Genomic DNA, 104,517 nt, shown 5'->3' on the forward strand with positions numbered 1-104,517 from the left:
GAGCAGAGGAATGACTGGAATTGCTTTGTAAAATGTAAAGCACCCAACACACAGCATCAGCTGCTCTGTCCTTGTTCTTACTATCTATATGTATCCCTAGAAAGCTCACTCTCCCAGTCTCTTTTAGGCTTTCCGTGATTGGACCCCAGCCTACCTTCTGAACCACCTTTCACACCACCACCGCCATTCCCCAGCACTCTCCAGGCCTAGCCTTCGGAGCCCTTACCATTCTTTAAACAGGCCCTCTCTCTCATTGGCTGTTATATCTGTTGCCCCCTGCCCAAAGTGCCTTCCCTGATGGCGTTCCTCCCAGCAACCACTCTCCAAGACCCCATTGTCCAGGCTTTCCAGAGTAATACAGTCAGCACCTGCTGTGGACTGATGCTGGTCCCTCCCCAATTTCGTATGTTTAAGCCCTAATCCCCAGTGTGATAGCATTGGGGCTTTTGGGAGATAATTAGGTCATGAGTGGGGCGCCTGGGTGGCTCAGTCAGTTAAGCGTCTGGCTTCAGCTCAGGTCATGATCTCACACTCGTGAGTTCGAGCCCCGCTTGGGGCTCTGTGCTGACAGCTAGCGCACAACCTGGAGCCTGCTTCAGATTCTGTACCTCCCTGTCTCTCTGACCCTCCCCTGCTCATGCTGTCTCTCTCTGTCTCTCAAAAATAAAAATAAAAAACATTAAAAAAAAATAATAATTAGGTCATGAGTGTGGTACCCTATGAATGGGGTTAGTGCCCTTTTAAGAAAAGAGAAAAAGGAATGGAAATGCTGTCTCTCTACCATGTGAGGATACAGCAAGAAGGCAGCCATCTGCAAACCAGCCAGCACTTTATCTTGGTCTTTCCAGCCTCCAGAACTGCAATAAATAAATCCCTGTTGTTTAAACCATCTAGTCCATGGCATTTTGTTACAGCAGTTTAAGCAGACTAAGACAGCACCTGGAAAGCACTTCATGACCTCTATAGCTTCTGGCGCAGTTACCTTGGCAGTGAAGAGGCTAGAAAGTGTGTCTCTTTCTAAATAGCCCATGAGCTGAATTCAAGAAGGCAAGAGTGAAGCCCACCTGACTTTGCCTCCTGCAGCAATGCTGGAGAAGGCGCCTATGAGTTCCATAAATGCCTCCTGCCCTGTTATGGCTGCTTTTACTGCTGGAAGCAGACCATGGGAATCAAGGCCTATGTCTTCTCCTCCCCCGCTCCATCTTGCCAGGTTCATCAAGCTCTCTCTTATGGTAGAGTTTCAGAATGTATTTGACTACAAGACAGACCTGGTCCTGAGTCTTCAGTCTGCTACTCACTACTCTGGTGACCTCAGTGTGCTCACCATTTTTTTAATAGTTATTTATTTTGAGAGAGAGAGGGAGACAGAGAGAGACAGAGCATGAGCAGGGGAGGGGCAGAGAGGGGGAGACACAGAATCTGAAGTAGGTTCCAGGCTCTTAGCTGTCAGCACAGAGGCTGACACAGGGCTTGAACTCACAAACTGTGAAGTCATGTCCTGAGCTAGAGTCAGACCCTTACCCAACTGAGCCATCCAGGTGCCCCAGTATGCTGACCTATTAAATAAGAGAGATTATCTATCTACCTGTTCTGTGATGATAATCATAAAACAGAAAAAAGTCTAGCCCTTAAGGAACTTAAATTCTAGTGGAAGGGATACTGGAAAAGTCCTAATAATAAAATTTCAGGGCGCCTGAGTGGCTTAGTTGGTTAAGTGTCCGATTCCTGATTTTGGCTTGGGTCATGATCTCAAGGTTCGTGAGTTTGAGCCCCACATGGGGCTCAATGCAGAGTCTGCTTGAGATTCTCTCTTCTCTCTATGTCCCTTCCCTGCTTGCACTCTCTCTCTCTCAAAATAAATAGACATTAAAAAATAATAAAAATAAAATTTCACATAGTGATCCGTGCTATGAAAAAATGAAATAAATAAGCTAATAGAGGCTTTTGGAGGGTGAGAGAGGATACTGTTCTGGAAGGCAGAGTAAATCAGGCACCCCCCTGGGAGAGGAGTGTACCTAGAAAGGAGGGCAAAATGCTAGGGAGTTGGGGTATTTGGCCTAATGACTGAGATGCTCAAGGGCTTGACCTCGGCAGCCTGCCCACCCCCATGGGCCTGGGGCTGGCAGGCAAGGTAGGCTCCGGCTTCCTTTATCCCCAGCCAAGCAGCTGCTTCCTCTATTATTCATCCCTGAGGCAGAACCAACCAAGAGCTCTTCATGTCCACATACCCCTAGCCCTGAGCATCCTGCTGTGTGGGTCTAGGAGGGACAAGGAGATCATTTTGCTGGGGGCAAAGAAGCCAAAAGGAAAATGCTCCAAGCTAGGTCCAAAGGTCAAAGTCTCATGGGAGTCCAGACCCCGAGGGGTTCTTGGGCATGGAGTTGGGGGCCTTTTTCTCTTATTCTGGAAGTTAGGATTTAGGAGAGACTGAGCACATATTTTGTGCCCAGAGCCATACTGGGTGCTGGAGTAGGTGGGGGAAGGGACTGTGCTTAGTGTCAATGAGCACTGACCACAGACTCCATATCAGGCACTCAGTGTGTGCACTGTACATGCGTGTTTCAACTCCTTTATTTCCTCAACAACTCAGGGGTGGGTATTAGAGATGAGGACAATGAAGCACAGAGATGTTAGTGACTCACCCAAGGTTATTCAGCTAGGGAGCAGTCAAGCTGCTATTTGAACCCAGGTGCTTTCTAGATGCTTCAGGATGTTTTTGCCCTAAAAGAGCTTCTGGTCTCAGGGGTGCCTGGGTGGGTCAGTTGGTGGAGGGTCTGACTTCAGCTCAGGTCATGATTTATGATTTGTGAGTTCACGCCCCATGTTGGGCTCCACATGACACCTCAGAGTCTGGAGCCTGCTTCAGAGTCTCTGCTTCAGGTTCTGTGTCTTCCTCTTTCTCTCTGTCCCTCCCCCACTTGTGCTTTCTCTCTCTCAAAAAATAAATAAATAAACTTTAAAAAAAAAAAGCTTCCGGTCTCAAAGGAGACCTAGGAGTCTGCATAAGTAAACCCCAGGGAACTTACGTGGCATTGAGGGGTCGGACTCTGGGAGGGCTGCAGTGGGTGAGTGGCAATGGGCGTGGAAGCTTCCCTCACCTCCATGCTGAGCCTCTTTCAAGGCCTTGCCTCTCCTAGCAGCATTGGCCCAAACAGGGCATGGCATACTCCATGGTTTTTGTGCAGAGGACGAAGCTCAGGGACAGTGAACTGCTCCCCGCTGGCTATGGCCTGTTTTGTACAGCCTGTGAACTAAGAATCGTTTTTACATATTCAAATCATTGGGGGGAAAATAAAAAAGAAGAATATTTTATGACACATGAGAATGATATGAAATTCAAATTCCAATGTCCACAAATAAAGTGTTATTGGAACACAGTCACATCTACCCAGTTGTCTACATACCATCTACAGCTACTGTCTTGCTGCAAGAGCAGAATAGTGTGACCCAAAAAGCTGACGATATTTACTATCTGGCCTTTTACAGAAAAAGTTTGCCAATCCTGGTGATCACTGTCAAGGCTCAGCGCCTGGCATGCATTAGACACTTTGCTATTGAATGAATGAATGCATGGGTAAACGAATGTTGAAGCTCTAGAAAAAGAAGGAAGACAAGAAGGGCTCCTTCCCAGGGTCACCTGGTTTGAGGAACTAGAGAGAACACCAGACTATAATTGAGGGTCACTGAAGGTGCTGTCTCCCCAGGCTTTCGCCCTCCATCCTGCCCTCTGTGCCAGGTCGCCTCCCTGCCAAAGAAAGCTGACCCAAGCAGGCTATTTTATTACAAGGCTAGAGGGAGTGCCAGGACTGACACCAAGCCAGCTAGGCTCCCCAGGCAGCAGGGCAGGGAGGGGGGCTGCCGAGCGGTGGTGATGCAGAGGAGGAGCTAGGGCAAGCGGTGGGTGCCTCCGGCCTCTGCAGAGTGGAGACAGAGCTAAGCACTGTCCAGCTAGGTGGCAGGCGTCTTGGGTGAGGGCCCTGCTCTACCAAAGCTTCTTGTTTGCCCCGAGAGCCTCCCTCAGGGCCCCTCCCCACAGGAAAACCTCAAGGCTCTGCCCATCACTCAGAGGTCCCAGTGTGCGATGAATAGTCCATATTTGTTGAGCCCATGCCAGCACTGTGCCAGGCACTTCGTTTCATGATCTCGTTTTACTCCCACAGCAGCCCCATGAGGTAGGCACAATTATTATCCCCAATTTACAGACCAGGAAACTGAGGCTTAGTGAGGTTAAGGGACTTGCTGAAGGGCTAGTAAATGGTGGTGCTGGAATTTGCCCCTGGCGATATGGCTCTCAGGCCCCAAACCAGGACTAAACTAGAATGTTTATTGATAATGCTGATTCCTCAGCAGTTCTAATTCAAGAAGGCTGGGGTGGGCCTGGAAATACATGCATTAACCAGCACCCTAGATGGTGCTGATACAGTGCACCAGGCTCTGAGAAGCACTGCCTAAGGGCAGTTCTTCAGGCACCCTGGAAAAGCTGCCTCTGATGAGCTGAGACAGTCTGTCTGCTTAAAGCAGGCAAAGCAAGTCCTGAGATCTGCCCCAGGCTTGTCCAGCCTGCAGGAGTCTTGCTTCAGGATTTGGCTGGGGGTCAGTGGGCAGGGCAGCAGGGGCCGGAGGCAGTGCCTAGGTGAGGGCCTTGGAGAAATCCCCTGCCAGGAAGGGTGTACAATGCAGCACTGGGGTCCCAAGGTTTGCTCGTGGGTTGAGGGTGAGCAGCCCCAGGACCCTGGTTTTGCTGATTCCTCTGGGCATTGACTTGTGCAGAGATAAGAGGGTAACCTGCCATGCTCAGTGTGGTTCAGTTCAAAACAACCTCTATTTCAGAGTCCCTGCCTCCCCTGTGCTGCTCACGAGGGTGAATGAGCCACAACCACTGCCCTCTCAGAACCCTGGGGTCTCTCTCCAGGAAAACACAAGAGTGACACCAGGCCCACTGAAGTAGAAAGAACGGGCCACAGGAATTCACGGGGAGGGGTCAGATCTTTCTGGCTGGGGCATCAGGGAAGCTTTCTGGCAGGGGCTGTTTTCGAGCTGTGCCTGAAAGGGCAAGAGGGCTTGGTCAAGCAGAGGGAGAGCAGTAGCCTCCATGAGTGTAATAATGGTTAATGTTGTAGAGTCAGGCCCCCACTTGCCATGCATCACTTTAATTCATCCTCTCATCAATCTTATGAGGTGGGCTTATAATATTTCTATAATAACCTTACTTGTTATTATCCCCATTTTCCAGATGAAGAAGCAGAGGCTCAGGAGAGCAAAGTGATTTGCGTATGGTTACTGAGCCAGCAGGTAGCAGAGCCAAGGCTAAGCCCAGGCTGTTGGACCCCAGAGGCACTTCCCTTACCATTTCCTACAAGCTGCGGCTGAGCAACTCATGAAGTTCCTGGTGAAGAGATGCCCTGGTGTTTAGCCCACCTGGATGTAGCACAGACACCCAGGGCTTTTCATGGACTAAGTGGGAAGGCACTGTCCCTGGGGCCTGGCTCTTGGGACCCATGGCTACACATGTAGAAAGGTCACACAGCGGTGAAATGGGGCAGCCCTTGTTTATCCAAAACCCCAAAGAATTTGGGCAGAAGCCAGCAAGAGGCCCCTAGCCTGAGCAATGTGGTGTGTCCTGCTCTTTAGAACCGCAGCCCAGCATGGAGAGTTGTCCCAGACTTCACCGTGTGGTGAAGCACTTGCCCCTGAAGAAGGCCAGGATCCCAGACTCGGGACCAGTGTGGAGCCGGGAAACAGGGCAGGCCCTCCTTGGGCCCCACCAGCCTGGTAGCTGCCATAGCACCAACTTGCATTCCTGTCTTTCTTCTTGCAGGCAGGGTGCAGGTTGCTGTGTTAAAAAACAAAACAGACAGCAACACACAAAAGGGTCTCCTTGAATCATTTTCCCTACCTTGTGGAGGTGGGCTGATCTAAGTTCAAATGGCTTTTGGACAAGTCATCTCACTTCTCTGAGCCTCCCTTCCTCATCTGTATAATGCGGGTCATAATAGCCCCTGCCCTGAAGGTTACAGTGAGAACTGAATGAGGACCCCTGTGGAGGCACATGGAATGAGCATGCCTGACACACAGGAGCCATCAATGACATTTTCACTGGATTTGCAATGAAGGGGCTGACATCAGTTCTCCCTGTGACCTTCACAAAGCATTGAATTTTTCTGGACCTCCATCTCCCACCCCCACAGAAATTTTTTGTACTTTTTTTTTTAGTTAGCCTTAAATATTTTTTTAATTTTTAAAATTTATTTTTGAGAGACAGAAAGAGACAGCGCGAGCAGGGGAGGGTCAGAGGGAGAGGGAGACATAGAATCTGAAGCAGGCTCCAGGCTCTGAGCCAGTTGTCAGCACAGAGCCCAATGTGGGACTCGAACCCACGAACCATGAGATCATGACCTGAGCCGAAGCCAGACATTCCACCAACTGAGCCACCCAGGCTCCCCTTAAATATTTTTAAATATAATTTACTTCCATAATTCTGTACCAGAAAATTCACCCCTGCAAAAGTGAACACTCTAGTGGGTGTTAGTGTAATCATATGGTTGTACAACTGTCACCGGTGACCTTATCCAGAGCATTTCCATCACTCCCAAAAGGAACCCTAGATTCACTAGCAGACACTCCCCTGTCCCACTTCTTCTCAGCTCCTGGACACCAAGAATCTACTTGGCTTCTCTTTGGAAATGCCTTCTCTGGGTAATTCATATGAATAGAATCATATAGAATGAGGTCTTTTACATCTGGGTTCTTTCACTTAACATAATGTTTGTGAGACTCATCCGTGTTGCGCAATGTGTCAGGACGTCCCTCGTTTTTATTGACTGAATGATACTCCATTGTGAGGGTAGACCACATTTTGTTTATCTGCTCAGCCACTGATGAGCTTTTGGGTTGTTCTCACTTGTTGGCTATTATGGATACTGACGCTATGAACATTTGTGTAAAGATTTTTGTATGGACACATGTTTTCAACTCTTGGGTAGGTATACAGGTGTGGGGTTGTGCTAACTCTGTGTTAGCCTGTTTGGCATGGTGGCTGCACTATTTTACATCCCCACCACTAGCAGGGAAAGGTTCCGATTTCTCTGCACCCTCACCAGTGCTTACTATTGTCCACGTTCTTCTGATCACAGTCGTGCTAGTGGTGTGAAGTGGAATCTCGTTGTTTTGATTTGCATATCCTTAATGACTAATGATGTTGAGCATCTTTTCATGTGCTTATCAACCATTTGCATGTCTTTTTTTTTTTTTGAGACGTGTCTGTTCAAATCCTTCGCCCATTTTAAAATTATTTTTATTTTAGCCAACAGTTACTGAGCACCTGCTCTGTGCTGACATAACTTAAGGACTCTGCTTGGAGCATGAAAGCTTGCCCTGCTCTGTTTCCCAGGAGTATCACATTGGAGCATGTGTGTGAAGGAAGGGACACCGCTCAAAAAGGGGAGGAGGCACAGACTGGACAAGGGCCTCGGGTTTCAGAGGCTCTGTTCTTGTAATGCATCCTCCCAGGGGCCTCCCCTGCCCATTGGCTGCCCTGCCACACCTGACACCAGTGTGACTGATACAGTGCAGCCAGAAACTGACCAGAGTGTCAGGTACCCCCTGAGTTCGCTCCCTTAGGGATTCTCGGTTTAAACCTACTATAGGGCGGCTGGGTGGCTCAGTCGGTTAAACGTCCGACTTTGGCTCAGGTCATGATCTCACGGTTCGTAGGTTTGAGCCCCGTGTCAGGCTCTGTGCTGACTGCTAGCTCAGAGCCTGGAGCCTGTCTTCAGATCCTGTGACTCCTTTCTCTGACCCTCCCTCGCTCATGCTCTCTCTCTCTCTCTCTCAAAAATAAATAAAAACATTTAAAAAATTAAAAACAAATAAATAAATAAACCTACTATTACCCAGCCTAGCCAGCCACATAGCCCCTGATCATCTCCAGGCAGGGTAGGTGCTGGTGACAGTGGGGCTGCTGAGGCCTGAGCAATAGGAAGACGGAAGGACCCTGCTCTGTACCCAGTGCTGTGTGCCTTATGCATGTTTTTTGACCTCCCTGAGCCTCAGTTTTCTTATCTGTGAAATAGGAGAATACTAGCACCATCTCTCAAGGTGGTTGTAAGGCTGAAATGAAATGATGCATGTAAAGGCTTTTGCACAGGTTGGGGCAGAGGAAATGTTCACTAAATATAACTCATGTTCTTTGTTTTGTCATCTGGAAACTGTGAGGGACAAGATGATCTTTAAAGGCTTGACTCCTTTACAGAAAAGAGAGGTTGGTAAGGAGCTAGGGACGCCCCCGGTCAGATGGAAGAAGCAAAGCGGGGTGCCAGACTCCCCCAGCCATAGTTACCTCTATGGAAAATGGGTCCCCTGAGTACAGAGTTACCCAAAAGGGATTTCAGAGTTGAGGCCCCAGCTTGGGCAGAAAGACCACCCCAGGAAGCTCTCCAGCCTCTGTGGCTCTCTGGTCTTCATCCTGGCTTTGCCTCAGCCCTCCTGGTCTACACCATGGCAATTGGAGACCTCTTGCTAATCTGTTGAGCTCAGGGCCAAGGGGAAATACTGTCCAGATAGGGTGAAAATAGATCCTTCTCCAAATATGTTCATCATGACTAAGAAAAATAAATAGAACCAAGAGGGAAAAGAGAGGAGGGAGCAGCCACCAGACGAGGCCAGGCCTGCGCAGTTCTAGAAGGACAAGCTGCCAGACAAGTGGGGGTTGGACTTGTGCAACAGAAGGGTGTATGTGATTGTATATGAGTGTGTGCATGTGTATGCGGCTGAATGAGTTTGTACTTGACTGCGTGAGTAAGCATGTGTGACTGTAAATGTGAGTGTGTGAGTGTGCAGGTGCAAGAGGGTATATGTAAATGTGTGAGTAAGCATCTATACGTGTGTGAGTGTGAACGTGTCTGAGTAACCATGTACAGAGTATGTATAGAGTAGGTATGTGGGTGAGTGTTCGCCTGTGCTGTGTGGTGTATGTGTGTGAACAGGTATCCATGAGTATGTATATGCAGGTGTAAGAGTTGTGCATACAGATTGTGTGAGTGCCTGTGTGAGTGCATGAGCTTGTGCACGTGTGAATAATGTGTGTGTGCACGTACTCCTATGTGTGGGTGCCTCAAGTCATGCGCCGTGGAAAGCAGCCCCGAGGAAAGGGAGAATTCTGTGGGCTTAGTCACTCAGAGCTCAGACGTAGCCAATCCTAGAATGTATTTCAGTATAGACCTGATTGCATTTGTCATAGGGACTTCCTGTTACCCAGTGGCATGGGAGGCTTCCTTGAGTTGCTGCTTGGCAGACACCCCTTGGAGGCATGAAACGTTGGAACCCAAAAGGATCTCTGAGCCCCTCTTCCCAAAGACTTAATGGTACACATGGGGTGGCTGTGGCCCAGGGCCATACAGCTGGGGCAGAGCTGGGCTGGGATCTGGGCTTTCTTGTCTCTGTCCAGTGTTCTTCTTGCTCCTCCTTTGAGATACACCTTCTGCCTTCCTATCATCGCTCATCTGTATGTTCAGCAAATGTTTACCAAGTACCTATTCAGTGCTACACACCAAACTGGGAGCTAAGATACAGACAAGGACCCTGCCTCAAGGAGCATTCCTCCCAGTGTGGAGAGGTAGACCCAAACCAGTAGGCACGTTGATAATTCCAGATCTCCATAAGGGCCTTGAAGTCAGGAAGGCAGAGTGATTCGGTCCGAGGCCCACTTCAGTGAGGTGGTCAGGGAAGGCCTCTGGAGAGTGACATTAGTGCTAAGACCAGGGCAGGGAGCCAGCTATTCACGGCGGGGCATCCAGACCCATTTCCTAAGTGACCTCGACCTCATAGGGGTGGGTAAAACTGTCAGAAGTACCTCAGCCACCTCCCTACCCCGAGTCTGATGGGAAGTGATGGGGACCAGAGATATGCTCCCTCAGAGAAGGCCAAAGCTGAGAAGCCAGTGGGCCTCGGGACCCAGGAAATACCACTGGAGCCATGGAGGGTAATCACCATCCATTCATGCTCTGAAGCTCCTGTCCAGCTGTCGTGAAGATAATATTAACAACGGATGTTAAATAACAGCTATTGTTCATGTTAGTTAAAGCCCTTAGCATGTGCCAGGCACATACTGGGCATTTCAGGTAGATTATTGCATTTCACATCCTCAGTATACCTTAGGAAATAGGCATTGAGGACATCCTCATTTTACAGAAGAAAGTGAGGCCCCATTAAAGTAACTTGCACAAGGTCATACCACCAGGAAGGGGCAGAGCCACCATTTTGCACCTCGGGTTTTTGTGACCCTCCAAGGCCAGAGCCGCTGAGTGCATACCTCAGGCCCTCCTGCCTGCCTGACCTTCACATTTCACTTGCAGGGACCCTCCTCACTTCCCTGACCTCCTAGAATCACCCTGGCTACCTTGGAGCTCCTTTTGATTCATGCCTTGTGGCCTGCAATGAAGCCATGAGTTATGCCACAGGCCACATCAACTTCACTATCCCTGCATGTGCCTGGAGCTTCGGGACCTTTACATATGTGATCGTAGGCTTTGCAAGAGCCCTTCAAGTTCAGGATTATGTATCTCCTCTTACAGCTGAGGCTCACAGGCAACTGTAGTCCGGGTGGCGTGGTGGGTAACCTGACCCCAGAGCCTGATAGCCCCCATGCTTTCCCACAGGGTACTGGCGAGGAGTTCAGCCTGCTTCACTCTGCTTAAGTCTCAAAATCAGCCTCCTACTGCCTGCCTTGACCTATACAAGGTTCAAATCGATGCCTCAGCCATGCCGTGAATGACAGAAAATCCCTGACCTTTGCAGTTACTCTTAAACACTCAAAACCTCTCATGTTGAAATGGTGAATGCCAAGTATTCTCTACGTCTGTACCTCAGGGCTGTGCAGGAATAAATGTAAAGTAGCACAGCCTCATCTTAGTGTTGGGACCTTGGGCAAGTGACTTAACCCTTCATATGCTCTATTTCCCCATCTTTAAAATGAGCTCATATCATAATACCCACCTCACAGGCCTGGAATCAGGTAAAAGCAAGGTGACATAAAGATGGCTGGCTCTGGGGGTACCTGGGTGGCTCAGTTGGTTAAGCATCCGACTTCAGCTCAGGTCATGATCTCACAGTTTGTGGGTTTGAGCCCCGCGTCAGTCTCTGTGGAGCCTGTCTTCAGATTCTGTGTTTCCCGCTCTCTCTCTGCCCCTCCCCCACTCACACTCTGTCTCTCTAAAAATAAATAAACATTAAAAAAAAAAAAAGATGCCTGGCTCACAGTAGGTGCTCAATAACAATTTGTGGGTCCACTGGCTGATGGAGCACTGGCCTCAAAATCCTGAGGGGCTGGTGCTGTTTGGAGTCCAGATGGTGGGATGGAGATTTCAATTTTCTGGGTTTCCAGGGCCTTGCTCATCAGAGGGCCTCAGTCTTCAGCTCTCCCCCCAGGTCCCTGGTGTAAAGGCCCAGCAGGCCCCCTCTGGACACAGGAGGAGTGATGCACAGACCACAGCCTCCCCGGTCCCAGACAAGCTGGGCAGATGAAGCAGCAGTTTTCCAGAAAGCCATGTGCCCTAGAGCTGCAGCTGAGGGACGGAAGTATGTGCAAAATGGGGAAGTTGCTGCTGCAAACACTTCGGTTGAGAAACATAATGGGGAAAATCCAACAGGCTGCTGAGCTCTGGGGAGGGGATCTCCAGGGCTAGCACACGCACACCACCACCTCATCCTTTGTCCCTTTACCCTGGGGTTAGTGTTAGCTCCCTGCTGATGCTTCTCTCTGGGCTGCCTTTCCATTCCCTATACAACGTCTCCACTTTTCTATGACTTCCGTGATGGATCCCCTACATTTAATTCCATCTGTTTGAAATACCTAGAGTGGCTTCGCTTTTTCTGCCAGACCCTGAAATCCAGTGAGGTGAGGCTACCTGCCCAGCAGGAAGAGGTTTACCTGTGGCAGCCCACTCTCTGCTTCCTCAACTCCCTCTCCTTTTGGAGATCTGCTTTCCTCACCCCAGCTCTGTGCCAGCTTCTCTGCTTTATGGAGGTCTGTCTGGGAATACATTGGATTTAAGAAATCAATCATTTGATTCTCACTAAAGTATTACTGATTTATACATGTGTCATCCTGAAGAAGCTAAAGCCTCATTGGGTCTGTCCAGGAGGGTCTGAGGGCATGAAGGAGATGCAACCACAGTTGGAGACATTGCCAAAGGTGTCTCTTTTCCTGTCTCTGTCCACATTCCCCCACAGGACCCCCACAGGCTAAACCAAGCCTCACAGAAGTGTGGGGAATGCAGCCTGAAGAGATTGGGGCCTTTCACTGACAAAAATCAGAGCTGGGAAAGGCCGACAGGTCCAGGATGTGCACAGTCCTCTTTTGTGAGCTGTGACAGGGGGTCAGAAAATGATGGTCCTTGAGGACATTTGCTCTCTGAAAGTCCACAGATCTGAGCAAGGGCATGACTTCCCCAGGTTCTGGTTCCAATTCTGATCCTGTGTGGCCTTCTGATCCTTTCTCTCTTTGACCTTAGCGTTCCCATCTGCTCAATGGGGAAATTGGTCAGACAGGTCCCGGAGGGCCCTGGAAGACCCTGGTCCATGACCACAACCAGACCACGATTCTCCAGGAGCCCCTCTCAGGAATTTGCTGACCTCACCATCCCTCCTCACCTAATGTCCCATTCATCCTGCTGTCCTAGTCCAGAGCCCACCTGGTCCTGTGCCCACTTTTCACTGTAGCCCTATCTGCATAAGCCTGAGGGCCCATCAGCCCCTGTCTAGACCTCCCACCTGCAAGGCCAGGAGTGATTCCAGCCGTCCAGGGCTCTCTGCCTTCTGCCTGACTGAGGGGTTACTTCCCCTTAGAGGAAAAGGGGGCACCACCTGGCCTGACAGAGGTCCACTTGAGGCCCCTACCCCACTGCCCTCCCACTGTCTGGGGCTCTTCCTTTCTTCCTTTCCAGAAATGAACAGGAAACTGGGCCACTTTCTAGAAAGAGTCCAAGAGAGGAGCCGGAGCAGAGGAAGCTGGTCTCCCTCCCATGAAAATTGAGGTCAGACCCTTCTAAGGTTTCGGCAGGCTCAGCTCTCAACCCAAGCAGGCTAAAATAGACCCACTTCCCACATCATAAAACACTATTGAATCACTTTATAAGGGTGCTACATTTGACAAGTTGTCCTAATATTACACATTGCAGACATTTAGTGAAACATGTAGGAATTTCAAGCTTCCTGTCACTGAGCTCACATCCTGTGCCACATGATCTCAATCTACTCAAAATATCATACTACTATTAACCCCACTTTACAGAGGAGAAAACAGGGTGAGAAGGGTCTAGCACCTTGTCTAAGACCGCACAGCCAGTGAGCACTGGGCCACTGTCTGGGTCTGCCTCTCCCCACAGCCTGGACCTCTGTCGCCCTGGGCTCCTAGCTCTGCCCTGGGGACCCTGGGGCGGTGGCTTCAGGCCTGTGGGGCTCACATTTCATTAGAACTCAGAGAGGCAAACAGCTTGGCGGGCTGGACCAGAGCCCTCCTCCTGGCCTAGTTAGGTGCTTGGCACCAGTGCCTCAGGACTCCTCCCAGGGTGAGCTCTAGGGCACTTGGTTTACCTGCCAGGAGCCCGGAGGTAGGAAAACAAACACCATAAATCATCAGGAAGCCCGTGTAAATATTTTATAGCTGGGACAGTAAATAATGCAGCTCCCTGGACACACTCAGCCCAGTTCATCTGTCCCACATCCAGCACTCTGTCTGGGCAAGTCTCTTGCCTTGTATTTTTTTAAACAAAGGCTGAAGTCCAGTGCTGGGCACTTTCCTATGCACTATCTTCACTGCTTAGCCTTTGCTCAGACTGCTCTGGCTGGCTGGAACACCTTTCTCCCTAAGCTTGGCTATTCATTTTCCTCCCTCAGGAGTCACCTCCTCCAGGAAGCCTTCTTTGATTTTCTGGGTGGGTTAGGGGTTCTTCTGGCTCTCACAGTGCCTAAGCTTCCCCCATCTGGGCTCTGCTCACTCTGTGAGGTCTTTTCCTGGTGATGCATCTGCTCTCTCTCTTCCGCTCTAAGAGAACAATCACATCCCTTGGGTCGAATGCAAGACTTGATATACAGCAAGAGCTCAACAAATAGTGTTGAAAGAAGGAATGTTATCTTGTTCAGTCCTTAAATAAATCCACGAGGCAGGTATTACTGTGTTATTACTATAATCCTACGTCACACACAAGAAAACTGAGGCCCAAGTGGCAGAGCTGGGACCGACTTCCCACCTGTCTGGTCCTCCCTGAGCCTGATGCTTTCCCAATAACCCATCTGGAAACACACCTCTTTCCCCTGAATACCTCAAGCTCCTTGAGTCAGGGACTCTGTTTCTACTCAGGGAGGCCCTTGACTCCTGCCACAGGCTCTGACATTCAGTGGGTGCTAATCTGTGTGTATGAAAGACTACAAAAGGCAAGTCATGGTCAGGACCTTGTCCTCAACCAGAACAGAAAGGCACAGGGTGGGCCTTGGGAGCAGGAGGCCAGGCAAGGGGACCTGTGTTTTCTGGGCCCCAGGGCAGCCCTGGAAACAGGTGTGTCCGGGGAGCGTCCCAGAGGCAGGCAGCTGTGGAAGGTGCTCAGATGTGGCAGCCCAGATGCCTTGGGTCTCAAGGCACTGCACCACTTTGGGGCCAAGTCCCTAACCAGGCCATCACTGCCTCCCAGGAACCTGAGACGTGAAGACAGACGATCTTGTCTGCCTTCTTCCCATCCTGTGTCAGGCGCTGAGAACGAGGACAAAGAAATCAGGACACAGGCTGTGCACGGTGGGACAGGACAAGGATGTCTTTGCATAGAAGCCCTGGCCTGACCCTGGCCTCAATCCTCAGCAGGAGGGGGGCGGCAGAAGGATGGGTAAATGGGTTCTGATTTGTATGCAATTCTTGCTGGTTGCTGATGGCTCCCCAAAGCTGTGTTAAGGATTCTAGAGGCGCCTGGGTGGCTCAGTCAGTTAAGCATCCAACTTAGGCTCAGGTCATGATCTCACAGTCTGTGGGTTCAAGCCCCACCCCAGGTTCTGTGCTTACAGCTCGGACCCTGGAGCCTGCTTCAGATTCTGTGTCTCTCTCTCTCTCTCTCTACCCCTCTTCCACTCACATTCTGTCTCTCTCTCAAAAATAAACATTAAAAAATTATACACATATGAAAGATATAAGTTATACATATTTATATATATAAAGATACATATATATAGAGAGAGAGATATTGTCTTTATATATATATATATATATATATATATATATATATATATATATATATATAAGAAGGATTCCGAGCTGTATCTCTCCAGGCTCAGCACGAAGTGCTGCAATCAATTACCAATACCTGCCATGAGCAGAGTGGGACACATTAGCCCACCTCGGAATTTGCTTCCTTATTTGACTTATCCCTAGCACTCTGCACAGAGGAGGACAAAATCAAGGGTGGTGGGTTCCTTGCTGATTACTAACAAAGTCAGTGCAGAAGTAATTTGGAGTTGCCCCCTGTGGAGATGGAAATATGAACGCACAACCTCTTTACCAGTGTATCTGTAAGAGCCAGGAAGAGAATTGGGAGAAGAGAATGGGAAACAATAGCAGAGAGCAAGTGAGAGGTCAGATGCTCATAAGGATTTCCTGGCAATGTGACTGAGCCCCTGAGTCCAGGGACAAGGGCAGGCCTGGCTCTGCCCTTACCGGTCAGCAGGAACCAAGAGTTTTCCAAGGCAAATTCCAGAGATTATCCAGACAAGGGCCCAGGCGTTGGGGTCTTGTGTTGCAGGGGGCAGGCCCAAGCTTTCTATGCCTGCCAGACCCAGGCATCCCCACTGGGCCCAGGTTGTACGAGGGGCACACAGAGTCAGGTGGGGCTCCTGCGTGAGCCCTGCCCTCACACAGTTTTCCAAGTTGTGGGGGAAGAATCTAGCAGGATCAGAGCAGGCAGGGATGGGCAGGATGTCTCCTCTGGGCTGAGAAATTCTGGACAGGCCCCTGAGAGAAGTACAAGGGTTCAGAGGGCCAACTGTGAGGCCACCAGACCGTGTGTGCTACCCTTGTTCCCCCAACTCCCACTGCCCCTTGGACACTCACCCTATGAGGCTACACAGGCAGGATCTGCATAGGCCTTCACAGTTGGGGAAGAAGCCTCTGGAAGGGGAACTCTGTCTTCCCCTTGCCAGCTGCCAATGCCTCCACACCCGTCTCTTGTCTGGCTCCACCCGGGCCAGGTACCAACTGTCTCACCCTTGTTTCTGTGGCTTGGCTTTAGGGGCCACCGGATAAAATGGCTGTGAACTCTGGCCTGGAATTCAGAGCAGTGTGGGGTGTGAGGCTCAGTTATGCTGTGTCTTGAGCATGTCATTCAAAATCCCTGGCCCTCAGTGTCCTTTCCTGTGAAATGGAGCTACTGTTGGTACCTACATCATAAACGCTTTGTGGGAGGCTTGTCAGTTAAAGAGCATCAAGTGTTAGCTTGGGGACTGGTAGGTTGTGAACACTTGATAGGTGGGGGCTGGAATTATTGTTATTATTATTCTAATCCGAGACCAAGTTCACGTTCTCCACATCCTCTGCAGAGTCCAGATTCCACCCAGACTCCCAGGGGACCACTTTCAAGACTAGTAGATGTGCAGGCTGGTGGCAGGCCCCGGTGCTGAGGACCTGGGATGCTCTGAACTTGAAGGCCTGGGACAGAGCAAGATGAGGCAGGCAAGGGGCTCCCTGCAGCCCATGGTCCCTGGGCTGGCCGGTCTCTGTGCTGCAGCTAGTTGGCCATCCCAGGCCACTTACAGTCCTCTTCCAGCACTAATGAGATTACTGGCGGGGGTCAGTGCAGGAGCTCTGGGGCACTGAGCAGAGCAGCTACTGTCAAGTTTTATTATGATGCCTAGAAGTGCTTTTGGGCCGCTCTGTACCAGCTGGCCATTGCCTAATACAGAGAAAGGAAGTTGGCCCTTCCAAAAAGGTTGATCTCTCAGGGTGCAAGGGTTCGGGAGTCCCCATCTCCCCACACCCACCTCTGCTCTGGGGAGTACGAGACAGCTGGGAAAGCTGATGGGGAGCACCCAGGGCACTCTTGGACACAGTTGAAGCCAGAGTGTGGAGTAGCCTAGAGGGCCCAGGACCCACAGTAGACTCTCCGTCCTTGTCCCCTTTCCTTTGGTCTCCCCCTCCTCTTCCCCTTAGCCACCCAAGCCTTGGTCTTATGCAGGAAGATGCTGACATGACTCCCACTGGGGTGGCTAGGAGTAAGCGTGCCTCAAGGGCAGAACCGGAGCTGGGGAAGCCAAGAAATGTGTGGTGGGCAAATGCTTCTGAGCTGCATCTCTGAGCACCGGGTGAGGGGCCACCACAGAAAAGCCAGTCCTCACTACATGTCTACAGTGTATTTGGCCCTCACAGGGTGGTGCCACGGGGGTGGTGGCATAAGGAGTGACTAGGAGCAGAGGACGTGGCCCTCAAGGGAGTGACCCTGCAGCCCTATAGGCCCCAAAATGGTCGCATGCCAGATCAGTGGCACCAGGGAGTCTGAGATCCATGGGCAAAAGTTCCAGGATCAACAGTGAAGAAAAAGAAGTGTGTTTGAGGTGGCCTGGGAGCCCCCTGCACACACTCACACCCTTACCTTTGAGCTGCTGGTCAGATTTCCAGGATCCCTTGGTGAGGGCTGAGCCATTAAGCTCACAGAGCAAAGGTCAGGGGGCAAAGATTGGTGAGGATTCCTTGGACTCACACCCACTAGTGGCTGCTCAGGTGGCCAAACCTTGTGCTCCAGGAGCAGGCTGCCATCAGCCGCAGGCACTGCCTTGGGGGAGGGAAGCTTGGCACTTGAGCAAGTAGAATTCTCTCTGTGTTTCCACCCAGGCTGAGCCAGGGCCATTAAGAGCAGGGGGTAGGGCACTCTGGTCCCTGCCCCTTGGGCCCCAGGAAAGCCAGGCAGCATACATATGAATAATAAAGGCCAGGCCTTCATTTATCTATTCATTTAAAGGTGCTTTTCACAGCCACTCCTGCCTCTAGGCTTTTGCTTTTGCTGTGTCCTCTGCCTAGGAAGCTCTCTCCTCCTGATCTCCCTTCATTCAGTGTCTGGGAAACCCCTTCCCCAAGGCTTCATTTAACATTGTCTTCAGCACAGGCTTACCTGCAAGCTCAGGCCTTTGCATGGTGCCCAAGGCACTGAGAATGTGAACCTCCCCCCACCCCCCACACTGGCCGGTGGGTTACCCTGTAACAAGCCTCCCTGTTTACTGAAATTGGCCTTGGATGTAGTGAGTTCCTTAGTTCTGAGTCTTTGCTCCAGATGTTCCTTCTGCCTGGCATGCCTTCTCTGCCTTCTCACCCCTGCCTCTCTTGTCCTCCTGGCCTGGGCCCAGGGCACCTTTGCAGTGGAGCCTTGCCTGCTTCCTCGGCACCTGTACAAGTCCTGCCACACAGAAGGTGCCCGTGAAATGATGGCAGAAAGGAAAGAACAATGAATTTTGTTCTATTCTCAGCTCTGTTGGAGTCACTTTCCTTGCTGGGAACTTGGTCTCCCCTGACACGGTGTTAGAGGAGAGTTGGATGAGATCATTTGCATTAAGCTTCTAAGAATCTTAGATTTTATGCAGAGGCTGCAGGCTACGGAAACTTCCCTGCCCATCTCCCGAAACACCCTGTTAATAACAATTGAATCATATAGTAGAAGTCGAGGTGCTCTATGGAGGATGCATCTGATCCAGGCATCTGGTCCATACTCCAGGAGTCTCGGAGGGATACAAAGGGCCCCATTTATAGAGAAGGGAGTTGAGCCTGGAGGGGAGGTGTCTTGCCCAAGGTCACACAGCTCAGTGGCTCAACTCCCCGCATGAAGGCCAGCCCCTATCACTCCAGGGGGCTCCTGACCTCCTGCCAGGGCCCCCTATGCTTAGCCACGGCCCTCCAAAAGGATAGGCCCTTTTGCTAATGCTTATTCCTGATCTCTGGAGGCTCAGGCTCAGGGGCTGGGCTGCCTTGTGAGCTGGCAGCCCCAGAGATATGTAGAAGGGAAAAGGGGGTTCTTGAGGGCAGTCACCCATGCATTTGGCAGCTGGGATGCTCCCTGCCAGCCAGAGGGAAATGGAGGACTGGTCCTAAATCCTGCTAGACTCCTTCCCTTCCTTCCAGGCCCAGCCGAGGCAGTCTTGTAAATATCTGCCCCTGTTCCAGTTTCCTGAGAAGTTGTCCTGGCCATGCCCCTGTCAGAACCACCTGTTGGGCAGCAGAGCCTGCTCCCACCTCAGCACCCATACTTTGTGTAGGGAAGGGACCAGGGACCTTCTGCAGGACAGGTGGACAAACCAGGCCCTGCGCTCCTGTCTCAGTCTCCTCCAGTAACTTGTGTGGCCTAAGGCAAGGATTCACCCAAGCCTCAGTTTCCTCACTTGTGGGATAGGACGAATCAGAATGGCTGCTTTACCCAGGTGTAGGCAACTAGACAGCAATTAGTGGGCTCTCTGTGGAGGTGGGGGGAGCCTGCACAGGATTCCTGCACCCCTCAAGCTGCACTCCTATCTATGCCCCAGGCAGACCCTCATGCATACCTGGGAAGGAGGCGGGAGATGAAATGGGGAAGGCAGAAATCCTCCTTCTCCTTCTCTTGCTTGGTCAGTTAATCCTTGTGGCCACGGAAAACTAGGCCCCTCGTGGTCATTCTGTCGTGTTTCAGAGACGCTGAACTACCTGCCCAAGATCACCCAGCCAGTGAAGTCTGAACTGTGAGGAGAACCCGGCAGCCTGGGGCTCAGGCTTAATCACTAGGGGCCCCTGCCTCTAAAGCCACCAGGTCTTCCTCTGAAAGCCTGGAAGCCGTAGCCTCACACAGACCTGGGGGCCTGACCCTGCTACCTGACCTGCCAAGTGGCCTTGGGCAGTGGCCTTGCCTCTCTGAGCCCGTTTCCTCACCTATAAACTGGGGCTACCCTGACTGTTCAGGCTGCTGTGAGCATTAAACAAGAGGCTGTTCTGAACTGCTCTCTCTCATCCTAGTGGTGAGTTGCTATGTATGATGCTATCGCCTCCCTTGTACAGCTGGGGCCATCAAGGCCTGGAGGGGCAGGGCCTGCCAGGATCGAACAGCTAGCCAGAGTCAGAGGCATGGCAGGCCAAGCCCCCAGCCTTGTGGCACTTTCCCGGACATCTCCCCCGGTGTGTCCACTAGGGGCCCACGTTAGCCTCAGCTCTGCCTCGGCGCCACCCTGGTTAGTCCTTCTCCAGAGGCTTTACCTTGTGCCTGCCTCCCATGAGACAAGACACAGGATACTAGGCCTGCCCTCAGCTACTAGGGTTCCCTCTGAACTGGGGCTCAGCTAGGGCACTGCGATCGGTGGGGGAGGACCCCAAGGTCTGGGTAACCCAAGACCTGGCAGCTCCAGTGGAAGCAGACTCGGGGAATAATTGGGGTACCAGCAATCAGCTGAGGGTCTACAGGGCGGGTGAGACAGGGCTCCAGGAGTCATCCTGAGGCTCCCTGGTTGTCACCTGCCCTTACTTCTCCTTTCTCTCTTCCTCAGAGACCTAGGGGAGGAGGCTGGGGCTTGGCAGCCTGACAGGGATGGGTGAAGAAGTCCTGGGTGGTGTTGTTCCCCAGGGATAGATGGCACACTCTGCCCTGATGGCTGAGGTCTACCTGCCTGGGTACAAGTGACAGGGAAAGCCTCCTGGAGGAGGATCTCCCTGAAGACTGAGAAGGAGGTACTTGGGCATGGAGCACCAAGCAAAGAGAAAAGCACAGGCAAATGCCTGAGGTGAGAAATTGCAGAATATCTTCCGGTGGGAACTGAAAGAGCTTCCTCTCACTGGAGTTCAGGGGCTAAGCCATGCTGGGCCTGTTGGTCATGTGTGGACTTTGTCCTTTGTCCTGAGAGATCCTTCAGGATGGGGAGTGTGCACTCCTTGACATCTTAGGAGGATTGTGCGAATGCTGTGAGGAGAAAAACTTGTGGGGGCGGGACGGTGGGGTCCTGAGTAGACAAGACTGCAGATGGCCAGACGAGAGACATCAGTGGTCCTGGCCAGGATGGCGACAGTGGGGACAAATGAATGTGAGAAGTCTGAGTGGGAGACTGAGGTACCGAGGGGACAAACACCTGTATGAGCTTCCACAGTGACCTGGGCCGGCTGGGGTGGTAACCACTGTGATGAGGGGAGGGGGGAACTGAGCCTGGGAGAAGGCCAGAGGCCCACTTCAATCCATCCCGGCCTCTGGGAATCCTTTCTCCCCTCCGCCTCTTTTGGAACAAAGCTTCTGCCTCAGGGAAGAAAGGTTTTTCTGTTTTTTTGTTTTTACTGTGTTGCATGACTGTGCCAGGTGTGCGCGCGCGCACACACACACACACACACACACACACACAGTACCCCCAACAGTGGCTCAAGTTTGGTTACCACCTGCCTTCTCGAAAGCCTCGGAGGGAAGTGTGGAGGCTTCCTTGGGGCCTTCCTCTCTAGAATCCAGTGGCTTCGTGAGAGTGGTGTGGAAGGAAGGGGCTTGAGGAACAGGAGGGAAAACTGGCTATTTCTGCACCTACCCCACCCTCAGCCACCTACATACACACCATCTGGTCCTTAGGTACACACAAAAGAACCCAAAGTCAGATGCCACAGAGCACTGCCACTCCAGCCCCGAAGGCCCAGTATTCAAACCCATTCACAATCTCCCCAGTTCCTGCTGCATTCTTCCTCCTGGCTTGCCCTGGAAAGGAGTGGTGCGCGTGTGCGCGCACACACAGGCCCAGGGGAACCACCCTCCCACCTCAGAGGACGCACCAGCATGGCTGCTTTGTGACATGATGGAACTAGAGCAGACGCCAGCATGAGCTTCTCCGGCTTCCAGGTTGTGAAACCTGAGGCCCAGTTGAAAGTCTAGTTCATCTTCTTTGCAAGGTCCCCAAGCATGGTTCCAGATCTCCCCCACACTTGGCAGCTCCCGTGATTCTGGGCCTGGTACCTGAAGATGAGGCCTCCGTTCCCATGCCCATGCTGGGGAAGCCTGGTGCAGCTATACTCAGCTGCCCTGAGTCCTCACCCCACTGGCCTAGAGTGGGGGTGTAAAGGGCCCCACAGGAAATCTGCCTGAGGGCTTAGATTGTGTACCCCAGCCCTTGACCCAAATGCCATCCTCTATCCAAAAAATTTCAGCCTTCTTCCTCCCCTTCCTCCACTGCCCTGGGATGAGTGCCCAGTGCTCACGGGCCTCAAAGGGCTGGCCTGGGAACTGGCTGTGTTTCTTGCCCTAAGGGCTCACCATTCCTGCTGCCCAGGCCTGCCTAGCAGCCTGGCTGCCTGCCTAGCTGCTGTGGCCAAGGTGGCCACAGCCTGTGCCCACAGAAGCCTGTGGGCAGAGGCAGGACACAGGCGTGTGATGGTGCTGGGGGTGGGCAGTAGTCTGAGGGCAAGACTAATCCCTGGGGGTTAACCTCTGCCTTTGCCCACTGCAGGCTGCTGGGCATTGGGGCAGAGGTGTGTCTTGGCCAAAGGAGCTCACAGTCTGGAGAGGTGGGCATGGATAGCCCAGCAGTCTGTTTCTAGTCCTGAGCACACGCCAGGCCGTCTGTTCTTTTTTTAAATTAAAAAAAATTTTTTAATGTTTATTTATTTTTGAGAGAGAGAGTCAGAGACAGAGCACAAGAGGGGTGGGGGCAGAGAGGGAGGGAGACACAGAATCTGAGCTGTGCTCAGAGCCAGCAGCCGGGCTCAAACTCATGAACCACGAGATCATGACCTGAGCCAAAGTCTGACACTTAACAAACTGAGCCACCCAGGCGTCCCTGCTCCCAACATTTCAATCCATCCTCAGAGCAGCCCTAAGGGGTAAGGGAACCCCAAGGGGGGCTACTCAAGGTCACACAGCCAGTTAATGTGGAGGCTGCATCTTAGTTCTTCCTACTCTGGAGCCTCTGCCCCATGTGGTTGGTGCCACAGGAGAGGCCCTGGACAGTGTGGGTGGAGTGAGTAGAGTTGAGGGGAGAGCTCATAGAAAGCAGGCCCTCCTTGGATAGGGGCAGGCATCTGGGAGGCTCCCTGGAGGAGGACTTTTTTGTAGGTGGCCTTAAGATGGTTAAAGAGCATGATGGAATGGCATTCCAGGGGCAAAGCATAGCTTGAGCAGAGGCAAGGATTTTGATGAACAGTGGCGGGGGTGGGGGGAGCGCAGGTCAGTGGGTTGGCTGGGGTGTCCTGGGGTCCCAGGGCCTCTTATGCCCCCGGAGGACCCAGGATGGAGGGTGCTGTCTATGGGAGTGGGTGGGCACTTTGCTCAGGCTCTGCTGGTTCAACTGGCCCAACCACTTCTCTTCAGGTCGTGCTCACAGTCCTGCTAAGAGAGCTGTTGGCAAACTCTGGGTGAAGTCTGGGTCAGGAGTCTAGGATCCCCCAATCCTGATCTCAGGGCAAAATTACTAAGGAGTCCTGGGCCCCAGAATATTCTGTCATCTCCTCTAGAAAGCCTACCCTGATTTTGACCTCCAACAGAATAATTTCTAAGATACAATCACAGCATGGAGGGTAGGTCTGCCTGGGAAGGTTAAATTATTGGAGGAATTATGGGAAATTTCTACTTTCCTCTGAAAGCTAGTCTTTATTTTCCTTATTTGCTGTTTTTCATCAGCAACAGCTAATGTATATCATTACACTTTTCTAGGTTTCTGTGACTCTCCCTATCTCTCATCCCCTATCCACCCCTGTCCTCACGATCTTCTTACAGCTAGCGGGCAGGACGCTGGACTACCCTCACTCCAGGACCTCGCTTGCGCCATCCATGAAATGGGCGTGTTCAGGTCTCCCAGGCTTTCCGGGACTGAGCCGGCAGCGGCGGGGAAGGGCGAGGAGAATAAGGCGCCACCCGGCGCCCGAGACCAGGTGTAGGCGCCAGTCTAGCCTCCAGGTGGCTGCCCAACCCGGAATAGAGCCGTCTCTTTTATAGCCCGGCCTGCGTCACGGGGCTGGGCGGGGCCTCCGACCCGGCTCGGAAAGGCTTCCCTGGGGCGGGGCGGGGCGGGGCGGGGCCGGGCCCCAGGCTAGTGGGTACCGGAGCGCCGAGACGTGCCTGCGGGGGTGTGCGCAGCTGTCCGGGTGCTGATGGGATGTGCGTGCCGAAAGCGGGGCGCTGCTGTGCCTGCGGTTCTTCCCTCCCCTCCCCACCTAGAGGGCCGCAGTCCCGCGCAGGACCGCCCCCCCCCCCCAGTTCCCCACGGGATAAACAGCTCAGTGAGCTACCTGCTCTTCGAGGGGGAGGGGAGGGAAACTGAGGCATGGGCAGGCCAAGAGGCTAGGGAGCTGGCAAGCTCTGTGGGTGACTGGGCTGCTCAGACTCCCAGGTGTCCGAGTCTAGTGTGAGATCTAGCAGATCAGAGCAGAGGGTGCTGTTACCTGTGCCGGGATGGGAGGGGTGGAGGTGGTGGTGGAAGTGGGGGGGCTCCTCCGGGTCTCTATGCCAGGGAAAAGCCTTCCTTCTGATTCTGCCTTTGATAGCACCGATGTCTATCCAGCCTCCCACCCCCACCCCTTTGGAGGCAGAAGGGCCAGAAGTGGGGACTCAGGTGGGCAGGGGCTGTGCCATGGTCAAGGTAGGACTGGGGTGGGCCAGGGGCTCCGTACTGGTAATAGCCCCAGAAAAGCCCTGTGTCCTGCACTCTCAGAAAACACCTGCCTCTTTCCTACCCTAAGCCTTTCCCAAGTTTCACCTGAACACAATGTATTGAGCACAGAATTTGGACTATTAGCTGGGCCTCATCAACTCTGTTTGGCAGTTAACACCAACACAGGCTGAGTCTTATGCCTACTGCCCTGTGAGCTTGCTCTCTTCCAGCCTCCCAAACACCCACCAGGCCAGTATTACCTTTATCATCTCCGTTCCACAGATGAGGAGTCTGAGGCACAGTTAAGTCACAGGTCCAGGGTGTGATGAGGATGTGAACGAGACCCCTCTAGCCCTTGGCCTGGCACTCTACTACCATGTGGCACTGCTCCCAAGCCCACTGTCCTTACTTGCCCCCTACCCAGTGTTTGAGGCTGAAAAGAGGGATTTCATGACCATCTTGGTGGCCTGAGATATAGCTACAAGTCAGACCATGTCCCATGTTCCTTTCCAACCTGCATCTCCCAACAGCTCTGCCAGCCCCAGCAATCAACCAAGTACAACACCCCTGCTGGCCTGGGCCTCCTGCACCAGAAACATGAGTGACTCTACCTTGGCCAGGCTGGTACTCTGGGTGTGGTGAGGGTGGTGCTGGCAGCCAAAGCTTCAGGGACAGGGATGATGATACGAAGAAGCAGAAACAGAGAGCCAGAGGCAGAGAGGACAAGGACCAACTCTTAGCAGAGATCAAGGGTTGGGGGACCTCATCCTTCCCTCAGCTAGGTGGGCCCCAGGGACAGAAGTTTCAGGCTTTTTCCAGGTTGCTTGGCTGAGTCCTGGACTTCCTGTGGAGGGGCCTGGGGGACCCCAGCATTCATGGCCTCTGGGGGGGGGGGTAGGGGCTACTCTGGTCATGCTAGCCCTCCTCTAGACAAACCCTCCAGGGAGACTGCAGAGGAATAGCCTGGGTGGGTGCTGAGGGTAGGAGACTGGAAGCTGCCCACCACTATCTGTGATGGGCCTGTTTCCTTGGCTGCAAACCTGGAGGAGGAAGAAGAGAAAGTACCACTTCCTGGTGGCTGCCATGGGCCCAGCCCTGCCTGAGGATTTACACCCCATGTGATGAGAGGCCATCAAGGGCTCTTCCAAGGCTGACAGCCTGTGACTCAGCAAAGTGATGACACCTGCACCCCTGGCCAGTGTGCGCTGAGCCCTCACCAGGTGTCCACCCTTGCTGAGGTTTCCTGCACATCATCTCACCTAACCCTTACTCAGCCCCTGACGTGATCATCCCCTTTCTCAGGTGAGGCCTCAGGATCAGAGAGGTGTGGTCGCCTGCCTCAGGTCACACAGTTAGCATGTGATATAGCCCAGGCTAGCTCCTAGGCCTCAGTAGGCCCTTCGAAGGCCTGGAGCAAGTATGTTACAAGGGCATAGAGGCAAGCTCCTGTGGACCCTGCACTGGCCCACCCAGTGTGGCACCCAGGAACAGTTCCACCATGCACAGTGGCTCCAGCTGACCTTGGTCTGGACTCCTGGACCCCACACAAACTTATTCTCCCTGGGGCCCGACACAAGCCTATTCTCCCTGGGGCCCCCCAAAACTTATTTTCCCTGGAGCCCCTGGTTGCTGGGTTTGTCTCTGCATTCTTCCTCTGCCCTCGTCACAGTGTGGCCTCCACAGCCTTAGCCTCTCTGCCCCTTTTGGGTTATCACACTTCCCCTTGATGTCTCCAGAAGAGAAAGATTGGCTGAGGTCAGTGTATGCTCACAGCCCCTGAGCCCACGTGTCTGCACAATCCTGAGGGCCCAGAAAGTACTTCCTGGTGTCTAATTCAATCTTTCTTGTTCCCATAATATCAGCCCTGCTCTAGAGCCCTGGTTCTTAACAAGGTGTGATTTTGCCTGCTCCCCTGCCCCCTGCTCCCGCCCCAGGGACATCAGGCAGTGTCTGGAGACATTTTTATCTTCTGTCACAACTTGAGGGAGAGAAGTGCTATTGGCATCTACTGGGTAGAGGGCAGGCATGCTGCTAGACATCCTGCAAGGCACAGGACAGTCCTCATAACAGAGGACTTAAAACAGAGTTTTGGGATTCACATCTCTGCCAGGGCTCTCCATCTCTGGAGGTCTCACTAAACACCTCCTCCTCCCAACCCACCCACAGCCTTGTGACCCACCTGGTCTGGCCTGTTCTCCCCACACATCTCCCCCAACCCCGGGTCCTCCCACCTGCGATACGTGGCAGCCACTCTGTCCCCACCCATTCTCCCAGGAGACCACTCCAATGTAACAGCTGTCACCACCTGCTTGCTCCTTGAGAAAACCGAGTCTCTGCTATGAGCTCCTTGGATCAACTCAGGCCTCCTCGGGAATTGCCCCCCATTTCCAACTATGAGGCTTCAGCTGGGCAGAGCTGCCTAGATGTTCCCTTGGAAGGCCTGGGATTTGGAACCCTCTTCTTTGCCTCTGGAAAATGACATTTCTTTGGAGCATGGAGTCATCAGCTCTTTCCTTTCTGAGCTTTCAGGGCAAGGGAATGGACTCCTTGGGTCCCTCTCCATCCCCAGACTTTAAAAGGCCCAGAGGGTACCCAGTGAATGAATGAATGAATGAATGAATGAGTGAATTAGTTATGCCTGACAACCAAGTTTCAAGTGTGGAAAGGAAGTTCAGGCGCCTATTAGGGGCGGTGGGGAGCTCTGAAAGGTGGGGACAGGAGAGCGGGATGAGGATAGGGGCAGCTCCTAGAATCGGTCGGTCGACCAGCAGTGACGGACCAGCTAGAGCCTCCCACCCTGGAGCCTTCCCAGCTCCTCTCAGGACCAGGGACGGGACCAGCCGGCCAGGCAGCGGGCACCCGGCCTGGCCGCGTCCGCACTCCGCCAACAGGAAGAGAGAGAGAGAAAGAAAGAGACAGGCTGGGTGCGGCGGGCCAGCTGTCCGGTGGGGAGTCCCAGGCGTGGGCGCTGGGAGCTGGGGAAGCCCCGCCGGCACCTCCCTGGCTACGGTGTGCCAAGGGGGTAGAGTAGGGTGGGGGGTTGGGTGAGACCCCCCCCCCTACCGCGGGCCTCACTGTCCTCTTCTGTAAAGTGGCGCCCCTTCTGAGGGCTGGTGCGCGCGCCGAGGGCTGGCAGGGGCCGAGACATGCGGAGACCAGCGGAGAGTGACCGGCACCGGGAGGCGGGGCCGGGACCCCTCCTCTCCGGAGCAGGGGCGGGGCCTTAGGAGGGCTGGCCTTGTGGAGGCGGGCCCTGAGTGGGGGCGGGGCCGGGGCAGGCACCTGGGTGAGGTCGCGCCGCTCCGCCCCCTTGCACTTCCGTGTGCAGCGACTCGAGAGAGGGAGGCTTCGGCACCGGGATCCCCGGAGTGACCCTCGGCATCCGCCCGCCGCGCTGAGGCCCGGACGGGACTCACCGGCCTACGGGCCCGTCCCGGTCGGGCCCCATCGATCCTCGTCCGCGCGCTCCCCGGAACGGCGCAGGGAGCTGGACCCCAGCCGTCGCGACCCCTGGCGCCTGGCGGTGCGCGGGAGGTGAGTGAGGGCCGGGACCAGACGAGGGACCCGGGCTACCCTTAGGGTGCGCCCCCCCCTTCCTTCCCCCTCTCCGATCCGGTTCCCGTTTACGAAACTGAGAAACAACCGCGACCAGCGAAAGTCCCGCCGCGCTCAGAGACCCGCCGGTGCCTCCGTCCCCGGTCCGTCGGTCTGTCCCTCCCTTCAGCTGGACGGGCCGAGACCGTCTTTTCGGTCTGCTCCCGGCCCCTCTACCCGCCTGTGTGTCCCTAGACCTTCTGAGCATCCGCCCGTCCCCCTCGAATCTCTGGGGCCCTCGGTCGGCCCATCTGCCCTCACCCCCTCTAGTGTTCCCGCGTCCTCGTCTCCCTAGACTCGATCTGTCGGTCTTTAACCCTCCGCGTGCCCCACCCCCACCGCACCTCCCGCCGCCCCCTGGATCCTGTCCTCCCGGAGCCGCGCCCCCAACCCACGCTCGTCGCCCCCTGCCGGTCCGGCCGCCTCTCCTTCTCTACCGCGGAGCAGAAGCCAGGCCGATCGCCCTGCCTCGCCGCCTGCCCCTGGGTTTCTGCCTGGCCCAGCCCGAGCGGCGCCTCCTTCTCGCTCTCTCTCTCCTTTCCGTCTGGGTGTCTCTCTCGGTCTTTCTCCATCTGTCTCTGGCTGGGCGTGGCTCCAGTCTCCACCATCCCCCTTCCCGCCCTGCAAGCCCCTCTGAGCCCCCTCGTCTGGGGGCCCGTTCCAGGTCCCATCGGTCCTAGCCCCTCAGCAATTCAGACCCCGCCCGCCCCCCGTGGGGCCCTGGCCAGGTGAGGGGAGGGAGTGGAGGAGATTCGAGGTGAAGAGGCTGGAGATGGGCACCGTCAGAACTGTCCTACTTCTCTGACTCTTATTTCCTCCCGTCTGGGAAGGGAGATCCCCACTGAGTCCCCACTCACACCTGGTCAGAGGGATTTGGTGTGTATAAGGGCATCCTCTTCTCCTCTGGTCCCTACCCTGTATGGTTGGACTTGACTCCTTGTAATGAGTCTCCTCTGGACATATAGGTACATTGTGTGTTTGTGTCTGCATGTGTGTTCTTTGTCACTGTTCCTGGGACTTGCTTCTGTGGTCCTTTCCCACATGTGTGACTTGCCTATGTACACATGTGTATGTCCGTGTGTCCTGAGGTCCTGTGTGCCCTCTGTTTGGCCTGAGGTTCTGTGTGCCCGTTGCAACTATGTGTGTACTATGTCTTGGTGTGTTCTTTATCACCAGACTCCCGTCTGTGTGTTGGGGTTTGTGTGTGTCTTTGTGTGCCTGTGTGTCCCTTGTATGTCTGTCCTATGTTGCACACTGGGTGTGCAATGGTTACCCACTGGCCATATACATTTGAGCTGTTAATTTTGGGAGCCTGTGTTGGAGTGTTAGCCCACCAGGCTCATATGTGTGTCTGAGTGTGGGTATGTGTATACACTCGTTCTTCCTCTCCCTCTGCTACTGGCTCCTGTGACCAGGCTGCTGACCTGGTCACTGAGGGAGGGGACTGGTCCCTTGACTTTCCTTGTTCCTGCTGTGGACTAAGTTGGGGTGTGGTGGACAGGCCGGTAGGGGGCAGCCCTGTGTGTGTATGTGTGAGATATACAGGTATTTGGACAGCTGTACTTGGCTATAGGCTGGTATAAGGGATCTGGTGTGTTCAGAACTGTGGCTGGATGAGACTGGCTGGTGAGTGTGTGACTGGTGGGAGACTCACAGTCTGATTGTATGAAACTGCCAGTCTGTGCTAGGGAGTCCCTGTGATTGCAGGGAACTGAGAGTATGGTACCTGCGCCTGGGGGGGTGACAGTGCTGGGACGGAAGGTGAGAGCCCCAGGGTGTGTGAGCATGTGGGAGGGTGTGGATGTGCACCGGACACCTCAAGGCCAGCCCTGGTTCCTGGGGAGGTGGGGAAGGCCTCCATCTCTCGCCTTGCTCTGCTCCCCCAAGTTGAAGGATACCCAAGGGTAAATTCTTGGATTTGCAGTGTTGTGACCAAGACCTAGGGCTCTGGACCCAAAGGAAAGACAGGCTCAAAAACTCACTGTGCCTCTTACAGGCATGAGACTGGAGCTAGGCCTCTCTAAGGCTGAGTCCCCTTATCTGCAGAACAGAGAAAGTTGCTGCGGGGACTCAAGGCCCTGTGTCAACAGCCCTCTAACACAGGGTTGCTTGGCCCAAAGTCAGAGCTCAGCACACCCTAAGTCTTATTTGGTGACCACTCCCCCCCTGCCCACTCTATGGTTTCCATTCTCCTCAGAGCTGGGCTAATAAAAGCCCAGATAGTCCTCCACCCAGTTTCCTTTCTGTCATGTGTCTGGTGCCCCCTCCCTTGCCCTTGACCGGACTGCTTGCAGGAGGGCCGAGGGCTGTCAGAGACCCCAGCAGCCTTATTCAGCCCACTTGATGCCTGTCCAGGTGGGGGAGATGGGGCTGGGGGTGATTTGGAGCTTGACTGCAGGGCGCTGACACCATTTAGCTGCCACAGTAATTGGAGTTTAAATTAAAATTAGAAATAAAGTACAGGTAAGCCTGAGGATGCCTCAGTCCCTAGGGAGCGGTGATGGGGGTCTTTAGCGGGAGGAGGAGCTCACATCTTGGGAGGGCAATCTTCTGTGGAGGCCCAGCCTGGCCTGCAGGAAAAGTACTCACGTCTTCCAGCCAGGAGACCTGGGATACCTTGCTACCTTTGCCATTCCTTCCTTCTAGGATCTCTCTGGGCCTCAGTTTTTTCAGCCATGTAATGGGTACAATATTAATATGAGAATCACCTGACTAGAAGGTGCAAAATAAGGAATAAAAAAGTGTTATGAGGCACCTGGGTGGCTCAGTCGGTTGAACGTCCACTTTTGATATCGGTTCAGAGTTGTGATCTCCTGGTCCTGAGATCGAGCCCCTTGTAGGGCTCTGTGCTGAGTGTGGAGCCTTCTTAAGATTCTCTCTCTCTCCGCCCCCCTCTCTGCCCCCTCCTTCAAAATAAATAAATAAACATTTTTTTTTAAATGTCAGTATTCATGTGGTGCTCCTAAGGTGAGTCCAGCATGAGAGCTATATCGTGCCTCATCTCTGGGGCCTCAGAACCGCCTGGGGAGATGTGGTCTTCTCATTTTAAAGATAAGACAAACTGAGGCTCAAAGAAATGGCCCCAGGCCACAGAGCAGTGCTCCCCCTCCCCCCCATTGCTGCTAGGTCTCCTAAGTCGTAGGGCAACCTCTTGCAGACAGAGGTTGCTTTCTTGCTGCATCTGTAGTCTGGAAGGTTGCTTTCTTGCTGCATCTGTAGTCTGGAAGGTTGCTTTCTTGCTGCATCTGTAGTCTGGAAATGCTCTGATGGCCGAGACCCAGTGATGGAGAAGACGCAGGACCTGTGCCCCGGGGAAGTTGGGCCCAACACCCCACTTCATGGAAGAGAAAGCCGAGTCCAAAGAGGCTGAGGTCTCAGAGTCAGACGGGGGTGGGCCCAGCCCATGTTGCCTGTTCTGGGGCTGACTGGTGGGGAGAGCCTGTTTGGCAGTGCTTCCCAGCTCAGCTGTCTTCTCTTGTTCCTGCAGGTCTGCCTGGAACTGGCCCAGGTGAGGGCGGCGGGCCGACTTCTGGTGGTGGTTGTGTGGCAGTGGCTGCAGCAGGAGCCAGGACTGAGGGCAAGGGAGAGCCAGGAGCCCCAGGTAAGACTGCATCCTCCTAGATGGAAGGACATATGGACAGTGTGCAGGGGTGGCCCTCCTCTTTGGGCTCCTCCCCCTCTGCTGGGGATGGGCTGGGTCGGGTACGGGGAGGGTCACACAAAAACCTAGGGTTAAGTGTGGGGCCTGGGTGCCCAGAGGGGTCAGCACTAGGCCTTGCCTCTGAGGGCTCCCTTCCTGGCACTGGCTTTTGGCCCAGAGAAAACTGTGGCCTTGGAGATCGGAGGCCTGGGGCTCACCAGCCATGTGGGGTGAGGAGGGGTGATATTTTGCTGGTCAGTTAGAGAGAAGGTGGGGTTGGGGCACCTGCGTGGCTCAGTTGGCTAAGTTTCTGGCTTCGGCTCAGGTCATGATCTCTCGGTTTGTGAGTTCAAGCCCCATGTTGGGCTCTGTGCTGACAGCTAGCTCAGAGCCTGGAGCCTGCTTCAGATTCTGTGTCTCCCTCTCTCTGCCCCTCCCCTGTTCATGCTCTGTCTCTCAAAAAGAAAATAAATGTTTAAGAAAGAAAGAAAGAAGGTAGGGTATGTGCCAAGGTTGAGGGTGGATGTATCAGCTTTTCTATGGCCCCTTGTCTCTGCCTCAGGTTGTCCTTATCATCACACAGGGAAACTGAGTTTTGCCCTGTGCCCCACAGTGGGATGGACACCAAGCTGAGAATGGAATGAGGTTTTCTCTTGAGCTCTCTTTCACACCCCAGTTCCCTCATTTGCCCAGCCTCTCTAGGGTGAAGGAGAGATTCAGAATTCTCCTCCCCAGCCCCCAGATTCTGGGTGAGTTAGGTAGTCTCTAAGTAATACTTCGGAAGGCTGCACTCTCTCAGGCCCCTTATAAAGCTAAAGATTCCTTCTTTTGGGGCCAGACCTCCTTCTGTCCACCCTTATTATAGTGAAAACAGCCCTGAGAGTTACTTGTCTAGTGTCCACAAAGTTCAGTGGACAAGATTCTGAGGGTGTGATTGGGGGGGTTGCTGAGGGCACCTGGAACCTAGGTGGTGACAGTGGGGAGGGGTAGCAAAGGTGGTCTTTCCTCCAGGAGGCCTCTCTGATCAACCCCTGCTCCTGCCCGTACTGATATCTACAGGTTTGGGGGGTGGGGGCGTTGCGGGGGGGTGGTGGTGAATGGATCAGTGGGGGCTGGGCTCTCAGAGCTTAACTCAGAGGGGAAGGGGGGCAGGAGGGCAGGGCCCTGGCTCCTGGGGATGGGAGAGGGTGCTGACAAGGGCAGGGTCATCACTGGGCCTGCTGTTTATTCCACTTACCATCAAACCTAGTGGGGGAGAGGAGGTGACATGTCCTTGGCTGGCTGGGGGCCTCTGCTACCTGAGGTCAGGGGGCCACCCTCTCCCAGCACCGAGCCTCATTCCCTAACAAGTTCAACCAATTAGTCTGGGAGCCAGCTCACTTTCAAAGCTCAAACCTCACTTCCCCAGCTGGCACAGACATATGTGTGCTCACACAGGGATATAGAAACGAAGCTGCCCTCTGTGCCCAGGCCTGCACACCCTGAGTGCCCACACGTGCACCACACATGCGCACACACATCCACAGCCATGCTCAAACACGCACACAGATACTCAGCCAGCCATCTTTGCACTCAGAAGCCTGCCCACACACACCACACTGCCCATGCTGGGTCAGGAAGCGGGGTCCTTGGTCAGGGTCACAGCCCAGCCTGCGTCTGGCACTGAGGGTGAGGTTTGAGGTGTGGTTGTGACCACAGGTGTTCCGGGGGCTGGGCCACACCGGGAGGTGGGCTCTGCCTGCCCAGGCGTTCACCAGCCATCCTGCTCACCTGGGCCAGACCCCCGGCTGGCCAGGACTCAGTATGGTGGCGGGGGATGGGGGGGGCATGGAGGGACAATGGGGGATGACTTCAGCTGTGCTGGCACCGTTTGTGGCTGCTGCCGCAGAGGAGGAAGTGGGCTGCCTGTGGTCATGGGGCCAAGGTGCTCGAAGGTTGGTGGGGGTCCAATCAGTTCCTCTGTCCCCCGCGGTGTCGGTGCCCAGTAGAAGCGGAGTTGCTGGGCTCTGGCGACCGGGAGGCAAGCAGAGTACTTCTCCCAGAGCAGTCTGTACACTTTCCAAGGCCTGGGCCCAGGGAGAGGCCTGTCCATCTGAGGTGTTTCCGGAGGCTCACTTCCCCTGGGCTGCCCAGGAAGTGGTTTCAGAGTGGGACTGACCAGGGCTCCGGCTTGGCCTGCCCCACTCCGGCCTTGCCTGTGAGGGGAGCAGCGCCTGGCCAGTGGGTTAGGCTGACTGAACAGGCTTCCCACTGCCAGGGCTGACCAGAGGCCAAAGGAGAGGGCTCGGGGGGCTGAGGCTAGGAGGTCCCCTGCAGCCCCCATCACCCCAGCTCCTCCTTTCCTCTGAGCTGTACCCTGAGGCTCAGGGTGCTAACTCTGGCCGGCGGAGCCACCACGCGTAAACTGGCGTCGGCTGGGTTGCGTCTCAGGGATTAGCTGGCTCCAAGCTGTACAAATGAACCTGGACAAGTGGCTTTGGTGCCTGATGCCCCATCTTTCTTCTCTGATAGATGAGACAATGCTAGCATCCATCTTCTTGCGGCTGTGTCGGGAGCTACAGATAATGTATGCAAAGTAGCTAGCATCTTGCCTGGCACTTTATTAGTATTTAAGGGGTAGAAACCGGAGTTATGTAAAGCACTTAAGCACTCAGTTTGTGGTAACTATCCCCCAAAACAGCAAGTGGTTCTGATGATGGGGTTATTTATTGTCTGAAGGCCTGGGCACCAGCCCAGTGTCACAGGGCCAGGTGGCTGCACAGCCTGGCTGAGAAGCCAGGTCTCAGGCTCCCTCACTGCCCCTCCGTTCCGCCTCCCGGTGGCCATGCTGCAGGGTGGGGAGGGTTCGTTCCATGTCCTCTGAAGAGAGGAGCTCCAGGGTGGAGCAGCTGTGCCCACTCAGCAGCCCAGCCCCCTCACTCCCTTTCAAAGGGAGGAAAATAGATCTCATGACAAATGGATGCAGGGAAGAGAAAGGCAGCTGCCTGCTGCCCCCTCAGGCCTCCCCTGGGCCCCTTTCCTGACTCTGGTCCCCTGCAGGATGTTGGGCTTGGAGAAACTGACGCTGGCGGTGAGGGGTAGGTGATGAGCCCTCCTGCCAGACTGCCTCCCCTTCAGACCCCTGGAGTCAGCCTGTGGGCTGGGAAGGGGGTAGACATGTGGGGATAGAAACTCCAGAAACTCCTACACACATATCCATACATACATCCTTAACACGTGGCAGCTGGTGGCAGGGACATGCCTGTGCTAGCGACAGTGAGGGGAAGCCCTTTGCTCTCTAGGGCCTAGAGGCTGGGGGCCTTGGGTGTTGGTATGGTAATGATGCGTGTATGGTAGTCCAGAAGGCTGGAGGGCTGGAGATTGGCAGGGCCCTGAGCTAGGAGTTTGAGTGAGGGCATATTCTGAAGGCTTAGGAGCAAGGCCTCTGTGAACATCAGACAGACCTGGGTTCAAATTCTCACTTGATATTTACTGGCTGTGTACTCTTGAGCCAGGGACTAAACTGCTTTGAGCCTCAGCTGCCTCATCTGTGAAACAGTAGGATCAAGGAGTTGTCCATCTGAGACCTGAATGATAAGGAGCCAGTGTGTGTTTCAGAGGAGGGGCAGGAAGATGGAACAGCAAGTGCAAAGACTCCTAAGCAGGAAGAACTCCACTGTTCAGGGAACTGAAAGGGGTCACTGTGGCCGGGGCAGAGGAGTGAGGGGAGGGCAGCGGCCAGGGAGGTCAGGGAGGTAATGGGGGCAGGTTGGGTGGGTCAGGCCCAGAGCAGGCACCTAGGCTTATTGGGAAGGAGAAGGTAACCACTGGGGACTTGAGCAGGGAGTGACGAGATCTGCCTTAGTTGCTGGGGCAGAGGGACTGTGGGAACAGAGCAGAGGATGGAGAGCAAGGAGGTACAGAGCCTGGGGAAGGTGATGTGGTGCCAGGATGGGGACAGTGGCGAACAGAAGAGATGACTTCAGGGTAGAATGCAGGACAGAACTGATGATGCTGTGTGGGGAGGAAGGGGTGGGTGAAACCCCCCTCCTCTGGTGTCATGGGGCCATTGCTGGCCCTGCTAGGAGATGAGGGGGCACTTGCATGAAAGACGCGAGGAGGTCTGGCTCAGGTGCATTTGAGTGCCTTTAGAGCGTGGTGAGGCTGGAGAGGCAGCTGGGCCCAGAGGCACCTGGAGCTTGGGGGCCTGGGCTGAGCAGAGACCTGAGAGTCAAGAGGTTGAACAGGCAAACCTGGGCTGGGGAGGAAGGGGTTTGGTGGGTCCTTGGTGGGAAATTCAAGGCCCTGGGTACGGGGTTGGGTTAGCTGTCCCTCGAAGGTCCCTGCTGAGGTACCCAGGAGGTCAGGCTTGTGGTGGCTGAGCCACTGTTTTCACAACAGCCCCGGAAGCTTTGGATCATGTCACTGGCTTGTTGGGTAAACAGGCACAGTGGAGTGGCTGGATCAGATGTTTGCTTGGTGTGGGCTGCAGGGGCTGGGAGCCTGGACCAGGGCGGAGGGAGACCAGAGGATTGCAGGGCCTTACAGTACTAGGGCTGGAGAAAGCTTGCAGGTCTCAATTATTAAGACAGGGATGGGGCATCTGGGTGGCTCAGTCATTTGAGCATCCGACTTTGGCTCAGGTCATGATCTCACAGCTTGTGAGTTTGATCCCCACATCTGGCTCTGTGCTGGAGCCAGCTTCAGATTCTGTGTCTCCCTCTCTCTCTGGCCCTCCTCTGCTCACACTCTGTCTCTCTCTCTCTCTAAAAAATAAATAAACATTAAAAAAAAAAAAAAGACAAAGAGACAGGCCCTGAGAGAGAGAGAGCAGCTAGCCCAGGGTCTGCCAGTGGTCTGAGGCTGCCTCTGCCCAGCCTGGGCTCCCCCAGAGCAGCAGTCCAGAGCAGGGCACTACAGGGGTGGGAAGCTTGAGAAGCTTGAGAGAGCCCCTCTCCCCACTGATCCAAGGGGTCACCTATGGTTACAGGATAACTGGAAATGGGCTGTGGGGCAGGTGTGGAGAGGGCCAGGTGTGAGGATGGAGGTAGTGATAAGGATGATGGTGCCAGGTCTTACACTCAGCACAACCTAGGCAGGGCAAGATCATTCCTTTTTACAAATGAGGATGCCAGAGCACCGTGGCCGGGCTCACAGGGCACCGAGGGACAGACCAGGTCTGAACTAGATCTGTCCAACCCACACCCAGGCCCTACTCCTAAGTTCCTGTGTTCACGCACTACCATGGGATGGCACGCCATGGCCCTGCCTCTCCCCGGTTTCTCCCGATCCCCGGAGTTGGGAGGCATCATCTGAGCTCTGCTCCCCTTGTGGGGATGGGTGGCCAAAAGCCTTGGGCACCCATTTCACCTTCTCCCAAACACAAAGATTAATGTCAACAATGGGGAGAACCATGAGAATCTGGAAGGAGGCCTCTGTGGGTACAGAAGGACAAGGTGGAGGAAGTGGACTTGGGGCCTACCTCTGTGGTGGCTGGAGGAGGAACCATTCCCACCCAGACACATGGACATGCCCATATCTCACCCCATGGGAGGCCCGGTGGCCAGCTCCAGAGTTAGAACTGGAGGGCCCCTCTCTTCTCCCCCCAGGGGCTGCCCCATCGGCTTTGTGGCTTTGGGTCAATTGCTCTATCTCTTTTTGTTAAGTTCTGCTCAGTGAGTCTGAGCTCAGTGGAGGTCGTGTGTGGCGTGCCTGGCATGGCTGTCCCACCTGACAGGTGTGAACCTTCCCCTCCTCCTGTGTTCCAGGCCTAGGACTGCCGCCTGTGACCCCTGGCCTCTTCCTCAGCCTGTGCTGTCTCCTCAGACAGGTGGGCGGGGAGGCTTGCCCAGCGACGTACCCGACTGGCCCACTTCTTCCTTTGTGCACTTTGGACTTTGCTCTGGGCCAAGAGGGACTTTCTCTGCCTCCTTCCGTGGGAAGGCCCAGCCTGCCTGGCACCCAGCTGCCGTTTCCCTCCTCAGCCATTGTGCTCCAGGGGCTGTGGTAGAAAAGGCTACATTTGGATTTCCCTGGGGCCAGACCCTAGCCAGAAGTGTGTGGGTGCTTCCGGGCTTGTGTGTTTATCCCTGTGTCTGTCCACCGTGCTGGTGGTACGCTGTGTGTGCTCACAGATCTCTCTGTGCTGGTGAGTGCACGAGGGTATCGATGTCTGTCCACAGGTGACAGCGGTTGTGGGGGCTGGTGTTTCTCAGTGTGTGTCACTGAGTCATCCTAGGAGTATATGTGTGCCTGTGGTTACAACTATCTGTGTGTGTGTCTAACTGCAAGCAGGGTTCCCCATGTGTAACTGTATGTTTGGGTTGGTGGGTGTGCCCGTGTGTGCACACATGTGTGGTTATTCTGGGAGAGGCCCTGATGTACCCCCCACCCCAGCTCTTCACAGAGGCCCCCTTGTCCTCCATCCTGCCATGAAGGGGCCTTTGTTTCTCCTTCAGGGGGTACCTGGAACTCTCCCTCTGACTGAGCCCAGGGCTTCTTCAATCCTAAGACTAGCTGAGTGACTCAAGGCTTGGGCCTGGTGTGGACTATGCCCCTGAGAAGGTACTATTCTCAGTCCTCCTCTTACCAGGTGCTGGCAGGAGTGAGTGTGAGCCAGTGACAGCCAGGGTCCCAAGTCTTGCCCCTCGGACTCTTCCAGATCCTCTGGCTGGCTGGGCCAGCTCCTCCCTGCACATCTGTTAGACTGAAGCCCGTCCTGATCCCCATTCTACCCCAGCGCCCTCTCACTCCCTTCCACTCACTGCCTGAGCAGTGGTCATAGCCTCCTGTAATTACATATTCATGTGACTGTCCCCTGCCTTCCAAGCTGTGAGTTCCATGGCCTGATGTGGCTTGTCACTGTGGTGCCTGCTGGCTGGGCCTGAGGAGGGCTGGGCTGGGCCTTTGGGACTTAGAGCCCCTACCCCATCATGTACAGAATTATGTCACCACTTATGTGTGCTTCCTAGGAAGAGGGTCCACATCTTTCATTGGTTGTCAGGGTATTGCCACCCCTTTTGCAATTGCAAAGGCTTCATTCATGCTGCTCAGGCCTTACCTGTGATTCCCACTGGATCCCTTGTCCCCAGAACATTCACATGTGTGGCCAGGGCTGAGAAGCCTGAGCCAGGGACCGAGACAGTGCCCAGAGAACAGACCCAGGTCCTCGGCATGCACTTTCCAAACAACGGCATAGCGTACCCGTAGGGAGTACATGTGGTGGGGGAGAGCTAGCTTCCTGGGGAAGGGGGGATGATTCCCCAGGGTTGGCCTTTAGAACTGTCTGGAAGGATATGTAGGAATTCAGGACATTCTGGCTGAGGGAATAGCATATGCAAAAGAGGGGACTTAAAAGTGAGACAGGAGGGGCGCTTGGGTGGCTCAGTCGGTTAAGCATCCGGTTTCAGCTCAGGTCATGATCTCATGGTTCATGGGTTCAAGCCCCGCATCGGGCTCTGTGCTGACAGCTAGCTCAGAGCCTGGAGCCTGCTTCACATTCTGTGTCTCCTTCTCTCGCTGACCCTCCCCTGCTCTGTCTCTCAAAAATAAATTAAAAAACATAAAAAAAAAAAAAAAGTGAGACAGGAGTTCAGAGAGGAGCCAAAGGTGAGACCTGAGGTGGAAGCAGGCCAGGGCCGGGCTGAAGTCTGGGCTTTCTCCAAGGGCAGTGGGAGCCCAGGAGGTTTCACGGGTTGGGAGTGACTGGGAGGGGTCGCTGGGGAAAGGGAGGAGAGGGAGGAGAGTTCACTGCAGTGGTTGGTCTCTGAGGGGCAGAGCAAGAAGGAACAGGTTGGGGGTTGAGGGTTAGGAGCAAGTGTCCAGAACATCCCTTGCTCTGGGACTTGGCCGTGACCTGAGACTGTAGTTGGTCCTCCTCCAAGACAAGGCTGGTCATATGGAGGCTGGGGCACAGGCCCTGGTGGAGGGGACTTAGAAGAGGCCTTGCTAGCCCTTCCCCTCCTCCACCTCCTGCTCTTCTTGCTGAGCCCATTTCCTGGGTTGTGAAACCCCCGTGGCCTCCCTGCTGTGCTTCTGTCTGGGAAGGCCATCTGGGGAGGCCAGCCTCCCTGCCAAGCCTGGCCCCCTTGCCCTGTTGTGTGGCTCTGGCAGAGCCAGCCCTGCATACTACTGATCACACTGCCTTTCACTTCTCCCACTCTCTGGGCCTCATGTGTCCTCCCTCCTTCATTCATCCTTCAAGGCCCAAGTGGGCTAGACCTTGAACTTCCCCCCGAGGCTGGGTCTGTATCCCTAGGAGAGCCTGGACCAACACTGCCTCCACTTTGCAGCCACCTCCGCCCAGCCTTGACCCAGCACCAGGTGGTGCCTTCCATGGGCAGGCGACAGGGGCTGGCCCCAAGGTTGGGCAGATCTGTGTGGGAAAGGGTTGCATGGGAGGGAAGCGTCTTCTGCCTCCGGGGGTCTGCCGGCCCAGCAGGTGCCCCAGCTCTGCTTGCTTGCCTTTCTTGACCTCAGCCTGCCCCCTCTTATTTCTCTGGCAGATTTTCTGAAGGAGCCTCCATCTACATTTGCACATACTCCTCAGGGGGCTGGCCAGGTCTCTCTTCTTGGGGCCCCACTTTGCTCCTTGGTCCAGTGCTGGGGTCTAGGTTGGATCTGGGGACCTAGAGACTCTTATTGCTGGACCTTGTCCTTGGTTTTCTCCTCCCTACAAAGAGGAGATGGGCACGTCAGTCTCTAAAGGCCCATCTCTTGAATACGTTTCGACTTGATGGATTTTATTTTTCACCTTGCGCCTTTGTTATCAGACAAATTACACGTGATTGCTGTAGAAGACTTAGAAAACACATTTCTGTTCCGGCCACCACACCTCAGGCCGTGTGTCCCACCTCACGCCCTTTGCTGGACCACACGCATGGGCATACACGTGGATGTGCAGCAGGTGTCCTTGTCCTGTGCCCTGGGAGCTCCAACCAGTGTGGTCACTCTGCTCACCTCAAGGCTGGCCTTGCCCACTGCCCGGGACAGGCTGGGAGCACGTTTCTTTTGCCCTGGAGGAGGTGATCTGCCTGCTCTGGTCCTGCCCAGCACCACCCTTTCCTTACCTCTGGGCGGCTGGCCTAGGGAGGGGTGGCCTGAATCAGTGGGCTCTCATGCCTCGGGACTGGAATCTAGTATGGCCTAGCCTTCCCCAGGTTTTGAGCATCAGAGCTGGCCAAGGGGTGGGGACAGGAGGGGAGGTGGAGGTCAGGGGTCTGTACCACCTGCGTACAGAAAAGGAGGAGGTCCTCACGGTCAGATCTAGGACCAGCCCAGAGGGGGTTCAGCAGATAGACTCTGGTTAAACACAGGGCACCCCTCTCCTGGTGCCCTTACCCCTTTCCTTGTGTCCTCTGTCCTCAGTGTCTATGTGTGCTGCTTGGGCACACTTATCTGTCTCTACCTTCATTCCCTCTTTCCCTTTGTCTCTTCTTCCTGACATGGCATGCTGGAAAGAACATCGGCTGCAAGATGAGGCGGCCTGGATTCAAATCCTTCTACCACCTGCTGACTGTGTGACCGGGGGCAGGGCATTTAGCCTCTCCGAATCTGTTTCTTCATCAGTAAAATACCCACTTCCAGAACCAGCACAGGGACGAAGTGACCCAATGCCATTATGAGGCCATTGGTGTGTCTTGGCCTTAGGGAAGGATGATCCTTCATACAAGTGGGAATGCTGAGATTCACCCCCAGATCCTCTGACTCTGTGTCTGGTGCTCCCCGCTTCATAGGACTGCCTCTGCTACGGGCTGAAGAAACAGGAGAGTAGAGATTAAGAGGCCATTACTAGCTGGGAAAGGCCTGGCTGGTCTCAGCTGGCTCCGGGGGCTGGTCCCCATGGAGGTCTGCGTGGGATGAGCCCATGCCACTTCCATGGCCCTGCAGAGCGGCAGCGAGGCTGAGCCATTGGCCTTCCTTTGGGGCCTGTGGGCCTGGGCATATTTGCATGGGGGCTATAAATAATTGGCACACCTTGCTTTTGTGCTGTTACTTCAGTCCCTGGTTTCCCCGCCAGCGTTCAGACCATGCAAGGTAGATGGGCAGCTTGGTCTGCGCTGTGCAGGGGCCAAGACCTCTCTCAAGGTCACGTGGTGAGAGGAGATCCTGGCTCTTGGTATCTGTCACTCCCCTGGGGTCTGGGCAGTGCAGTTGGGGTGGAGGGCCCACACTCCAATTTTAATCTAGGAAATTGGGGCTTGGGTGACCCAACCCTAGGGTTACTGCCGAGTAGCCTCATGGGTCCCCCTCCTCATGGCACTGCGGCCTGGCCGTACGGGTTTGGGGCCAGGGCTGGGGCTTGCTGTGGTTGTGGTTTCCCTCCAGTGGCTTCTGAGCAGCAGCTGCTCTGAGTGTGATCGTTGAGAGCTGGAACGCAGGCCTGATTGGCCTGCCTCACATTCCCCAGGCTTCTCTGATTCCATCTCCTCCATACAGCCCCCTGGAGTGGTTCCCATGCACAGAGGTAGGTGAGGTCATGGAGGCCGAGGACCATCTGGACTGGGCCCCAGGGGGAGGCAGTGGGAAGGCAGCTTGATCACTTGCCCCAAATGCCCAGATCATTTTGTCACCTAGGCTACCCTGACCCCCTCTCTCACAGAAACCCAGGCCCTTGAAGCACAACTATCGCTCCTTTGTCCCTGCCCATGTGCCCACTCAGCCCTCATCCCCGGACATGCTCAGAAAGCCTGTCGGTGCCCCACCCTGGGCCCCAGGGTTATCCTGTTGGGAAGCACAGGGCCCAGCATGTCTGCTGGGGTCAGGCCTGGGGAGTGTGGATATAGACTTGTGGCAAGCGTGTGCGGTACAGGGGCCCTGGCCATCATTCTGGACCCCCCCACCCCGGGAGAGCTCAGCTGGGGGCTCCATACCTTGGATTCCTAGGCCAAGGGTGGCCACAGAAAGGGCATGATATCCTTTTTGCCCAACAGTTTGGGACACTCACCCAGATTTACACACACACACACACACACACACAGAGTCAGGCCCATGTAGCCTTCTTCTCTCCTCTCCGCCATGTTAGCTCAGCACCCACCATGTGCCACCCACTCACACTTTCATATACACCAGCTCACACACTCACACACGCCTGAGTCCAGGGAGGAGCCAGCAGCCCCCCATGGCCGGCTCCTCTTCCCCTCCTGCCCAGAGGTCATGGTGGCTGGCGTGGCTTTGGGGCCTGGGCTTGGATGTGAGTTTACACACCCATTCTTGCTACCTCTGAGTAGGAGCCAGGCCTGGGCAGGGGACATGGGGTCTGTCTCGCCTGGCGCCCCTCCCCTCTCCGCTGGCCGCTGGCCTCAGCAGCTCGGCGGGGCCCCAGGGCTGGGCTGCAGGCTGAGGTCAGTGTTTCCTGTGAGCTCATCTGGGCCGGGAGCTCTCGGCAGCCCTTGCTGCTACTCCGGCTGTGTTGCGGAGGAGCAGGGGGAGCTATCCTGGGGCAGGGCGGCTCTCGCACGCTCACGTGTATGTGGGGGGGGCCAGGGGCACGTGTCTGAGGCTGCCGCCGTGCTGGCTTACATTCAGTGTGGAGTGAGTACATATATATGTGTGTGTGTACACGAGTGAGTGTTCGTTCAGTCACGTTTATGGAGCATTCTTGTGTGTGGGTCCAAAGCCAGTGTCCACGCAGGTGTGTGATGTACACCCCTGGGCTTGCGCATGTGGCCCTCCTCCAGGAATGACAACCCGAAAGACCCTCAAGGTCATCTCCTTAGTGACCCTTGATTTGAGGAAGAGCAAGGAAAAGGGCGAGATATGAGGCTGACCTGTGTGGTTTAAAAAAATTTTTTTTAATGTTTTTTATTTATTTTTGAGAGACAGAGAGAGATAGTGCGAGCAGGGGAGGGTCAGTGAGAGAGGGAGATACAGAACCTGAAGCAGGTTCCAGGCTCTGAGCTAGCTGTCAGCACAGAGCCCGACGCGGGGCTTGAACCCACGAACAGTGACATCATGACCTGAGCCAAAACCGGACACTTAACTGACTGATCCACCCAGGTGCCCCTGACCTGTGTGGTTTAAAAAAACAAATTCAGTGTATGTTCAACGTTAAAATAGTTTTATATTTAGAAAAAATTAGTTGGAAAGCACAGGCAACCTCTGTAGGGTGAGAGGCACCTGACCTGAGGGGCTCAGGTTCAGAAGGTCAGGGGTGAGGGCAGGCCTTTCCCTGCCCTGGTCCCTGAATGAAGTGGGTGCTTAATTAGTGGAATCGCAACTTTAGCTTCTGGCTGAGCCTCAGGGTTTCTGTTTCTCTGTCTGAAAAGTGGGGGTGGTCATCTTGGCACTTATTTGTCCTCCTGGGTAGTTATGAATAAAAAACAAACCCTGAAAACTAAGAATATCTGCAAGGGAACGGGTGCAGGGAGGTGGGGGTACCATCTGCCCATCTTGGCTGGCACTGAGGTGCTGGAGCCCAGCACATACTGAGTGCCAACCACATAGTAGGTGCACAGGGATTGGGTATTAAAGGAGGCTTTAGGGGCGCCTAGGTGGCTCAGTCGGTTAAGCAGCTGGCTTCGGCTCAGGTCATGATCTCACAGTTCGTGGGTTCAAGCCCCGCGTCAGGCTCTGTGCTGACAGCTAGCTCAGAGCCTGGAGTCTGCGTCACATTCTGTGTCTCCCTCTCTCTCTGACCCTCCCCTGCTCATGCTGTCTCTCTCTGTCTCTCAAAAATAAATAAAAGACATTAAAAAAAAAAAAGGAGGCTTTAAATGATTCCTAAATAAATGACTTGTGGTCACAGACTCAAATGCCTCCAGGGCCCAGGTAGGTTTTGGAAAGGAGTGGAAAGGGGCCCCTGGCCTGGAGTAGACTGGCAGATGCTCAACAATGGGGGCAGTGCCAGCCAGCTATTGCCCAGTGTGCTTGAGGTCACATTTTCCAGTTTTACTGGGGATGCCACAAATCCAGACTTCCAGAAACTCAGTTTTAACAACGGCAACTAGAGCTAGTGCCCTGTAAGCACTAAATCAATGGGCCAAACTTAGTGAGGTGAGTGCCCACCCAAGGGCACCCGAGTAGCACTTCCTGGGCTTGTCCCTTGCTGTCCAGCTTCACCCATTCTGTCTGTACAGCCGCACTGCAGGCCTCAACATGGCGCCGTTCCTGCGTATCGCCTTCACCTCCTATGAGCTCGGCTCCCTGCAGGCCGCGGATGATGCCAGCCAGCCCTTCTGTGCCGTGAAGATGAAGGAGGCCCTTAGCACGGGTAGGACTGAGAACCCAGGCTCGGTAGGAGGCCCTGCAGGGCCCATGCCTTCTTCCTCTAGAGCTTCCAAGGAATCCTTCTCTTCCTCATCTTCACCTCCCTGCCCAGCCCGGCTGTGGATGCAGGTCCATGGGGTGTAGAGCCTTTTCCAGGGTGAGCGTTGGGGTGTTGGGGGGAGGCTTCTGGCCCCCCCCCCATTGGTGGTTTCACCCAACAATTTCCTCATGCCCATCTGTGCCAGCCCCTGTGCTGGGCACTGCCATGCTCCAGGGCTGACTTGGCCCTGCCCTTGTGGGGCTCACAGTCAGGTGTGGGAGCCAGACGATGAGTCCTATGATGGGGAAGCCCACAGGAAGCACTGTCCCAGGCTGGGCTCAGCAAAGTCCTCCTGGGGGAGGCAAACATCTCACCCCATTCCTTCTCGCTTCTGCCCCCACTTGCTGAGCCCCTGGCTCATCCCGTAGGGCCCATCTGAGCTGTCCCTTCCTCCAGGAATCATTCCCTGACCCTTAAGCTGGGGCATGCCACCTGACCATGACCCAGAGCAGGTCTAAAGCCCTGGCCTTGCCCTCTTCAATCTCATCACAGCTGTGATTTAATGTTTACTTGAGGGATGAATGGGCTCGTGTCCTGCTCTGGACCAGGCCCTTGGGAAATAGGCACTGGTTTTCACTTTTCTTTCTGCCATGTTTTTCACCTCCAAATGCCAAGAATTTGGTACACAGGGCTCTGCATGTGTTCACTGAATGCACGAGGGGAGGTGACAGCTAAGTGGGGCTAGGGAAGAGGGCCACAGGAAGAGGAAAGAAGAGCAGGAGCAAAGACCCGGAGGTGGGACCTAGCAGGGCTTCCTAGAGGGGCGGGGGCAGTTCTGTGTTCTGGGGTGTGTTAGGAATGACATGAGGCTGGTGAGGTGAGCAGAGCACAGTTGTGAAGGCTGAGGAGTGGAAATATCCTCAGGGGAAGAGCCAGGAAGATTCTCTCCAGGCTGAAGGCTGTGGCAAGTCTGGGGGTGGGGGTGGGGGCAGGTGGGACAGAGGGACCCCAACCAGACCTTGCCTGCCTGGCTGTGTTGCAGAGCGCGGGAAGACACTGGTACAGAAGAAGCCCACCATGTACCCTGAGTGGAAGTCCACGTTCGACGCCCACATCTACGAGGGCCGAGTCATCCAGATCGTGCTGATGCGGGCAGCTGAAGAGCCAATGTCCGAGGTGACGGTGGGTGTGTCAGTGCTGGCCGAGCGCTGCAAGAAGAACAACGGCAAGGCCGAGTTCTGGGTGAGGAGGCGAGGGCTGCAGGACGCACGCGCGCAGGCCCCTGGGTGAGCCTGGCTGTGGGGGCTCCTGTCTGGCCACCGGAGCAGCTCTGTGATCCGTTGCTAGCTCTGTGACTTACCAGATCCCAGCCCCTCCGAACCTGGTTCTGAATCTGTAAATGGAGAAGCGAGCAAAAGCCCCTACCTCAGGGTCACTTGTTCAGGTGAAATGAGTCACTGGGCACATAGTAGGAGCCGAAGAGAGCCATCCTTGCTATCGTCACTACTTTCCTCCCTTTTAATTTTGTAAAAGCAGTACAAGGTGAAACATTGCAAAATATATGTCAGGGTATGTGCTGGCCCCACCACCAGGCACCACACCTCTTCTGTTCCATGTTCTGTTTGGGACCTTCACAGAAATTCTAGGCCCAGACAGGCATTAGGGAATACACTTCTGTCTCTCCAAGAGTAAGGAGGTGGGAGAAGGGGAAAGCTGATGGCCATCACTCACCTGTTGAAACCTGGACTTTGCATATGCCGTGTGGCCACGAGGCCATGGGATGTCCGTGCTGGCAGAGCACCTCTTGCCCCCTGGGTTACATGTCAGCTCCTGCAGCCAAGATGTCCCCACTGGAAAACACCCTATGACCATAAGGGACTCTGGTGAGCCTCCAGTGAGGCATGTTGGGGCCAGGAGAGAAGTTGACCTAGGGCTGTACCAACCCTTGGCTGGTCAAGGCAGAGATACTTGCTGTGCTGTCTGTCCACTCCACCAAGGAACAGTATCAGTTACCAGGCATGGGTCCCGGGAGAGGTGACGGTCCTGCCCTCAGAACCAGCCAGTCTATGTGAGGAGGCAGGGCATGCAGAGACTTGGACAGAGAGAGAACCAGCATGGTGTAGCAGATGCATGTGTTGGTGTCTCTGTGTGTGCAGGGGCTGGGGGTGCGGGAGGGCATTCTAAGATCCTTATTGGGGGGGCAGCAGGGAGTGGGGGTGGGGAGTTTCCCTTCCCACTCTGTTCCTGGGCCATGTGGCCCAGCTGGGTGTGGGCTGGATCTTTTCACTTCCTCAAATGTAATAATACCCCTGGGTAGGGGGTGGGGGCGGGGCTCAAGGGTGGGGCCATGCCCACACTGGGCAGACAGGTGTCTGGCTAGGCTGCCAGGATTCCCCTGGCCTTGGGGGACCAACCATGGGGCGGGTTCTGAATCCAGCATGGCTGGAGCCCGCCCTCATTGACCCCCACCCCCCACCCCTTCCCAACCCTCATTCCTACAGCTGGACCTGCAACCCCAGGCAAAAGTGTTGATGTCTGTGCAGTATTTCCTGGAAGACATAGGTAAGACCCTCCCTAGCTGGGCTGGGGATGTGGGTTCAGAGGCCAGAGCCGGGACAGAAACTTAGGGAAGCAGTCCCTATCAGCAGTCTGTCCAGGGCCACCCCGGGAGGGACTACAGGAATGTTATCCTTCCCGGGGCTGACTTCAGTACTCCATGGCCGCCAGATTGCAAACAGTCTATGCGGGGTGAAGACGAGGCCAAGTTCCCAACAATGAACCGCCGTGGAGCCATCAAGCAGGCCAAGATCCACTACATCAAGAACCATGAGTTTATCGCCACCTTCTTCAGGCAGCCCACCTTCTGTTCTGTCTGCAAAGACTTTGTTTGGTGAGGGCTGGCTGTGCCTCCTGAGAGGAGGGTCTGGGGAGGGAGGGCCCCACACCCAGAACTCACCCTGCCTGCGGATTTGCCTTTCAGGGGTCTCAACAAGCAAGGCTACAAATGCAGGCGTAAGTATCTCCGCTGCCCGGTCTGTTCGTACACGTGTGTCTGCCAGTGCCCGCGTGCGTTCTCAGGAAAGCCCGTGTCTAGACTGGGTGCTTGTGTGAGCGTGTGTGAGATTTCCCATATCAGAGTGTATGTGTGGGAGAGCCACGCTCAGTACGTTTGTGAGCAGGCTTGCTCTGGCTCGTGATGCCAGCTCTCTGCGTCTTTTCTTGGCCTCGACGAGGCGTTGACACAGAAATCAGCCGATGCTGCATACCACGGCTCTTTTCCCCAGGAGAGCCTGTTAGACCTTTTACGGTATGCCCTCGGCTGCACATGTGCTTCTGTTTAGACACGTGTGTGTGTGGGAACCCACGTGTGAGACACCTCCATGCCGGTGCTGGTTCTGAACACAAGCTCTGGGGGAGCCTGGGTGGCTCAGTTGATTGTGTTCAATTTTGGCTCAGGTCATGATCTTGTGGTTTGTGGGTTCAAGCCCCACATTGGGCTCTGTGCTGACAGCTTGGGGCCTGGAGCCTGCTTAGGATTCTGTGTGTGCCTGTCTCTTTCTGCCCCACTTCCGCTCACGCTCTGCCTCTGTCTCAAAAATCAACAAACATTAAAAAAAAAAAAAAAAAAAAAAAAAAAAGAACATTTGAACACAAGCTCTGGAGCCAGAGGACCTGGGTTTGAATCCCAGCTCTGCCACTTCCTACCTATAGGGCCTCAGAGTGACTTAGCCTTTCTGTGCCTCAATAAAATGGGGATAATAGCCATTATGAAGATCAAATGGGATAAAATATATAAAGCTGCATTTTAGGTGACTGGCACATAGTGAGCATTTATATGGGGAGCCTATGGTCATTACACAGCAGTGTGAATATTCTGGTGTGTGTGTGTGTGTGTGTGTGTGTGTGTGTGCACGTGTGTGCATGTGCATGAGAGCGAGCTAGGACCCATTTGCTGTCCCAAGCATAGCAGAGGGACGTGGGTGGGGGGGCTCTCTGTCTGCAGGCCTCTCGCTGCCATACTCTATGCCCCTCACTGCTGCCCCCTGCTGCCCGCTAAGACCCCTTGAGCCTTCTCTAATCTCTGAGATCCTCCGATTAGCCTGCCCTCCCTGCCCCTACCCTTTCTGGGCCCCTCCTGTGAGGGCGGGCAGGAGGAGAGAAAAAGCAAGCTGTGGGCCCCAGGCCTCTGTGGGGTGAGGGTGTGGGCGAGCAGGGAGAACAGTGGCTTTGTATAGAGGGCTGGACTGGGCCAGCGGGTGCCGGCTCACAGCCCTGCCCCTCCCGGTGCCTCCCCACCCCCCTCCTGGCCTGTACCTCCTCAAGAATGCAACGCTGCCATCCACAAGAAATGCATCGACAAGATCATCGGCCGGTGCACCGGCACCGCAGCCAACAGCCGGGACACCATAGTGAGGCCGGGCCCAGGGCGGGGGACCTGGGGGGCTTGGCCAGCTGGGAGGGATTCAGGTTCTCCCCACCCCTTCCCCGTGGAGCTCACCCTTCTCCCCATTTTTCTTGGTCCTCTCCTTGGACTTTCAAATTGCCCAATTCCTGCCCCTCATTCCGCCCCCCCACCCCTGCCACCGGCGCAGTGGGCCCCTTTGGGCATCTTGCCATGCACAGGGTTGGGGGAGAACTAGGGGTTGAGGAAGGAGCTAGAGCGGGCATGTGACCCTCAACCTGTGACACCCCCTTTACAGTTCCAGAAAGAACGTTTCAACATCGACATGCCGCACCGATTCAAGGTTTACAACTATATGAGCCCCACCTTCTGTGACCACTGTGGCAGCCTGCTGTGGGGGCTGGTGAAGCAGGGATTAAAATGTGAAGGTGCGTGCCACCTAGCTCTGGGGACTAGGGCTGAGCAGGAGGGCACCCCCAGCTGGCGCCTACCCACCCAGACCTCCTAAACTCCCGCTAACTAATGCTGCCTTTGCCCCCTGCTGGGGAAGGCCTCCATGGCCCCTCCCCACTGGCTTTCCCACATACCTCCCGTGTGACCAGGATGCCCCACGGCTCTGAGCTCAGTGTCCTAAAGTGTAAGATAGGGGTAGGAGTAGAGTAGGGCCAGAGATTCACTGAGGGACAACCAGGTGGAAGGTGTTGAGCAAACGGGCTCCACAGCCTCTTCCCTGGCCCCAGGCTTTCGTGAGGCAGAAACAGGAGACCCCCGAGAGGAAAAGAAGCTTGTCTAGGTTGTCCTAGACCTTCTTTGAAGAGTTTAGAGTTAGGTCTCCTATCTTCTGCCTTCTGTTTTTCTTTTTCTTCTTTAAATAATGAAAGATTTAAAGTGCTCATGATGGCTTCAGATGCATTTTTTTAAAGACTGGAAACCCAGCAGACCCCACCAAAGCCGTGCCTCCTCCTGCTCTCTCCTCCCCTCCTCCCTGCACTTGGCTGAGCCTGGGGGAACGGGGACCGTTCTCCCGGAGCCTGCTGGCAGCCTGTCTAGCCCTGCCTGAGCAGGGACCCTGATGGCCCTTTGCCTCCTTCACCCCAGACTGTGGCATGAATGTGCACCATAAGTGCCAGAAGAAGGTGGCCAACCTCTGCGGCATTAACCAGAAGCTCTTGGCTGAGGCGTTGAACCAAGTGAGCCAGGTAGGCAGACACCATGGGAACCCTAGACACAGGGAGGCAGGTTAGGGGGTGGACCGTCAGGGCTCATGCTATTATTAGGGAACCCCTGTGGTGGTGGGGGTTGGAGGGTAGCATTTGTACTCAAGACCCCACTTCTGGAAGATCCAGTCCGAGATTTAGCACAAGGGGGTGGGCATGTTCTCATATAAGAACTTATTCAAGTGGTTCCATACTTGGTGAGCCTGGAGGACCATGCGGTTGGAATGTTTGGAACTAAAAGCCCCTGTTGTGTATATGTTCTGTGTATTGCGTATGTTGTGTGTATGTTTGGGTGTTTGGGTGTGGGTGGAGCTTGAGAAATGTCATAAAACTTTAAGGTAAAATTCTAGAATCAATTACAAGTGAGGGCAACACAAATAATCCATTGAGTAAGTGGTGGGAAGGGTTCAATGTACAAAACTTTTCTTTGTCTTCAGTGCCTTCCAGGCCATCAAGGTATCCCTGTGCTACAGGGTGTGTGTGTGTGTGTACATACACACTGCCTGGAGTCCTGAGCTTTGCCCCTGCCATCCCCCCATTGGTTTTGAGAGTGGAGCTGTGGATGCTTGGGGTCCTCCCTCTTGCTTGGGAGTTCTGATCATGGTCTGACTGGCTGGCTGGCTGGCTCCCCAACCTCTACCCCCTCCTCCAGAGACCTACCCGGAAGTCAGAAACAGAGCCTGTTGGGATCTACCAGAATTTTGAGAAGAAGCCAGAACTCTCTGGAGATACTGTGCCAGGTGAAGCTGGGTCCATTTCTCCCAGGAAAGTTTCCACTCCCCACGAGGACCCAAGATGGGGCCCAACCTCCCTCGGCTGTTGAGACCTGAAGGGAGGCACTACCCCTGGAGAGGGAGTCCCTCCCTCTCTGAGGCCCCTTACCCCACCCCACCCCTTGGCCCCGGAGGAGGGGACTTGGTAGACAGAGACCTGAGTCTAAAGTGCCATCTCTTGGGCAGACAATGGGACCTATGGCAAGATCTGGGAGGGCAGCACCAGGTGCAACATTGAGAACTTCACCTTCCACAAGGTCCTGGGCAAAGGCAGCTTTGGGAAGGTAAGGGGCTGTTTGGATCTGGGGCAGCTCCATGGACCTGGACCCAGGAGCCCAGGGCACCTGCATTCCACCCTACCTGGCTTCTTCCTGATGGGGTGGGGTCGTGGTGTCCTGGCCTTTGGCCTGGCCTTCCCCCGCTCAGCATCCTGCCCACCCATCAGGTCCTGCTTGCAGAGCTGAAGGGCAGAAAGGAGTTCTTTGCGGTCAAGGCCCTCAAGAAGGACGTGGTTCTGATTGATGATGACGTGGAGTGCACCATGGTGGAGAAGCGGGTGCTGGCACTCGCCTGGGAGAATCCTTTCCTTACCCACCTCTTCTGTACATTCCAGACCAAGGTGCCAGCCCTCGCACTGTCATTGCTCTGGAGCCACGGTCCCCCTTGGCCTCCCAGCAGGGCCATGTCTTCCCTGCTTGCACCCTCCAGGACAGGGTTGTCCCCTACTTCCTGTTGGGGTTTGCCTCTGGTGGCCCTCAGTAGAGTTGCTTCTGCCCTTTTCCATGCCTCTGCTCACCACTCTTTCCACCCCAGGACCACTTGTTCTTCGTGATGGAGTTCCTCAATGGGGGGGACCTGATGTACCACATCCAGGACAAAGGCCGCTTCGATCTCTACCGTGCCACGTATGTGAGGGCCCTGTGGGGGGAAGAGCCCACTGCCGGTCTGCCCTCTGTTCCTTCTTCCCTGTGCCTAGAGAAGCCAGCCTGGGCTAGAGCAGGATTTGGAGAGATTTGGGGGGCCTGGGGCTGTCCCCATCATATGGGAAGCCATGGGTGGTGAGTGAGCTCAGGCTGGCAGCACAGCACAGGCGTACTGGGCTCTTGTCCCCCACCTTGAGCCTCAGCCTTGCAGATGGTAATGCTGTGTGACATAGGACCTGGTGTATGGCTCCCAGACTAGCCTGTACCCCTTCCAGACTCTGTGTGTGGTATGTGTGTGTCTGCATGTGTGTATACACACGTATGTGTGTCTGTATAAATGTATTGTCTCATTTGGTGCTTTTCCTTCATAATTTTCTTTTTGGTTGCCAGCTCCCTCTCCCCATCTTGTCTGATACAAGATGTGCTTAATCAGACCCAGGTGGTCCATGGGGCTATTTGCAGTACTTCCTGACCCTGGGGGTAGGGATGAGGCCCCATGAAGAAGCAGGGGCTGGTCATGGGAATCCCAGAACACTTTGTCTCTCTCTGTCATCCAGGTTTTATGCAGCTGAGATCGTCTGTGGACTACAGTTTCTACACAACAAAGGGATCATTTACAGGTACAAGGAGAGGGAGTGGTTGGGGGGCTTTTAGAAGGGAAACTCTAACCCCATCATATCCCCCACAATGCTCTGAGTGAGGCCCAGCCCAGCCATGGCCTCATCTCTGCTTGGAGTCTGTCTTTAGTTGGGTATTTGCCTAAACCACCTACTCCATTGCTAGGATTCCTGTGGCCCCTCCGCTGAGCCTGGCCCAGCTCCAGGGACTGGGGACTCAGAGCCCATACTTGGCACCACTGGCGGGTGTGAGCACTGCCCAGCAGTGTCTCCCTTCCTTGGAGCAATCCATCTTGCTGCGAGGCCTCACCTGAGCAGTGTGAGGTTCCATCAACAGGGACGGGTTCCATCAATTCTCGCCCAATAAATGACAGTCCCATCCTGCAGCCGGTTAGTGGAGGACCCATCAGAAGGGCTGACGCTGAGTCTGTGCACTGATGTGGGACAGTGCTAAGATACATTGTCAAGTGGATCACCAATCCATGGGACAGTGTGCCTTGAATATTAGGGTTCAGGTTTTTAAAGGTGGGGGTGAGGTGCAGCTGGTAATGTGCTTGTCTGTGCATAGGATCGAAGTTAATAAGAATGGACTTTGTGCTGTTTGCCCTTCCCTAGTACTTGTTACCGTGTGTGTAAATTATCTCCTCAAACCACAAACTGTACAGAGCAGACATGGTCCCCACCCTCGTGGAGTCAGACCAAACTAAGCCCGGGCCGCCTCCACTGCTGACCAGCTGGGCAGCCCTGGGCAAGTGACATCACCTCTCTGAGCCTCGATTCAGACTTTAGGAAGTAGAATAGGGTGATGTGTATGCAACGTGTAGCACACCAGTAGGTGTTTTGCAGGAAACACCCGTTTTTAGCACATCTTTCTCCTTTGCATCCTTTCCTCTTTGTCCCTTGTCCCCTTGGAGAGATTCCTAGGCTTACAGGGTTGGAAATGGGGCCATGGGGGCTGAGGGAAGGGAAGGAGGATTGTCCCCTAATGACTCCCTTTCCTGCACCCTCTTCTCAGGGACCTCAAGCTGGACAACGTGATGCTGGACCAGGATGGCCACATCAAAATCGCCGACTTTGGGATGTGCAAGGAGAACATATTTGGGGAGAAACAGGCCAGCACCTTCTGTGGCACCCCTGACTATATCGCCCCCGAGGTGAGTGGGAACCCTCCCAGCCACCAGCCCAGTGAGATACCTTGTCCCTGTGGGGTGGGGACAGTGACGTCCGAGCCACAGCCAGGAGTGTGAAGAGGCCTGGCCCGGGCTGCTCATGCCCTGGGGGGCCTCTTAGCTCCGGCACCCCTTTTCCTGCCCCAGATCCTGCAGGGCCTGAAGTACTCGTTCTCCGTGGACTGGTGGTCCTTCGGAGTCCTTCTGTATGAGATGCTCATTGGTCAGTCCCCCTTCCACGGTGACGATGAGGACGAACTGTTCGAGTCCATCCGTGTGGACACGCCACATTATCCCCGCTGGATCACCAAGGAGTCCAAGGATATCCTGGAGAAGGTGGGAGGTTCCAGGCTGGGCTGGCTGGGGCAGGGGTCAGCAGACATTCAGGTTGCGGGACGGCCAGAAGCCCCTCATCTCCAGAATGGTAGGTAGCCTCACCGGTGCTCTGGTCCTAACACACCAGGGGTATCATGTTCTCTCCATGTTTCCGTGAGCTCCGGAGTCCATTGCACTGAATCAGCCTGGCACAGTGACTATAAGCTTAGAGTCAGGAGACAGACCTGAAGCTCAACTCTGAGTCTGTCTCCTTATCTGCAAAATGGAGGCTATAGGGGAACCTTCCTCTCAGAGTTTTGGGGAAAAAAAGCCATAAATGTGTGGTGCTTAGGTCTATGCCAAGCAGACAGTAGACACCCAGTGAGTCCCGCTGCTTTTACGCACGGTCCCACCAGCAGGAAGCCCTGGCAACCCTACTCCATGGACTGTCGTCTCTGAGGGGCCCAGTGGTGCAGCAGGGCCAGAGAGCACCCTCTCGGCTCCAGGGACCCTGGGCTGTGCTGCTGGGCTGGGCTAGACCCACCTGGGCACCCCTGGGCCTGCTCAGGGGTCTGTAGAGGCTCTGGCTTCCCTGCAGCCCTCGGGTGCTAACCAGGGCCCCTACTGGGTTGCAGCTGCTTGAAAGGGATACAACCAAGAGGCTGGGAGTGACAGGGAACATCAAAATCCACCCCTTCTTCAAGACTATCAACTGGACTCTGCTGGAGAAACGAGCCGTGGAGCCGCCCTTCAAGCCCAAAGTGGTACGTGATCCCACTCCCATGGGGGCCTCCTATTTGATCTTGCCCTCCACTGCCTTCTGGGTGGGCATCTCCTTTTCTCTGCCTCCCTCTTGCTTTATTTACATGCCTTCCTCCTCCCCATTCTGCCAGCAAACCTGCTTCCTTGTCCTCCCCGGCACATTCGGTCACAGCCTCTACCCTTGTATTTTTCCCCTCTCTGTCCCTCACTCAGTCAGTCAACAAACAGTGGATCCAGCCATCCTTCAACAGACATTCTTTAAGGCCCCCTATATGCAGGCGACTATGCTTTGGGAAGCAGGGTTAGGGCCTCTCTCACTCCTTCCCTTCATACCTCCCTTCCTCCCTCCTTCCTTTCATCTCTCCATCTCTCCATCCCATCTATCTTCCAAGAAATACTAGAAATGCTGAGTGCCTGCTGACTGCCCATTGGGCAGTGCTGAGCTGCACTGCAAAGTGGGGGGCCCAGGCCAAGAGCCAGAGGAGGTCCAGCTCCTGGGGGAGATATGAAACTTGCATGCTGATGATCATTTGTGATAGGAGACAGCAGTGTGAGAGCTTTCCCAAGGCCACACATGACCAGTTGTCACTGGGCCGCGGTGGGAGGGTCTGCCCGCAGGAGCCCAGATGCAGAGAACAGAGTGGGATATGGGCAGAGTGGGGAGACTGGGCCAGGCAGGGGACAGCTGGGACATTCCAGACAGAGGAGGAATGTCCGCACAAAGGCCCAGAACCTACAGAGGTCACCTACGAGCTGACAGGACGGCAGAGGCAGGTTGGGGCCAGAATTCTCAAGAAAGCAGTTAGACTCTGGGGCCACTCTCTGACCACAGCTTTTCTGTCTTGCTCCCTTTGTCTCTGTCAGGACACACTCCCCACCAAGCAAGTATCACATTTGTGTTTTGTCACCAGAGAGCATCGCCCCTGCTCCAGGGATCACAAACTTGGGAGCCCCCTGGGCTGGGCACCCTATTACCAGCAAGGCTGGCTGCAGGAAAACCACACAGCCTGCTTTCAGTCTCTCACTTTGGCTAGAAAGAGGGGCCGATTTATTTCTCTGCACTAAAAAACACAGGGCAGGTATGCAGTTCAGCAGCCCCTGTCAGTGGAAAGGACGGGGTCTCTGGCGAGCTGTCCAAGGGGCGTGAGCACCAAGAGTGGACAGGCCAGGAAACGGGCCCAAGGCTGCTTGCTCCTCTGGTTTTCAAAAGCAGCCAGAAATATGGATTTTTATGTCAAATCCGTCAATTGTAAAGTAATTGGCGTGGGATCCCTGGGTTGCTCAGTCTGTTAAGCGTCCGATTCACAGTCAGGTCATGATCTCGCGGTTTGAGCCCCGCATCGGGTTCTGTGCTGACAGCGTGGAGCCTGGAATCTGCTTTGGATTCTGTGTCTGTCCCTCTCCCACTCATGCTCTGTCTCTCTCTCTCGAAAATAAATAAACATTTTATATATGTATCTCTTTAAAAAAATAAATACCAGTACCAGTCAAAATATTGTACCTGCCTGCTCAGTTTGGCCTGAAGGCCACCAGCCTGAGATCTAGTATCATTCCATTGTATCCCCAGAAGCAGAGTTGGCAAATTTTTCCTGGAACAGGCTGGTGCTAAATATTTTAGGCTTTGCAGGCCAGACAGTCTCAAATCAGCAACAAATAGGTATAGTCTTGTACTAACAAAACTTGACTTACAGACACTGAAATTTGGATTTCATTTAAATTTTACATATCATGAAGTATTAATCTCCTTTTGATTTTTTTCCCTACACATTACAAATGTGAAAGCCATTCTTAAAGCTTTTGGTGGGTGGGGTTCGCTGACAGGCTATAGTCTGTAGTTTACTCGAACCTTGTGCAGGACGATGCCCATTGCTCCTTGTCCAGGCCCAGAGCTCCTGGCTTCCTTCTTCTCCCTGGGGAGATAGCACCTACTGTCCAGCTGGGATCCACTCAGGCTCTTGGGAGAGACTCCCTTTGCTGTTCTTTTTTTTTTTTCTTAAAAAAAAATTTTTTTTAAATGTTTATTTCTGAGAGAGAGAGACACACAGAGCATGAGCACGGGATGGTCAGAGATGGGGGGGAGACAGAATCAGAAGCAGGCTCCAGGCTCTGAGCTGTCAGCACAGAGCCTGACGTGGGGCTCGAACCCACGAACTGTGAGATCATGACCTGAGCTGAAGTCAGCCACCAAGCTGAAGTCGGCTACCTAACTGACTGAGCCACCCAGGTGTCCCTCCCCCCGACCCTTTTCTGTTCTTTATAAGGCTGGCTCAAGGCACCTGAGTGACTCAGTCAGTTAAGCACCTGACTTCAGCTCAGGTCATGATCTCATGGTTAAGTTCAAGCCCTGCATCAGGCTCTGCGCTGGCAGTTCAGAGCCTGGAGCCTGCTTCAGATTCTGTGTCTCCCTCTCTCTGCCCCTCCCCTGCTCATGATCTGTCTCTCTCTCTCAAAAATAAATAAATGTTAAAAATTTTTAAAAAAATAAGTAAAATAAACATAAAAAAATAAACGCTGGCTCTGGTCTGGCCCAACGCCATGGGGATTCTGAGGTGTCTGGGATGCAATCTTGGGGACTCAGGGATGGACTTTTGGAGGGCCACCCTTGGGTCCCACTCACTCGCCCCTGTCCTCTGTCCGCAGAAGTCCCCTGGAGACTACAGCAACTTTGACCAGGAGTTCCTGAATGAGAAGGCACGCCTCTCCTACACCGACAAGAACCTCATCGACTCCATGGACCAAACAGCATTTGCTGGCTTCTCCTTCGTGAACCCCAAATTCGAGCGGCTCCTGGAAAAGTGAGGCTTCCAGACATGCCCCCCACCCTCCCCAGCGGCGGAGCCTGGGTCAGCCAGCACGGCCTGCCCACCCAGCCTGGGGCAGAGCAGGCTGGGCGCCCTCCTTCGTCAGCACCTGACCCCCCCAACAACAAGAACAAGCAACAGTGTGATTGTCTGATTTCTGCAGCTGCCGCCCCCGTACCCCCGGAGGGGCCTCAGCTCCTGTCTGGCTGGGCCCTTATGGTACTTCTGTGAACTGTGTGAATTTGCTTTTCCTCTGCTATCAGAGGGAAATTGTAAATCCTGTGTTTCATTACTTGAATGTAGTTATCTATTGAAAAAAATATATTACACACACACACATATACATATATATATAATAGGCTGTATATATTGCTCAGTAGAGAAGAAACACGAGGGACTGGTGATGTATTAATTTTAAAAATATATATATATACATATACACACACATACATGTATGTGACAAAAAACCAAAAAGAGCACAAGCTGTTTGAACCACCAGGTTCTTTTATCTGTGTGTCTAAATAAACACCAAATGGTACTGACCTGGCTGTTGGGACACATTCGTCCCAGGAAAGCTGGTGGCCGCTGCTCCTGATTCTGGAAGCTCTGTCCTGGAAGCTAACAGAGCTGTTAGCTGCAAACACAGGCCCCCGAGTTTTCATGCAAATGTGTTTGTATTTATGGGTTTCCTGTGCCTCTAAGGCCCTGGGCCTAAACCAGAAGCCTTTTTTCTGGGTGGCCGAGGGAGCCCTGAATGTGTCTGTGGGGTGGTGGGAGGAGGTGGGGCCCGCCGCAGACTGTGTCAGGGGTGTGAGGGTCAGTCTGGAAGAGCAGAGAGACATGAGCAAAGGTTGGAGGCTGGCCTGGACTGGGGAAGGAAGGACAGAGAAGAGGAAGGAAATGGGGCTGAGGCTTCAGGCCCATCTAGATTCAAACCCCAGAGTAGCCAAAAGATGTAGGCATATCGCTTAATCATCTTAAACCTAGCTTCCTCATCTGTAAAATGGGGACAAGGCAAGATGATACTAGATGGAACTCTGTGTCTCATCATTATCTCTCCCTGTCCCTGCCACAGAGGAGTCTGTGTTAGAGTTCTAGAATCTACTTCTCAAGAGTACTTGCCTGCCTGGGGAAGGGGTGGGGAGCGGGCCAGGAGAAGGCGGCTGCATCGGGGTTGAGCGCCATACTCCAGTGTGCCGGCTGTGCAGTGAGGACACTGGATCCAAGAGGCAAAGGTGGCGCCCAGCGACCCCCGAGCACTGGCAGCTCTCCCTTCCCGCCACCTCAGTGTTTCCCACGCTCTGGCTTCCCATTTCTTTCTTCTTCTCAGTCTCTTTCCCTACTCCTCCCTCTTTCTCTTCCGCGCCCCTCTCTGGGCCACAGGCCTGAGGCAGGGCCTGCCCCCCAGCTCCTCTGGTCCAGCTCCTGGCCCTTCATCCCTGGAGGTGGGCAAAATGCTCCAGTGCCTGATTGGTTGGCCCTGACCGCCGGGCAGCTGACTTCCAGCAAGTTCATTTTCTGGGCTGAGGTACAAGTTTCCAAGTCTGGAGAGAGGTGGGATGAGGTGGGGCTGGTGCTGGCCAGGGAGGGGGCTGCAGGGATGGGGGCAGCAAACTCTCCCCAGAGAGACCAAAGTCCGCTTCCCCTCTCCCTCCACCAGCCATCCTCTCTGGAAAGTACGTGCTGAATCTCTGCTCTGCTGAACAGCAGTGAAAACCCTAGAAGTGAGGCTTTGTCCCTTGGGCTCACGGTCAGGTGGAAGAGACAGTGTGGCATGGGCTGTGACAGGGGACCCTGAACCCTATCTCTACTGGAATACCCCGTGGGGCTGTCAGAGTGGGTTAAGAATAAAAGTATGGCTGGTGGTTGAACCCCTAGTCTCCCCATTGCTCTGCAGCTCCAAGGCAGAGCCTTGCACGAAGAGCCACAGCTCCCTCCTGTGTGGAGTGGGGGTGAGTGGTTTACCGGTCAGGCAGCAGCAGAGGGTGGTGGGAGGAACGTGGTGCTGAGTCAGGAGCCTGGAGTTTGAGTTCTACTCTGCCATCCACAAGGTTTTTCATTGGGCCACAGTTCCCTCATCTATAAAATGGGACAATCTTGCTGCTTCAAGAGTTCTTGGCTCTGGGGAACCCCTTAAGGACTGATGCTGGTGCCCCATGGGGCCAAGGCAGAGCCCAGGAAAGGGCAGGAGCGTGGTCTGTGGGGCCCACCTCAAGCAGCCTGGGACGGGGAAGCAAATGCCAGGGGGCTGCCAAGCTCCCCAGGAGGCTCTGCGGCTCCAGGCCTGTTCTCAGAGCTGGGTAGGTGCCAGGCCTGACCCAGCAGCCTCAGGAAATGCCTCTCATGGCTAGGCCCAGACCCACATTTACACTGAAACCTGGGGGTCCAGAAGCAGGCAGGGGGTTCCCCTCTACTGCCAAGTAGGTGTGCAAACAGAGCAGCGAGCTGGGGCCCTCCCCCCTGCAAGGGCCAGATGGAGCACTGCATCCTGCCCACAATGTGTGCCAGGCCTCGAACTCGGTGCCAGGCAGGCACGGTATCCCGGATGCAGGAGGGCCTGGGTGGGAGGCAGGAGCACAGCCTCTGCTGTCAGATGGCTCCGAGTTCAACTCCTGCTTGTCCCACGTTGGTGACCTCAGGGAGTGACAACCTCCTGGAGCTTCACCCTCCTTTTCTGTGAAGTGGGAAAACCATGCTGCTGCTTGTGGGTGAGGGTAGGGTCTGTAAGAGCTCCCCATGGCTCAGGACACAAAAATAGGCTTAGTCAACAGCAGCCACCGAGATTCCATTCCTTCGCCCAGGACAGAGGACCCACCAGCTGCATGTGCAGTTTGAATTCCTGGGCCTCTGACTGAACCGTGGGGGACAACTTGGCAGTTTCAACTAAAACCTAAGACGCATCCGCCCCCCGTTCCAGTCATCCCCCTTCTTGGGCAAGCTGCGCAGAGGAACCTCACCGACAGGCCCCAGGAGGCTGGCCCGGCATGCCTGGCCCTACGTGGATTGACTGGGAAGTAAGAAGAAAGCCCAGCAGCCGAGGAGCTGGTTGAATGCTTTTCTGACATAAAAAGCGGTGTAAGGCCCGGAGACCAAAATGAGCAAGTTAGAAAGGTTCAGTGATTCCACCCTGGAGCTCCATGTGCCAGCGTATGAAGGCCCCCATAGGTCTGGGAGCACAGGGCGGGGCTCTGGAGAGGGATGAATGACTGAGTGGACTGCCCAGACCACAAGTCCCTTTAAGGCTCTCAGATTCAGCATGCAGCGTGTACTGATGAGACACGGCCACCCTGCCAACGTTTAAGCAGCTGGTCTCAGCACTGACAGCGCATTGGAGCCTCGTGCCCAGGCTGCCTGTGGTCTAATAAAAATGGTGATCTCTGGAGAAGGACCAGGCATTGGTACTTTCAAAGCTCTCTGGAGGGTCCAACCTGCATCAGGATTGGGAGCCAGTGGATGGGAGTCAGGAACCTGCATTTTGCCCAGTCATCTGAGGGAAGTCAGGAAACGCTGCTCTGGGGCGCCTGGGAGGCTCAGTTGGCTAAGTCTGACTTCGGCTAAGGTCATGATCTCATAGCTCATGAGTCCAAGCCTGAATCCAGGTCTGCTATCAGCACAGAGCCCACTTTGGATTGTCTGTCCCCTCCCCCCCTTTGCCCCTCCCCGGCTCTCTCACTCTCTCAAAAAATAAATAAACATTAAAAAAAAAATTAAAAAAAAAAAAAAACTCTGCTCTGAACAGGCCACGCCCTGGAAGGTGAAGTCACCAGCCTTTACCGCTGGGACCCCAAGCCTAGGAGATCCCTGGCCAGAAAGCCTGAGCTGGCTGTGCTACAGCGCCCCCTGGTAGTCGGCTGCTGGCTTCTGGTGGCTGGCTTTTTGGCCGGCTCAGTCCAGGGAGGACCTGCTTTGTGCCAGATACTGTGTTGAGTTCTTAACCCACATCGTGTCATTAGTCCCTGGGGAAATATTCCAGCAAGCAGATGCTGAAGGACCATTTTTCAGACTCAGGGATGCGAAGGTTATACATCCAGACATCTGCCCTGACCTTTAAGAGGATCTTGGGGCTAGTCCATATCTGTAACCCATTCTCTGGCATTCATCTCAACATTACAGTCACATTTCCTTAATTTATTTCTTATTAGGGTGTGCATAGCTGATATGAGCTGGGAGGTCCCTGTTCTCCACAGGTTTTAATAGCAGGAAAGAGGTGTGTCGAATTTGCCAAGGTGGGAGGGGCTAGTGAGTCCAGGACTTCCCACTGATGCTCTTGGCCTCATTCCAGCAGGCTGGGGGTTTGTAGCTCCGAGCCCACCATACACCTGCCTTCTCTTCGGCCCCTTCAACCTGGATGGCACCTCCAGCTCCCTCCTGCGGCCTGACTGGGCCCAGCAGGTGACCTCAGACTACGCTGTTTGGGATTAGAGGCTGGAAAAGCCTGCGTTGGCTCCTCTGAGTCCTGACTACCTTACCAGGCACCTTCGTGTCTTCTTGGTTCTGGTGAAGGGGAGATGCATGCACCTGAAACATGGCACCTGGGAGCAGAGAAGGGGAAGCGGGGCAAAGGAAGAGCCTCAAAGGTAGAATCCAGGCCTGAGTCAGTACGGCTCAGGTGAGACCAGACCTGTGAGGTTTGGGGCTCTCCCTGGGTCTTTCATGTAATTGAATTCAACCGTCTGTAGTCCCAGTGTTTTAAACCTTTGAAACTTTATTTTTTATTGTTTTAAAAATGTTTTATTTTTATTTTTGAGTGAGGGAGAGACAGCGTGAACAGGGGAGGGTCAGAGAGAGAGGGAGACAGAATCCAAAGACAGGCTCCAGGCTATGAGTTGTCAACCCAGAGCCCGACGCGGGCCTCAAACCCACAAACTGGGAGATCATGATCCGAGCCAAAGTTGGATGCTTAACCGACTGAGCCACCTAGGCGCCCCACACCTTTGAATCTTTAATACCAGTCCCCAAATCAGGCTTTTTCAGCGGCCTTAGAAGACCCCCCAATGTATTCTCTTCACCTGCTGAGAAATACAGACTCTGAAAGGCCTGGCATTTACTGCTCAGCCCACATGAAGCACCATACAAAGCTCCAAGTCTTCTGGTGAAGATATTTTTCCTTTTTTGTCTTCTGAGAGGGGAGTTTAGCTTTCTACTGACTTCACCTGTGATGGTAGACCCATGAGCTCTGTGGGCAGCATGGCAGGTTGGGGCTCTGTGACCAGATTCATGCGTTCCAACACAGAACAGGAGTGTGCTCTGTGCCAGGGGCTCAACAGGCACCCTTCGGAGCTCTCATTCACCAGGGAGGATGGGCCACTCACCCTACAGGCTTTAGGAGCTCAGGAGGGGGCACTCTGGGTCCAGCACTGTGCTTGATGCTTTCCCCACCTCATCGAACGCAATTAATCCTCACAACAGCCCCGTGAGGAAAAGACTGGTAGTCTTCCCATTTTCCAAATCAGCAAACTGAGGCTCTGAGGACAACTTGCCCAGGGGCTCTGGGCTGGGGTCTCTGTTGTGATGTTTTCTGCAGAGACAAGAAGTCTCCCACAGTCTCCAGGGGTTGGGGAGAGCATGTGGGTCCCTCGTCCCAGTCCTCAGAGGCTCCAGGAGGACGGAAGGTGGGCCTGGTGACAGGCAGAGACAGTGGAGGGCAGCTAGGATGAGGTATGGACAAGCTGCCTTGGAGCTGGAAGGACCCTGGGAGATCATGTATCTTCAGTGGGGATCCCTGTGGATTCACGATAGGAAACTGAGGTTAAAGAAGGAAAGAGGCAGGGCAAGTGGGTGGCTCAGTCAATTGAACCACTGACTATGGCTCAGGTCACGATCCTGTGGTTCATGAGTTCAAGCCCCACATCAGGCATGCTGCCGTCAGCAGGGAGCCCAGTGCGGATCCTCTGTCCCCTCTCTCTGCCCCTCCCCTGCTGCGCGCTCTCTCTCAAAAATAAACATTAAAAAAAAAAAAAAAAAAAGAAAGGGGCTGGGCTGGGTCACACAGGGAGGCAGAGGCTGGGACAAAGGCAGACCCTGTGGGAGCCACCAGTTGTGTCCCCAACCTTGCCCCTCCTGCAGGGCAGCAGCGTGCCTCCTCCTTTCTGCCCCTACAGGCTCACACCGAGCCTGGCACACAGGGAGCAGTCAGGAAACGGTGATGAATGAACACGAGTGAGCATGAAGCATCCACTGAGTGTGTGCTGTAGCCCCAGCACTGTCCTGCCCCTCCCTCTTTGCCTCCCTGCCCTGCTCTGGGATGGGGAGGTGCCAAGGGTAAGTAGGTACCAGCAGGGGATGCCGCCTGTCCTGCCTGGTGGCCTTAGCAGTGGCAGGTGACCAAAGCCCAGGGACCTCCGAAGATGATGTTCACCAGAAAGACATCAGCCCAGAGCCTCAGCTGAGGGTTGGGACCCTGCTCAAGAGCAAGGCAGCTGTGGCCGGCCACGGTCCAGTAGAAACCTGCCCTCAGAAATATGGGCAAGTCCTCTCAAGCAACTTCCTGTGTTTTAAATCATGAGTTCAGAAACAATTAAGCATACTTTGAGTCAAATAACAAGTTAAAAATAATGCACTTCATAAAAAGGCTTGCTTCAAATTAAAAATGGATCTTGTTAAGCTTAAATGTTCTCGAATGCCCTGTTCGGAAACAGTGTATTGTTTTAAAGCTATTCCTCTCAATGTTCCAGTGGTTTTACTTTTCTTTAATATTTATTTATTTTGAGGAGGGAAGGGCAGAGAGAGGAAGAGAGAATCCTAAGCAGGCTCTGCGACGTCAGCACAGAGTCCTCTCCAAGCCTTGATCTCACAAACCATGAGCTCATGACCTGAGCCGAGTCGAGTCGGATGCTTACCTGACTGAGCCACCTAGGACACAGTGCAAGTGTGTGAAAAAAAAAAAAAAAAAAGATTGGATGACTGGTGGCTCAGTCAGTTGAGCATCTCAGGTCATGATCTCATGGTTTGTGAGTTTGAGCCCCGTGTCAGGCTCTGTGCTGACAGGTTGGAGCCTGGAGCCTGATTTGCATTGTCTTTAAATCCTCATTCAGGTTCGTCAATAGCTGGATATCAAATTCCCGATCTTACCGTGCTGGTATTCATCCTCGGCCTAATGTGTGCCAGAAGGTGGCGCTGTGGCGGCCAAACCACAGGACGCAGGTGTGGAGACGGTCTCGGTCCACGCCTGCCTGACCCATCCGCAGCTGTTACTCGGCTGCTCTGAGCCTCAGTTTCCTCACCTGGAGCCTGTGCATAACAGCTCCTTCTTTATAAGGTTGTGAAGCTGGCGCACGGAAGTCGTCCCGCAGCTCAGTACGCGGTAAGCAAGCTACTTATTGTTCTGATGAGCTTGGTGAGTGTTTTACTTCGGGTGTGCCTGCCTCTAACAAGGCTCTAAGTACAAGCCCAGGCTGGGAGCACCCAGGAAGCCCGCAGAAAGGGAAAGGACGTGGTTTTCCTGGGTCGGGAGTGAAGAGCAGTGGATTGTGAGTCAGGAGCTGGTTCCAGACCCTTCACTGCCGCCCTCGCTCTGGGCTCTGGGCCACAAGCCAGCTCGACAGCAGGAAAATGAGGGTCTAAGCCTGATATTAACAGTGAGTGGGTTTCATGTGGATTTAAATTATGAAAAAGAAAATTTGAATGTCAAATGCCCCCACTCTTGGCACAGATGAAAACCAAGTGATATGAAAGGCAGTAATTACCACCGTTATGAAATTCTATTGAAAGTTATGGCTGTGGCAGAAACCTGCCCCCTCCTGTGTGGTCTTTTTTTTTCTTTAAAAAATTTTTTTTAACATTTCTTTATTTTTGAGAGACAGACAGAGTATGAGGAGGGGAGGGGTAGAGGGAGAGGGAGACACAGAATCTGAAGCAGGCTGCAGGCTCTGAGCTGTCACACAGAGCCTGACGTGGAGCTCGAACTCACAAACCCTGAGATCATGACCTGAGTCGAAGTTGGCCATTTAACCGACTGAGCCACCCAGGTGGCCCCCTCCTGTGTGGTCTTACACCCCACACTGAAATCTCTCCTCAAGCCTCATGAGCCCCCCCCCCCATCCCAGCATGTTGCAGAGGCAGAGCTGGAGAACCCCCTAGAGGCCCCCACTGGCACCCCCTGCTGGTAGCATCTGGGCTATGGGGATTGGCAGGTTGTCCTGATGTCTCTCGAATAGCTACAAAGGTCAGATCCTGCACAGGTGGCTTTTCTAGTACATTTGTGGTCATGACTCCGAGATGAAGGCCAATTTATGCTGTGAGCATTTAGTATGCACTGACTGTATGTCAGGGCCTCTGCAGGATGGGAGGAACAGGCCTCCTGGTCTCCTGCTGGAGGCAGGTGTGCGAGCAGACAATTGCGGGGGGGGGGGATGGGGTGGGGCCCCTGTTGGGGTGGAGTAACCAGCAGACATGCTGCCTCTTCCTGGGAGAGCAGCAGGGACTGGGAAAGGCCTTCTGGAAGAGGAGACATCTAATCTGGAGAGCTAAAGAATGAGTAGGTTGGGGCGCTGGGTTGGCTCAGTCGTTTAAGCTTCTAACTTCAGCTCAGGTCATGATCTCACAGTTCGTGAGTTCGAGCCCAGCATCGGCTCTGTGCCGACAGCTCAGAGCCTGGAGCCTGCTTCACATTCTGTGTCTCCCTCTCTCTCTCTCTGTTTCTCCCCTGCTTATGCTCGCGCGCTCTCTCTCTCTCTCAAAACTAAATAAACATTAAAAAATAAAGAATGAGTGGGTCCCTGCAATACCTGTCGTCTGCTAATTGCTAAAATGGGAAGCAGTGTTAACAAGGGTGGGACTGTAGTTGGCCCCTTCCCCTGGAAGGCAGTTGGCACTCCTCGGGAATGCTGAGGACCCAGAGTTTGCACCGCTGGAGAAAGTCTTGGTGGGGACACTGAGAGCCACAGATGCAGGAATGTTCATTGCCTTGTGGTTTGTAAAATGCAAAGTTGGAAACAACCCAAATGTCCTCAACAGGAGACTGGATGAAGAGCTGCGGGTGAATTCCTGCGGCCGAATACTGGTTCATCCGCTTTCTGGGTGGGAGAAAGCTACCAGCTTCAAGGCTTCAACGCTGATGAAATCTCAAATCCACAGCCGAGGGCCAAGCACAGAGCGGATGGGTAAGTGCAAAGCGATGAAAAAGTGCGTGGAGTTTGTGTTGCAGTTCTGTGTGAAGTGCAAGTTCACAACCCAAAGTGGGAACTGGCCACCTTTTGGGGGTGAGGGAGATGCCGGGGGTCTGGAGTGCACTTGAAGGGCTCAACTTCCACCTGTAATGTTTTGCCTCTTAAGACAAGTCTGAAGCGTGTCGGGATTTGTAAGCATGTAAGGTAAGAACCTTTAGAGGCTCCTAGAACTCCGTGGAGGGTCTGTGGGTGCTGTTTTAGACTCTGTGCCTATCTTTATGTTCAAAATATATCTTGATTTCTAAAAGTGTTTTTTAAAGAACGACTAGGCGTTCTCTCTCTTGACCTGACCACTGGTTACCCACGCATCTCTTTATAATGATTTGTCACACTGTATATCTGTTCTATGTGCTTTTTCTTTATGGAGGTGACATCAGTTTTTAAAAGTGAAAAAGAATGAGCTGGTGAGAGGCTGGGGTGCAGAGAAGCAGCCTCAGACGGGGGTGAGAGCAGAGGCCTGGGAGCTGGGCAGTGCCCCATATATGCAGGTCCCCCAGGAAAACTTGGTCCCCTGAGTAGCAGCCCTGATCTCAGCTCCGCCTACCTGTGGTTGGGCCTCCTCTCCCCACCTGGCCCCTCGGGGCTAGGCCTGAGTCAGCCCCGAGCCTGCAGGAGCCTGGCTAGAAAGTGAGCCCTTAGGGAGGGACACCAGCTGGAGGTGAGAGGCTGGCTTCAGTGAAATCCTTCAACCAGTGCCTGCTGGGCGTGCAGCCGGAAGGTGGGGGTCACTAGGGACCTGGCATTGCTTGGAGGCGGGGCAGGGGTGTGTGTGTGTGTCTGCGCTGATGGGGGAGGAGCTGTCAGGAGAGGGTGGAGTGGCCCTGGCCGGAGGTGGTTCCCCTGGCAGCTGTCTTTAGGAGCTGGGTTGGCTTTTTCCTGGACTTTGGGAAGGTTGGGAAACACCGGCACATCGAAGGGGGATGGCAAAGTTGCATTACTCTGGGGGAAAGAAAAAACAAGCTTCAGGTGGAAAAGGTTGGGTTCCTAAACTCTGGTGTTCTCTCTGCACCTGTGTGCAATGGGAAGTCAGACCTGGGAGACAGGGTTGGACTGACTACACAGGAAGCAGGGTGCCTGACTTCAGGTGGGGGGGAGGGGATGATTGATCCTACAGGTGATCCTATTAAGACTCTCGGGCATGCTCAGCTGGTACTCAGTTGGTTGATCTTCTGTCTCTGACTTTAGCTCAGGTCATGATGTCACGGTTCATGGGTTCAAGCCCTATATCAGGATCTGTGCTGACAGCTTGGATCCTGCTTCAGATTCTGTCTCCCTCTCTCTCTCTGCCCCTCCCCTGCTTGCAGTCAGTCTCTTTTTCTCTTTCTCTCAAAAATAAATGAACATTAATTTTTTTAAAAAAAAACCTCTATGGCACACAGGAAAGGCTAGAGAAGGATTTCACCCCTAAGAAATGAAACATTGGAGATAAAACTGCCCTCTTTGTACATCACTCCCAGCACACACCCCTGTCATTTTCTCTCTATTCTTCCAGAGAGACCAAAACCCACTTTTAGTATGAGGAGCATTTCTCTGCCTCACAGACCACAGACATCCCTGAACACAGTCCAGGGAATTGTTTTGCCTGGGTTTCAGCTTCATAAAACAGTATCTGTGTCCTAAGGATCCTCCTGTCCCTGGATATCCCCTGGGTATGCTTTCAAAATTGATTTCTGCCAAGTCTTGAATCTCATGTGCCTTTCTTTTCTGTTTGTGAGCGCTTTGAAATTCACATGCCATACAATTCACCCATTTAAAGAGGGCAGTTCAGTGGTTTTTGTGTGTTCGTGGAGTTGTGGAACTATGGCCACAGTTGTTGTAGGCTGATGTTGAAAAGACCACCAAACACCGAATTGAAGCAAGGCAAAACTATTTATGGCTGTGTCAAACCTGACCTCCAGATGGTAAGGAGCAGAGAATGTCCCCGAACCAAAGTTACATTGACATTATATAGACATACATGGGATTCTATGATAGCCAATTACATTGTGACACTCTGATCACCAGTTTTGGCAGGAACCTATCAAGTTTGTTCTTTGTTCTTCTAAAATGACCAATCATAGTGGGGCAGTGACTAAGCAATTTTTCTGTAGGCGTGGCCTTGATCAGACCATACAAAAGCGGGGTGGGGGGGGGGCAGTTTGCCACAAATCATTCAGTAAGATAACACATTACATTCTAGAAGAAGTTAACCCATTACATTCCAGAAGTATTATAATCCATTACATTCCATAAGTTTTTTAACTCATTACATTCCATAAGCTAGCCTACAACAACAATCAAGGTAAGAACACCTTTATCACCCAGAAAGGAACTGCACACCCTTTAGCCACCCTTCCCAATGCTACTGTATCCCAACCCTAGACAACCACTAACTGACTTTCTGACTACAGACTTGCTCTCACAACATTTCTATAACTAGAATCATGCGACATGTAGTCCTCTGTGACTGGTTTAAGCATTCTGTTCCATGCATGTGTATTCCGTCCTACAAACTTACCACAATTTATTTATATAAATAAATGATGTAGAATCCTGCTTTCAGCCAAGATGGAGTAAAAGGGACTGTATTGGGGCGTCTGGGTGGCTTAGTTGGTTAAGTGTCCAGCTTCGGTTCAGGTCATGATCTCATGGTTCGTGGGTTCAAGACCCGCATTGGGCTCTGTGCTGATAGCTCAGAACCTAGAGCCTGCTTCCGATTCTGTGTCTCCCTCTCTCTCTCTCTGCCCCTCCCCTTATCACACTCTCTCTGTCTCTCAAAAATAAATGTTAAAAATATTTCTTTTTAAATAAATAAAAGGGACTGTATTTAACTTCCTGCCTGAAAAAACTAAAACACAAGAAAAAAAAAGTCAATGAAACAACAGTTCTCAGGATACTGGACATCAGGCAGTGAAGGGTAGTACTCCCTGAGAGATGGGGACAAAGGAAGTGAGCCCTCTGATCGCCTTGGCTTTACTACCTGGAGACCGTCTCCTGGCCCAGGACGGGGAGGAGAACACAGGTGGTGCTCCTCAAGTCAGAAAGCAGCAGCTAGAAGTTCAGGGAAGCCATGGTGGCTAGAATTCACAACATAGCCTACTGGAAAGGGGAGAGAGAAGGCTGGAGAGCTGCCCAGGGTCCTCTCTGAGTACTCAGCTGGGTGCCTGTTGGTGTGGGCATGCAAGGAAAATACCCAAGGCTGGGGGAAGAGCCCTCTGTGTGGACCAGAGGGACAGTCCTCAGAACTCCCACAGGGTTAGGAACAGGACCTGTTCCCAGAAGCCAGAGTGGAGAACCTCGTGATTCAGGGATTACTATATAAAGTACCAAGAAAGTACATCCTAGAAAAAAGTCTGATAATTTTTATGAGAATTCAGAAAATATCCAGTGCTTGATAAGGTAGGATTCACAATGTCTGATACCCACTCAGAAATAGCCAGATATAAAAAGAAATAGGAGAAATATCAAGCAATTAAAACTGACCCAGAACCAGGGTGCCTGGGTAGCTTAGTTAAGCAATTGACTCCTGATTTCAGCTCAGGTCATGATCTCGCGTTTCTTGAGTTCGAGCCTCACGTTGGGCTCTGTGTTGATGATGTGGACCCTATTTTATGACTCTCTCGCTCCCCCTCTCTCTCTGCACCCCACCCATGTTTGCATATTCTCTCTCTCTTCAAATAAACTTAAAAAAATGGACCCAGGGGAACCTGGGTAGGTCAGTCAGTTAAGCATCTGTTCAGGTCATGATCTCATGGTTCGTGGGTTCAAGCTCTGCATCAGGCTCTGTGCTGACAGCTCAGAGCCTGGAGTCTGCTTTGGATTGTGTCTCCCTCTCTCTCTGCCTCTTTCCCACTCACACTCTATCTCTCAAAAATAAACATTAAAAAATGTAAACATCTGACCCAGAACCAACACAATATTAGAATAATCAAAGGCATTAACATTATAACTGTATAACTTTAATATATGGAATACAGAGGCTGACTAGGCAGGAGCACACAGGATTTTCAGGACGGTCGTACTATTCTGTGTAATTCTATAATGGTAGACGTGTCATTATACCTTTGTCCAGACCCACAGAATATATAACCTGAAGAGGGAACCCTAATGTAAACTGTGGATTTGGGTTGATAATGATGTGTCTGTGTAAGTTCATCACAATTCAAATGCAACACTCTGGTGCAGATGTTGATTGTGACGGGGGCTGGGGGGTGGGGAGAACGGGGTGGGCGTTATATGGGAAATCTCTGTACCTTCCACTTAGTTTTGCTAAAACTGCTCTAAAGATTATAGCCCATTAAAAAAAGAAACAGATACGGAGGATATAGAACAAACCCAAACCTTACTTCTAAGGATGAAAAACCATGATGTCTAAAATCAAAAGCATACTGGTTGGGATTAACAGCAGATCAGACATTGCAGATAAAACAATTAGTAAGCTTGAAGACACAGGAATAAAGTATCCACAATGAAACCCAGAGGAAAAAAAGGAATAATAATTAAAAAAAAAAAAAGAACAGTACCACTGAGTTGTGGTGTAATTTTAAGCAATCTAATATACACGCACATGAAATCTCTGGAGGAGGAGGGGATAATGGTGCAAAAGAAAAGAATACTGGAAGAAATAATGGCAGAAAAATTTCCAAATTTGTTGAAAACTGTAAACCTACAGCCAAGAAGTTCAATGGACCCAAAGTGCACTGGACAGAAGGAAAACTACACCAAAGCACGTCACCATGAATTACATAAATAATTGCTACAAACCAGGGATTAAGGATCTTCGAAGTAGCCAAAGAAAAAGAAAAACATCATGTTACATAGGAACCAAAAAACACAAGGATTCTCTTTGGAAACAATGTGAGTGAGGTGACAATGAGGACAAATCTTTACAATATCAAAGTTTTCAAAAACAGTGTCAACCCCAAATTCTATGGTCTGCAAGGGTGTCATAAGGAGTTTTTCAAGGGCACCTGGCCAGCTTATTCAGTAGAGCATGTGACACTCTTATTTTTTTAAATTTTTTAACTTTTATTCATTTTTAAGAGAGTGAGCAGAGGAGGGGCAGAGAGAGGGGAAGACACAGAATCTGAAGCAGGTTCCAGGCTCTGAGCTGTCAGCACAGAGCTCAACACAGGACTTGAACTCACGAACCGTGAGATCATGACCTGAGCTGAAGTCAGGCACTTAACTGACTGAGCCAGCCAGGTGCCCCTAGCATGTGACTCTTCATCCAGGAATTGTGAGTTCAGGCCCCACGTTGGGGAGCAGAATTTACTTAAAAATTAAAAAAAAAAAAGGTTTTCAGACCCAAAGCCGAAGTAATTAATCTCCAGCATGTGTATTAAATATTAAAGGAAGACTTTCAAGCAGAAGAAAAATGATTCCACATGAAAATATAGATCCACACTGTGGAACAGAGAACCCCCACCACGGTGACTGTGTGCTTCCTGGCAGGGTAACGAGGCTTCAGCAATTTCATCTGGACTCGCGTAGGCAGGGGAAGCCATCCCAGAGGTCACATGATTGAACGTTCCTTTATGGACGTAAATGTCGTTCCCGCTAAGGAATGGACGTGCTCCTGCGTTTCTATGGAGATGATGACATGCAGGAAATCTTCGGCAGGCGGCCTGTCTGTGCATGGACCTCTTCCACCATCACAAAGTGTCCTCAGGTTGATGTCCTACTTTGCTACTCCTTTCTTAACTAGCCACTTTACTGGACAGCCATTCACGTGACATCTGCCCTGCACAAAAACATGGTCCTGGCTACGTGGAGAAAATAAAGATGAACCAAAAAATGGCCCAGGTTTTAAGGATTTTACAACCCAGAACTCATTGCCTTGATAAAAGGTAATAAATAGAATTCCCTTATGAAAGGAAGAAATCCAGAGAAGGGAGAAAGAAGTTTCTCATAGCCAGGGATCTAGGAAGGCCATATTCTAGGTAACCCTCTGAAGCATGAGAATTTAGAAATATTTAGTTAAGAAAGGCTGCCTCTTATTTGTCATTGGTTGATAACTTCTGATTAAAATATTAAATTTCTGGGGCAGCTGGGTGCCTCAATCGGTTAAGCATCCGACTTCAGCTCAGGTCATGATCTCACAGTTAGTGAGTTTGAGCCCCACATTGGGCTCTGTGCTGACAGCTCAGAGCCTGGAGCCTGCTTCGGATTGTGTGCCTCCCTCTCTGTTTGCCCCTGTTCTGCTCACACTCTTTCTCAAAAATATATATTAAAAATTTTTTAAATATTAAATTTCAGGTTAAAATATTAAAACTTCTCTTTCTGCTTCATCCTCCCCTCCCCGCACCTCCTGTTATTTGCTGGAGACTGGAGGACGTGAGCACAGACGGGAGGCAGCAGGGTGGGGGGAAGGCTAGACTATGTCCACAGGCTGGTGAGAGGCTGAGTGGCCTTGGAGGCTATGGCCGCACCTCGGGCTTGTGCACAGGCTTCTCCTGCGTGTGGGGGGCTGTGCACAGAGAGGGAGATGATATCTCGGTTTGGGAAGCTGAGGAACCTCCGGAAAGTCTGATTAGTTTGAATTTAATTTCAGACTTCAAGTACTGTCTGTGCTTATTTTCTCTTGGTTTAGCAAACCCCTTTTTGAGAATTGTCACCTGCATTGTCTTTGCTAAGGAAGCCATTGCCTGGGGTCTAGGACTCGGTCCCAGTGGAAGGGGACCAGCTTTGGGAAGGCCCAGGCCTGGAGGCCGTGGACTGGGGCTGGCTCACCTTTGGGTGCCTCTTTGCACAGAACCTGGGCAACGGAAAGCGCTCAGTAAAACACGGGAGAAGGAAAGGAAGAAGCTCCTCTTCCTGCAAAAGTAAAATTGGAAGGAGGCAAAACCACATCATTCCACCCTCCGTGAGGGCTCCAGTCAAGTTCGGTGTTTGCTGTTGCCCGGATGGCCTGTCCCTCCCCCTGGGAGGCCCTCGCCCACCCCTGGTGCACACACAGCCCCCTCCATCAGAATCCAGTCTGTTTCCTGGAGGCCATCTCCCAGAAGCCTCTTCTGATCGCACCCTCCACCCCCACCAATCTCTCGCTTCTTCCTGTTTGGTCCCTTTTCTCTTCCTGGGCCAGACCAACTTGTGTTTTCCTCAGCCCTAAGTGTTTGGCAGCCCAGACTGGGGAGGGTCAGAGGCAGAAGAGGAAGTGGGAAAGAAGCGAGAGAGGCTGAACCAGACCTGGGACCTGGGCAGTGAGGGGCAGTTGTTTGAGGGGAGGCTGGGCGGGGGCAGGAGGAGGCCACTGAGGGCCAGTGTCTGGACTTCATCCAGTGGGAGTCGTGGGGAGGGAGCTGTTGAACAGGAGAGTGCTTATACCAGGTTCTTGAAGGTTCCTTGGGCTGCCACCACAGAGAATGAGCTGAGGGGATGGAAAGAGGTCAAGAGGCAGTTGGAGGCCACCGACTGTCACCTGAGCAGGGAGAGGTGTTGGAGGTCTGGACGAGGATGAGGCCGATGCACATTGGGGTCATGTAGGCAGTCAACTCTAGAGGACCTGGGGAGTAAGTGGGGGCAGCCCTGTGCGGTCCCCTGGGGGCTGCCTGAGAGCTTCCTCTTTGTGCCAGCATGCATCTTGCGGTTTTGGTGCTATGTGACTGCCAGGAGGCACTGCAGCAGCCTGGGGTCTCTGGTCCACACGCCTGTCCCTCCCTGGCCCTGGTGAGGGGCTGAGACTGTGTCCCTGAGATCAGCTGATGTGCAATTCCAGTGGGGTCTCAACTTTAGACCCCTCCCCCCAACTCCTGCCCTGGTGGACCCCAGCTTGTCTCCAGATCCTCTCTTGCAGGGAGAAACTTCTCATCCAGTTCTGAATTGGGTAGTGGTTTCTTGTCTTTGGAGGACAGAGGAGTAGAGGCGGAAACCCCCGAGTCCAGGGTGTGGCTCATGGATAGGAAGTTTCTGCTAAAACCCCCGGTCAGCTGCCCTCCACCCTCCCCTCCGAGAAAATATGTGACGAGCATTATTTACTGAACACTCAGATCTGAAGTCACAGATGGGAGCATAAAGACAGGCCATGTATAACTTGAGTGCCAGCAAACTCCCCCATGGTGGCGTGTTGGGGACCAGGCAGAAACAGGTGGCACGCTGTGAACTTGATCTATTTGGAGGCTCTTACGTACTGAACTACATCCCTCCTAAATTCGTAGGTTGAAGCTCTAAGCCCAGTGTGACTGCATCTGGGGGTGGAGCCTCAAAGGAGGTGCCTAAAGGTTAAATGAGGTCAAGAGCAGCGGGGCCCTGACCCAGTGGGACTGGTGCCCTTATTAAAGAGACCAGATCACACGCTGTGTCCACACGTTTGCAGAGGAAAGGTGGCCACGTCTACCAGCCAGGACGTGGGCTCTCACCAGAAGCTGGCCGGGACCTCAGTCTGGGAGCTCCCAGCCCAGAACAGGGAGAACTTAATTTCTATTGTTGAAGCCACCTGCCTATGCGATTTTGCTATGGTGGACCGAGCCTACTAACCTAGAGCCTTCTGCAGCTTCTGGGCCCCGCCCTGCCGCTGACATCCCTTCTGATTCCCAGAGGGGCTGGGAGCAGGACACCCCTGTGTCAGGGCCAGGTCCTAGGGGAAGCAGCAGGACCCCCAACCCTGAGGACAGCCCTGGAAAGCTCTCAGCCCTTTCCTGCCTTGCCAGCTGGACCAAAGGCTCATTCATCCCACAGCTGTGGGATGGGAACCAAGAGAGCATAGGGAAGCCCCAGGTGGGCCATATTCTGGGGAAGGGGGGGTATGACTGGGACTTGTCTCTAAAATGTTTTTAGTTATAAAAGTAATACCCTTCAAGAGCCTGGAGCCTGGGAAGCAGGGATAGACTGAGGTGGTGGCTTTCTTTGTAATGGGACCCAGTTCCCTACCTCCAACACCCCATCTGGGAGGGAATCTTTGGGGGGATCAGGTGGCACAGTTATGACCCCAGCTTTGCAGCAGGGGTGTCTGTGTGGATTTCAGTCCGTGGGAAGCAGAGGATCTTCACTTGGGGGGAGGATCATTTGGCTCCCCTCCCCCCTCCCCGGACTGCAAGTGATGCATCTCACAGTCCTGTCTCCCCATTCTCCTGACAGAAAAGGGGAGAAGGGAAAACCCTTAGGTCTTATGAATGAGAAGGAAAGACACGAACACTGAAATCTGAGTAAGTCTGAGGTCACTTGAGAAATTGTGCAAATGTCCATTATCTGGTTTGGTAACGTGCTAGTTACGTAAGAAGCCACCACTAGGGGCAGCTGTGCGATGGGTCAAGAGACTGCTATACTTTTTTGTGTTTTAAATTTTATGTCTTTATTTTATTTTGAGAGAGAGAGAGAGAGACAGAATCTGAAGCAGGCTCCAGGCTCTGAGTTGTCAGCACAAAGCCTGATATAGACTGTGAGATCATGACCTGAGCTGAAGTCAAATGCTTAACTCACTGAGCCACCCAGGTACCCCGAAAAGTTTTTTAATTTGTTTTTAATGTTTATTCATTTTTTGAGAGAGACGGAGAGTGAGCAGGAGGGGCAGAGAGAGAGAGAGAGAGAGAATCCAAATCCAAATTCGAATCCGCATCCAAAGCAGGCTCCAGGCTCTGAGCTGTCAGCACAGACAGAGCCTGACATGGGGCTCAAACCCACGAACTGTGACATCACGACCTGAGCCAAAGTCAGATGCTTAACAGACTGAGCCACCTAGGTGGCCCTAGAAAAAAAATTTTTTAAAATGACAGACCCACAGAATAGGATAAAATACTTGTAGATCATAATCTAATAAGGGACTTATATCCCTAATATATATAGACAACTCAAATATCTATTAACTGATGGATGGATAAATAAAATACGGTATAACTGTGTGGTGCCATAAAAAAACAAGCAGGTGTTAGAAACCAGCCTTGGCTGCAGCAGGGGGAACGTGTGTGTCCTGAGTGCGCATCTGAGGTCACACACTGCCCAGTGCCTCTACTGGCTGCACTGGGTCCTTGCCTAGGACTCTCTGAACTGGAACTGTCTTCAGCTCCCTGGCACAGTACTGATAATATTCCTGCCTCCCTGACTGCGTCTTCACGGCAGCCTTATTAGGAGGTGCTGCCGTTATTCCATTTCACAGATGAAGAAACTGAGGCTTGGGAAGATGACCCCCCAGTGGCAGAGTGGAGGGTGGTGGAGGTAGGAGGGTTTTGGTCTGTGAAGATTACTGAGGCTGCCACCTCCCTTCCTGCCCCTTTGCCAGGCTCGCAGGTTGCAGCCTCCTTTGAGCAGCCTGGGGACTGTGAAAATGATCCCTTACCCCCCCTGTAGCCATGTCACATGCATGACTGTGTGGTGTGAAGAAATGTGGTCTCCAGCCTCCCCTCTCCGCCAGCTGGGCTGGGAGGGCCTTGCATTGGTACCAGGCAGAAGCCAGGTAGTACCAGGCCTTGCCACCAGGTGGCACACCCACCCCAGCTCTGTTTATTTCCTAGTGCTTCTAAGGCATCACAGTACCAGGCATGGCCACCAGGTGGCTCTCCGTCTCTGGGCTGCTGCCTGCAGACTTTTGTGGGTTTTGTTCTATGGTTTTGCTGCTTTTATCTTGGATTATACAAAAGGGAGCATCATACTTGTGTCAGGACCCAGAGCTGAGGCTGAGAGCTATCCTCTCCCCCATCTCCCTTTCCCATGCAGGAAGAGGGGGTTAGACGGATTCCCACCACCCCCACATGTGGGCCTCCTTCTGTGCCTGGAATCCCCAGTTGAGCCCAGGCTGGTAGGAGAAATCATCCTCTGGTCACAGGACGAGGACCAGCAGTGGGGCGCGCCTAGAGCATGGGTCACACTAAGTGTGATGACAGAAGCTGTGGCCCCGCTGTCAGATGGAATCTCAGGCCTGAGGCCAAGCCTGGGAAGCTGCGTCCTCACAGACCTGCACCCGGATGGAGAACTGGTCTGTGGTGCTGGGTCGGGGCTGGGCCTCCTTGTTTGCCTCACCACCCCACTGAGGCCAACCCGAGGGGTCACCTTCCCCAGGACAGGGCCTGCCCTGCTCCTCTGAGGCTACTGGTTACGAGCACCTGAGGAGTGGGGACAAGAAGCAAATGTACCTCACTTCCTGGGAGACCTGTGCCCCCAGGGCTGTGAGGAACATGGGGTGGCCCTGAGGGGCCCTCTAGACCAGGAGGAGGCTCCCTGGCCTCCATGGGGCCCGCTGGCTGGCGGGGGAGGCAAGACTGGGTTTTAGCCTCTGGGCTGGAAGGCAGGCTGCAGTTTAAGGTCATCTGGGGGCGTCTGGGGGCAGCAGCAGTTCCGGCGGTTGAGGGCAGATGCTGGCCTGGGGAGGTGGCTGACCAAGGCCTGGACGGCTCACCTCTCCCTCGGCCAGCACTGCTGCGTTCACGTCAAAGAAACACTTGAGGGACAATTCATTTTTTCTCAAAACATAAATTTATTACTCCTCTCCCTACATCTTCGAGCACCTTTGCCAGATCTCAGGAATGTGTAGAACCCTTTGCACCCTTCGCCCTGACTAGGCCTTGGCGATAAGGTCCCTCACAGCTTTTGCGATGGCTTCCCTGTCGATGCCAAACATCTTCAGCAGCTCAGCTGGCTTCCCACTTCTTGGTACCTCGCCAACGGCGAGGCGGGTGACCGTGATGCCAGGCTCGCCCACTAGGGCAGAGCACACGGCCTCACCTATGCCACCTGGAAAGGGAAAGGAGGTGGGTCAGGTGATGTGGCCTCAAGGTGAGCAGTGGCTGCCTCCTCCCCGGCCCTTTGCTAATCTGAGTTTATTCCTTTACGCAAGGATGACAGATTCAACAATCATGCTACCCTCCCCCAGGCCTGTAGCCAGAGGAGACCTGTCATTCCCTCACCACACTTGTGTTTTCTCCTAAGCCCAGATGTCGCCTCTGTATCAGTTTAACCTCATCCTCTGGGCGCAGTCATAAGTGACTGAGCATCTGTACTTGACCCCAGAGTCTAGGCCCATCTCGTCCCCTGCAGTGGGGTCTGGTCCCGAGGACAGATGGGGTGTGCTAGTGACGGGCTGCTTCTCGAAGGACTTGAACAAGACAAATTTGGTGTTGCTTTCTCAGACTGATCCTGTACAACAGCCTTAACACCCAACTGTGTCAGGGACCCAGGCCACCTTTTCTACTCTTAGAGGCAAGGTCAAGATCCACACGGGCTCCCTGGGTGGCAGGGGCTGAGTTTGCTGGGTCCCTGGCCAAGCCTGGGGCCCATCAAGATGCCAAGTCCTAGCAGCTCTGCCGGACGGCTCTGGGGTTCCTGGGGCAGGGGATGGAGAGACGTCCAGCCCTCTGACTGTGGTCCTGTGGCCCTGGCCTCCCCTAAGCCACCCACCCCTGCCTCTCCGGCTCAGGGCCCGTCACCTTCGTAGTAATGGTCCTCCACAGTGAGGATCCTCCCCCTGGTGGCTCGGGCGCTGTCGAGAATGAGATTCCTGTCCAGGGGCTTGATGGTGAAGGGGTCCAGCACCCGAATGTTGATCTTCTCTGTGAGGGGACAAAACACAAGGACGTGGCTGGACGGACTGCACTGGGTGCGGTGGGTGTGTCCTCTGACGGGTGGGGACAGGCGGAGGTGTCCCAACAGTCGCTGCACAGCTGCTCCCCCCCCCGGGGAGACCTGCTGTCCCTCTGTTCCCGTCACCTAGCAAGGGTCTGCCAACCCTCAGGGGCTTGCCCGCTGTCGCTGCTGGTCTGTGACACCCACGTCCTCTGGCGTCCTGCACCCCCTGACCTGGGAGCATCTGGTCTCAAGGAAGAGAAGCGCCCCCTCCCCTCCTTCATATCCTGGGCCCGGGGATCTCAGCCTTTGCACCATCAGAGAACACGGAGTGTCATGGCAGGGCCCTGCACGGTTTCGCTCCATCCTCCCCTATGCCTTTGAAGATACAGGGAAGGGCAGAGGCCAGCTTCAGGTGTCTGCCGTGAGACGGGGGTGGGGGAGGTGGCTGTAGGCACAGGTGCCAGGTCAGGCGGGGGCCTGCAGAGAATGGCCTCAGAAGGACACGTTAAACACTCCTGTGCCTGCTTCGAGCCCTCCCTCTGGGTCTCCATCCCTGGTGGGGCTGAGCTGCCCCCGGCTTCTCTCCAGCAACTTGGAGCTCTGTACACACTGTTCCTTCTGCTCGGACCCCTCTGCTTATCAGTTCCTCCCCACAGCTGAGGTCCTCTTCCTAAGGACACCCATGTCTGCCTTGTCCTTCCTGCTCAGTGCGGCTACAGCAGGGCGTCTGTTGGGATTCTGGGGGGGGGGGGGGCTAATTCCCCCAGCGTATCAGTAGCTAACATCTGTGAGCCTGCAGTGATAACAATCCTGCTTCTTAAATCCTCAGGACAGCCCCACTGGGAAGGTGACAGTATCTCCGTTTTATGGATGGGGAAACTATAAGGCATGGTGCTACTTACTAACTAGCGCCTCACTAAGTGGCGATTCAGGCCTACCAGCAGGCCTAGACCTCTGATCTGATCACCGTGTTGAGGCACCACAAGTCCTGCCCGGCAGCCCCGGGTCAACGGCCAACGTAGCCCCAACATTTACATCACGCTGGCCAGGCCACACAGTCACAAGCGCTCTAAAGGTGGCTTTTATTACTATCATTTAATTACATGAGCCTCCTCTTCCCCCCTCCAAGACCCAGTGCACCACTGGCGCCCGAGGCTGCTGGGCCCCTCCCCCCTCACCTTTCTTCAGCAGGTCGGCAGCAGCCAAGGCCTCGTGCAGGGTCACCCCGGCCCCAATCACAGTCACCTGGTCATCCTTGCTCTTCAGGACCACCTGGGGAGGACATGGGTGCCAGTGAAGCTCAGGGACTGGTGGCCTGGGGTGAGCCCTGGCTCAGGGCACGGTTTAGGGTCTCACTGGAGCATGAATGGCACTGACCTTGGCTTGTTTGACTTGGAAATCCTCATTGCTGTTATAGATGATGGCGTTTTCCGGGCGGCTGGTCCGGATGAAGCAGATACCCTGGAATGGAAGAGTGTGACAAAGGGTTACAGGGCGTGACACAGCCAACCTTGGGGAGCGGATTTCTTCCAGAAAGGCCAGCATTCCTCACTTGCAAATCTCCACCCCACCATCCCCCTATGGGCGTGTGACAGGCCACCACAGGCTGGCTGCCCCTCCAGCAGGGAAAGGGACTGTCTTTCCTCAACAGGGTGGACCGCTCCAGCCACTCCTCCTGAGCGAGAGCAGCTCAGAGGCTTGGCCCACCCCAAGCCCCAGACAGAAAATGGCTTTTCTTTCGGGTAGGCGGGTCTCTGAGTGGGGCTGTTCCCCAGTGCGCATCTGGCAAAGGAAGGGGACCCCTGGGGGCACTCTGGTCTATGGCATTGAGGCTCTTGGTCAAAACCATGTTACTCAGCCCATTCTTTCAGTATTGGAGGGCCCAGGTCAGGGGGACGGCCAGGTGTCGACGGCCCGATGGGGTGGGAGGTGCAGATTCTCAGTGGGGAGAGGGTACAGTGATGCGTTAGCAATGTCTGCTATGCAGCAGAAAGGGGGCGTATTTATCTTGTTTTCCCTGATCTAACCTCTACAAGCTACAAACTCCAGTTGCAAGGTCAGGAGACACCACTGTGGGGCAGTGGATGACCAGACCAGCTCTTAGCTAGCATGCTGACGCCACCCCACCTCTCTCCCCCACCCCCTGCACCCTCTCCTCCTACCCCGGGCCAGAATAGCCATGTGACTGGGGCACCGGGGTGGCTCAGTTGGTTAAGTGACTTTGCCTCAGGTCATCATCTCATGGTTCATGGGTTTGAGCCCTGCATCAGGCTCTCTGCTGTCAGAGCCTGCTTGATCCTCTGTCCCACTCTCTCTGCCCCTCCCCCACTCATGCACTCTCTCAAAAATAAACATTAAAAAAAAATAGCCATGTGACCAACCTTTGTATTGGCGGCTAATTCCACTGCCTTTTCCGTAGACACACCATCACTTGGGTAAAAGACCGTTGCAGTGGGGATTGACCGAAACATGGCCAGGTCTTCCAGAGCCATCTGAGAGGGCCCGTCTTCCCCTGGGGTGTGGGAAAGGATACAACTGAAGCAAGCCCCCCACCCACGGAATGGAAGCCCGTACCCCCAACCTCCTGGTCCGAGAGTCCGGGGAAGTTACAGGTACAAGCGTCCTGGCCCCATCCAACTCACCGATGGACACGCCGCAGTGGGAGCCGCAGAAATTGATGTTGCTCTCAGAGATGGCCGCCATGCGGATCTGGTCGAAGGCCCGTGTGAAGAAGGCCCCGAAGGCGCTGCAGAAGGGCACTGTCCGGTTGCGTGTGGCACAGCCTACTGCGACACTCACCTGGGAAGTGGGGGTGGGGGTCAGTGTCCACCTCAAAGAGGAGGGGGCTCCAAGGAGGAGGGAGGGCATGGCCAGGGAGCCCAGTCCCTCACGCCCCTTGGTCATCCTAGCGAGTGAGTTCCCCTCTCCCAATGCAAGAGACTCCTGGGGACCCACGGATTCTACAGTCTGTTTCTGAACATCAAACTCCTTGGACTTGAAAGATCCCCATCAAAAATTCTCTTAAAATTGTTTTCCTGGGGATCATTTTTTCCTTAGTAAATCAGCAAGACCTTGCACGGAGTAGGCTAATAGGCTTGAATACATGTTTTTTCCTTCCCGGGCTTCTGCAAAACCCCAATCCTAACCTTCCTGGCCAGCCCCCAGCCCTCTATAGAGACCGGTCCTCCCTACCCCTCCCTCTGCCTGAGGAAGTTCCAGACCCAAATCCCAGCTTAGAAGCACTGAATGCAGGCAGTGGCTCCAGACTGGCTGCCTCCTCCGCGGCTCCAGAACCCGCCACCTGATGTGAGCCCTCCTTCCCCAGCCCCTGGGCCCCCTCAGCCAACACACCCTGCCAGTTGAGTCTGGACCCGCCAGCTGCCAAGATTAGAAGCCCCAGAGAGAGAATTTCAAGCTCAGCTGGACAAGAACTCCGGCTATGGTAGAGCCAAATGGCCTTCAGACAGAGGAAACTCCAGGTGCTGGGGGCCTTGGGCCAGGCTGGGCAGCTTGGCCAGAGGACAGTGACTGCTAGACCCGTTGTGCTCGAGCCTGTGACTGTGCCTGTCCTACCACCTGGAAGGCCCTTTGCCCCCAGAGACCGGCCCTTCACTGGCACGCGTGGCCTCCATGCGCAGTTCCTGTGTGCGCTCACCTAGGAGCACCCAGATGCACCTGACCATCACACACACTTGCCACTACAGTTACTGGAGGTCCTGGGGTCTCCCTGGCCTGGCCTCCAGCAGGCACCGGGCATTGCCAATGTAGCCGCCCCAGGGGAACGGGAGGGCCTCAGCCCTGAGGCTGTGGCCGGCCCTGAGCCCACCTGTCCACCCCCGGCACCCACCATGTTCTGCTCAGCAATGTAGCACTCGATGAATCGGTCCGGGTGCTCCTTTCTGAAGATATCTGAGAAGGTGGAGTTCTTGGTGTCCCCATCCAGGGCAATGATGCGGTCATTGGCACGGCCCAGCTTTGCCAGGGCCTGTCCGTAGGCCTTGCGGGTGGCTATCTGTGGGGGAGAGAGCATGCAGGCTCTGAGCACCGGGGTGGGCACGTGGCCTGAAGCCTGGCTCAGTCTCCGAGGGCTGCAGCTTTTAGGGAGGAAAAGGAGGAAAACAAGGACAGAAAAAGGAAGCCCAGCAGCACACAGTCCCATGGGAATGTAAGTTCCATAAGGTTGCCAATGAGAACCCCTACACTGAGTGTCTCGGAGGGCCTGCAGCCTTGTGTCCGGAGCCAGCTCTGAGCCCTCCAGCTGCGGATGTTCTAACCCCCTGTGACAGAGGTCTGTGACCCTACCCCACTCCACAGCGATACAGAGGGCTGGGGAGTCAAAGCCTGGGTGTGTTCACAGGGGGGAGGGTCCTGGAGCCAGACAGGCCTGCAGACGCTCTGCCAGACATGGTGGGGCGGGGCGGGGGGGTCCTGAGCTCAGACTCAGGCTGATAGGCCAGGGGCGGGGACGCTCAGGAGCTGCCAGCAGCTTGCTGTGTGACTGTGGCAGGTTTCTGGCCCTCTCTGAGCCTGTGCAGGTCAACAGTTGCAGAGCTGGCAGGACCCACACTGCAGGGCTCCTCCTCACCCTGAACGGCTCCCTCTCCTTTCCCCTTCCCAGCCTCCAAGAGACACATCTTGGCCCCAGGCTCTGAAAACTGGAGAACCACGACCATGCCAGCCAGGCCAGAAGAGCAAGGCCCAGCTCTGTACCTTGTCACCAACTTTGTAGCTGGGTGGGCTGGGCATGCGGATGTTGGTGATGTCCACTGAGGGGGCGTCCTCTTGTGGCGGAGTCACGAGGATCTTCTTCTTGCTCTGGATCTGGCTGTAGATTTCCTGGACCACCTGGTCAGCCATGTTTTTGGGGAGGGGCTTCCCATGCCAAGCCTCCTTATCCTCTATCCCTGTGGGTGCGACAGAAAGAGCAGAGGGCCCGGTAAGACAGTAGCTCCCGAGGGCCAGGAACCTGCTCCACGGGCCTGACTCTTCAACAGTTGAGGGCAAGCCAGGAGGCCCTCCTGGAAGGGGAAATACAGGGCAGGAATGATGCTGCCACAGTGAGGCAGAACCCCATGCTGGGTGCCACAGGGGTCAGGAAAGGAGGGTTGCAGTGACCAGGAGTCCCCATGCCTGGCACACACCCAACAGCCGCCAATTCTCCAGGAGCTCACAGCCAAGTGGGGAGGGGAGCCTGCACGGGCCACTGTACCGCCTCCCAACCCGCAGGGAGGGATCTGTTGTGGAGATCCTACTCGGTTGTTGAGGGCTGGTCAGGAGGAACCCTGCCCATCAGAGGAGAAGCTGAGGCCCAGAGCAGAGTGAGCACGGTCAAGGTCACCCAGTGCACTGGTGTGCAGCGCAACAGCACTCAGGCGCGTCCCTCACCATACTACCTTGCTGTGTGAGGACCTGCAAGGCTTAAGAGCCCCCTCCTCTGAGGTCATCTCAGAGGTCACTGCGGCGCCGGCACAGCCAGGGACTGACCCTCCTATGTAGCATGCATCAACCCCACAGACCCCCCCTAGAAGCTTTGAGGTTTCCAGATCTCCCTTGGTGGTAACACCTGAGGCATCGGTGCCAGGCAATACCCAAGAGTCCTCTCTTCGACGTGCCCCCCTTCTGGGAGGCTCCAGACCCATGCACCTTCTCCTGCACAGCAGTACTCATCCTCAGTTCCCCAGTCCACGTGGGCAGGTGGGCCGCCATGGCACGTGGCACAGGGAAGCTGGCCCGGGGTCTGCAGTCAGCCCCCGTGTGCCCCAGCAAGTTCCCTGCCCACTCCCAGCCATGTTTTCCCACGTCTACCATGGGCCAGGGCTGTCTCAGCCCATGGGGTCTGGAGCTCCAGGACCCTGGGTGCTGGGAAGACACAGTTTACACCCTCGTCCTGCTCTCAGGCCCAGCTGGGAACCATTTTCCAGACCTTCCAGGCTCTCTGCCCTTGCAGGACTCTGGAAGCACTTTACCCGGTCTTCCCAGGTTCTCTGGGCCCTCTGTGCCAGCCCTTCTGCTCAGGGCAGACAGCTAGAGCTGCCAAGGATGCAGTGCAGATGACAACCAGGAATGGGGTGGGGGGTGGGGGTGCTCTGTCACTCGTGAGTCCTCCTGAAGGACTAGGCTCCAATCCTGGCTCGGCCATGCTGATCCCACTGAGTCGTTTCACGGAGCACAGCATCACCTGCCCCCTTCCCCAGCCCAGTGCACGCAGTGTAAGGTGGCAAAGGGTGGGTACTTCCCCAGACACAGGACCTCAGAGACACCCTCCCTGGCCCCCCCTACCGTGGAAAGCCCTACGGCCTCCGCTGGCCACAGGGCCCAGTCCCAGGGGAGGGGTGAGGGAGGCAGGGAATGTACACAGACCTGGGATTCCCCGACCCTTGAAGGTCTTGGCGATGATGGCCGTCGGCTGGTGCTTGGCCTGGCCAAAGGCCTTGCACAGCTCCTCCACACTGTGTCCGTCCACGATGACGGTGTGCCACCTGGGAATAGACAGAGGACAGTGAGCGGCGAGGGCCGGGCCCCCACCACCGCCCCCCGACCCCGGGCTGCCCTCTGCACAGCTGCAGGCTGGGAAACACTAAAGGGGATGCCTGGGTGGCTCAGTCGATTGGCCGTCTGACCCTTGATTTCGGCTCAGGTCATGATCTCATGGTTAGGGGGTTCAAGTTCCGCATCAGGCTCTGCATGCACCTCCAGGGACCTGCTACTGATTCTGTCTCCTTTTCTCTCCCTGCCCCTCCCCCACTTGCTCTCTCTCAAAAATAAACATAAAAAAAAAAAAAGAAGACTTTAGAGTTTCTGTTTCCACTCTTGGTTTTATTTTCTGTTTTTCTTTCTCGTTTGTGCACATTCTTTTACTTCCTCTTATTTGCCTCTGAATAGATTTTTTTCCCTAAGTTATGCAAAGCTTGGTCCATTTATTTTCTCTTTCGTTTCTGATCTACTCCTTTCCCTGAAATCAACTCATTTCCTGAAAGTTGCACTGGGACAATGGTTCTAGAATGTGTCTGCTGTTGACCTGACTCTCATTCAGGGCACACATGTGACCACTCTAGAGGCTGGATGTGGTGCTGGAAACGCTTGCGACCGGAGCCAGGCTGTCAAAGATAGAAGGGAGGAGCCTGCGCTGGGTGAACTTTCTCTTTCAAGCCATCCTTTCTGGGACTGTCAGATCAGTAGCAATAAAATAGCAGCTAACAGTTACTGAGTGCCCGGTCTGGGTGGGCATGGACTGAGCACTGCACCTTGAACCCACAGATGCCTCACCACAATCCCTTAGGCTGGGCACTGTTGTTTCTCCCATTTTTTTTTAATTTAAAGACTTTTCTTTATGTTTATTACTTCTGAGAGACATGGGCGTGGAGGCAGAGAGAGAGAGAGAGGGAGACACTGAATCAGAAGCAGGCTCCAGGCTCTGAGCTGTCAGCACAGAGCCCAACGTGGGGCTCAAACTCATGAACTGCGAGATCATGACCTGAGCCGAAGGTTGGATGCCCAACCGACTGAGCCTCCCAGGTGCTCTGTTTCTCCCATTTTATAGATACATAAACTGAGACACTGAGCATGGGACAAACCTGCCCAAGTTCACAGTGTCAATTGTTGGTACAACCAAGACCTCAGGACACAGGTTATGGACACAGACCCAGGTACACCACCAGGGTTATGCTCCAAGTCCCCAGCCAACATGGCCTGGGGAGACTCTTGGGACACTGGTGGCCTAGTTTCCTCCTCTGTCCGACAAGAGTATTTCCTCTCTTCCCTTCTCTGTCAGGTCAGTCATCAGAGATAACCTGTGGCCACTATGTAACTCCAGACTGCAATCCTGCCTTGATCTTTGCCAGCCAACTCCTCTACCAAGGGCGGCCCTGGAGGCCCTCGGCCCCAGAACCCTGCACAGCCCCAGCCCAGGCTCTCTCATTCTCCTCCGCAGAGGCTGAGTGTGGGGGCCTGGGCTCCCTAGAGCCTCAGCTGCAGCACAGCTTTTATCTGGGACAGGGTAGGGACACTGAGGTGAAGGCCCCCCTGGCTAACACCCACCCAGATGACCTCCCTGCCTGGTAGCACGAGACCCCGAATTCCCAACCATTCACGGCCCCCGGGCGAAATCTGAAAACCCTGTGTTTCCTGCTTCACCAGGAGACAGGGCCTGTTTCTGCCCTTCAGGCTGGCGAGGGCCACGCACAGGTAGTGGCCAGCACACAGATGTTCAAGCCTCTCAAAAAGTATCATGTCCCACCAATAAAGGAACGCCCTTACACTGGGCCTCAGGCCCCAGCTCCAGGCTGGTGGCCTGGGTTGCCACTTTAAGTCTGAAATTTGAGTCAAATGCTAACAACCAGAAAGACACCTTCTTTAGATGGGGCTTGGCCCGCGGCTGACTCAGCCCCTGAACCTGAAAGGCTTCCAGCTAGGACGGCTCCTATGGCATCAGGCCACAGCCCCGTACTTACCCAAAGGACTCGCAGCGCTTCTGGTAGACGTCCACCTGGTGCTGCAGCGGGGTGGGGTCACTCTGGCCCAGGCGGTTGATGTCAAGAATGGCAATCAGGTTGTCCAGGTTGTAGATGCCAGCGAAGGCCATGGCCTCCCACACAGAGCCTTCCGACAGCTCCCCGTCTCCCATCATGCAATAGACGCGGTAGCTGTGGAAAGGAAGTGGGTCAGAGGCTAGCTCTCCCAGAGAGCCTGTCCCCACACAAGGGAGCAGCGGCCACACAAGACACCCAACAGTGCCGTCCGTCAGGTGCCTGCTGCCCACCAGGGCCACACCCAGTTCTGTGCCAGAAGAACAGAGGTTGTTCGGACACCAGTAAATGAACAGTTGGTGGGGTTAACTATGCTCACTGGGAGGACGGGGCTTGAGACACCTGCATGGAGTGGGTCTACTTCTCTCCACCTGCCCAGGAACTAGGGGTACTGCGGAGCTCTGGGGACTAGATCCCAGGGGCAGGCTGGGGAGGCTGAGACGCGGCACCAAGCTTCCCAGGGCAAGCTGTCAGGTGGGAGAAGGGTCACTAACAGGGGCATCTGAGGACCGGGATCATGGTGGGGACAGTGCCTCCCAGGACAGGCTCTTTCTTTGCCCCAGGGCCCTTGTCCTGAGTCTAAAAGGAACCATGATGGCTTCAAAGGCAGTGTGACCTGATAAAAGAGCACTGAACTTGGGGGCAAGTTACCCAGTGAACAGAGCCTTCCTTGGATCCTAGAGAGGCTGGAGCCAAGGGGGTGAGGCTGGAGGAAGGGAGATCAGTTCAGAGACTCTGAGATGTGGGGGGACAGAGGTGGCTGAGGGGCAGTGGCCACAGGTGTTAGATGCAATGACCCCATCGTCACAGGCCTGTGCGTGGCACCTAGGGGCTCCCTGTGCTGAGTAGCCCTGTCCTTGAGGTAAGTGCCCTTGCTGTCCCCAAATCACACAGACAAAACAGGCTCAAAGGTCAAGGGGCTTGTCTAAAGGTCACACAGCCAGGGCCCTTAGCCCACACTGTCCATTCCTTGCTGTGTAGGAATGCACACGGAGACCCTCCCCTTTCTGGGCCCAGTGTCCAGCTGTGTGGCCCCAAGGAATAAGGTTCATGCAGGACAGGCTCCAAGGGCCCCCAGCTGCCCGCCCTGCAGCACATAAGCCCTGCAGCTGGCTGCAGCTGAACTGTTCTAGCTTCAGGGCCTCTGACTTCCAGGCCTAAGGCCGGGGAGCTGGAAAAGAGCACGGCCCGGCCGGGGTGTGCTGTCAGCATGACTCAGCACTTCTGAGGCTGCCAGGTCAGGGAGGGTTCCTGCATCCGTCTGCCGCCCATGCCTCGCCTTCTATGGCCTCCAGCAGGGCAGGCCGCTGGGTTCTGGGCCAAGAGCAGAGCTTCCAGGGCCCACACTCGAAGGGGCCTATCGGAAGCCATGTTCTGTCCCCAACCTGGTCTCCATCCCCTCTGCAGGCTGCAAGGAGATGCTGCAGGGAGTTGCCCCTGGCACCACAGCTCCCAAAAGTGAGCAGCCTGATGGAGACTTGTAGGGAACCTGACTTCCCCTGGAGGAGACTGCAGGGAAGCACCTGGGCTGCCTTCCCAACCTCACATCCACTTCTGCAGAAGTCCAACTGGGGCCAAGGCTGGAGCACAGCCTCAGGCTCAGATCAGGAGGGCATGCTAAGGTCCTGAGGAGACACTGGGGAAGCCTGTGAGCGGGAAAGGGGCACCACAGAAGCTGGAGCTAATCCTGAGGCTCTATACCGAAGCTACTAGATTTGGAGAGGGGGCCGCAAATGCCCAGTCGTTAACTACCCTGAAAAGAAGAAACTCTAAAGACAGGCCTACGTTTGCTGCAGAAGTGTTTGAAGAGCACCTCAAATGTCCAACAACAACAGGACCGCTTAATGGGTTTATATCCATAAAACACAACATTACACAGTCATTAAAACTAGCTCTCGGGGTGCCTGGGTGGCTCAGTTGGTTAAGTGTCTGACTTTGGCTTGGCTCAGGTCATGATCTCATGGCTTGTGGGTTCAAGCTCCACATCGGGCTCTGTGCAGACAGCTCAGAACCTGGAGCCCGTTTTGATTTCTGTGTCCTTTCTCTCTGGCCCTCCCCTGCTTGCTCTCTCTCTCTCAAAAATAATATGAAAATGTTAAAAAAAAAACACACACCTAGCTCTTAACAGTTAAGGGAAAAATGTTCATGATGCTTAGATTTTTCTAAAAAGCCAAATGCAAAATTGTATGCATACTAAGATTACAAATTTCTAAGTTTCTCCTCCCAACAACATGAAGGAAATATGATACATTAAATGAGATTCAAATGAGAGGCAGCGGAGAATAGGAAAATGGTTCATTTCTTTTTAATGCTGTTCCATATTTTTCACATGAGCTGTAATTGTACTCGACAACTCAAACAAAATTATTTAAAAGAGAAATGAACTCGAGCCAACTTGATGTATGTTTCCTGGTTGAATGACGGGAGAGACGAGACCCGAGGCCGGATCTGCATTATCAGGCGGCTGCATTCAAGCCGGTAATTCCCCTGCGTCCCCGCCCTCTCCCGACAAGGTACAGTCCAGGGACCTGAGCCTTAGCCAACCCTGGCTGCTGGGAACCCAGCTAAACCCCTTCTCCCCACACTGGCTTGTTCCATTATGTTAGGGTCAGGAGATGACCCTTCACAGGGAATTATTTCAAGCATCTGGAGGGAATCATTAACTCACATCTCTGGTTCTGGGCCAAATAAAATCCTCTCAAACCTACATCCTGTTCTTTGTGCCTTTCTTCGCCTCATGGTAAATCACTTCTGGTGGAGCTGAGCTTGGCCCCAAGAGGGTCTGAAGGGCCCCCAGCCTCAGCTCACCTCCCGGAGAGCGCTCTCAGGAGCCCCTTCCCTGCACACAGTGTCACGTGCAGTGAGGCCCCCTGTAGCCCCTCTTGTCACTCGGCCCACAGTGAGCACCACACCCTCTTGGCTGCCCTGGCTGCGGTCCTTCTCCCGCTGGTGCGAGTAGACTGCAGGGCACTGGGGAAGCGCCTCCTCGGGGAGTCCTCCCACTCACAGGCTCCCAGAATCTGCTTCCCTCGGGCCCCTCAGAGCAGCCTGGCGCCTCTTACTATACTCTGGATGCTCGTCCTGGGTGCAAATCCTGCCGCCACCACTAGGAAAGCATTTTACCTCAGTTTTCCCATCTGTGAGAGGGGTAAGTGTAGTCATGGGACCACCCAGCCCACAGGGAGCTTATCAAAGTGAAACCCTAGAAGAGCCCAGGGTCCCAGTCAGTAAAGGAATGAAGGAACCATCTGATGCATCCTTTCCTTAAGAGTCTGCAGCCAACACTTGTCCCCTCCTGCCAATAAAGACACCGGTCTGCAGGCCCCTCTGGCCACCCTGCATAGCCTTGTGACTGAGGTCGGCCACAGGGGGTCTCCTCCACACCTCCCTGGGCCAGAGTGGCAAACCGCTGTGCCCACCCAATGTTTGTTTCTTCTCTGGCTGACAGGTGGGGCTCAGGGATGCCCTGCAGAACATATAATCTCCTTCCCCACGACAAAGGCACGTGGCTCGAGGCTGGGCAAGTGGCCAGCTGCTGGGGGGATGGGGCCTTCTGAGACTTCAGGGTCCAGCTGCTGGCCTTGGGGAATGTCACAAGAACTCACCAGCCCAGTGACTCTCGATGCACTCCTGGCCCTGCTGTCACTGGGAAGAAACACTGGGCGCATCTCTGCTCCTATGAGCCTATTTCCTCATCTGGAAATAGGGCTGGTCCCAGTCTGGCAGGCATGGTTACTCAGCTTCTCGTCCCCACCCCAAGGGGAGGTACCTGGGGACCCCTCCCAAAATGACTGAGGGTAGGGTTGGGGAGTGGGAGTGTTACCTGGCTTTGTCGAAGTATTTGCCCGTGTAGGCCATCCCGCAAGCGGCCCCAAGGCCCTGGCCCAGGGAGCCAGTGGCCACGTCGGTGAAAGCTTGTTTCTGTCACAGCAGAGGGCCACAGTTACTCACAGGGGAGACAGCAGGCGATAGCAATTGCCAACTACCCTCCCAGAACCCGACCTCACCCCCCACAATCCAGGTGCAGGGCAGGCAGCCTCCACCCAGGGTGTGACCTCTCACTGTCCTGTGACGGTAACCATGGTGTGCTTCAAGTACCAGCCCTGCTCACAAGCGTGCTGTGTGACCTCAGGGCCCCACATCACCCGCCTTACTACACGGTGTCCGGAAGAGTCCATGACAAGTCTGATGAAACATTTGGCCTTAGTGGGTGCCCACCTCGGTGGGAGGGGTGGGGGTGACTTTTCATGGTGACCCATGAACTCCAAACATTTGCAGGAGCCAGCACCTCGAGGAGTAACCTGGGACCCTTCCCTGGGGTATCACCAGGGTCCTGCTGTGACCCCCTCACTGACTTCCCGGTGAACCTGTCTACACAGCCAGGGAAGCCCAGCGGGGCAGGGAGGCTGGATGTATGGTGCCTGGGCTGGGGCCTCAAAAGGCCTTGCTTGTCCTTAAGGACCAACTTGGGGTGAGGAGTGTGCCCCAGAAAACTCCACTTCCTTCTGTCTTCATTTCAACGCCCTCTTCCCCCTTTCAACACCACCGGTTTCTCAGTGAGCACCCTGCCCGCCTTTCCCACATGCCTTGAAAAATAGGAAGTGGAGACAGAGGCCTGTGCTGCCCGTGGTGGGGGCCGCTTACCGGAACAGGGTGCCCGTCCAAGTCTGAGGTGATCTTCCTCAGGTTCAGCAGCTCCTCCTCAGGCAGGAAGCCGGCCTCGGCCCACACAGCGTACAGGACGGGGGCTGCGTGGCCCTGCCAGGGGATGAAGGCAGAGGGGGGCGTCAGCTGTAGAGCTGAGACTTGTGGGCTGTTCCTGCCACACACTGAAAGAGGCCCTTCCAGGGCATAGCAAGGGAAGGCCACATCCCCCGTCATCCCTCTCTAGCCCGAAGCTCCCATGGCCAAGGCTGAGTGGGCCCAGGGACAGGTGCAGGGGGAGCACAGCTGCGGGGCTGGCCAATGCCAAAAGCCCAGCGGGTAGCCGGCCACCCTAATCCCTGGTTTCTGGCATGTGAGCAGACTTGGACAGACTTCTAAGCCCTCATGCCTGCCTGGGAGCCCAGAGGCCACCAGGCCAGAGCTGGGCACAGGTGGATTCCAGGGGTCCGTGGCATGGTTTGTGGCTGTGATTCTCGTGCATGAGTGGCAGGACGGAGTGGCTCATCCCAAACCCTGCTACGGTGCACCACTGCTCAGGGAGTGCACAGTAGCCCTAGGGTGCTGGCCCACCACAGAAAGGTGTGCCCAAAGCCACAAAGCTGTACTCCAGATGTGGACTTGAGTCTTGAAACGGGGTGAGAACAGAGGCAGATCATTTTCATGGTCCCCTATCGATACAATTGTATTTCTTGACTTGGGTTAAGTGTACCAACTGGGTCAGCACAGACGAAGACACCAAGAGACGGGCTGGGCAGAGTGGGTAGATGGGGAGCGTGGGTGGAGAGGGTGGGCTGGGGCCAGGCTCACATTAGGGGGCAGGCCCTCTCGGAGATCAGCTCCTCACCGTTGCAGGGCCCCTGAGGCACCTGGCCCAGGTGAAGGCTGGCAGGCCGGGCTCCTACCTTGGAGAGTACAAAGCGGTCGTTGTGAGGGTTCCGGGGGTCCAGGGGCTTGTAGCGCATGGTGTGGAAGAAGAGGACAGCCATGATCTCCGCAGCACTGCAGCATGACGTGGGGTGGCTGTGGCCAGGAGAGAGACAGACGCATACATCATGGCCCTGGGCCTCTGACCTACAGCACTCACCCCAGGCCCGCATACAGGGATCTGGGGGGTGCGTGTGCCAAGGAGTCACAGGCCTGGCTAATCAGAGAGCTGCATGCCCCTGTCCCTGGGAGGGCGGCACGGGGTCACACTGCCTGGGGCCCAACAATCCAGATCCCTGGAGATAGAGCAACTAAATATTTCTGGGGCCGGACTAGAATAAGAAAGAAGGGGCCCTGGAGACTGGGCCCAGAATAGACCCGGTGCAAGGCAGCGTCGAGGCTGGGAGGTAGAGCCTAGTTCTTACCTCGTGGGTCCTAACAGCAGGTGGGAGGACTCAGCAGCCGAGGAGCAGTGGCCCCTTTATGTCTGACCCGTGAGCTATGTCCCGGAGGCGCTGCTCAGGACAGTGCCCGCTGGCGAGGGGTACCCTGCCCTCGCAGGCCGCCAGGCATGCTGGCTCTCTCAGGCCACAGGCAGGGCAGTGAGGGCATAAGGCTCACAGAATGAACACAAATCTCCCAGCAGCCTCAGTTCACGGGTTCGGCAGTCAGAAAAGTGGCGCTTTGGGCTCTCTAAGACATCACTGGTTACCGGCAGCTTTTTCCAACAGGCATTTTAAAGGCTGGCGTAGACATTGGGAGCCAAGCCTTTTGCAGAATTTAAAAGGCAAAACATATAATCTCATCTTCCACAAAGGCTGAAAAAATGAAAACTCTTTCTGTGACAAGGGGTGCAGGGGGCGCTGATAGGAGCAAGAGGCTGCCCTTCCTGCCCTGGAGTGGTGGGGTCAAAGGGTCTCCCCTTTCTTTAGCCTCTTGCTCTATTAAATACAGTTACTTGAGAGAGCAAATAACAACTTGCATTAGCAACAGTAAGTGCAAAGGTTCTGTCTTCGCTGAGAGTTGTTCAGGTCTCTTTAGGACCCACACAATCACCCTAGCACGGGGGCTAAAGACTGGGGGACATGACGGAATTCCTGGCTGGTCCCGACACCTCCCTGGTCCACTTTTGTCAATATGTTAGGCTCAGGGCCCATGCCCCGCAACCGCCCGCTCCATGCAGCATAGCATAGCCTTCTGATGCTGCTCAGAGGAAACATGCCCAATGCCAAACCCAAGGGCACATGCAAAACCTGGAGTTCACGCACGCCTCCCTCCTCCCCAGCCTGTCGGCTCCCCTGCCTGGGTTAGGGGTGAGTCACTCCCAGCACAGACACATTAGTAGAGAAACTCAGAACTGTCCATGCTGGTTTAGTACCACATTCCCGGCACACAACCATCTTATACTTAGCCATCTCTATGAACTTCTGGTCATGGGGGAAAGACACTAGGCCTGAAAGAGGGAGGTGAGGAGATGTAAATAGGAAACCTTGCTCTGCCTGGCAGGGACCCCACTCCCTCATTCCTAGGCCAAACTTCAGCTGGGGGGAGACCCCCACCAACGCCAATCAGGCTGATGCCACGCCCCCCAAGACTCCCAGGACGGCAGGGTCTCTGAGGATCCCTGTTTCAGAAGTTAGGACCCCATGATGAGAAGTTTGGGAAGGAGGTGGGTGGAGAGTGGGCCAACCTCTCAGAAGAGAATGAAGGAAAGGCGGGTGCAGGAGCTCAACTCACCCCGCCTACCATGTGAACCCAGGTGATGGTCCCCACAGGGACTTCAGGGATGAACAGTGTGGCACAGCCCTTCCTGCTTGTGGTGGAAGCATGCCCAGGTCTGGGCAGAGTGGAGGCAGAGGGAGGCAGGTCAGCCACGAAGAGACACCAGAAGTTGGAGGTAGTTGGTTTTAACCCTTCCTTGCTAGGTCCATGACGAGTGAGCCTACAGTGTCACCCTCTCCAAGCCTGCATCCTGGCCTCACTGCGGGCCGTGTCCTCATGCCCACAGAGTAAAGACAGAACAAGTGCTTTGCCTCCCGGAGGCTCAGCTCCTTCGCCTGGAAACGGGGATGCTGTGCGGGGGCGCGGGGGCGCTGGGGAGCCCGGTACGAGAATGCATCGGTCACCACTGGCCACACCATCTGCTGGAGGACCCGATGCCAAACCTCTCAGGGCTACTCCAGCTCCTCACGTGCCGGCTGGGACCGTGACACCTGGCTGACCGTGGGGCAAGCAAGAGGAAAGAAACAAGCCAAAGATTGAGATGTGGATGAAACTGTAAAATGCTGAGCACTACTACTTCTACTGGGACTTTAGGGCAGAAAGTGTAGAGTCTGTGGCTTCAGGGCCTAAGTCCCCTCCCCCCCAACCCTAGCCTGCCCCAGGCGGACTTCTGTGGGTGGAGGCCCCGACCTGGGGTTGTGATACACCCATGGATGAAAACTGGCTAGAGACAGGTGGGGCCCAGCAGGCATGCGGGCTGCAGGGTACTTCACATCCTCCTCTCTGTAATGCATGGGGGCTACAGGTTTGTCCAAAGTGAACAGTCCACTTTCAGTTTCAATCTGTTCAATCTATGAAGGGGGCATCGGCTGCTTAGAGCAAGGCCTAATAAGCGTCTCAGTGGTCCCACTTAGCAGAAGACACATTCTCCCAGCTGTTCCCCCTCCTCTTCACCATTTTCCCTGTGGTTAAAGTGCAGGAAGTTCCCTCACCCCTCTGGCGAGGCTGTTCTCCATTATCAGCGTGGCTTCGTGTCTCCATGACGTGACCCTTCTCCTGCCATACTCCAGCTGGGCCAATTTACAAGGAGTCACAGGCTTCTCAGTAAATGAACAAACCAGGGATGCCAAACAGCCTCACCAAAGCAGACCCCAACATGTAAAAATGTACAAAGGAAGTCACGTACTGTGAAGAGGAAGTTAGTACCCAATTAAGAAAGTAAGAATCACAAGCATTGAAAACCCATAGCTAAGAAACAACTTAAAAGGTGAGAAAAATGGAGTGAGCTCAACAGCAAAAACATAAAAATGAACAAAAATTCATGAAATAGGAAGCAAATATGCAATAAGAAAAAAAATCCAAGCCAAGAGATAGCTCTTAACAAAAGAGTACAAATTTAGTAAACTTCTGATAAGGCAAGATCCAGAAAAAGAGGAGGCCAGTGTCAGAAATGGAAGGACAGGCGTACCGGATGATACAATACTCCAAACAACCTGATGCAAATAAATTTCAAAACGGGAAAATGTTTAGGAAAAAAATAACTTATCAAAACTGACTCAAGAAGAAATAGAAAACCCAAGTAATCTTTGAACTGTTACAAAGAAACCAATCAGCAGTGGCAGATGCACATTCACGAAGGCCCAGCAACTCCACTAGTAGGAACAGACCCCTAGCAAATCGAGTGCTCTAGGAAACACAGGGGCTGTCCCTGCATAGTTTACAATGGCCACTCACGGAGGCCACCCTCGTGTGCATCAGCAGAACAGGTTCCTCACACGATGTTCAGTAGACAGCAGCACAGGGACAGTGAGGGAACGACAAAGACCCAACACCCACATGGGAGCAAAGTGCACTACAGAAGGATCTGCAGACCACAGAAGGGCATCCTATTTGCAGAGATATACAAATGCTATAAACAATAAGGAAAATAATAGGATGAAAAGGCAAGATTCAGGGTGTAGCTCTTTCTGGAGGAGGGACACCCAGGAATTTTAAAGCACTGTAAAGTCCTAGTTGTTAAGCCTGGTGGTAGACACATATGGCGTATTATTTATAACATGTGCCTCATTTATATTCTTTTTTTAAAAAATGTTTACTTATTTGGGGGAGGGGAGGGGCAGAGAAAGGGAGCTAGAACCCCAATGCGGGCTCCTTCTCATGAACCTTGAGATGGTGCCCGGAGTCAAAATCAAGAGTTAGACGCCTAACCGACTGAGCCACCCAAGTGCCCCGGTGTTACACATATTCTTTTTCAGGCATACATTTATTTAAACAGAAATACTCAGAAGGGAATCCCAGGATGCAAGTTCCTCTTCTTAGAACTGCCCTCGCTGGCTCCTGCCTGGAAAGACTCTGCCTCAAGCCTTTCCCAACTTTATCCCAAGCCACCTCCTCTGAGAAGCCCTCCCTGACCACAATATCTAAAAATACCTCTTCGGGGTGCCTGGGTGGCTCAGTGTGTTAAGTGTCTGATTCTTGATTTTCGGCTCATGATCTCATGGTCGAGAGATCGAGCCCTGCATTGGGCTCTGTGCTGAGCATGGAGCCTGCTTAGGATTCTCTCTCTCCCTCTCCCCTACTTTTTCTCTCTAAACAAAGTAAAAAGACCTCTTCTTCCCTGCATTTACACTCGCCACCACCTGACATTACCTGCCTATTTCCTGCCTGTCTATCCTACTGCAACACAAGCTCCATGAGGCAGGGACTTTGAGCCTTTTCACTGCTGTATCCTGAACAGCACCTGGCACAAATGAATAAATGATGTACCCTGGCTCTGAGCCCCTAAGGATGTGACCTCTCTGAGCCTCGGTAAATACGGAGATAGCAAGAGAACCTCATGGAATGAGGCAGTGCATGTGTAAGGAGCTTGGCACAGTACACAGGAAAATGACAGTTGTTCAATATTAGCACTTAACATACCAGAGATGAAAGTCTAACCTCTTCCTCATTTTGAGGATGGAACCACAAAGGCTCACAGAAGGGAAGTGACTTGCCCAAGGTCACAAAGTCTACCATCAGAGGAGCTAGGACAAAAGCAAACTGCTAAGAGAAAATTAGGGTACCTGGGTGGCTCAGCTGATTAAATATCGGATTTCAGCTCAGGTCATAATCTTCTTCTTCTTCTTCTTCTTCTTTTTTTAAATGTTTATTTAGTTTTGAAGTAAAGAGAGACAGAGAGTGAGTGGGGGAGGGGCAGAGAGAGAGAGAGACACAGAACAAAAGCAGGCTCCAGGCTCTGATCTGTCAGCACAGAGCCCAACACGGGGCTCAAACCCACGAATCATAAGATCATGACCTGAGCTGAAGTTGGTCGCTTAACTGATTGAGCCACCCAGCTGCCTGGAGACAGCTTCAGATTCTGTGTCTCCCTCTCTCTGCTCCTCCCCTACTCACGCTGTTTCTCAAAAACAAATAAATCTGTAAAAAAATTTTTTCTTAAATACTAAGAGAAACTGATAAACAGATAAAATGTGGTATATCCACACAATGGAATATTCAGCAATAAAAACAACTAAGTACTGCTACATGCTACCATATGCAGGGCCTTCCAGACATTATGCTAAGTGAAAAAAACCAGACCCTAAAGATCTCATTATATATGATTTCAGAACAGGAAATGTTCAGAAGAATTAAATTCACAGAAAGTAGATTAGTGGTTGCCTGGGAGATGGGAGTGAGTGCAAATGAGCACGAGGGACCTTTTAGGAGTGATGAAGTGTCCTAAACACTAGATGTGGAGGATTCACTAAAACAGTGTAAATCACTGTTAATTTACTAAGTTTACTAAAAGCCACTGGACTGTACACTTAAAATGTTATGATTTTCATATTATACCTCAATAGATGTGTTTTAGATTTTTTTTAAGTTTATTTATTTGAGAGAGACAGGGAGCAGGGGAGGGGCAGAGAGGTGGGGGAACACCAAGCAGGCTTCTCACTATCCGTGCAGAGCCTGCTGTGGGGCTCAGACTCCCCAACTGTGAGACCATGACCAGAATGGAAGTTGGACACTTAACCAACTGAGCCACCCAGGTGCCCCTGGATTTGTTTTCCAAAGGAGGAAAAGGGTGGGGACTACCCAGTGGGGCAAGTTCTCGAATGTCCACATTCCCCTTTCCCGTTGTACAGCCCTCAGATTAACTCAGGCCACAAGTACAACTTCTGAGCAAGAAGTCCAAAGCACGCAGGCCCCAGCCAGCCAGGCCCACCTGCCGCTGGCGTCAGTCACCTAGACCCCCCACAAGCAGCCTGGCCACACTCTGGGTCAGGGCAAGAGCGCAGAGACCTCCGGGCAGGTCCCCGCCCTCAGGGCGCTCCAGGCATCCTGGGCAGACAGCCGTGGAAGTTCTGGATGCTGCAGGACCAGGCTCTAGTGACCACAGGCCTAAGGAAGTAAAGCCCAGGGAGGAGGGCTGTGCTTGGGGTGGGGGGTGGTGGTGGGGTGGGGGGAACAATGCATTCAGAGCTGATGGGAAACCCTGAAACATCTCAGCCAGACCTTAAGCTGGTTCCTGGTCAAGAAACACTGACTACCAGCCTTGCTGAGTTCAAAGGTCACTCATGCAAAGAACTGAGTCACTCTAGGATGGTGTTTTCACACCAAGTTGGGAAATGCTGCTGCTGGGGAAATCTCAAAGGGGTTTGTGTGCTCTTGCCTCAGTCAGTGACAGGAGAGGGTAAAAAGCAGCCCCCAAGGAGGAGGCCCAGGCAGCAGCTTTCTGCCCGGAAAGACAGGGCCCACACGGGGCCAGAGACTCAAAGGGGCCCTCTGGGTGCTCAAAGCATCCTCATCCTCGAATGCTGAGCTGCGGAGCAGGAAATGTGCTTCCTGTCATTTCAGAGTCACAGGGACCACCAGAAAGCGAAGCTCACAATGGCAGGTGGCAGGACCCCAGAGCTTGCTCTGTCTGCTCCCCTAGTCCCACTCCTGAGGGGTCCAGTTTGAAAACCACCTAACTGAGGACTTCTCCTTTAAAGATGGGGAAACTTCCCTGGGATGTTCCCTTTCTGACAAGGACATAGATGCTCAGAACAAAGCTGGGGTTAGGTTCCTGTCTCCTTGTATCCACCAGCCAGGTCTGGCCAGACCTTATATTCCCAGGTATCCCTCCCAACACTGTGGGTCAGAGCCCCAGGGACTCCCTACAGGCACAACTCATCCGCCACCCCACCCCCTTCAGGCCTAATTCTGAAGGTGCCCCCAGACAACACTCAGCTACAAAGTCTCCTCACCAGCCTCAGCAGCCAGGCCACTCTGACAGGGCCACCGGGTTTCACTTTTTTAAAGCCTCGATGAGCTGGCCCCCTGCCACACTGCCCTCAGCATGTGCAGGGGTAGGACCCCAGAGAAGCCTGGCCATTGTTGAAGCTGCCTTCACAAAGAGCCCTCTGTGAGGCTCCCTCAGTGCCTCTGACACAGAGGCCAGTGTCCTTACTCCCTGGGGCCTGGGGAGCTGACATGGGGTCAGCAATGGCACAGGAGTGGGAAAGCTGTGGGGGGCCATGAAAAGACCTGGGCAAAGCCATTGTTTCTCCCCCAGGGCATAAGCTCCCCAGAAAAGGGGTGCCCTGAAGGGATGGTCACTCTGGCTGTGGCTGCTGCCCGGACTAGGTCACGGCCTCACTCCCCATGGAGAGTGGGTAGGGCCTTAAGGTGAACATCCAGGGACCATCACACTGCCCTGACCCCAAGTCCTCTGCTGCCATCTTCTGTGTGCACACAGAGCTCAGCACACACCCTCAAAACACCCCTCGTGACAGGAGTTGTGTAGTAGTGTTACTTCCTTCTGAAAAAGAAGCGTTCTCTAAGTCTCCCCTGCATCTTTACACACTCACAAACAATGCAGGAATCAGGTCTTCTACGCTCTTTTTTTTCTTTTGGCAACTGGACACATTTTGAGCTCAGGGAGTTCTTCCAATAGGCACTAGAATGTAAACTCGGGTATCTCTCAGTGCCACATATTGAGTCTTCTTCCTGCAGGGGTTTCAGAGACCCAGGAGACCCGCTGATCCCACTCCCAACAGCTGTCATGTTATTTTTTTTCTCTCAAAGTGCTTTCAGACTGACTGATGTCTGTCATCACTGCACCTGATCTCCAACTTCCCTCTGGGAACCCCCTCCCATTATAATGTCATTTCATTTCTCCAAGTACCTTCAAACCAGCTTGACTGACACCTGCCATTACTGCATCTGACCTCCTTTCCCCAACTTCCACTCTCCAGCCTGGCACTCCCCGCCAGCCCCAAAAGTCTTCCTATCAACACAAGCCCCTCACTGGGCAGCACAGAAGAGCGAGCCACCAATGACCAGCCTGGGCAACCTCCTTAACACACTGGCTTCAATTTCCTCATCTGTAAAGTGTGAAGACAATAGCATCTACCTCATATGGTTATTCTCAAATGCACGAGACAATATTAGCAATAAAGGATGCTATGTATCATGCTAGGGATACCTATTTGGGTGCAGGTGACCCTGCAATTGTCTGCAGGTCTTAGCTAGCCCTGCAAGATGCTCAGATATGTAACACTATTTAGTCGGGTAACTGCTGTCTCTCCAGCTAGATCCCCAAGAGCCTGACTAGACCGGGCCTAGCACATAGGAGAGCTCAATACGTCCCTGCAGGGTGAGTGACCCCACTGAAATGGTCAAGAGAAGGAGACCTAGGAGTACCCAGCAAACAACACAAGGTGCAGACCTACTGTGTGGAGGGCTGTGAGTAAGCCATATCCTTGCCTAGGCAAGGGATGCTACACAGAATGGGTAAGTCTGACATAAGCCCGATAGAAATAATGGATCCAGAGCAGGGGGGGCAGGGGAAGCTGCCCACCAGGGGTGGTCTAATTCCTTCTGAGAACTGGATGTCTTGAAGGCATAAAAGATGAGTGAGGACCCATCCTAAAGTCAAAAGGGATTTACTCATTAATGTATGACACCGGCCAGAAGCTAGAATTTTGTGATTGTTCTAAGCACACAGCTTGGTTGGAGAGATTCCTGGAAAATCACATCTACCCAACCCTCATGATCACTTCATCAATCCAGCACATGGCAGTCTCTGCAGCCTCCAGCCAGGCCCCAAGGGAGGCCATGGAATCACTGATACCACCCAGAGCACCGAGCTACCATTGTTCCCATTTTACAGAGTGAGAAACAGCCTATGTAGTAACTCACTGGCCCACCCTCTCAATGACCTCACCGAGGGTCTCCACCGCCAGCCTTTCAGGACCTTCTCAGCCGGAAAGGCTGGCGGGGGGGGGGGGGGGGGGGGGGGGGGGGGGGGGGGGGGGGGGGGGGGGGAGGATGTTGGGGGATGGGCCTCCCGCCCCTGCCCCTGGCGGCTGGCCAGTCCCTGGGACCTTGTCCTCAATCCTCGGTTCCCTCAGCCTTCCAAATCTCCTCCCATTCCTCCCGCCTCCAGCACGCAGGTCACATCTTAGACCTCCCCTGCATGCCGCGTGCCGGAGTTCTGCACCCACGTTGCCACTTCCTTCCACTGCATCTCAGCAGACCCCTGCTCCAGAATCAGACCCAAAAGTAAGGGTGGCAGGAACGTGAAGAGGCGAAGGGGAGGGGTCGTGTGAGGCGGAGACAGGGCCCGGCCCCACTCACCCTGCAAAATGAAGGGTTAAAAAAGACGCTCTCGCGTAGGGAAGCTTGCATTTCAATTGCAGCTCTTGCCATGTGTCACCTTGAGCAATTGACTCAAACTCGGGGCCTCGGTTTCCCCATCCGCAAGGTGGAACGTTGGCGGTGGCGCCCACACAGGGCCGCGCGTGCAGAGCGTACGGCACAGGTCTGGGCTCTCGGAGGCAGCACAACAATAGTGGCCCCCCGGTCTCGGGATTCCCAAGCGCAGACCCCGCGCCGCGGAGCAGCACGCGAGCCGGCGCCCGGCGAGGGGCTGGGCCGGCCGGAGACGCAGCGGGAACCGCGGCCCACCGGATGGAAGCCGGCCCGGGAGCCCGCGTCGCGGCGGAAGGCGCCTCCGGCCCGGGCCCTGCGAGGGGCGCGCCTCCGCCATCTGACCGAGCCCCGGCCGCCTCCCTCGAGGAGGCTTCGTGCAGCGCGACACGGAGTCGGCGCGCCCAGTTACTGCGGCCTCCGGAACGGCGCCCTCCCGGCCACGCGTCTGGCACTCACCCCGATCCGGCCGCCGTGGTGGCCTGGATGGAGCTGATGCGCAGGCGGTTGGCCGTGTCCTTCAGGGCCTGCAGTTTCTGCTGGTCAGGCTTATGGTAGCCCTCCATGGCGCGGCCGGGCGGGCAGGCGGATGGGGAGGACGAGGACGCGGTTGCAAAGAGGCACGAGTGGCACGGCTGCTCCGGCTGCGACTGGCAGCGGCCTAAGCCGGGCGCCGCCAGGAGGCGAGTTAAGACTCCTCGGACCCGCCCACGAGGGCGGGGCGCCGGCATCACCCCAGGCCGCTGTGCGGCGAAGGGCCCGCCTCGTCCTGCCCCCGCCCCGCCCCCTAGCTTTCCGGCGCAGTTCCGGGAAGCCCAGGCCGACGTTGTCTCGGGCGCCTAGAGACCCAGCCCCACTCGATCCACCTGCCCAACTCCCCCCTCCCCCTGCCCGGACCCAGACATTTGCTGCGCACCTTGGAGCTGCCAGGCTCCTGAAACAGAACTGCCCTGCCGGAATTAACTATACACACAAGTAGTAATAATAATAATAATAATAATAACTCCACGTTCTAGGCTTAGCTGTTTGCCTGAGTCACATTTTCACTGCAGGACGTTCAGTCTCCTTCCTCCACACAGCTCTGGGTGGAATTGAGAGGGGAGGCCTCATTGGTAACCCATTTTACAGATGAGCAAATTGAGACTGGCCAAGGTCACAGGGCTGGTGGATGCAAAGGTCTTCCCTAGAATAATGGCTCCATCTACAAGCCCCAGCCCCAGGGCTTTGGGGGCCTATAAAATGGGGATTATGAAAATGAGGATTAACAGCAGCAGTAATGATAATGCCAGCTGACATTAACTAAGAAATTACAAGTGGCAGGCCTTTCACAAATTATTAGGGCC

The 104,517-nt window shown here is 54.2% G+C and overlaps 2 protein-coding genes and 1 long non-coding RNA gene across 4 annotated transcripts; 1 reads left to right on the top strand and 2 right to left on the bottom strand.

The window, feature by feature from the left end:
- Positions 1–27,997: 27,997 nt before the first annotated feature.
- Positions 27,998–58,565, top strand: PRKCD (protein kinase C delta). 2 transcript variants are annotated; one of them, XM_029915957.1, is made up of 18 exons: positions 27,998–28,119; positions 31,667–31,780; positions 46,087–46,286; positions 47,546–47,606; positions 47,772–47,934; positions 48,025–48,056; positions 49,368–49,453; positions 49,745–49,874; positions 50,545–50,645; positions 51,316–51,403; positions 51,623–51,720; positions 51,882–52,055; positions 52,250–52,341; positions 52,917–52,979; positions 53,992–54,130; positions 54,293–54,481; positions 55,096–55,224; positions 57,863–58,565. In XM_029915957.1, the coding sequence occupies exons 3-18, from the start codon at positions 46,122–46,124 to the stop codon at positions 58,019–58,021; spliced, it is 1,869 nt and encodes a 622-aa protein (XP_029771817.1). In that variant the 5' UTR covers positions 27,998–28,119; positions 31,667–31,780; positions 46,087–46,121; the 3' UTR covers positions 58,022–58,565. The 2 variants fall into 2 exon arrangements, with proteins under 2 accessions (XP_029771817.1, XP_029771816.1); XM_029915956.1 differs by lacking the exon at positions 27,998–28,119 and adding an exon at positions 44,875–45,008 and having other exon boundaries at positions 31,691–31,780.
- LOC115273073 lies at positions 44,672–47,213 on the bottom strand. The gene is made up of 3 exons (XR_003900649.1): positions 46,988–47,213; positions 46,776–46,906; positions 44,672–46,252 (listed from the first exon to the last, which is right to left on the bottom strand). It is a non-coding gene; the product is annotated as an uncharacterized LOC115273073 (long non-coding RNA).
- A 19,984-nt stretch (positions 58,566–78,549) lies between the features above and the next one.
- Positions 78,550–103,850, bottom strand: TKT (transketolase). Its single transcript, XM_029915947.1, has 14 exons — positions 103,634–103,850; positions 93,754–93,871; positions 92,831–92,944; positions 92,010–92,107; positions 88,112–88,303; positions 86,022–86,140; positions 84,372–84,565; positions 83,509–83,673; positions 82,304–82,460; positions 82,043–82,173; positions 81,039–81,122; positions 80,840–80,933; positions 79,523–79,645; positions 78,550–78,830 (listed from the first exon to the last, which is right to left on the bottom strand). The coding sequence occupies exons 1-14, from the start codon at positions 103,738–103,740 to the stop codon at positions 78,655–78,657; spliced, it is 1,872 nt and encodes a 623-aa protein (XP_029771807.1). The 5' UTR covers positions 103,741–103,850; the 3' UTR covers positions 78,550–78,654.
- Positions 103,851–104,517: the final 667 nt, after the last annotated feature.

The sequence above is a fragment of the Suricata suricatta genome, chromosome 12 (assembly GCF_006229205.1).
Source record: "Suricata suricatta isolate VVHF042 chromosome 12, meerkat_22Aug2017_6uvM2_HiC, whole genome shotgun sequence".
Taxonomy (NCBI): domain Eukaryota; kingdom Metazoa; phylum Chordata; class Mammalia; order Carnivora; family Herpestidae; genus Suricata; species Suricata suricatta.

What these genes read in the sequence shown, in the direction of transcription:
- PRKCD (XM_029915956.1), top strand. Translation starts at nt 44,894, where the DNA reads ATGGCGCCGTTCCTGCGTATCGCCTTCACCTCCTATGAGCTCGGCTCC. An exon ending in GCAAGGCTACAAATGCAGGC is followed by an intron (nt 48,057 to 49,367) that starts GTAAGTATCTCC and finishes TACCTCCTCAAG; the next exon opens with AATGCAACGCTGCCATCCAC. An exon ending in CGCCCTTCAAGCCCAAAGTG is followed by an intron (nt 55,225 to 57,862) that starts GTACGTGATCCC and finishes CTCTGTCCGCAG; the next exon opens with AAGTCCCCTGGAGACTACAG.
- TKT (XM_029915947.1), bottom strand. Translation starts at nt 103,740, where the DNA reads ATGGAGGGCTACCATAAGCCTGACCAGCAGAAACTGCAGGCCCTGAAG. An exon ending in TGGACGGGCACCCTGTTCCG is followed by an intron (nt 92,108 to 92,830) that starts GTAAGCGGCCCC and finishes CTGCTGTGACAG; the next exon opens with AAACAAGCTTTCACCGACGT. An exon ending in AAGCGCTGCGAGTCCTTTGG is followed by an intron (nt 86,141 to 88,111) that starts GTAAGTACGGGG and finishes GTCTATTCCCAG; the next exon opens with GTGGCACACCGTCATCGTGG.